Source organism: Schistocerca cancellata, chromosome 5 (assembly GCF_023864275.1).
Source record: "Schistocerca cancellata isolate TAMUIC-IGC-003103 chromosome 5, iqSchCanc2.1, whole genome shotgun sequence".
NCBI classification, from domain to species: Eukaryota; Metazoa; Arthropoda; class Insecta; order Orthoptera; family Acrididae; genus Schistocerca; species Schistocerca cancellata.
This window is the reverse complement of record NC_064630.1, coordinates 293,964,080-294,108,258: the sequence shown is the minus strand read 5'-3', so window position 1 is coordinate 294,108,258 and position 144,179 is coordinate 293,964,080. Positions and strand designations below refer to the sequence as shown.

General features: G+C 41.8%; 1 protein-coding gene across 3 annotated transcripts; it reads left to right on the top strand.

Annotated features, from left to right (window-relative positions):
* The first annotated feature begins 48,606 nt into the window (after nt 1-48,606).
* LOC126187654 (protein D3-like) lies at nt 48,607-112,037 on the top strand. 3 transcript variants are annotated; one of them, XM_049928864.1, is made up of 6 exons: nt 48,607-48,740; nt 53,060-53,161; nt 60,265-60,385; nt 60,501-60,638; nt 88,355-88,430; nt 111,615-112,037. In XM_049928864.1, the coding sequence occupies exons 1-6, from the start codon at nt 48,639-48,641 to the stop codon at nt 111,754-111,756; spliced, it is 681 nt and encodes a 226-aa protein (XP_049784821.1). In that variant the 5' UTR covers nt 48,607-48,638; the 3' UTR covers nt 111,757-112,037. The 3 variants fall into 3 exon arrangements, with proteins under 3 accessions (XP_049784821.1, XP_049784822.1, XP_049784823.1); XM_049928865.1 differs by lacking the exon at nt 48,607-48,740 and adding an exon at nt 49,014-49,158; XM_049928866.1 differs by lacking the exon at nt 48,607-48,740 and adding an exon at nt 49,129-49,170.
* The last annotated feature ends 32,142 nt before the right edge of the window (nt 112,038-144,179 follow it).

Here is a 144,179-nt window from a genome sequence, read left to right as displayed (position 1 = left end):
TGTTCACGGCACTTATGCATGGAGGATGTTTTCAAGGAACTCAGATAACTCAATCATTAAAATTCGCGAAATGATCGTGACTCATTTATTCGTTTAGATACCATGTCCTTCTAAGATTTAGGTAACTGGTAGGTTTTATGCTTCTAAATAAACTGTATTTTGCGATGGCATTCCAAACCCAACTCCTTGGCTAACATGTTTCCCACACAGCGTTCGTTTACAGGACAGATATCACACAAAGACCAGCTTCCTTGATGCCATATAGATCCATTTATTAACCATGGTGGTAATACAACATAGCCGGACATCTATCTGAAATTCCAACGTCTTCTAATCCTTATGGTTAGGCAATGTGTACAAGGAAAAAGTTCTCTCTCACACAATTTTCTTCCTTACTGAAAACTCAAATAGACAACACCAATAGAGTCCCATCTTTAGATAAGACAAGTAAAATCTGTAGGTCAGTATTAAGCTGGTGAATTTATTTCTATAACTATCCCTTTAGCTTTGCTGTTTGAACTGCAACGTACAAATGTACGAAGGTGTAGCGTGGCTGAGGCATGTGGCCTGCAGGGTGGAGGGAGGGTGGTGAGGAGGGGCGAGGAGAAAGGTGCAGATGCTGCCCGAACCAGTGGCTAAGTGGGGGCCGGGGGAAGGGAAACTGTAATGGTCGCTCACTTGGCGGGCAGGAGGGCGGGAAGGGAAAGGGGCCGCATCGCCAGCTGACCGGGAGGGGCGGGACCTCGCCGCATGTGAACAGCTGTAGACAACAGCTGTAGACAACAGCGGCAGTATTTATGCAACTCCTTCCAAGGCATTTAATATACAGAAGGACGTGGTATCATAAAAACTTACCTTGTTGTTTTTTCAACATCGCATTAAGAAACAATAAAATAGCACTTGAGGAAGACTCCTTTTACTTTAGAGTAACATATTTGTTGTTTAATTTGGGCGTACCTACTCTTGTTATTATCATTGCGTGATCATTTAGCGAAACATACATGTAATGGGGCATATTTCAAATGGCAGGTAGATAGCAGCATGTAGTCACTGATATGCTGGCAGTTACAAAGGCATGTTACTAACATGTTTCTATGGTAAAGTTTCATCAGCTTTGTCAGTGCACTAGTCAACAGGTGAAGTGTGAATCCATTTAACATATACAAGATTAACTGATTCTTATCTCTGCATGTTCTTTTCACAAGGACAACTTTCCCCTCAATTCAATGATTAGAGAAAATTTGTGTTTTTAATTCTTGACTGCTACGTTATCATTAATGGAGATGTTAAATGACACAAGACAAAATGATTACAAAACTTCAATCACTTCCATTAACATGTGACATCATAAATTCTATTACCAATGGTTGCCAATTCTTATGTCTGCTTATAACTAACATACACAACTTAAATAAATGTATAGTAATGACGGTGTTTTCCGTCAATTAATTCTCTTGCTGCATGCAGGACCTTTCCAACTGTTTGCATGTAATCTTGGACCTAGCGGCGGTGGCCATGCATTTGGTGAGAAAATAGTGACTTTGTGGGGCAAACATTATTGGTATGGCATACAGTCTGGCTACATTGACCAATAGATGATCCAGCTAGGCACACGTGTAACCCACATCATGAATACTTTGTAGGAACACAGCCACATTTTTGTGGGACTTCCCAGAAAAGGTGGAAATGAAATCAGCCCCAGGAAAATTGCTTACAGTTGCCATGTTAGCAGCAATTGTGGCATTTGCATCAGAGACAGAATTAGTGTTAGTTGCCACTGTCTGAGCATTTGTTACAGGGGTGGAACTAGCTGCAGGTATGAAAGTTCGCACACTAGCTTCCAGCGTATGTTTCAAGACGTGGTTTTGTTCAAGTAGCTCCTGATTTTGTGCGAATAACTGGCGCATTTGTTTATTTATGGCCTCGGGCGGGTCTTGCGTGGCAGGTGCCTCTGCGGGAGTATCCTGTTCCGTCGCTCGTGTTCCCATCGGCATGTTTACAAATTTTAAGGGGCACTAGCGACCAAAAGAAAAAAATTGTTACAAAAAGGGATGGCCATAAAGTTTCCTAATCCAGCGGTGGACGGTCGACAAAGTTAATGTTGTAAGCATCACGACAACTTACATAGTAACTTCAGTCGGTGTGGCGCATTGGTGATGGCAATGGCATGATGGAGTGGCGGCTGGCAGGCGGCAGCGGATGGCGGAGGCATCCGGACCCTTGGGTGGCGGCAAATATGTTGGTGGTGGACAGCGTTGGCTCAGCTGGTTAGCGATGGCGGTAGGCAACTGGCGCGTCGGCAACAGCAGCAGGCGGTGCGGCGGCGTGGCGATGGATGACGGTGGCCCGGCAGGTCGCGCAGCACAGGCCCCTCGAACTCATGCAATGGGCAGCGTGGTGACGTCCGGCTCATGTGAATGACTAGCATGGGCTGCCTCACTACAGCGCTCTCTGTGCGTGTTTACTGGAGCAGCTATGGCCCGCATGGAGCAAACGTGGTGGCCGGTTGCACGAAGTGCACGGTGTCTTGCCAGAAAGAATTTAGTGTAGCGACAAAGTCGCTATGGGAACAGATCCACACTTCTGACACCAGTTGTACAGGATGGGCATATGGGAAGGCGTGGGCATTATGGAATGAATAGGATAATTTTAGATAAAGGCCATTTATTGGTGAAACCATGTTAAAGAAGGGTCACATAGGCCTAGGGAGGTGAGGGTGAGCCAGAGTGTAGAGTTTGGCAAAACATAGTTCGGGAAGCTAACAATAGTTGGCGTCTGCCAATCAGGCCTGTCTGAGCGGCATGCCGGGTGCGAAAACTAAGTCCACAGTGCCACAGCACCGGGAGAAGCGGGAAGGTCTACACTGCTACAGGGCACACGTCCGACTCGCGGGTGAGTAAGAATACAAGAGAGTGGGCCCGGCAACGGGCGGCAAGGTATATTCGATGCAACACGTGGCTTCCTCCGCCCTGACTGGTTGGGATCGAGAAAACCGTGCGGGTGGCACAGAATTTTCCAGAGCGTTGCCTGCTAAGCGACACCTAGGGCGGCGTTACCTTGTAAGCGCATGAGGGAGGCACGTGATCAAGGCGCCCTTCCTTGGTGCTGACTTCCTGTAACTAGACCATGAGACGAAAGAATTTACAGGCAACCGATACTGCCGGCCGTGGCTTGGCCATACTGGAAAAATGAAGTTACTGTTTGAAAGCCCATATAATAAAGTAAAATCCCCTACTGTCTGGCTCATCCTTTACAGTTACCTCCCATAACTATGCACTGCTGAGCTCTGCGATACATGTCCTGGAAACTTTACACGAAGTCTTCCTTTGGGATGGTGTTCAAAAGTTTCATTGGATGTCAGGCATATCGTCAAATCTCTTTCCTTTCAAAGCGAGTTTGAATCGAGCAATAGGAAGAAGTCTGGAGGATTGAGACCAATGAGTATGGCGTATCTTTAAGTTGCACCATCCCCTTTTTTGCCAGGAATTGTTACATGATATTGATTATGTGTGGGCGAGCATTGTCGTGAACAAAAAACCAGGAACCTTGTTGTGCATGCGGGGGACATAACCTGTGTAGACGTTGCATGAAATGGGTAAAAATTTCAATGCACTGTGCAGCGTTTAACATCATTCTGTCAGGTAGAAATTCCTTATGGGCAATGCCTTGACTATCGAAAAATGTGATGAGCATGGCTTTGATGCGTGATTTTTTGGCTCTGACCTTCTTCCAACGAGGTGACGTCGGAGAATGCCATTCCATACTTTGCTGTTCCGTTTCAGGGTTGTACTGGAGACACCAGGTTTCATCCTCAATGAAAATCTGGTTCAAGAAATTGGGTGTCACATACACCGTTTCGACAAAATCCTGTGAAGCCTCTAAACGTGCCTGCTTCTGATTGTAAGTCAAGTGATGAGGCATAAGATGACAACACGTTCTCCTCTTCCCTGACTCCTGGGTAAGGATTTGTTGCACGGATTCATGGTTCATCTGCTATCATGTACACAGTTAATCGACAGTCATTCATGATTAACGTCCTCACTTTCTCAATGTTTTTGTCACTGATGGTGGTCACTGGTCTTCCACTACGGGGTTGTTAGAAACACTTTCCTGGCCTCCTCGAAAACGGCTGAACCACTCATACACACACACTTCATGGCAAGTGCTTGATCCCCATAAACATGTACCAGCATTGCACGTGTTTCTTTCGGTGTCTTGCCAAGCTTAAAACAAAACTTTAAATTGATCCTTTGCTTGTTCATTGTCCTGTTCTCAGTTCAGAACCACTTTGTCTAACGGGTCTAACATGGAACACACATGATGTCAACTGAACTATGGTGGGGGCAGGTTGTCAACACCGGCCGATATGCAGGTGCAGAAATATGAGTCGCCACTGTTGCCCGATAGACTGTTCTGACTTCATTCACCGAACTTTATTGTCAGAGGTTGTACATGCATGGATTACAGCTGGTAACAGGAGCTACTTCACACTGATTAAAGAATTTAAAGCAAGAAGCCTTAGTAGGAGTCTGAAGCTGACAGTGTATCATACAGAAGTGAGACCTGTGGCGATGTATGGTTTGGAGATTTGGACAATGACACGAAATGATGAGGAGTTGTTGCAGAGATGGGAAAGGAAGTTACTTAGGAAAATCTTCGGGCCAGTGAATGTTAGGGGGTTTTGGTGAATCAGAAATGATATGGAGATCAGAGAGTTGTACAACAAACCAGATATCGTAACAGAAATAAAGAGTATTAGATTATGTTGGTTGGGACATGTAGAAAGAATGGTGGAGAGCAGCACAGTCAAGCAAGTTTTCAAAGGAGAACCAGGTGGATGCCTTATAAGTGACAGGCCAAAGACCAGATGGCTAGACAATGTGAAGGAGGACTTGAGAAGAATGGGAGTTAGAAGATGGAGAGCCAAGGCAGCCACCAGACATGAATGGGTGGAGACTGTCCAGGAAGCCAAGGCCCTACACAGGCTGTAGTGCCAAGGAGAAAATAAGTAAATGTGGGACCCATACTAGACAGCGCTATCAGAGGACACTGAACGTATACAAAGAAGGGCAGCACAATGGTCATTGGTCTGTTTAATCCATGGGAGAATGTCACAGAGATATTGAAGGAACTTAACTGGAATACTCTTGAAGACAGATGTAAACTATCCTGAGAAAGTCTATTAATGAAGTTTCAAGAACCGGTTTTAAATGATGACTCTAGGAATATACACTACTGGCCATTAAAATTCCTACTCCATGAAGATGATGTGCTACAGACGTGAAATTTAACTGACAGGAAGAAGATGATGTGATATGCAAATGATTAGCTTTTCAGAGCATTCACATAAGGTTGGCACCGGTGGCGACACTTACAACGTGCTGACATGAGGAAAGTTTCCAACCGATTTCTCATACACAAACAGCAGTTGACAAGCGTTGCCTGGTGAAACGTTGTTGTGATGACTCGTGTAAGGAGGAGAAATGCGTACCATCACGTTTCCGACTTTGATAAAGGTCGGGTTGTAGCCTATCGCGATTGCGGTTTATTGTAATGCAACATTGCTGCTCACGTAAGTCGAGATCCAATTACTGTTAGCAGAATATGGAATTGGTGGGTTCAGGAGGGTAATACGGAACGCCTTGCTGGGTTCCAATGGCCTCGAATCACTAGCAGTCAAGATGACAAGCATCTTATCCACATGGCTGTAACGGATCGACCAGCCACGTTTCGAACCCTGAGTTTGCAAGACAACAACCATCTGCACGAACAGTTCGACGACGTTTGCAGCAACATGGACTACCAGCTCGGAGACCATGGCTGCGGTTACCCTTGACACTGCATCACAGACAGGAGTGCCTGTGATGGTGTACTCAACGATGAACCTGGATGCACGAATCGCAAAACGTCATTTTTTGGATGAATCCAGGTTCTGTTTACAACATCATGATGGTCGCATCCGTGTTTGGCGACATCGCGGTGAACGCACATTGGATGCGTGTATTCGTCATCGCCATACTGGCGTATCACCCGACTTGATGGTATGGGGTGCCACTGGTTACCTCTCTTTCGCATTGACGGCACTTTGAACAGTGAACGTTACATTTCAGATGTGTTATGAACCATGGCTCTGCCCTTCATTCGATCCCTGCGAAACCCTACATTTCAGCAGGATAATGCACGACATGTTGCAGGTCCTGTACGGGTGTTTCTGGATTCCAAAAATGGTCAACTACTGCCCTGGCCAGCACATTTTCCAGATCTCTCACCAACTGAAAACATCTGGTCAATGGTGGCCGAGCAACTGGCTCATTACAACACGCCAGTCACTACTCTCGATGAACTGTGGTATCATGTTGAAGCTGCATGGGCAGCTGTACCTGTACACACCATCCAAGCTCTGGTTGACTCAATGCCCAGGCGTATCAAGGCCGTTATTACGGCCAGAGGTGGTTGTTCTGGATACCGATTTCTCAGGATCTATGCACTCAAATTGCATGAAAATGTAATCACATGTCAGTTCTAGTATAAAATATTTGTCCAATGAATACCAGTTTATCATTTGCATTTCTTCTTGGTGTAGCAATTTTCATGGCCAGTAGTGTACTTCAACCCCCTAAGTACTGCTCGCACATGGATCATGAGGATAAGATTACAATAATTGTTGCATACTCAGTGACATTCTTCCTGGGCTCCACACATGAACAGAGCAGGAAAAACCCTAATAACTGGTACAGTGGGATGTAGCCTCTGCCATGCACCTCATTTCACAAAGAATTATGTGTGATTCTTGATCATTAATTTGCACACGGAATCCTTTATAACTCCTAGCCATAACAAAAAAATAACACCATTGCTCCTCAGAAGATTTATTTCATGTTTTGGTGATCCATGTTGTGAATACATCATGATTATGGAATATGTCAGTTTTACAATTTGTTTGTGCTTACTTTTTACAGTATTATGTAAGTCGTACGAATCAGCTTTATGTAAAGATTTCTACCACTTAGGTTCTACTACAGAAAAAATAAAAATGTTTAAATATGACAATAATAATAAATAATCTTGGACACAAATGAAGATCTTGCAATGTATTTGAGTATTTCAAATATATCGATACTCTACACTGTAGTTAAGGAACACATTTAAATATTCTTATTTCTTCTGTAATAGAACCTAAGTGGTAGATTTCTCTACATAAAGTTGATTAGTACTAACTACACACATAGAATATAACCAAAAGCAACTTTTTATTTTTACAAGAACATATCATTCAATAAACACTTAATTTGTAAAGTGGAAGCATTACAAGTCTTGCAGCCACTGAAATGTACTCTAGGCTGTACCATACTCATACTCAAGTTTGTATGTCTATGGTGTATATCTTGATTTCATTTGGTATCATGACTGTAATACACAATATTAAGTTTAAAAAGGGACCTTCTTTCTTTACAAAACACATCAGGGAAGAATATGTAATGTGCAGTGTATGTGAGGATTTCAAGTTCCTTAAAAAGATTTCTCCATGTGGTTCTAGGATGGACTTTGCTCATGATTCTTATGGCTCTCTGGTTCTCTCATGTCCGTATAGCCCTTTTTGATTGAGTGGCTGATATCCCCGAATTATGTTCCATATGCCAAAATGGCATGTCTCTTTATCTTTAGAGATTGTGTGAAACTGAATACAGTTTGTATTACTGTAATTAACAGAAAGACCATTTATATTAAACTATTTCATAACACCGCAGTGAGCAGTGATGCATGCAATGTGGTGTAATGATTAGTGTCACTTTCTGGCAACCTGTGTGTTGCTAGTTCAAACCTAAACACCAGCAATTCTTTGTTATTTAGTATGTATGATTACTGAAAGGTTCTTGAAGTTTCTTATATTTGTAATGTTTGTAAATTCTGTAATATCCTGTATTTGCATAAGTAACAGCACACTCTGTCCAGGAGTTCAGTTCTCTTCTATCCGTGTGATGGTATTCATAATAAATGTGTGTTCAGTGCTGAGTGTTGTACATCATTGATGATATTCTTTTCATCTTTTAACTTGACTGTCATTACAACATGACACATTTGGTGGAGATGGAAATAATAAATAAATGTGTGTTCAGTGCTGAGTGTTGTACATCATTGATGATATTCTTTTCATCTTTTAACTTGACTGTCATTACAACATGACACATTTGGTGGAGATGTTGGGTACTGAAAAACATTTACGTCATTATGGTTCCAATCACTTAGGGCCTATATCAACAGGAACCAGAATATTAGTAGCATGTCATTCTCACGGTCCGTATAGTAGAAAGACTAATTGATTGCAAAACAGCAGTAAGTCAGTTGCATGTCAGACATCCATCACTTGTTTTCTGGAGACTGAAATGGACCAAGATTAAGGGTTATTAGACTAGCTGAATCTTATGATACCACTTGCTCTTGTAAAGATTTTGGACCCATTTAGTCGTTAATGATACTCTGAATCATTTTCAGATTTTATATTTTCCATACTAATTTATAAATTATGAAAATGTTTGTGTGAGTTGCAATGTGTACACACAGAGTCATGAAAATATGGTTGTCCTATGGATTTCACCTTAAAAGTAAAGAGAAACATAACTTTGAACAGAATTTGCTTCTGTAAAGAATGTAATTTTCCCTCATTTTCATCACAGAGTTAATAATGAATGCCATTTTAATTTTATTTAAATTGTACTAAATTATAATTTGTTATCTGTTAGATAAATACCATACAGTTAACTTTATTAGAAACAATCTCATCTGATACAGAAACACAGTACGTTCAAATGTAAACAAACTTTTTCATGTAGAATATTTTGGAAGTTTCAGTTCTTAAATTAAGACTATTTAACTATTTTGATCCAAAATTTCCTTGACCATGGGTAAAGCTTGTGACTGTCGCTAGTATGTAGACTTGTTTTGTGAGCCTGAGTAGTTTGCAATTGACAAAAACTTCACAGTTTAACTGAGCATCTAAACTGATGACTAAAACATCATACGTGATTTTTGGCTAACAACATTTTCAACGGCAAATAACTGTCCAGAGCAATCTTTGTTATTGGTTGATGGCATAGCTTTGTCAATATACAACTCAGATTTTCCACAGTCTATGGCTGTTTCTGATGCCTACAAGAAGTCCCATCTAAGAATAATGTTACGACCACATTCTGCTAAAATGACAAATTTGAAGGGCTGTGTTCCGTCATTCATAGTTATTCTCGCAATACATGTCCACCTCAGCTGGACATATTTCCCTGCTGCAACTTTCAGCACAATTGTTTCAAATCATGGAACATTGTCTTCTTGAGCTAGCAATGATCAGAAAAAATTACAGAAAAAAAAGAAGCCTGAGTCAACTAGCACCTGGACTGCTTGGCTGTCAATGATGACACCTAAGAAATTTTCTGACATCTTGGTAACAGTCATCAATGAAGGATTTTCATCTGTTGTGGCCTCACCTCTGTAGATGACACCCTATTTAGTTTTCCTGAATTTGGCAGCTAGGCAAGTTGCTAGTACCTCTGTATGGTGTCAGGGAATGGATGTTGCAGTTGGGGAGTGCCCTCGTCCAGGGTAAGATGATGAGCTTCATCACAAAGGTCAACTATGATTATCTGCAGTTGACTGGTGTGAACAGGATGGTTGTGATCGTTGACATCTTGGAACATAGCAGTCATCAAAAATTTGTCATATTTTTCTGAAGTAGCATATGCATCCATGGCTTCCACACTGAAAACATACCAGTGCAGATGTCTGTTCTTCTGTGGGGCATTATACTTGGCAGAAGAGTTGGTTGTAAATGTGTTGTTCAGATCCTGGATCCAAGTTGGCCATGTACATTCTTCCTGGTGCTTTCAAACAGTGGCAGAGATTGGTGCTGAAGATCGATATTCCTGTTCTTCAACATTCTCTATTATCTTCTGATGTATGGGTTCAAAGTTAATGGCTGCTATCTCTTGCTTACTTGGTCTGACAAGTCTGGCTGTCATAAACTGATTGGTCTTTGACTGCCATAGGGAGCACATTCGGAAATCGGTCATAATTTTTTTGTCTGACGTTTTTCTGTTGTATCTCCTTGGTACACTGGCACCACTTAATTAATTCTTCTGTTGATGTGACATCATTTACCAGAAGAGTCTGGTATGTGTCATCTGTAACTTCTTTCATTGAGTATGAGATTTTGTTGGCTTTTGTCATACTCAGATTCACAAAGTGGTATAGGGCCAAACGTTCTGTATGTAATATTGTGTCATTTCCCAATGACAATGGGCCCTGTTCTTAAATTGTTCTTCTAATAAGTGGATTTATTGCTGATTGTCATTAAATGGTCTCTCCAGTTCAGCCTGGAATTTGTCCCAGGTAACAAGCTCCTCTTTATTGTTCTCAAACCACTACTGGGTTATGCCATCCAAGTATAAGTACACGTTTGCCAAATACTTTATATCATCCCATCTGTTGTATTTGGTGACTTAACTGAATCTTTTAGCCATTTCATCAGGTCGAGATCAGCATCTTGAAACTCATCCGATATATAACATCCTGGAAAAGTGAAACACTTGAAACAATAATACTGATAACTTTCTGTCAAAATACACAAGTTCAAAAATGTTGACATTTTACATATGCACTTATAGCTGATATATCACTAATTGGGTGTACTTATTTTTTGTAAGTACGAGATGTTGATCAACACACTCATCTCTTGCTGATCCTTGTTGAATCATGGCTCTAGTTGACTAGGCAGTATAACAGGTCACTCATGTCTTGATTGCAGGAAAGAACACTATGTTTTGTTGTATATTCAATATTTGATTTATTTGTGTCATCTATCTTTAATCTTTGTCTGCACTGTTGCACAGTTACTCGAGGAATTAAAGAACACAATAAACTGTCACATTAAAAGAGAAGTCACTTTTTTTACACTCAATTTTGTTTTTCACATCATAAAACTCTTACGACAACTATGTGCATACTTGTAGCAAAGAAGCTTAATTCCCATGCATTTTTAGTGGACAAAAGATGCATGAACTGTGAACTACTTGCAGACATGTCAACTATGATGTGTGCTGGTACAATGTAAAATATGAACTGCCTTGTTCGGCATGCATTCAGTGATATCAACTTATGTTTGCTGCCAGAATATCCTGAAAATTTCTTTGACAAATTAATTATGGTGATAACATATGGTTTTAATAACAGTGAAAATTTAGGTAAAATTATATGTATTTATAATTATAAAAAGTTGAGGATCAAAATATAACAACAAAAACAATCAATTATTGATAAAATTATTTAATTGTATAGATAAAAAAATCTACTCACCAAGCAATGGCAGAACACACACACACACACACACACACACACACACACACACACACACACAAAAGGCTGTTGTGATTGGCAAGCTTTCAGAGCCAGTGGCTCCTTCTTCACAGAAGGGTTGAAGGGGAAGGAAAAAGGGTGAAGGCAAAGAACTGGAGAGGTCTAGAAAAAGGGGTGGATTTTGGGAAAGTCACCCAGAACAGTGGATCAGGGGAGACTTACTGTACAGGTTGAGAAGGAAAGACAGGCAGTCACAACTCACTCTTAGGTATATCCACTTGCCGAGCTGATAGTGGGGTGTATTCTGTAAACACATGAGGCAGCCCCAGTAGAGGCAGGCTGGGTGCCGAGCTGGTGAATGGCAGGAAGGGACCTGTTGTTTGGGTTTCCCTGAATACTGGAAGTGGGGAAGTGATGGTTGGAGATAGCAGCAAAGAGTGGAGATGTTAATGTACCAGGCTACCTCAGAATACTACTAAGTTAGACAGTAAATCATAGACACATCATGTCAAAAATCCAAGTACGTCATGGTAATCATGACATTGAGGAGTGTGTATTACAATTTTAATAATAATTTTATTGTAAATATATGACAGTTATGTCGGCATAAGATATGATCAATACTGCTTAACCTTTGAAAATTTATAGCTCATAAATACTTTTAGTGATAGTTACAGTCAAGGTGTTAGGTCATAGCTGAGGATAGTAACTATCATCACTGAACGTTGCGCATCACTGTCATACAGACCAAATTATGCCATGATTTACTGTAATTAATGTAATTCATGCAGATGTATCAGCTCAATGATTCCACTACACACACACACACACACACACACACACACACACACACACAGCCACACACACACACACACACACACACACGCACACACATGTGTGTGCCCTATTTTTCAATATGTTGTATGTATAGTTTTTAGACTGAGTTATTGGTTAATTAATTAAATATTCATTTGATCTTTAATAAAGACATAAATCACATGAAAATGATGCTACTTATGTAACTTCTAAAGCCACCACTGAATGGAGCTCAAATATGTGCTGCTTATGAGCACACAATATTTCTTGTGAATTGTTTGTTCATAAGGTTTTTTTGTTGTAAATGTTGAGCACATGTGCATATAGTTTCTATTGACATTATTTGTTACAAAACAATTGGGCTTAGAATGTCACTTGTGGTCTGAGAAGGAATGGCAGGAAGAGGCACTCCTTTCAGCATGTACATATTTTTTGTAAATTGAATTATTTTGAAAGATGGTTCAATTTCTTCATTTCAAGTATTTTCACAGGCTTAAAAAAGGCATAAAAGGGGGTTTGCATGACCACTCTCGGTAATTCTGTTGCGAACCAGTGTGTGTTTTGTTTGTCTGTTCAGACTGACAGAATTTGGGCATGTGATACTTTAACATTCATGTGAACCTAGCTGAAATCAGAATCTGGCAGCCAGTCAGAACTCACTTTTTCCCTGTTGATATACGGCATGGGACTTAGAATTATTTCTGCTGTTTTTGAGAATTGCTACAAGTTAGTCTGAAAGACTCTCTACATCTACATCCACACTCTGCAAACCACTGTGAGGTGCATGGCAGAGGGTACAACCCATGGTATCAGTTATTAGGGTTTCTTCCTGTTCCATTCACACGTGGAGTGTGGGAAGACTGATTGTTTGAATTCCTCTGTGTGTGCAGTAATTATTCTAATCTTATCCTCATGATTTCGGTGTGAGTGATGTATAGGGGGTTGTAGTATATTCCTAGAGTCATAATCCAAAGCCGGCTCTTGAAACTTCGTTAATAGACTTTCTTAGGATAGATTACGTCTATCTTCAAGAGTCTCACGGTTCTTTTTCTTCAGTATATCTATGACATTCTTCCACAGATTAAACAAACTTGTGACCATTCATGCTACCTTTCTCTGTATACATTCAGTATCCCCGTTTGTCCTATGTGGTATGAGGCCCACACACTTGAACAGTATTCTAGAATCTGTTGCACGAGTGATTTATAAGCAATCTCCTTTGTAGATTGATTGCACTTCCCCAGTGTTCCACCATTAAACGGAAGTCTACCAGCTGCTTTACCCATGACTGAACCTTTGTGATCATTCCATTTCCTATCCCTACAAAGTGTTACACCCAGGTATTTGTATGAGTTGGCTGATTCCAACAGCGACTCACTGATATTTCAGTCATAGGGTACTTTTTTCATTTTGTGAAAAGCAAAATTTTACATTTCTGAAGATTTAACGCTCTGGTGGACGCGCCACGTCATACTAACCACAAATTTTAATTTTCTGGGTGTCCACTGGCTGGTGCTAATTGTCAGTTTCCATGGAATCTAGTATGCAATCTTCATCATAGATCGCATGTTTGTAACCTTGTTTAAAACCAGACCTGGCCATTGTTCTGTTGCAACAGCATTGTTACCTTCAGTTCTGCCACCGCGGTGTGATTGCCGCCACATGCCTAGTCATGTAAGTATTTGTTCAACATTATATGCTCACGATTTGTTACACAGGTTTTCATCATTTATTTGTGTTTACAGAGTTAATTTGTTGTTTTATGGGTACACTACATGTATTTCCAGGGAAAGTGATATTGTAAGGGATCCTGAAGAGATCCTACAAATTCTAGTGGAAATTTCGGAAGATAAGTTGATGTGTGATGAATCTGAAGATGATTTTGATATGGAATAGGAAATTATTGAAGCTGATAACCTCATTAATGAATCTGAACAGTCACAGAAAGAAGATGACAGTAAGGAAACAGTAGCACATGATGTTATGGAAGGTGAAACTCTTTGGATTATTCAACCCCTAACTGCGGGGAAAACAAGTGCTAAAAACATTATCAGAACTTTACCAGAGTCAAAAGGGACTGCCAGAAATGGACTTACACCTTTAGATGCATTTTATCTTTTTATCACTAAAACATGATAGAAGACATTGTAGTTCATACCAACAGATGGATTGGGAAAAAAATGTAGTGACACTAACTATTCTAGAACTTGCAATTGCAAAGACACTTCAGCAGAAGAAATTTGTGCTCTTTTTGCTGCATTTTTTTTTTTTTTTTTGAACTGTGGGCATCTGATGGTACTGGTATGACTATCTTACAGCTTTTCAGTTATAAACATTCCCGTTTTCTTATCAGAGCAATTAGGTTTGACAATATAGAAACAAGAATTGAATGAAAGTCTACAGATAAACTGGAACCTCTTCGTGAGTTTCACCGAGAATTTGTAAATAACTGTATTGCTCACTTTAATGTCAGTGAATTTGTGACAAATGATGAAATTCTGCAGGCTTTTAGAGGCCATTGTGGGTTTGTACAGTACATTCCAAATAAGCTTGATAAGTATGGTATCAAAGTATATGACCTTAGTGACACAAAAATATTTTATACCCACAATTTTGAAATGTATTGTGGCAAACAGTTCACTGGGGCATATCTAAAATCAAATAAACCTGGAGATGTTGCCGAAAGACTGGTAACTCCCAAAGAGGTCGAGAACAGGAATGTTACGACTGATAACTATTACAATAGTCATAGTCTAGCTCAGAATCTACTAGATAAGAAGTTGACCACCATTGGCACTTTGAAAGAAAAAAAAAAGAGGAAATTCCATCTGAATTTCAGACTATTAACACAAGGAGAGCAAATCAACACTCAATGACTTTCAGTACCATTTCTGAAATTGACGTCAAGAGTGGGAAATCAGCAGTAAATTTGAACTATAACAGAACCAAGGGAGGAGTGAATACTGTGGCTCAGATGTGTGCATCATATACAACAGCCAGGATAGCCAGGAGATGGACACTGACATTATTCTATCGACATTTTGAAATCGCAGAAATAAAATCAAAACATCATCTTTAGCCACAACAACCCAGACAATAAAGACAGATGACAACTTCTTCTAAAAACCTATTGTACAGTCTGACAGCCTTCACATATGATCAGAATTTCTTTGGGTTCTGCGAAAGATCACTAGACAATATTCTACTACAGTAGCCATTTATTGCTCTCTTGACAGCCAAACAGATTTCATTCAACATTTTTGTATCTATAGCCCTACACTTTGTTTTACACCTATTATACAGTAAACTCTGTTTCTTTAGAAGTTCCTTTCCAGTGACTGTATACCACGGAGGATCCCTCCCAAGTAACTGTTCTACTGCATAGTCAAATATTCTTTTAAACTTGAGCAAAAGTTCCTCTGCATGCTCCTGCCCTGTGCTGAAAAGTTTCAAGTTTGTCACTGAGATATGACAATACTGACTTTTTATCTAGTTTACTGAACGTATATATCTTTCTGTTTATTTCAGTTGTCCTTTGTACTTTGGTAATCATTGTTGCCAAAGCCGCATCATGGTCACTGATAGCAGTTTAGATGTGGACATCCGCAACGAGGTCAGGTCTATTTGTTGCCATTAGATGTAATATATTTCCATCATGGGTCGGGTTCCTAACTATCTGTTCCTAACATTTAGTAAAGTTTCACAGGATGTCTTATGTCCACAACTAACAAAACCGTAATTTTTCCAATCAACTGTTGGGTGATTGAAGTCTCAACTGATGATTACAGTACGACTGGGGAACTCATGTACAAGTGAACTGAGGTTTTCTCTAATGTTCTTGGTTACATCAGGAGATGAGTTCGGTGGGTGACTGGAGGATCCAGTTATCATTTTATGGCCACCCCTGATACTGACTCTTGTCCAAACACTCTCATATACAGCTTCAATTTCTACCTCAGAGGATTTGAGTTTCTTGTCTACTGTGACAAATACACCACCTCCATTTCCCATTTGCCTAGCCTTTTGATACATACTTAAATTTTCCCCAAAAATCGTACTGGTATCAATTTCAGGTGTCAACCAGCTTTCTGTACCTAGAATTATGTGAGCTTCACTGCTTTTCATGAGCACTTCAAACACTGTCGCAAATGCTTCAGCAGTTTATCATTAGTATTTTAATACTCTTACCTGCAGCATGCATTTCTTTTGATCTTACACTGATACTTCTGGATTTACTACAGCTATCATTACCTGGATTTGATGGAGAGTCACCTAATCTAAAAAGTCCTTGTGTGCACCCCACACACAGTCAGCTATCTGAGTAGCAGTGTCTGATGTGTAGTGCACACTTGATCTATTTAGAGGGATCCTACAGTTCTCAACCTTATGGCGCATGTCCAGGAAGTTGCAGCCTAGTTTATCACAGAACTTTCAAGTCTCTGGTTCAGTCCTTCCACTCAACTCAGAATCAAGGGGCCATATTCATTCTGGGGACAATGCTGCAAATTGTGAGCTCTGTTGAAACTCCATGTGCAAGGCTGGTCTTCTCAATCTTCTCTGCCAGTTGTTGGAATGATCCAGCTTATATGAATGCTTACATGAATGCTTGCAGGAATTTAGAGGAAGTTACTGTATTACTGAACTCTAACTATCACATAACTCTATCACATAACTAATGAGGAGGTATTGAATAGAATTGGAGAGAAGAGAAATTTGTGGCACAACTTGACTAGAAGAAGGGATCAGTTGGTAGGGCATATTCTGAGGCATCAAGGGATCACCAATTTAGTATTGGAGGGCAGTGTGGAGGGTAAAAATTGCAGAGGGAGACCAAGAGATGAATACACTAAACAGATTCAGAAGGATGTAGGTTGCAGTAGGTGCTGGGAGATGAAGAAACTTGCACAGGATAGAGTAGCATGGAGAGCTGCATCAAACCTGTCTCTGGACTGAAGACCACAACAACAACAACAACAACTACTACTACTACTACTATATGTGAGTGAACTATTGATTTAGTTAATGCAGTATGGTACTTCACAGTACATACATTTGAAACGATTAGTTGAATTGTGGAAATCTGTTTTGTACTTGTATTGCATTTATGCAATCTTAGCCTCATTTAACCTGTTATTTATATTTATTTTCTGGTTTAATTTCATACTTTTTAGGGACACCATTCCATTTTATTTTGTGTTGATTAGCTGAATAAATTTTCAGTTTTTCATAGTCACCCACATTAACTTAAATTTTTCTAGATCTAGAATTTCTGACTAAGTCTGCTCTTACAGTCACTCAATGACGACACCTTCCCCTGCACCACAGTGTCATCAGCAAACAGCCATAAGTTGCTGCTCACCCTGTCAGTCAGACTGTTTACACATATAGAGGATAAGAGAGGTTCTATCACACTTCCCTGAGGCACTCCTGATAATACCTTTGTTTCTGATGAGCCCTCACTGTCTAAGGGAACACACTGGGTTCTATTACTTAAAAAGTCTTCAAACCACATGCAGTGGGTTCTATTGCTTAAAAAGTTTTCAAGCCACTCCCATATTTGGAAACCTAAACCATATGCTTGGATCGTAATGGGGCACTGTGTTAGATTATATCCAAAGATTTAGGAGTATGGAATCTGCCTATTGCCCTCCATCCATGATTTGCAGGATATCGTGTGAGAAAAGGGCAAGCTGAGATTTGCACAAGTGGTGCTTTCTAAATACATGCTGATTTGTGAACAGAAATTTTTCTGTCTCAAGGAAATTTATTATATTTGAACTCAGAATATGCTCAAGAATTCTGCAACAAGTCAATATTAAGGATATATGTCTGTCATGATGCAGGTCTGTTTTTTTTACCTTTCTTATATAAAGAAGTTATCTGCAATTTTTTCCATTAGCTTGGGATGTTGTGTTGTGCGAGTGATTTTCAATAAATGCAAGCTAAGTAAGGGGCCAATCCTGCACAGTACTCTCCATAAAATCGATTTGGGATTACATTTGGATCTGACAACTTATTTGTTTTCAATTCTTTCACTTGCTTCTCTACACCATGGATGCTTATTTCCATGTCGTCCTTGCAGGAGTCTCTACAGTAATCAAATGACGGTAGGTTCATACAATCCTCCTACATGAATAATTTGTTAAATGTGAAGTTTAAAACTTCTTCTGCTGTCTTCTATTGCCATCCCAGATTGGTCAGTGAGTGACTGGACAGAAGTCTTCGACCCGCTTAGTGATTTTACATATGACCAGAATTTTCTTAGGTTCTCAGCAAGATCTTCTGCTAAGGCATGACAGCGGAACCTGTTGAATGCTTTGCGCAGTGATCTTCTTATGGATGCATGAATTAAGTCTAACTTTTGTCTGCCAGCGGTTGGGTGTTTTTTTGAACTGAGAGTGCAACGACCTCTTGTTTCCTCAGCATGCAGGGTCCTGTCCATCCTTAATCCACTTACTTGTGGTACACATTTCCAGAGTGGGATTTACAATCCATTTAAAAGTTGTCCATAATTTCTCTACATCCATCATACTGGAGCTAAATGATGTCCATTCATTGTCTAAAGTGGCATGTCAACACCTGCTTGTCTGCTCTTTTTTAGCATAAATACTCTCCTAGCCTTATTGACAGATTTATTAGTTTTAGTAATATTGCTATGATGACATTATGATCACTAGTCCCTGTCTCTTTATTAACACTGTCAATAAGGTCAGGCCTGTCTGTAGCTACAAGGTCTAAAATATTTCCATTGTGTGTGAATTCTCTAACCAGTTGCTCAAGGCAGTCTTCAGAGAATGTGCTCAAAAGTACTTCAGAAGATTGTCTGTCCATACCACCTGCAGTAAATCAGTAGAAGTCTCAGTCTATACTGAGTAGATTAAATCACCTCCAAATATAAAACTGCATGATCTGGGTATTTCTTGTGCTAATGAGCGCAGACTTTCCTTGAATGATTGAACAACTGTTATGGCAGAATCATGAGGCCAAAACATGACTGACATACTCAATGTTCAAGTTTTTGGGCTATTTAGTCTACAGTAACTCTCAACAGCTGTTTCAACATGCATTTTAGCCAGTCTGCCCTGCCTCCATATCATATTCTATAGTAATCCCTATCTCACATGATACATGTTTCCACATGCTGATAGATCACAACCTGAAAACTGTTTTGATGCAGCCCTCCACACCAATTCATTCTGTGCAATCCTCTTAATCACTGCATCAATTTGAACCTGCCTACTTTAGTCAAGCCTTTGTCTCTCTCACACAGTTTTTATCCTCACATTTCTCTCCATTACTAAACTGCCAATTTTTTGACACCTCAGGATGTGTCCTATCAGCTGATTGTTTCCTTTAGTCAAGTTGTGCCATTGTTGTTGTTGTGGTCTTCAGTCCTGACTCTGGTTTGATGCAGCTCTCCATGCTACTCTATCCTGTGCAAGCTTCTTCATCTCCCAGTACCTACTGCAACCTACATCCTTCTGAATCTGCTTAGTGTATTCATCTCTTGGTCTCCCCCTACGATTTTTACCCTCCACGCTGCCCTCCAATATTAAATTGGTGATCCCTTGGTGCCTCAGAACATGTCCTACCAACCGATCCCTTCTTCTGGTCAAGTTGTGCCACAAACTTCTCTTCTCCCCAATCCTATTCAATACTTCCTCATTAGTTATGTGATCTACCCATCTAATCTTCAGCATTCTTCTGTAGCACCACATTTCGAAAGCTTCTATTCTCTTCTTGTCCAAACTATTTACCGTCCATGTTTCACTTCCATACATGGCTACACTCCATACAAATACTTTCAGAAATGACTTCCTGACATTTAAATCTATACTCGATGTTAACAAATTTCTCTTCTTCAGAAACGCTTTCCTTGCCATTGCCAGTCTACATTTTATATCCTCTCTACTTCGACCATCATCAGTTATTTTGCTCCCAAAATAGCAAAACTTCTTTACTACTTTAAGTGTCTCATTTCCTAATCTAATTCCCTCAGCATCACCCGACTTAATTCGACTACATTCCATTATCCTCGTTTTGCTTTTGTTGATGTTCATCTTATATCCTCCTTTCAAGACACTGTCCATTCCGTTCAACTGGTCTTCCAGGTCCTTTGCTGTCTCTGACAGAATTACAGTGTCATCGGCAAACCTCAAGGTTTTTATTTGTTCTCCATGGATTTTAATACCTACTCCGAATTTTTCTTTTGTTTCCTTTACTGCTTGCTCAATATACAGATCGAATAACATCGGGGAGAGGCTACAACCCTGTCTCACTCCCTTCCCAACCACTGCCTCCCTTTCATGTCCCTCGACTCTTATAACTGCCATCTGGTTTCTGTACAAATTGTAAATAGCCTTTCGCTCCCTGTATTTTACACCTGCCACCTTTAGAATTTGAAAGAGAGTATTCCAGTCAACATTGTCAAAAGCTTTCTCTAAGTCTACAAATGCTAGAAACGTAGGTTTGCCTTTCCTTAATCTTTCTTCTAAGATAAGTCGTAAGGTCAGTCTTGCCTCACGTGTTCCAGTATTTCTACGGAATCCAAACTGATCTTCCCTGAAGTCGGCTTCTACTAGTTTTTCCATTCGTCTGTAAAGAATTCGTGTTAGTATTTTGCAGCTGTGGCTTATTAAACTGATTGTTCGGTAATTTTCACATCTGTCAACACCTGCTTTCTTTGGGATTGGAATTATTATATTCTTCTTGAAGTCTGAGGGTATTTCACCTGTTTCATACATCTTGCTCACCAGATGGTAGAGTTTTGTCAGGACTGGCTCTCCCAAGGCCGTCAGTAGTTCCAATGGAATGTTGTCTACTCCGGGGGCCTTGTTTCGACTCAGGTCTTTCAGTGCTCTGTCAAACTCTTCACGCAGTATCGTATCTCCCATTTCATCTTCATCTACATCCTCTTCCATTTCCATAATATTGTCCTCAAGTACATCGCTCTTGTATAGACCCTCTATATACTCCTTCCACCTTTCTGCTTTCCCTTCTTTGCTTAGAACTGGGTTTCCATCTGAGCTCTTGATGATCATACAAGTGGTTCTCTTATCTCCAAAGGTCTCTTTAATTTTCCTGTAGGCAGTATCTATCTTACGCCTAGTGAGATAAGCCTTTAAATCCTTACATTTGTCCTCTAGCCATCCCTGCTTAGCCATTTTGCACTTCCTGTCAATCTCATTTTTGAGACGTTTGTATTCCTTTTTGCCTGCTTCATTAACTGCATTTTTATATTTTCTCCTTTCATCAATTAAATTCAATATTTCTTCTGTTACCCAAGGATTTCTAAGAGCCCTGGTCTTTTTACCTACTTGATCCTCTGCTGCCTTCACTACATCATCCCTCAAAGCTACCCATTCTTCTTCTACTGTATTTCTTTCCCCCATTCCTGTCAATTGTTCCCTTATGCTCTCCCTAAAACTCTGTACAACCTCTGGTTCTTTCAGTTTATCCAGGTCCCATCTCCTTAAATTCCCACCTTTTTGCAGTTTCTTCAGTTTTAATCTACAGGTCATAACCAATAGATTGTGGTCAGAGTCCACATCTGCCCCTGGAAATGTCTTACAATTTAAAACCTGGTTCCTAAATCTCTGTCTTACCATTATATAATCTATCTGATACCTTTTAGTATCTCCAGGGTTCTTCCATGTATACAACCTTCTATCATGATTCTTAAACCAAGTGTTAGCTATAATTAAGTTGTGCTCTGTGCAAAATTCTACCAGGCGGCTTCCTCTTTCATTTCTTAGCCCCAATCCATATTCACCTACTACGTTTCCTTCTCCCCTTTTCCTACACTCGAATTCCAGTCACCCATGACTATTAAATTTTCGTCTCCCTTCACTATCTGAATAATTTCTTTTATATCATCATACATTTCTTCAATTTCTTCGTCATCTGCAGAGCTAGTTGGCATATCAACTTGTACTACTGTAGTAGGCGTGGGCTTCGTGTCTATCTTGGCCACAATAATGCGTTCACTATGCTGTTTGTAGTAGCTTACCAGCATTCCTATTTTCCTATTCATTATTAAACCTACTCCTGCATTACCCCTATTTGACTTTGTGTTTATAACCCTGTAGTCACCTGACCAGAAGTCTTGTTCCTCCTGCCATAACCTACCTGCCCGATTAAGGGATCTGACATTCCACGCTCCGATCCGTAGGACGCCAGTTTTCTTTCTTCTGATAACGACATCCTCTTGAGTAGTCCCCGCCCGGAGATCCGAATGAGGGACTATTTTACCTCCGTAATATTTTACCCAAGAGGATGCCATCATCATTTAATCATACAGTAAAGCTGCATGCCCTCGGGAAAAATTACGGCCGTAGTTTCCCCTTGCTTTCAGCCGTTCGCAGTACCAGCACAGCAAGGCCGTTTTGGTTATTGTTACAAGGCCAGATCAGTCAATCATCCAGACTGTTGCCCTTGCAACTACTGAAAAGGCTGCTGCCCCTCTTCAGGAACCACATGTTTGTCTGGCCTCTCAACAGATACCCCTCCGTTGTGGTTGTACCTACGGTACGGCCATCTGTATCGCTGAGGCACGCAAGCCTCCCCACCAACGGCAAGGTCCATGGTTCATGGGGGGGAGCTGTGCCATAAATTTCTTTTTTCTCAGTTTGATTAAGTACCTCCTCATTAGTGATTTGATCTCCTTTGGTTCCCATCACTTATTTTGCTGCCCAAATAAAACTCATCTACTATTTTAGCATCTCAGTTCCTAAGCTATTTCCCTCAGCACCACCTGATTTAATTTGCCCGCATTCCATTAGGTTTGATTTATTTTTGTTGTTGTTCACCTTATAACTTATTTTGAAGATACTATCCATTCTATTCAACTGCTCTTCCAAATCCCTTGCCATCCTTGACATAATTACAATGTCGCCAAGAAACCTCATAATTTTAATTTCTTATTGAGAAACTTTTATTATCTTTTCAGATTTCTTCATGATTTCCTTTACTGCTTGCTCAATATACAGCCTCCTTTCTCAGCAACTCCCTTTCTTTCACATCCCTCAACTCATATAACTGGAGTCTTGTTTCTGTACAAGTTGTAAATAACTGTTCAGTCCTAGTATTTTATTCCTGTTACCTTCAGAATTTCAAAGAGTGCATTCCAGTCAACATTGTCAAAAGCTTTCCCCACATTTACAAAAGTAGTTTTGCCCTTCTTCAGTCTCCATGATAAAATAAGTCACTGGGGCAGTATTGCTCCACATGTTTCTACAGTTTTCCAGAACCAAAGCTGACCTTCAATGAGATCAGTTCTCCCATTCTTTTGTTAATAATTTGTGTCAATATTTTGTAGCTATCACTTATTAAACAGATGCTTTGGTAATATATGTATCTGTCAGGACCTGCCATCTTTAGAATTGGAATTATTATATATATGTTGAAATCTGAGGGTAGTTTGTACGTCTCATATCTCTTGCACACCAGGTGGAATTGTTTTGTCATGTCCTTCATTTGTAAGGATATCGAAACTGCTGAGGAGATGTTGTCTACTTCAGGGTACAAGATTACTCCTCTTGAGAAATATCAAGATAAGTCTCTGTTGGTCCATCATGGACAGGGGTCATCAGCTGGTTAAGTAATTGTCAATGTCAATGAAATTTTCCAACAGCCATGTAAATTAATAAGTTATTTTATTTTATTTTGAAGGCTACCAGTTACAGTGTTTCACTATGCCATCTTCAGGCCCCATATGCATCTCTCCAAATAAATGAAGATGTCATATAGTGCCATAAATCCCTGGATGTCGTGAATTCAATCATTTTATTAGTGCTTCATTCAAAGTCTTGATAGCAACTCCCTATGCTGATGTAAACCATGGACCATGCCGTTGGTGGGGAGGCTTGCGTGCCTCAACGATACAGATAGCTGTACCGTAGATGCAACCACAATGGAGGGGTATCTGTTGAGAGGCCAGACAAACGTGTGGTTCCTGAAGAGGGGCAGCAGCCTTTTCAGTAGTTGCAGGGGCAACAGTCTGGATGATTGACTGATCTGGCCTTTTAACACTAACCAAAATGGCCTTACTGTTCTGGTACTGCGAACGGCTGAAAGCGAGGGGAAACTACAGCCGTAATTTTTCCTGAGGGCATAAAGCTTTACTGTATGATTAAATGATGATGGCGTCCTCTTGGGTAAAATATTCCGGAGGAGAAAGAATACTGGCGTTCTATGGATTGGAGCGTGGAATGTCAGATCCCTTAATCGGGCAGATAGATTTAAAAAGGGAAGTGGATATGTTAAAGTTAGATATAGTGGGAATTAGCGAAGTTCGGTGGCAGGAGAAACAAGACTTTTGGTCAGGTGAATACAGGGTTATAAATACAAAATCAAATAGGGGTAATGCAGGAGTAGGTTTAATAATGAATAAAAAAATAGGAGTGTGGGTAAGCTACTACCAACAGCATAGTGAACGCATTATTGTGGACAAGATAGACACGAAGCCCATGTCTACTACAGCAGTACAAGTTTATATGCCAACTAGCTCTGCAGATGACGAAGAAATTGATGAAATGTTGTTGTTGTTGTTGTGGTCTTCAGTCCAGAGACTGGTTTGATGCAGCTCTCCATGCTACTCTATCCTGTGCAAGCTTCTTCATCTCCCAGTACCTACTGCAACCTACATCCTTCTGAATCTGCTTAGTGTATTCATCTCTTGGTCTCCCCCTACGATTTTTACCCTCCACGCTGCCCTCCAATATTAAATTGGTGATCCCTTGATGCCTCAGAACATGTCCTACCAACTGATCCCTTCTTCTGGTCAAGTTGTGCCACAAACTTCTCTTCTCCCCAATCCTATTCAATACTTCCTCATTAGTTATGTGATCTACCCATCTAATCTTCAGCATTCTTCAGTAGCACCACATTTCGAAAGCTTCTATTCTCTTCTTGTCCAAACTATTTACCGTCCATGTTTCACTTCCATACATGGCTACACTCCATACAATCCTTGCCATTGCCAGTCTACATTTTATATCCTCTCTACTTCGACCATCATCAGTTATTTTGCTCCCCAAATAGCAAAACTCCTTTACTACTTTAAGTGTCTCATTTCCTAATCTAATTCCCTCAGCATCACCCGACTTAATTTGACTACATTCCATTATCCTCGTTTTGATTTTGTTGATGTTCATCTTATATCCTCCTTTCAAGACAATGTCCATTCCGTTCAACTGGTCTTCTAGGTCCTTTGCTGTCTCTGACAGAATTACAATGTCATCGGCAAACCTCAAGGTTTTTATTTCTTCTCCATGGATTTTAATACCTACTCCGAATTTTTCTTTTGTTTCCTTTACTGCTTGCTCAATATACAGATTGAATAACATCGGAGAAGGCTACAACCCTGTCTCACTCCCTTCCCAACCACTGCTTCCCTTTCATGTCCCTCGACTCTTATAACTGCCATCTGGTTTCTGTACAAATTGTAAATAGCCTTTCGCTCCCTGTATTTTACCCCTGCCACCTTTAGAATTTGAAAGAGAGTATTCCAGTCAACATTGTCAAAAGCTTTCTCTAAGTCTACAAATGCTAGAAACGTAGGTTTGCCTTTCCTTAATCTTTCTTGTAAGATAAGTCGTAAGGTCAGTATTGCCTCACGTGTTCCATTATTTCTACGGAATCCAAACTGATCTTCCCCGAGGTCGGCTTCTACTAGTTTTTCCATTCGTCTGTAAAGAATTCGCATTAGTATTTTGCAGTTGTGACTTATTAAACTGATAGTTCGGTAATTTTCACATCTGTCAATCAATACCTGCTTTCTTTGGGATTGGAATTATTATATTCTTCTTGAAGTCTGACGGAATTTCGCCTGTCTCATACATCTTGCTCACCAGATGGTAGAGTTTTGTCAGGACTGACTCTCCCAAGGCTGTCAGTAGTTCTAATGGAATGTTGTCTACTCCGGGGGCCTTGTTTCGACTTAGGTCTTTCAGTGCTCTGTCAAACTTTTCACGCAGTATCATATCTCCCATTTCATCTTCATCTACACCCTCTTCCATTTCCATAATATTGTCCTCAAGTACATCGCCCTTGTATAGACCCTCCATATACTCCTTCCACCTTTCTGCTTTCCCTTCTTTGCTTAGAACTGGGTTTCCATCAAAGCTCTTGATATTCATGCAAGTGGTTCTCCTTTTCTCCAAAGGTCTCTTTTAATTTTCCTGTAGGCAGTGTCTATATTACCCCTAGTGAGATAAGCCTCTACATCCTGACATTTGTCCTCTAGCCATCCCTGCTTAGCCATTTTGCACTTCCTGTCGATATCATTTTTGAGATGTTTGTATTCCTTTTTGCCTACTTCATTTAGTGCATTTTTATATTTTCTCATTTCATGAATTAAATTCAATATCTCTCCTGTTACCCAAGGGTTTCTATTAGCCCTCGTCTTTTTACCTATTTGATCATCTGCTGCCTTCACTGTTTCATCCCTCAAAGCTACCCATTCTTCTTCTACTGTATTTCTTTCCCCCATTCCTGTCAATTGTTCCCTTATGCTCTCCCTGAAACTCTGTACAACCTCTGGTTCTTTCTGTTTATCCAGGTCCCATCTCTTCAAATTGCTACCTTCTTGCAGTTTCTTCAGTTTTAATCTACAGGTCATAACCAATAGATTGTGGCCAGAGTCCACATCTGCCCCTGGAAATGTCTTACAATTTAAAACCTGGTTCCTAAATCTCTGTCTTACCATTATATAATCTATCTGATACCTTTTAGTATCTCCAGGGTTCTTCCATGTATACAACCTTCTATCATGATTCTTAAACCAAGTGTTAGCTATAATTAAGTTGTGCTCTGTGCAAAATTCTACCAGGCGGCTTCCTCTTTCATTTCTTTGCCCCAATCCATATTCACCTACTACGTTTCCTTCTCCCCTTTTCCTACACTCGAATTCCAGTCACCCATGACTATTAAATTTTCGTCTCCCGTCACTATCTGAATAATTTCTTTTATATCATCATACATTTCTTCAATTTCTTCATCATCTGCAGAGCTAGTTGGCATATCAACTTGTACTACTGTAGTAGGCGTGGGCTTCGTGTCTATCTTGGCCACAATAATGCGTTCACTATGCTGTTTGTAGTAGCTTACCAGCATTCCTATTTTCCTATTCATTATTAAACCTACTCCTGCATTACCCCTATTTGACATTGTGTTTATAACCCTGTAGTCACCTGACCAGAAGACTTGTTGTATGAAATGTATGAGGAGATAAAAGAAATTATTCAGGTGGTGAAGGGAGACGAAAATTTAATAGTCATGGGTGACTGGAATTTGAGAGTGGGAAAAGGGAGAGAAGGAAACATAGTAGGTGAATATGGATTGGGGCTAAGAAATAAAAGAGGAAGCCACTTGGTAGAATTTTGCGCAGAGCATAACATAATCATAGCAAACACTTGGTTCAAGAATCATGAGAAAAGGTTGTATACATGGAAGAACCCTAGAGATACTAAAAGGTATCAGATAGATTATATAATGGTAGGACAGAGATTTAGGAACCAGATTTTAAATTGTAAGACATTTCCAGGGGCAGATGTGGACTCTGATCACAATCTACTGGTTATGAACTGTAGATTAAAACTGAAGAAACTGCAAGAAGGTAGCAATTTGAAGAGATGGGACCTGGATAAACAGAAAGAACCAGAGGTTGTACAGAGTTTCAGGGAGAGCATAAGGGAACAATTGACAGGAATGGGGGAAAGAAATACAGTAGAAGAAGAATGGGTAGCTTTGAGGGATGAAACAGTGAAGGCAGCAGATGATCTAATAGGTAAAAAGACGAGGGCTAGTAGAAACCCTTGGGTAACAGGAGAGATATTGAATTTAATTGATGAAATGAGAAAATATAAAAATGCACTAAATGAAGTAGGCAAAAAGGAATACAAACGTCTCAAAAATGATATCGACAGGAAGTGCAAAATGGCTAAGCAGGGATGGCTAGAGGACAAATGTCAGGATGTAGAGGCTTATCTCACTAGGGGTAATATAGACACTGCCTACAGGAAAATTAAAAGAGACCTTTGGAGAAAAGGAGAACCACTTGCATGAATATCAAGAGCTTTGATGGAAACCCAGTTCTAAGCAAAGAAGGGAAAGCAGAAAGGTGGAAGGAGTATATGGAGGGTCTATACAAGGGCGATGTACTTGAGGACAATGTCATGGAAATGGAAGAGGGTGTAGATGAAGATGAAATGGGAGATATGATACTGCGTGAAGAGTTTGACAGAGCACTGAAAGACCTAAGTCGAAACAAGGCCCCCGGAGTAGACAACATTCCATTAGAACTACTGACAGCCTTGGGAGAGCCAGTCCTGACAAAACTCTACCATCTGGTGAGCAAGATGTATGAGACAGGCGAAATTCCGTCAGACTTCAAGAAGAATATAATAATTCCAATCCCAAAGAAAGCAGGTATTGATTGACAGATGTGAAAATTACCGAACTATCAGTTTAATAAGTCACAACTGCAAAATACTAATGCGAATTCTTTACAGATGAATGGAAAAACTGATAGAAGCCGACATCGGGGAAGATCAGTTAGGATTCCGTAGAAATGTTGGAACACGTGAGGCAATACTGACCCTACGACTTATCTTACAAGAAAGATTAAGGAAAGGCAAACCTACATTTCTATCATTTGTAGACTTAGAGAAAGCTTTTGACTATGTTGATTGGAATACTCTCTTTAAAATTCTGAAGGTGGCAAGGGTAAAATACAGGGAGCAAAAGGCTATTTACAATTTGTACAGAAAGCAGACGGCAGTTGTAAGGGTCGAGGGGTATGAAAGGGAAGCAGTGGTTGGAAAGGGAGTGAGACAGGGTTGTATCCTATCCCCGATGTTATTCAATCTGTATATTGAGCAAGCAATAAAGGAAACAAAAGAAAAGTTTGGAGTAGGTATTAAAATCCATGGAGAAGAAATAAAAACACTGAGGTTCAATGATGACATTGTAATTCTGTCAGAGACAGCAAAGGGCTTGGAAGAGCAGCTGAACGGAATGGACAGTGTTTTGAAAGGGGAGTATAAGATGAACATCAACAAAAGCAAAACGAGGGTAATGGAATGTAGTCGAATTAAATTGGTTGATGCTGAGGGAATTAGATTAGGGAATGAGACACTTAAAGTAGTAAAGGAGTTTTGCTATTCGGGGAGCAAAATAACTGATGATGGTCGAAGTAGAGAGGATATAAAATGTAGAATGGCAATGGCAAGGAAAGCGTTTCTGAAGAAGAAATATTTGTTAACATCGAGTATAGATTTAAATGTCAGGAAGTCATTTCTGAAAGTATTTGTATGGAGTGTAGCCATGTATGGAAGTGAAACGCGGACAATAAATAGTTTGGACAAGAAGAGAATAGAAGCTTTCAAAATGTGGTGCTACAGAAGAATGCTAGAGATTGGATGGGTATATCACATAACTAATGAGGAGGTATTGAATAGAATTGGGGAGAAGAGGAACTTGTGGCACAACTTGACTAGAAGAAGGGATCGGTTGGTAGGACATGTTCTGAGGCACCAAGGGATCACCAATTTAGTATTGGAGGGCACCATGGAGGGTAAAAATCGTAGAGGGACACCAAGAGATGAATACACTAAGCAGATTCAGAAGGATGTAGGCTGCGGTAGGTACTGGGAGATGAAGAAGCTTGCACAGGATAGAGTAGCATGGAGAACTGCATCAAACCAGTCTCTGGACTGAAGACCACAACAACAACAACATGCTGAAATTCTGAAAGTGGTAGCCTTCAACATAAAATAAAATAACATAGTAAGTTACATGGCTGTTGGAGAATTTCATTAACATTGACAGTCAAGATAAGTTTCATAAATTTTCTCAAACTGATTGTTGTTGTTGTTGTGGCCTGCAGTCCAAAGGCTGATGTGATGCAGCTCTCCACACTAGCCTATCCGTGTTCAATCCTTTCAAGCTCTGAATAGCTTATGCAACCTACGTCTACTCAACCTTATTACTATAGTTAGGACTTGTCTCCTTCCCATCTGTCCCTCCACCAAACTGACAATTCTTTGATGCCTCAGAACATGTCCTATCAACCAGTCCTTTCTTTCAGTCAAGTTGTGCCATAATCTTCTTTTAACCTCAGTTTGAGTCAATACTTCCTAATTATTTATTCATTCTACCCATCTAATATTCAGCATTCTTATGTAGCACCACATTTCAAAAGCTTCTATTCTATTCTTGTCTGATGTGCTTATTGTCCATGTTGCACTTCAGTACACAACATATGAGACAAATACTTTCAGAAAAGACTTCCAGACACTTAAATCTATATTAAATATTAACAAATTTCTTTGTTAGTTAAACTTTTAGCATTTCATTTCCTATCCTATTTACTTCCACAGTACATGATTTAATTTGAGTACATGCTATTACCCATGTGTACTTGTGATGATGTTCATCTTATAATTTCATTTTCAGGATACTGTTCACTCTGTTTAACTGCTCTTTTACAGTACATCATTTATGGTCTCTGATAGAATTACATGGCATTGGCAAGCTTCAATGTTTTTATTTCTTCTCCCTGAACTTTAATCCCCTTTCAAAAATTCTCTTTGGTTCCCTTTATTGTTTGTTCAGTTTTCAGATTGAATAACATCAGGGATTGACTACAACCCTGTCTCACTCCCTTCTCAAATACTACTTCCCTTGCTAGTCCTTTGGCTCTTGTAACTGCAGTCAGGTTTCTGTACAAGTTGAAAATTACCCTTTACTCCCTGTAATTTGTCCTTGCTACCTTCAAAATTTCAAAGAGTATAGGCCAGTTAACTTTGTCAAAAGCTTTCTTTAAACATACACATGCTAGAAAACTAGGTTTGGTTTTATCTTGTGTGTTCCTACATATCTCTCAAACCTGAACTCATCTTACCTGAGTTCAGCTTCCACCAATTTTTCCATTCTTTTGCAATAATTTGTGTCAATATTTTGCAAACATGATTTATTAAAGTGATGGTTCAGCAGTATTCACACTTTTCAGCACCTGACTTGTTTAGAACTGGAATTATTTCATTCTTCTTGAAGTTTATGGATATTTCCACTGTATCATACACTGAAGAGCCAAAGAAACTGGTATACCCACCTAATATCGTGTAGGGCCCCCACAAGCACACAGAAGCACCACAACATGACATGGCATGGACTCGACTAATGTCTGAAGTAGTGATGGAGGGAATTGACGCCATGAATCCTGCAGGGATGTTCATAAATCTGTAAGAGTACGAGGGGGTGGAGATCTCTTCTGAACAGCATGTTGCAAGGCATCCTGGATATGCTCAATAATGTTCATGTCTGGGGATTTTGGTGGCCATCGGAAGCGTTTAAACTCAGAAGAACGTTCCTGAAGGCACTCTGCACAATTCTGGATGTGTGGGGTGTTGCATTGTCCTGCTGGGATTGCCCAAGTCTGTCAGAATAAACAATGGATATGAATCGGTGCAGGTGATCAGAATGGATGCTTACGTACATGTCACCTGTCAGAGTTGTATCTAGATGTACCAGGGGTCCCAAATCACTCCAACTGCACATGCTCCACACCATTACAGAGCCTCCACCAGCTTGAACAGTCTCCTGCTGACATGCAGGGTCCATGGATTCATGAATTTGTCTCCATACCTGTACATGTCCATCCACTTGATACAATTTGAAATGAGACTCGTCCAACCAGGCAACATGTTTCCAGTCACTAACAGTCCAATGTCATTGATCGGCCCCGCCGAGGCATAAAGTTTTGTGTTGTGCAGTCATCAAGGGTGCACCAGTGCACCTTCAGCTCCAAAAGCCCACATTCATGATATTTCATTGAATGGTTCACATGCTGGCACTTGTTGATGTCCCAGTATTGAAACTTGCACCAATCTGTGGAAGAGTTGCACTTCTGTCACACTGAACAATTCTCTTGAGTCGTTGTTGGTCCTGTTCTTGCAGGATCTTTTCCTGGCTGCAGCGATGTTGGAGATTTGATGTTTTATAAGGTTCCTGATATTCATAGTACATTCATAAATCATTGGCGTATGGGAAAATCCCCACTCCATTGCTACTTCGGAGATGCTGTATCCCATTGCTCATGCACCCATTATGACACCGCGTTCAAACTCACTTAAATCTTGATAACCTGCTGCTGTAGCAGCAGTAAGCAATCTAACAACTGCGTCAGACACTGGTTGTCTTATATAGGTGTTGCTGACCAGAGTGCCATATTCTGCCTGTTTACAAATCTCTGTATTCGGATACGCATGCATATGCCAGTTCGTTTGGCACTTCAGTGTATATCTTGCATGCCAGGTGGAAAAATTTTCTCAGACTGTATCTCCCAAAGGTCTCAATAATCTTGTGGGAATGTAGCTTAAGTTATGCCAGGGATCTTCTTTCCACTTAGGTCCTTCAGTGGTCTGTCAAATTCCCCTCATAGCTCATATTTCCCAGATCATCTTCTCCAACTATCTCTTCTTTTTCTGCAGTACTGTTGTCATGTTTGCTTCCCTCACTAAGATCCTCTGTTTTTTCTTCCGTCTTTCCCTTCTTTGCTTAGTATTGGCTTCCCATCAGAACTCTTGATATTCGTACAGTTACTTCTCTTTTATCAAGAGAGCTCTCTAATTTTCACATAGCTTTCTTTCTTTCTTTCTTTCCCCTGTCCTGCAATTTCTTACAGCCTTGCATTTTTCTTCTAGCCACTCCTGATTAGACATGTGGCGACAGTCGACTGCCAGTAACTTCACCGGCGAAGCGCAGAGTAAAAGGTCTTTGGGGACTCGAGCTTCTTTGGCAGTCCCGTCTGCGTCTTGACTAGTGATACACGCGTCGTGAAAATTGTGCATTGTTTTTCTTGTGTTTCTGTAAATATACGAACCATAATAAAAGTGCCTTATCGTCATAAGTTGGAATTTTTGGTGTGTGGACCGTCACTATAGCCATAAAAACCCACATTGGTGACCCCGAGTCGCAAAAATACATTGCGGTCGCTCGCTGTGTATCACCGGTTTCGCGCCAATAGACAATGTCGCAGCCTCCAGTTTTTACAGCAGTGCAAGACGCCGCGACTGCAGAATGGACATTCGACTGTGAAGCGCAACGCTTCACCCCGTGTGCCACTAATACACCGGGAATGTTCGTATCTCCCGTGTTTGCCTCGCCTGGCCGGACGACTCTAAACTCTGCCGGCATACCACACCGGGCGCTGTACACATCGTCGCAGACACCTTCTACGGCATTCTACGCTCAACAGAATATCCCTTCAGCACAGGACCCCGGAAACGCCGAGTTTCTACCGCACAGCATGGACCACGCAGCTGGCCAGTTTCTGGATCCACATGCACGGCCGCCGTTTAACATGCGCCAACTCGCGCCAACCGCGCCGGACCATTTATACACCTACCCATCCTGCCGCCCCGCGCACACCTCAGGCGACGCACCTGCCGTGGTTCCGCCCTGTCACTCGGCGCTCAATCGCGATCTCACGCCTCTGCTCGAGATTCCGGCTGCACCGGCAGTTGACCCGCCCGCGCCCGCCGCTCCGTGCTTGTCGTGTGGCCGCACAGATTCCGTGCCTACATGGACTGGATACCACGTCTCGCCTACACAGCTAACGGACGTTCAACGCAACACATCGCCTGCCACTGAGGCACATTTCACACCAGTGAACACCGTGCAGAATCCCCGTGCGTTTCGTGCCCCTCCTACAGCCCCGCAAACACTGGCCCCCGGTCATTTTCTGAAGCTGCCGCCGTTACAACCGGACAACCCAGTGACGTGGTTTACGTTGGTGGACAACATGTTGGACATACACGGCATTGCGGACAACAGCACCCGTTTCGTGTGTTTAGTGAACCACCTGCACGACCACCCTGATCTCATCAGTGACTTATTGCTGAACCCTCGTAAGAGCAACAAATATGCCTCTGCTTGCGCATTACTTATCAAACGCCTCTCTCGTCCGCCGGCCGATACTATTCACAACATAATTTATGACGAGACTTTAGGCGACAGAACACCCTCACAGCTGCGGCGATGCTTGCGTGCACAGGTCGGTACCAAGATCCTGCCGAACTTAGCGCTCTGGGCATTGTGGTTGGTGAAGCTGCCGAAAGAACTACAGTTACATTTGCTTCCACATACCACAGCGTCACTCGAAGATAAACTACGGCTGGCGGATCAGGCATACGCCATTATTCGACACAGCACAGTGTCTAACACCGCCGAGGTTGGTAACCCTGTGTGTATACTTCCACCGTCGGGCGGTAGAGGCCGGGCGCGTACGTATCGCGGACAGCACACGGAACAGCAGCCACCTAGCGGCCCAGACCGGGAACCGTCAGCGGGTCGGCAACAGCCGCTCCCCACCCCAACCGGGCTAGCGCCTGCCCGCCCCGCCTTCCCCCCGCCTGACGCTTCGGCTGGCGGGACGAGTATAGCCGATTCACGCATATGCTGGTTTCACACCACTTTCAGGGACGCCACTCGCAACTGTCGTCTGCCCTGCGCGTTCCCAAACGCCGCACGCGGGCCGCAGTAGGCGCCACGGCCCGCGGATACAGGCAGGGGCGCTCACAGACATTGCATTCTGTCAGATCCCCCACCCCACGAGGATGTCTGTACGCCTTGGATGTAGATTCGCACCGGTATTTTCTCGTTGATACCGGAGCAGACGTTAGTGTCATACCTCCCACATTTTCTGTAAAGGACACGACATCAACCAAACTGTCCCTTCGAGCAGCAAATAAGTCGACACTGCTGAACGCTATTACGAATGGCACGACACACAAAATTGTCACGACAGATGGGCCTCCAGTATGCCATAAAGCGTGCCGACTGCCACCACATAAACCACGCCTTGCTAAAGCCGCAGTGGAGGAACTTCTAAGGACAGGCATTGTTCGCCAATCGGACAGTAACTGGTCCTCCCCCATACATTTATTTCCCAAAAAGGACGGCACTGTGCGCCTGTGCGGCGACTATCGTCGCCTCAACGCGTGGACGGTATTAGACAATTACCCGATACCTCACATACAAGACTTTGCGCAAGTACTTAGCGGAGCACGCATCTTCAGTGTCTTGGACTGCCGCAAGGCATATTTACAGATACCAAAGGAACAGAGTGACATCCCAAAGACAGCAGTAATCACACCTTTTGGCCCGTACGAATTTTGTTACATGCCTTATGGTCTCAAAAACGTGGCCCAAACTTGGCAGCGTTTTATAGATTCACTTCTTTTTAACTGCACATATTGCTACGCATACCTCGATGACATAGTAATTTTATCCCCCTCTGACAGGGAACATGAACTCCACCTGGCCACGTTACAGGACTTATTGACACGTAACGGAGTCGAGATCAATAATGACAAGTCACAACTCCGCTGCACCGCTGTCACTTTTCTGGGGTACACAGTCTCCTCGGATGGTATATGCCCCCCGCAGGAGTGGGTTGACTGCATTCGTGAGCTACCCCTCCCAGTGTCGTTTCGTGAATTACGCCAGTTTTTAGGAACTGTCAATTTCTACCGTCGTAACCTGCCGATGACGGCAGCAATTCAAGCCCCTTTGACTGATGCATTGGCCGGTAAACAAACCTCAGGCAGTCGCCGAGTACCGTGGTCTGACAGCATGGTGAGAGCTTTTGAAGACCTTAAATCAGCATTAGCATGTGGTGTCACTCTCGCCCATCCTTTGCCAGATGCCTGCATCTCGATTACAGCGGATGCAAGTGATTTCGCAATCGGTGCAGTCCTACAACAGCATGTCAATGACACGACTCAACCACTCCATTTTTTTCCAAAAAATTATCTACAGCTCAACGTAAATGGTCAGCATTCGACAGAGAATTGCTTGCAGTTTATGAAGCTGTAAAATATTTCTGCACAGACATTGAAGGAAGGAATATAACAATCTTCACGGACCACCGCCCCCTTGCGGAGGCTATCTGTAACCCCACTACTGACCTTCCCCCACGTAGGTTCCGGCAAATGGACTTAATTTGCCAATACACAACAGACATCCGTTACATTCGAGGGTCAGAAAATGTGGTGGCTGACTACCTATCACGTGTCACTGCAATTTCATCCCCCATTAATTTCGATGAATTGGCCCACTTACAGGACAGTGACACCGAATTGCACAACCTCCGACAGGACCCAGATACTTCCCTTCAGATCGTTTCGTGCAACCTACCGGGCTCGGCCAAGCCACTGTGGTGTGATACATCCACGGGCACTGCTCGGCATATTGTTCCCCCTGCGCTGCGTCGCCAAGTGTTCAGTACTTTACATAACCTGGCACATCCTGGTGCTAAGGCTACTACGCGCCTGGTTACAGAACGCTTTGTGTGACCAGGTGTGAAGAGGGATTGTCGTACTTGGGCTCGTGCTTGTTTACAGTGCCAGCGCAGCAAAGTTGGCAGGCACACACAACCCAGTCTAGGTAAATTCGACATCCCGAAAGGCCGCTTCCGTCATGTACATGTGGATCTCGTAGGACCATTACCCGTGTCGGATGGTTTCAGGTATATCCTGTCCGGCATTGATCGCGTTACACGTTGGGTGGAGGCAATCCCCCTGCAGGACATCACAGCAGATTCTGTAGCACGCACATTTGTATCCTCCTGGATAGCTCGATTTGGCTGTCCTACATCCACCACCACCGACTAGGGAAGACAGTTTGAATCCCTGCTGTTTAACAAACTCTGCGTCCTCTGTGGGGTGGATAGATTCCGCACTACAGCTTACCACCCCCAGAGCAATGGACTGGTCGAGCGGTGGCACAGAATGCTGAAAGCGGCACTCATGTGCCACAGTGGTGAGTAGTGCGTTGCCCTTCCTGGGTTATGCTAGGAATACGCACGGCTTACAAGACAGACCTCCAGGCTTCACTCGCAGAGCTCCTGTATGGCGAGACCCTAGTCCTCCCCGCAGAGTTCGTCAATGACGAAGCAATTGCCGACCTGTCCGACCTTCCCATGCTAGTTGAACGGGTCCGGACACACATAGCTGCGATCCGCACGCCTCCTCCACGGCCACATACCTGCCCTCGCGTGTTCAGGCATGCGGCACTGGACTCTTGTGAGTTTGTTATGTTACGGGATGACACGGTCAAACCGGCATTACAACCACCCTACTCTGGCCCACATCGAGTAGTGTCTCGCAGAGACAATACTATGGACATTCTTGTCAGTGCTCGCAGGCAGACAGTTTCCTTCCAACGCATGAAACCAGCCTGGACGATCGAAGAATCTGTAACACACCCCCCCGAGTCGAGTGTTCTTCCATCAGATGGTGACGACCCCGATCCTACACAGACCACCCACCCTCCTGCGTCCCACCATGATCGTATGTGTACCGAGCCTACACCCGAGGGCAACTCAGTGGTTGCGTACGATGATATGCTACCCTCGTTCCAAACAGGCACTGCGTGTGACAATCCACAACCTCAGGCTCAACCTCATGTTGCGTGTGACATTACACCGCCCCAAGTGTTGGTACCCAATACCTCCACAAAGTGTTCCAATGTTTCTCCTGAACTACGTTACTTTCCCCCCCCCCCCCCCCCCCCCCCTAGTGCACCCTACATCCACTGTCGACGAAATTTGCATCGCAATCAACGCCTCTGAGTGTCAATGCGACGAGCTTTCCTTGTAGCTCCATGAGGGATCCATCTTCGTCCTCCGCATAGGGGACACTTCACGTGGGTCCACACCCACGTCACACATCACCATCCTGCGCACAGTCCCTATCCCAAATGGGGTGGATACGGCTGCCATAACCGCAACGTGCAGCACCGATGGGATGCTCAAGATTCGCATCCCCCTCTCCGCCGGTACTGCAACAACATCTCCTGTGCCCGTCCAGTTCACGCGCGCAGGTCGACCACCCCCCCCCCCCCCCCCCCCCACTGGATGGCAGACTATACAAGCGCTAGTCCACCCTGCACAGACAGTATGGAGACTTAGCTCATGCTGCTATCAACCAGCGAGCATCCCACAACGCCACTACACAGGACACAGGAAGAAACCCACGTCCGTCCCCCAGTGCTCCGCACTCCTGGGTGGGGGCCTCTGTGGCGACAGTCGACTGCCAGTAGCTTCACTGGCGAAGCGCAGAGTAAAAGGTCTTTGGGGACTCGAGCTTCTTTGGCAGTCCCGTCTGCATCTTGACTAGTGATACACGTGTCGTGAAAATTGTGCATTGTTTTTCTTGTGTTTCTGTAAATATATGAACCGTAATAAAAGTGCCTTATCGTAATAAGTTGGAATTTTTGGTGCGTGGACCATCAATATAGCCATAAAAACCCACAGACATTTTACATTTTCTGTCAATCTCAATTTTTAATCATCTGTATTTTTGATTGCCTGCCTTCCCTTTAACCTGCTTCTTTTGCTGCATTTTTATATTTTCTCATTTCATCAATCACATTCAATATCTGTTGTGTTAATTTTAGATCTATGTTGTGGCTGGACTAGTGAATGACTCTGAAGACAAAGTATAGCTCTACAGTAACGGAGGTGATTTATATGTGCCTATGAATATGCCTGTCTAAAATAAGGTTTATCAAGCAGGCATTGACTCACATATGAAGTTAGACATATATTACAAGAATAAGTTAATAAAAAATGTAAATAAAATGACTGGTAAACTGGTGGAAACAAGTAAAGAATTGAAGTCAATACAGTGGTGAAGTTAAGTCTGAATTCTGTATATTGTTCAATTTGAAACACACAAGATGTGACAGCCTTACATCAAGTAATTAAATGCACAGGTTTTCCACATTAAAGATAAAGAAATAAAATTGTAAGTGCAGTCAAGACTCTGTGAGTAACATGTAAACTTTGTCCGACTCCCCAATTAAATAAACTACTATGTAAGCAGAACCACTAATAATGTTCGGGCTGTGCATTTACGGTAGGTCTTAGTTCATCAGTGATGTTTTACCATCTGCAATAGTTCATCACTAAATGTAACTATCACTCGTGCAAAACTAAAATATTACATTCACAAAAGCTTGGACAATTCAAAGCAGTGAGAAAACATCTAAGTTCCAACGCAATACTAAAATTCTATCAGCCATGACATTTTCAGATACTGAAATGTTGCGGCTATTGTCGCCCAGAGACTTGCAAGTTGAAATCATACCAAAAGGTACAAACTGCTTTTGACACAGTCTTGTCTTGGACTGCCTCCCCCAAGATACCATCATAAAGAACACAAGACATGTGGCCATACATGTAATAAATATTAAAAAACACATAAAATGTCTCCATCATGCACAACTGTTAAAAGTAAGAAACATAACAAATATTTTTACATACGCAGGCGTTGAAGTGTTCCCAACCTATTTTTTACATCTTAAGTCTCATAGGACTTCTTCTTTAACTGTCCTTCTATGATTATTGGATATAGTGAGCAGTTATCAAATAAATGTACATCACACTGTAAAACTTGCTTTTCATTCTCTTCACTTTTATCATCACTGAATTCAGTTTCAATGATCATATTTGTTGTATATCTGAACATCAACAGTAGTGTGACCTATTATTGAGTATTGGTCAAGTGTTTGGAATCCACATCAGGTCAGGTTGAAAGAAGACATTGAAGCAATTCAGAGGTGAGCTGATAGATTTGTTACCGGTAGGTTTGATGAGCATGTAAATGTTACGGATATGCTTCGGGAGCTAAAGTGGGAACCCCTGGAGGGAAGAAGACATTCATTTTGAAGAACACTACTGAGAAAGTTTAGAGAAACAACATTTGAAGCTGACAGCACAATTATTCTACTGCCACAAGCATAAATTTCATGTAGGGACCATGAAGATACAAGAAATTAGGGCTCATATGGAGGCATCTAGACAGTTATTTTTCTTTCGCTCTATCTGCGAGTGGAACAGGCAACAAAGTGACTAGTTGTGGTACAGGGTATTCTCTGTCATGCATCATATGGTGGATTGCAGAGTATGTATATACATGTAGATGTAGATCATCAATATCATAACACAGATCAGCAAGTTACACCAACTACAAACTTCATGAAGTCCAGAAGTGGAAATGTGTAATATTGGTGTTTGCATTATAAATGGCAGATAACCACAATAATGAAAGCCAAATACTGGGCATAAAATGTACACATTTTAACTATCGGTCACCAAACTTGATCATACTGAACATAAGATTTGCAAGAATGACAAAACAGCAAAATAGGTAAAAAATCCACTCACCAATTGGTGGCAGAACACACACATAAATTATTGTAATTGGGCAAGCTTTTGGAGCCAGTGGCTCCTTCTTCATACAGAAGGGCTAGAGGGGGAAGGAAGAGAGGTGAAGGAAAAGGACTGGAGAGGTCTAGGAAAAGGGGTGGATTTCGGGAGTCACCCAGAACTGCGGGTCAGGGGGGACTTAACAGACAGGATGAGAAGGAAAGACTGATTGTTGGGGACTGCACTAGATGAGATGAAAAACTGAGAGCTTAAAGGTGGAAGAGAGGATAATATGCAAGACAGAGGTTACTGCTTAAACATTGTGTACAAGCTAATAAGAGTGAAAAGCTAAGTGTATTTTACGAAACAGAGGAAGGAGGGTGACGACAAAAAATAGAAAATAAAGGATGTAGAAAACTAAAACGGAGGGAAGAAAGGAGTAGTACTATGGAGAAATGCTGAGGCGGAAGAAATTACCATAAATTAAGGCCAGGTGGGTGGCGAGCGTTGAGAACCACGGACATTTTTTAATGCTAGTTCCACAGGTGGGAACTAGCATTACAACATATCCTTGGTTCTTGCATTCAGAATATTCAACAAACTTTCTGAAAGCCAGTTAAAATTCATAACATTTGCAAACATATTGGGCATAGCAGCGATCACAGTGAACAGTAATAAAATGTTATACAGAACAATCTTTATTGCATAAATTGCTTTTATTCATTAATGTTGACTGGTTTTAACCAAACGTGGATCATCTTCGGGTCTGCTTCAGATGATGGCATGCAGCAGGAAATGTGGGTACCACCCACTGATATTGACTGCCCACTGTTCACATCAGCGGGTGGCATCCACAATTCCTGCTCCATGCCATTATCTCCACACGTCATCACTGGAGTATGTTCAAAGATGATCCACATCTGGTTAACACCAGTCATCTTTCATGAATAAAAGTGTTTTATGCAATCAAGACTGTTCAATATAATACTTTAATTACAATTCATGTTAGAGAAAATCATCATCCCCTACTGATATCACCTAGGTGTGCTCTCGATATTTACTTTTTGATTCTTATTGTGGTACACTTGTTCCTCTGTTGTATGACCTAATAAAACTGCAAGATATTAGTGGCATGTACACATAGATGACGGTAGAGGGCACCTAGTGTAAACTCATCAGTGGCCTTTGAACCAGCTAGAGTGAGGTCTTCATTCTCTGAATCACATCACTGCTCAGTCAACATGAAGGCTTACCTTGCGCAGGCTGCAAGAATCTAAGCCCTACTTTGTGTTAAACTTGCATCTTATATTCATGTCTTAATTATTTCATTGATAAAAGAAAGAAATAAAACTTCATAGAAAGGAGGAAAGGATAGTATGACTAATTCCTTTGAAGGCAAAGCATAGAATGTAGAGTTAAAAATGTCATTTCGGAATGATAGCACATTCAGCTCTCAGTGTTCACTCTGTTTGTTACTTTCCAACTCATATTCTATGTGAGTGGATTTAGGATGTTGCTAGACAGACACAGAGTATTGATTTTAATGGGAAGGTTGCCTTACTCACATAGCCAACTGTGCTGTTGGAGTTTTTCTACAGATTCCATCCTTACAAACAATGTATGATGCAGTTTAAACTAGCTGAAATGGGCTTTGCATGTGAAAGGTAAAGGTGCAAATTCTTTTCGAACTGTTTAGCCACTGAGGATTAAACATAAATTTGTTCCTGGAGCAGAGCAGTCCTCATGAGATTTTGTTACAGGTGAAACTAAACATTTTTATGGCGTTTAATTTCTTACATTTCCTCTGCACATTACTGAAAGGCAGCTGAGAAAGAAACGGAAAGTCAAGGTATAAGTAACTACTGTAGTGTGTTGGGTGAGCAATGACCACTATGGAGGGGTGGAAGAGCAGTTCTTTTAGACATTTGGGTGGTGGGGGCCTTCCCACCCAAGGTGTTGTGGGTTCAATGGGTCAGTAAGGGGCACGGGATACCAGCATGAGGCTGCAGCGAGACAGATGGTGTGCACGTAAACTATTAATTGTCCCACCAAGATCAGCAGTTACAGGTGCTCTCCCTCTTCTGGTGGTGCAGCTCAACATTGACCCATCGCATCAACAATCCATGGCATGGTCAGGTATCGATCTTGTGGGCCATGGTGAAGCAATGCTGTGTTGGGGTGTGTTGTCTGGGTAGCAGTGTGATGGCTTGGCAGTGCTGGTGCACCAGGGCTGAGCCAGCAGATGGTAGCCAAGGTCTCTGCGACCTGGATGTGGTAATCAGTAAAGCCCATAGTGCTGGGCAGCAACATAGAGGCAGCGCGACACAGTACCTGAAACTCAGGATCTCAGCATGCAATTGGCATGCAGTTGATGATGATGGCTGTCCAGCAGATGCTGGCTTGAACCTCTCACTGGTGGCTCAAATGGGGCATATAAATAACATCATGGTGACTGTTTGGGTGTCTTGCATCAAAGGAATACAGTGCTGGTTGGTCCAATACTGTGTTGATGGCTTCTTGCTAGAGCACTGCCATACGTTGACATAAAGTATGGTGTATTCTGCATGTAAGCTGGGTAATCACCAGCATGCCTTTGGGACAATACTGGATCACAGTGTCCCAAATTTCCTTGATGTTATGGTGTCCTGCAACACACCTCCCTTCTCCGGAGAAATTTGGTCTCCAGATTTCGCTTGGAGCAATAGTGACGAAGGCTATTTAGAAAAGACACCAGACACAAATGGAACATCAAGTCTCTTTATAGTTCGTGTCGTTATAGCCCCAGGTTGGTTCTGAAAACAATGTACAAGTCCTGTGATATGGACACAAGTGTATTTGATGTATGCTACTATTCTTTAACTCCAGTGGTTACTTTTGTCCACACCATTCACACTTCAGTTCACTGCTCACAGCCACTGATACCTTTACATAGTTACCAGTTCTCAAGATTATGCTGAAATAAGGAGACTTTAAAGGATTGACTGAAGGTCTGCTGCACTTATTTACCATTGGTATATTAGATAGTATAAAATTTCGTAGGTTTGAAAACACATCCATCTCACAATCACAAAGTATTTTGCCTTTGATTGTTGTAACTTTTCATTAAAAAATGGTTCTTTGGCAAGAAAAGAGCAAATGTTCAGTTTCTTCTGTTAAGATTCAGTGAGAAAGTCAGGTAGTTTTCAGAATTCAGGAGAATATTCCTGGAACCAATTTTTTGTCGGTACCTTGCTAGAAATCTGAATAGGGAATAAATACTAGCACTGGTACAGCATCTTTAGACAAAGAAGATATCATTATGACACTTCTACAGTTTGAGCCCTCACTTCCTGTAGTTGCAGATTACATGCCCTTAATGCAGCAGTTTGGATAGCTTGCTGCATCCCAATGCAGTTGTTCATTGCCGATTCTTTGTCTTTTGAGGCAGTTTCCCTCCACAGTGGCATGAGTGTGTCCTGAACCACTGTTTACTCCTCCGTCCTCTTTGACAAGGTCATTGGCATAATGGGAGTGAGTCCTTTATTGGGAGTCTTTGGTTTCATATGCTGATGATTTTTATTTACGATCCTAGCAGTGGCAGAAACTGAAACCGTGACCCATGACCTTAGCTTAGTAGTCGAATACGCTGCTGGTACACCTAGATCATGGTGTCAGCTGTTACCATTGGTCAAAGCCTCAGCACATATAAGCTATGTAGTCAGCAGTATGTCTCTACTGATGGTGCACTACCAAAGGATGAATGATTCCACATCTTTATTTAAATCTGTAGGCCTACTTTGTAAATGACGGAGTGACACCAGTATCATTCCCCTTTCTTGTTCCATTTGCGAATAATATAGCTACAAAGAAACAAGGATGCTGTATTGGTTTTCTTGTAATCTAAAGACACAAAGAATTGATGGTGATGACACCTTCCATTCCATTCCACTGACAAGCCCGACAACGGAATGGGACAGAATGGAAGGCTTATGTTGTTATCGAGGCAAAGAGTAGGCTTTCTCTTTGTCCAGGTATTATAAAACTTAAATAATTTTTCGCTTCCAGATATCTGGTCTCTTCTGTGGCAGAACTTGCATACGAAAATGCATCTAAATCCTCACGGGTCTTTTCTAATGTCTCACGAAAATAAAACAAAGCGAACAAAAAAATCAAGGCGATGACATAGCGACGGCACACATAAAATTTGGCGAAACAGCATACATTAACCAACGATTTAACAGTTTTGAACGAGTAGGTATATAAATGACTTTTTGTTTCCTATGAATCACAAACCTGTCACTGTGACACAACCATTTTCCAAAATACCTAGTAGTTAGCCTAAATCCCCCAATACTATTCATGAAACATCTGACCACCAAGGCTGAAAAAAAAAGAAACTGCGTGACTCGGAAAGAGGCTCGCGAACCAAGATCGGTGGAGGCACCCTTAATTTAAACAGCGAACTGTCATGAAGCAGAAACACACAGCTACAATTCTAGGCACAATATTTATTGCACAATAATATTGTGTCCACGTATTGCGCGGGAGTGCGTGGCCAAGAACGGCAGAATATTATTGAGCAATATTTGTGCCCCGGACGCGTCAATTATGAACTCTGCCTTTGCAACGAACACGTCAGTATTCGATAATGTAGAAATCGTATGTATTGCGACTGCAGTTGTTACGTGATGCAATAAGAAAACCAAGAGGAAGCGGCACTGGGCGAAAAACTGGCTTGGAAGGCGTTCTACAGGCGTCCATAGTAACACGCAGCCTATTTATGTTCATCTGCCGTCACTGTACTTTTGTTAGCATGTCTCCAAATCACGATTACTGGACAGGAACTGCCGTGTATTGTCAATACATGGCGCAATACTGAGCGACCATCAGTATTTATAAAGCTTCTCAGTCCCCTTCAATACACTGCGCGAACCGCAAATGTCACTCTGAGACGGTCTGCATTATTGCGCAGCACACATTGTTGCGCAATAAAAATTGAGTGTGTAAGTCGTAAAGGCTCCTAATTGCAATGGCGCTGTCCGTGGATGATGTTTGGTAGATCATCAACAAGGCGAATTAACAAAAAGAACTCTCCCACTTGGATCAGAACTACGACACAAGTACTGAGTTAGATTAATCAGGCTCCGAAATTGTCACGATGTGCGAATGCATAAATGCGGCATGGTTTACACACCTTCATGTCGGCTAAGAAACAAAATCCGCTACTATTAACAGGAATGAACGCAGTGGGGCTAAGTTAACTTCTGATGCTAGCAGATTTGGTTTGATTTTTATTTGGTCTTGTGAAGTAACAGTCTGCACAAAGTTAAGTGTTGTAGGACAAGTGAATGCATACAATATTACATGGGCAAAAATTGAAGAAAAAACTATAAATGCAAGACGAACACTTCCTCCCGGAGAAACCTCGACAGTCGACACTAGACTTGGCCACTGTAGTGATGGGGAGCTCGTGAATGAGTCGTTCAAATGAACGCTTCACTCCTGTGAAGTGTGAACTAACCACTCAATTTCAATGAACTGGTACTTCAAACTCTTCACAGATGGCACACTCCACACTTTTTTCTAGTTCACTCACTCACTCTCTTCCCCTCTCCCTCACCCACGTGACTCATTCTCCCTTCACTTCAGTCCTCCCTGTGCTGCCTGTCGACGAATCGCGCGGTGTTTGTGGGGAACGATAGGTTTGGAGTGGCGGGGGATGTGAGGGGCAAGGAGAAGACAGCGTCAGCTGCTACCTGCAGTGCTGACATCATTACCCGTGACTATTTGTGCAGTTAAACTTCGCGTCTACGGGTAGCCTACCGTTGGCAGCGCTTGAAGACTAATGAATATTAAAGATGGAAACGAAGAGGCTATCTGTGTGATCACGCACAGCCAACATGAAAATAAAAGGTTTGTTAATAACACTGAAAGAAGGATTTTACCTGAAATCGTACCAATGACTACACGTGACAGTTTACGTTTTGAATCTAGTGGGTTATTATTGTCAACAAAATAAAATCTACAGGAAAACTTCTGAATAATTACTTAACGTAGGTATATAGACTTTGTGACAGTGTTAAACATACTCATTCTATTTGGATTAAATTTTAAAAGGAACATAAAATTGGACTGCATTTCGTTGGTAGCCCTATTTTTCAGTCCATGAATACAACAAATAATGTTTCATTTGGCAGATAAAGACTTTTTTGGGCGCTTCACGAGAAAATGTCGAGCAAGATTAAATGTAGTACCTTCTTTATACGTGACAGCCTTCTCTGTTTATCTTTCCTTTGTCCCCTTCGACCATGCTCTATTTAAGATAACTCAGACGCTGTAAGAGCGTAAAACGTTGCGTGCACGTTACTCCATAGTTCCGCCATATGTTGGTAAATTTGTGAAGTATTACGAAGCTTTATTGTACGAGCGAGGCGAAGCGAGCGCAGCAGCGGCTGAGCGGCGGACTGGGCAACTTCGCTAGGCTTCCGTAATTCACGAATGAACTACTTCATTTGAACGCTTCACGGCAAAGAGTGAAATGAATGAAGTAGTTCACGGGAATGAACGAGTCCGACCCACCTCTAGGCCACTGTTTCTATGTTTCGATACAGTGTATCGATACCTGGAACTGTTTCAGTGTTTCGGAACGGCTATGGTTGATGGTTCACTGTTTCGAAACAGTGGCGTTTCATTCCGCCCTTGTCTCGGATCTCGAGCTAGACACAGAAACTGTATCGTTGTTTCAAAATAAGACTGTTTCAGTCCACCTGCGCCTGGAACGGACTAATTATATCGAAACAGTGATGTTTCATTCCGCTCCGAGATTCGGGCTCGGCACAGGTACTGAAACACAACATACCACTTCATGAAACACTTTCAAGAGTGTCGAAATCTTTTGACAAGCAATAGCATGAAGCTCAAGATATCCGAAAATAAAGCTTCGTTTCTAGCTGACTGTCCTATTCCGAAATGGCGTAGCATCTGCTTTATAAACACTAACCAAACAATAAAGCAACGCATACTATTCGCATTCAAAATAATAAATATGTGAAAATCATTCAGTTAAATTACACTTTTTTTATAACATACGCTTCTCTGTTCATGTACAGTAATCATATTAAGAAACGCAAGTAAGACAACATTTTAAATAAAAAAGGCGTAGAGTGACAGGTATAATTGCAAGCAATCTGACAGTGTAATGGTGTAATGGTGAACGGGAAGCATCGTAAATTCATAGTTACGGTTCGAAACACTTGGAAAAATTTTTTTTCTGTTATATTTTGTTATTTATTCGAATTATTTGGCGTTATTTGTGAGTCTATAGTCACTGTGTCTATTATCCAAAATGATTCCCTTTGTGTGCATGGAAATTAGGAGGATGGGTATATTAGCCATACTAATGGAATGTGGGAATCCCAGTAGCGATGTTGTTTCTGCAGTTTGCTCCCACCTCCAGTTCCGTTCGTGGTGGTTCTTCTGTCTTCAGCTAAGGCTTTCCTCACAGTCACATGACACAAAAGCAGCGCATTTGCTGCAGGAAATACGAAACTGCCAAGACGCCTAAGTGATAGTTTCATACTTTCTGCGATATGATTAGCGCTCTCACACCTCATTTGTGTTTATATGGACATACTTATACAGTAGACATTAAAGATGATAAAATGTGTAGATTTATTAGATTACAAAACAAACTGTTTCACTGTTTCGAAACACCGTATCGAAACATTACATTGTACTGTTTCATTTGTTTCGAAACATTTACGTGTTTCAGTTTGCCCATCTCTACTTGACACTGACGTAGACGTGCCGTTCCGTTAACGGCCTGTGTGACTGGCACCTTTTGAATTTTGAAATTCTTTGTCATTTTTTGAGTCGGTCCTTACCAAGGACTGGCATTCCACATAATTTTAATAATTTAAATTTATCTTGACTTTGTACAATTTGCTGTTTAATTATTAATGCAGTTTCTAACAGCCGCTGCACCAAAGCACTAAATTATTGTATAACCAGTATAATTTTTCTCGTTCCACATTAATGAAGTTTGCCTGCGTTTGAACTATAATTTCATTTCAGTTCATAATGAAATATTATTTTGTTAGGTATATGTATATTTGCTATATATAAAATTGTTTTGTATGAAGTGATACAAGTTTCAACTCGATAATAAAATGCAAATATTATTTTCTCACTTGTAAGTAAATGGTTGCAATCTAAAAAATTGTTATGATTTTATTCCCTCTCCTCGAATTTCTCTGATTGACATCGACCTTGGAAACTGTTGAAGATGTTGTGTAGGTCTCTGATTGTATTCCGTAGTTCAGTTGGCGTAAAGAGCCGGTGTTTTTTGAAAGAAAGCAATTTCTGTGTTTTGAAGTTAATACCACAAGTAGGTTGGCGTTTGGTTTATTATGAGGTTCTAGCATTTTTTCTGTACAAGTTTGTTGCCACCAATAATCCGGTTAGTTGGAATGAATTGCAATACAGACGACCGCCGGTTTTCTGTTCAGTGCCCAGCTTTCGTTTCAGATGTTGTACAGAAGTAGTGGATACCAAGAGACCGATATACATTTTGTAAAAGAAAATTGTAAAGTGGACAGTTAAGTCCAATGTCGGCATGTTATGGTATTGATGAGTTAACTGCGCAGTTATCTTATCTATTAGATAACGGCTAGACAACTGGAAAAAAATGTTATCCGTGTTGATGTAACTTGCAAGGACAGCTGGTGACTACATCTCTATTAGTTTTCTGGATTGGGGCTTTCATTAAAGCAACCAAGAGGGACAGCGTGCTCGATTGGTTACCCGTACGTAAATGTGTGAGGACTAATATTCCAATATATATCAAGATATAGGATCGGTGGTAATGTGTGCAAGCGGGTTTGAAAATATCTTAAAAACATGTTCTTGTATTAGAGTCATGTTATTATTTAGGGAACACAGGAGTGTAGAACTCATTCTTTACCAATTTGGCCCAGTTGAATAATTATAGATATTTAGCCTATTATCGTAACTTCGCTGCGTTTTATAAATACTTCATACATCGACGGAATGTAATCGAATCACACTGCTAAATCAACACAGCTAACAGAAAGTTAATGTATAGCTGAAACAACCCGGTACTTTGATGATGTAATAATTATATATAATAAAGCCACTGGTGTTTCTATTTTAACTTTGGCTTACAATGCTGCATTCATTTGGCATTAATTTTTTCCATTAACCTTAAGATCAGAGAGAAATTGAAATTTGGTAGATGGTGTTGTATTGATTAACTGCGGTCAATTGTTAAATATTCCTGGCAGTTTAGTGCTGTGAACACCATTTCAGATTTTTGTTCTATTCTTATTAGGTTTCACTTTGATGCTCAATATTCATGCCCAGACCGTATTCCACTTGGATAATAAGGTTTACAACAGCTGTCACATTCTTCTCACAGTGTTGCAATCAGTCTCTCATTCATGTCTTCCCATTCTGTAATAGTGCCCTTAGGTGTCTTTCGTTTTTATAGTCCCTCTACATTTTATCCTTCACTTTTTCGTTTTATTACAGGCTTGCCATCTGAGCTGCTCTTTTCTGCAAAGGTTCTGTTAATTTTCCTGTTGACACCAACTATTATCTTTCCCATAGTAATGCAAGCTTCTATAGCTATGCGTATCCTCTAATCACCCCTGCTATTCTAAATTGTACTAAATTTTTAGTTACTTGTATTCTATTTTGCCTGCTTCATGAGATCCAGTTCTATAAACACACTGGAAAAAAAAATTAGTCACCCCAGAAACATCACTCTGTAACACTGCCCTTGATAATAGCCTTGTTTCTGCGACAGAGTCCTTAATTTTCTTCAGGTATGCTACATTCAGCTAAAACCAGTGGTTTTGATTTTGTGGATCAGTCTAGGTGCAGTAGAATGTTTGAGTGGTCATCAAACAAGGAACATATATATGTACCATTGTGAACACAGTAGCTGCAATATTCGAAGGTCAGAGTCTGCAGCATACTCATCATCAAGTGGCAGAAGAAATGGCAACTCAAAGTTAATGGGAATGTTCAGATAAACCTCTAGCTAAAGTTAGGTATTGAACTTGCCCCAAAAACTTGGTTGTGTTGACAGACTGCTCTTTAGGGCAGCCAGAGGTTGAGGTCAAGTAGGATGATGACAAGTAGGTTGTGATTTGGCGAAGCCAGTGAGTGGGAAAGGAGAAAATCCGTTTGTGGTAGCAAATTGACTGGTTGTGAAGCCTAATGTTTACTGCCTTGACATATTGAAAAATGCAGGGGCGTCCAATATGCAAGCAACCTGGTTCATGTTCATAGTAACTTCATGAACGGGCCAAAATAATGGTATAAAAAATTCTATTCTTTGTATAATTTGAAAAGAAACAAAATCATGACTTAGACTGCAGCCTTCAGTCCACTACTATCCACTTGGTGCACTGCGTGTCCCATTGAAGAAGTGGTGCTTTATGCCACTGTTAGCAATGGCATCTCCTGCGAGGCCGCCAACTGTGAATGTTCATTGCAAGCATTTTCTGTACAAATTTCAAACTGAAACGGGTTGAAGTAGGTCTGCATTCACTGACAACAGCAACTTGCCTGATTTGAAACCAGTTTTCATTGCTAGCTGTGACACTCGTCTGTATTCTCTGTTATTTAGGACTTTTTTTATCATCAGTGTTCTTGCGACATGCTACATGGCTGTGACTTTAATACTATACATTTTAGACTCATTGGACAGTCTGTGTTGATACACAAACAAATTGGATACTTCAGGGTGCGATCATGACCATATTCCAGCACAATCGTTCATTGCTGCCATTCTTTTAAGCCTCGCTGTCAATCCATCTTACTGCATAGAATCCACACAAGCTTACCAACTGGCAGTACACATTAATTCAGTGCCAAGACTTAAGTAAGTAGTGGAGTGTCACATGAAGATGTTCTACCAATTCTGCACCTTCTACACCACTCTAAAACTGATGAATGTGCTTGTGTAATGGAGTAACTAGTATTTTGTCAGTGAGCTTATTTTCTTTTGTTGTTGTGCTTTTCAGTCCTGAGACTGGTTTGATACAGCTCTCCATGCTACTCTATCCTGTGCAAGCTTCATCATCTCCGAATGCTTACTGCAACCTACATCCTTCTGAATTTGCTTAGTGTACTCATCTCTCGGTCTCCCTCTACGATTTTTACCCTCCAAGCCTCCCTCCAATATTAAATTAGTGATCCCTTGATGCCTCAGAACGTGGCCTACCAACTGATCCCTTCTTCTAGTCAAGTTGTGCCACAAATTCCTCTTCTCTCCAATTCTGTTCAGTACCTCCTCATTGGTTACATGACCTACCCATCTAATCTTCAGAATTCTTCTGTAGCACCACATTTTGAAAGCTTCTGTTCTCTTCTTGTCTAAACTATTTATCATACATATTTCACTTCCATACATGGCTACATTCCATACAAATACTTTCAGAAAAGACTTCCTGACACATCTATACTAGGTGTTAACAAATTTCTCTTTTTCAGAAATGCTTCTCTTGCCATTGCCAGTCTACATTTTACGTCCTCTCTAATTTGACCATCATCAGTTATTTTGCTCAGAGCTACGCATTCCTTGCATCTGTTAAGTTTTTAGTTGCTTAATTCTTCCTTTAATAGAACTCTCAACATCTTTTTGTTTTTTTCAACTTCTCCAAGACATAATTATGCTACTTAATTTCCTGTCTTTCTGTGATGTCTTCATCTTTAATCAGCAATCCATAATAAATAAATTGTGCTTGTTTTGGAGTTTATAATCTGGTTTCCAAGTATCCGTCTCAATCCCATCCTCCCACTCCCCCACCCCCTCCCCCATCTAGTCCACATTTTCCTTCTATTTATTTTTGCTAGTCTTTCTTTTCCTGCAGTTTAGTCCCATTCCCCATCGTTATTACAATTAAATTTTTCTTTCACTGAATGTATTTGAATTAATTCTTTTGTCTCATCAAACATTCTTTTCAAAATTTTCCTGATTGAGAGAGCTTGTGGAGAGGGAAACATGTGCCACTGTGGTGGGTCTTAACTTAATATTTATCTGTCTCAGTTTTGATGTTATGTTTAGCATTCTGTTCCTCGTAGTTCACCATAATAACCATTTTCTCATTCATTATTGGACCTTTTCTGCAGTATCTGTATTTTGGTTTTGTGTTGACGATTCTGTACTCACCTGACCATAAAATCTTGTTCTTCCCTCCAACATGTCACCTACAATCCTTTTAACTTGTCTTCATACCATTCTGCAGCACCTCTAACCCAGTCAATCCAAGCCATCCGTCCACACCACCTGTGCCTCGATTCTGCCCCCCATATTTCTTGTGCCCCAATTCCATTACATTTTATCTTTTCATGTATCCACCTATCTTCCTGCAACAGCGCCCCCCCCCTCCCCCCCCCAAGTTCTTCACACATTTCTCTTGCCCCTCTCTTTCCATCTCATTGTTAGTCTGAGTACCCTTTTTCACTTCCACCATCCCCATCTTAGCTAGTATAGTTCCTTTGAGTATGTTACAATAAATTTCCTGCATGTTGCTTTTCCAGTCTGATTTGGTTGATGATGGACATTGAACCTGAATTTCCCTGCTCACTACCCCACTATGTAGACCACTTTCTTATGATTGATACACTTTTATTGTGAAGTTCTCTTTATAGATTCTATTTGCTGATTGGTTTCAGGATAACAACAGGTTCTTCAGCTTGGGCTGTAAGCTAAAAAGCATGGATAAGCACCAAGTTGCGCCTGATGTTATTGATAAGGCCCCTCCTCAGGTCTTGGAGGTAAGTTACTCCTGCTTACTGGTACATTGTTTTGGACAAAATGGTAAGTATATGGATTTGCTGTAGCAATGTTCCATAGGAGTGAGAGTATAAAAAAATGTGTGTATGTGGTACAGTGACTGAATTTCCAGGTGTTACCAACCTGTTGCCATGAGTTGCTGGATGGTGGTAACTGCTCTCCTAAAGGTTTATGGAGTGAACAAACTTGATTGTTGATGCACTTTTATTCATATTCCTCTGTGGCTTTTTATAACACTTACCAACATGAGTAAGCAAACCACATCCCCTAGCATTTTTCCTTTGGCCTGTATGTTTGCTTGAGCCACCTGCCATTGTGACATGAGTTATAATAGCAGTAATGACTATCTTGTTTCCGTAACCATTAAAATTATGTGATGGTTCATTTATGAGTGACTACAGGTACTGGGTTTGAACTGCACAATATCTTTAAAAAATTTTAGCTCCAGTAGTTCATCCACTACGCAGAATGGTAACCACTCCATGTGTGGCATTATCAGGTACCTACATAGTGTTATTCCCCCAGACTATTCAGGGGCTAATTGTTACCCCTCCCCCAAGATTGGACAGGTGTGTGTATCTTATTTGGGACTAGAGGTCTCTGCACTATGTCGTCCATCCAATGAAATCCATCTCTGGTTACCATTACATTGGTGGGGTGATGACCCTTGTGGTCATAGTGGATAGTACCCTGGTAGAACAGTCAGAGTGAAGAGACTCAAACTAACTGTGCCCGGCAATATTAATGCAGCGGTCTCCTCAGATGCATAAACTTATTTACAGAGAAGGGATATAACCAAATAAATTTTCCTCTTAGCTACAAATTGAAATGGAAGCCAACATGTTAAACAAAGAAAGATATTTGTTCCTCAATTTCTGATCTGTAAGAGGGCTGGCTGTGAATCATCCCCAAATACCAAGCCATTATTTGTGGTGGAGTAAATTTAAGACAAGAACGGCTAAGGCATTTCAATGAACAAAATGCGGAATGATTGTGTATTGATATAAACTTCTTCTCGTGCTAAGTCATGAGCACTGTCATTTTGATAAACTTGGCAACATCCCTTATGCCTATTGCCCCCCCCCCCCTCCTCCTCCTACTCTAGGACCTAAATATGTTTTCTTCCACAGGGACTTAATACAATACTTCAAATGGATTACAGTTTGTGAACAAATGTGGAAAGATTGGGTGTCCATTTTGTGTGTTTGGTCCAGTAAGCGCCTGAAGATGACAAAATAGACTATGGAGCAGTTAGATTGGATTTTCGGGGTGACTTATCACCAGAAAAGTTACTGTTGTGATTATTGGAGTGCTGCAGAACCTATGGCAAGCTCCTGAAAAGGTGCTTAAAATGTGTGAAATTTGGCCATACGTCATCTAGTTGCACAACAAATGAAGCTATCTCTAGAGATCGCGAATGATCACTTCATGAGGATCCACCCTGTATACAATTTCTAGAAGTGTCACCCCTCCCTCCCTCTGCCTTCCCCATCCCAGTATCCTTCTCCAGATCACAAACTGCCACATCACGGGAAGTCAACATAAGATCTAAGAGCTCATGGTCTTTGATCATTTCGTATGCCAGGAAGTCAGAAATAAGTAATATCGACTTTACCCTGTCATATGACAGCTACTCCCAAAATGTTATCTCTCCATGATGTATGATGCAGATGAATATTCCCTCTCCCTCCTTGTTACTGGGCACTAGTGGTCACCTTACTTCAGTTGTTCATGTGATGATAGAGGTTACCACCTCCTTTCCCTGCACTGTGGACTTTGACTACCTCTGGCCATTGACACCATGTAGTAGATGGTTGCTCCAGCCTGATCCTACTACCCTAACCCCCACAACCCTGCACACTGATGACACACTTGAGCTGCACAACATACTAGCTACACAGTGTCTCATACAGAGACTTTTATGTCGGCATGTTACTAATGTCAGCTGTTGAAGTTAGATTCAGCAGTTGAGCAATTCACACTGTGCAACAAGTGTTAAAACTATTAAAATAAAAAACTAAATGAAAAGTTCAATTGTCCGTTGTAGTGTATTTATTTAAGTAGACCTTAATAAAAAGAGCTTCAGCGGATTGTTGGACTTTTCATTCAGTTTTTTATTTTTTATATTTTAATATACTGTATGGTTAAATGATGGTGGCGTCCTCTTGGGTAAAATATTCCGGAGGTACAATAGTCCCCCATTCGGATCTCCGGGTGGGGACTACTCAGGAGGACGTTGTTATCAGGAGAAAGAAAACTGGCATTCTATGGATTGGAGCGTGGAATGTCAGATCCCTTAATTGGGCAGGTAGGTTAGAAAATTTAAAAACGGAAATGTATAGGTTAAAGCTAGATAGAGTGGGAATTAGTGAAGTTCGGTGGCAGTAGGAACAAGACTTCAGGTCAGGGTTATAAATACAAAATCAAATAGGGGTAACGCAGGAGTAGGTTTAAAAATGAATAGGAAAATAGGAGTGCTGGTTAAGCTACTACAAACAGCATTTATTGTGGCCGAGATAGATACTAAGCTCATGCCTACCACAGTAGTCAAGTTTATTTGCCAACTAGCTCCACAGATGATGAAGAGATTGATGAAATGTATGACAAGATAAAAGAAATTATTCAGAAAGTGAAGGGAGACGAAAATTTAATAGTCATACGTGACTGGATTTCGACAGTGGGAAAAGGAAGAGAAGGAAATGTAGTAGGTGAATATGGAATGGGAGTAAGGAATGAAAGAGGAAGCCGCCTGGTAGAATTTTGCACAGAGCCTAACTTAATCATAGCTAACACTTGGTTCAAGAATCATGCAAGAAGGTTTTATACATGGAAGAAGCCTGGAGATACTGGAAGGTCTCGGATAGATTATATAATGGTAAGACAGAGATTCAGGAACCAGGTTTTAAATTGTAAGACATTTCCAGGGACAGATGTGGATTCTGATCACAATCTATTGGCTATGAACTGTAGATTAAAACTGAAGAAACTGCAAAGAGGTGGGAATTTAAGGAGATGGGACCTGGATAAACTGAAAGAACCAGAGGCTGTACTGAGTTTCAGGGAGAGCATTAGGGAACTATTGACAAGAATGGGGGAGAGAAATACAATAGACGAAGATTGGGTAGCTTTGAGAGATGAAATGGTGAAGGTAGCAGAGGATCAAGTAAGTAAAAAGACGAGGGCTAGTAGAAATCCTTGGGTAACAGAAGAGATATTGAATTTAATTGATGAAAGGAGAAAATACAAAAGTGCAGTAAATGAAGCAGGCAAAAAGGAATACGAACGTCTCAAAAATGAGATCGACAGGAGGTACAAAATGGCTAAGCAGGGATGGCTAGAGGACAAATGTAAGGATGTAGAGGCGCATATCACTATGGGTAAGATAGATACTGCCTATAGGAAAATAGAGAGACCTTCGGAGAAAAGTGAACCACTTGCATGAATATCAAGAGCTCAGATGGAAACCCAGTTCTAAGCAAAGAAGGGAAAGCAGAAAGGTGGAAGGAGTATATACAGGGTCTATACAAGGGTGATGTTTATAGGAATGGAAGAGGATGTAGATGAAGATGAAATGGGAGATATGATACTGTGTGAAGAGTTTGACAGAGCACTGAAAGACCTAAGTCGAAACAAGGTCCCCGGAGTAGACAACATTCCATTAGAACTACTGACAGCCTTGGGAGAGCCAGTCCTGACAAAACTCTACCATCTGGTGAGCAAGATGTATGAGACAGGCGAAATTCCGTCAGACTTCAAGAAGAATATAATCCAATCCCAAAGAAAGCAGGTGTTGCCAGATGTGAAAATTGCCGGACTATCAGTTTAATAAGCCACGGCTGCTAAAAACTAACGTTAATTCTTTACACACTAATGGAATAACTGGTAGAAGCCGACCCCGGAGAAGAGCAGTATGGATTTCGTAGAAATGTTGGAACTCGTGAGGCAATACTGACCCTAATAGATTAAGGAAAGGCAAACCTACGTTTCTAGCATTTGTAGACTTAGAGAAAGTTTTTGACAATGTTGACTGGAATACACTCAAATTCTGAAGGTGACGGGTAAAGTACAGGGAGCGAAAGGCTATTTATGATTTGTACAGAAACCATATGGCAGTCATCAGAGTTGAGGGACATGAAAGGGAAGCAGTGGTTGGGAAGGGAGTGAGACAGGGTTGTAGCTTATCCCCTATGTTATTCAATCTGTGTATTGAGCAAGCAGTAAAGGAAACAAAAGAAAAATTTGGAGTAGGAATTAAAATCCATGGAGAAGAAATAAAAACTTTGAGGTTCACCGATGACATTGTAATTCTCTCAGAGACAGCAAAGGACTTGGAAGAGCAGTTGAACGGAATGTACAGTGTCTTGAAAGGAGGATATAAGATGAACATCAACAAAAGCAAAACGAGGATAATGGAACGTAGTCGAATTAAATTGGGTGATGCTGCAGCAGTTAGATTAGAATAGAAGCTTTCGGAATGGGGTGCTACAGAAGAATGCTAGAGATTAGATGGGTAGATCACATAACTAATGAGTAGGTATTGAATCGAATTGGAGAGAAGAGAAATTTGTGGCACAACTTGACTAGCAGAAGGGATCGGTGGTAGGGCATATTCTGAGGCATCAAGGGATCACCAATTTAGTATTGGAGGGCAATGTGGAGGGTAAAAAATCGCAGAGGGACACCAAGAGATGAATACACTAAACAGATTCAGAAGGATGTAGGTTGCAGTAGGTACTGGGAGATGAAGAAGCTTGCACAGGATAGATTAGCATGGAGAGCTGCATCAAACCAGTCTCTGGACTGAAGTCCACAACAACAACTTATTTTAATAGTTTCAACAACTGTAAATAAGTACATGTTATAATGTATTAATTGGTCAATCAGTTATATACATAACTACTTTAGCTGTGGCTGGCCTAATTTTAAAATTATCAGAAATTGAGGCAATCAGTACATGCCCCATGGTTTCTGTTATACATGCTGACACCATGTTAACCAAATGTACAGCATGACTGCAAGATACATGTACTACTACTCCATTGTCTTGGGTTTTCATAAACTGTGACAGTTTTAGGTTGAATGGTGTGTTCAACATATAATACCTTGGCTTTTACCTGCATTGGCTGATAAGAGTTGGTCTAATTGCACCAGCATTGATGTTGCAATATGAATGGATCCTGTGCTAGGATATATGAGGTGGAATCCAAAATTTTTGGGACTGGTGCTGCCATCTGGAAAGTAGTAGTAGTAGTAGTAGTAGTAGCAGTAGTAGTATAGTAGTAGTAGTAGTAGTATAGTAGTAGTAGTAGTAGTAGGAGGAGAATTTTGCACCGCTAGGTGGTGAGAGCTGCATATCTGAGGAGTCAGTGTGCAGAATGGCATTCAGCTGGGAGGACATGTTGTGTGTTCACAGCAATTTCCGTAATACTCTGTGTTTGGTGTGTGGCGATTTTACGATGGATCCGTGAACAGAACAGCGCATATGTATCAAATTCTGTGCGAATCTCTGGAAAAGTGCTACAGAGACCCTTGCAATGATACAACAAGTGTTTGGGGGACAGAGCGTGAGCCGTATGTGTGTGTGTGAGTGGCATGCTCAGTTCAGGGCCAGCCGTACAGATGTTGAAGATGATGTTCACACTGGAAGGCGCATTAGCCGCACAACACCAGACATTGTCACCAACCTTCAACAGTTGGTTCGTGCGGATCGAAGTCGAACCATTCATGACCTTGTGGATGAAGTTTGTATTGGTTATGGGACAAGTAAACAAATGTTTACTGATGGATTGGGCATGCATTGTGTCACCGCAAAATTTGTGCCAACGATCTTGACTGCTGATCAGAAGGCACAGCGTATTGAAGTGTGCACGGACCTTCGTCAGACCACATCTGATGATCCATCCTTCTGGTCAGGGGTTATCACCAGCGACGAGAGCTGAATTTACGGTTAGTGGAAGAGCCCGGGCTCTCCAAGACCCAAAAAAGTGAGACAGGTGAAGAGCAAAGTGAAGAGCATGATCATCGTTCCTTTGAAACCAAGGGAATTGTGCACAAAGAATTCATCCCACCCAACCAAACAGTGAATTCCGTGTACTACTGTGACGTTTTGTGACGGCTCCGTGAAAACGTGCGCCGCCGACGGCCCGAACTTTGCCCTCAAAGGAACTGGTTGCTGCATCACGACAATGCGCCCTGTCACACGTCCTTGCTCACCAGGATCTTTTTGGCAAAAAACAACATGGCGGTTGTACCCCACCCACCGTACTAGCCAGATTTGGCACCTTGCAACTTCACTCTATTCCCAAAACTGAAACTCAAGTTGAAAGGCCGTTGGTTTGACATTCTAGAGGGATTCAAGATACATCGCTGGTGATGATAAACACCGTCAAAGAACAGGACTTCCAGAAAACATTTCACTAGTGGCAGAAGCGCTGGGACTGGTGTATACGTACGGATGGGAGTTACTTCGAGGGTGATGGTGACCATTAGCCCAAAGGTAAGGTTTTCAACAGATGGCAGCATCAGTTCCGAAAATTTTGGATAGCACCTTGTATGTGTGGGGAATGTGTGATACTGATACACTGCAATCCAAAAGTTTGAAGAAGAGTCAGAAACATGAGATGTACCCAGGACAATGTAGCTGAAGACTTCCCAGTGTGCATGTGTGTTCCTAACCTTATTCACCGGCCCCACACTTTGAGAAGTTGTGGAATGCTCACACCGACACATGACAGATTCCTAGGGGAGAATATATCCGCTTTTGTATGCACAGTAGTCTCTACAAATATAGATTCCCAAATAGTTTTGAGATGACTACCAGTTGATTTATTGGTCAATAATTCTTTAGGTGGGGATATATCTTTGTCTGCTTTTGGTGTGGCCACTATTTTGACATTTTTGTAAGTTTCCAGATATTGCCTAATATGGACCGTGTCATTGAAATTTTGTGTATTTGTATTGAGTTTTGATTGTTTTATTGACTAATACTTTCACATGTCTCATACTTTTTTAATTTTTATTTTAAGCTTTCTATTCTGATATGGTCAAGATCTTTCAGGACTGATTAGCATCTTTTTCTTTGTAGGTGGCTTATGGTTCACACAAAGTTAACCTGGGAAATGAACTGACACCAACTCAAGTTAAGGATATGCCAACTGTTACCTGGCAAGCAGAGGAAGGAGCTTTTTACACTCTTTGTATGACAGGTATGCCACCATTTCTCGAACCACTGGCATAAACATTTCAAAATATATTTGTTTTAGTCTTCAAGTGTTGCATGACAGAATAACTATGATCTTTTCTGATGTGAAACTGTTTCAGACCCAGATGCTCCAAGCCGAAAGGACCCAAAAAATCGTGAGTGGCATCATTGGCTTGTGGTCAACATTCCAGGCTCAAATATTAGTGCTGGAGAGACGCTTTCTGAGTATGTTGGTTCTGGCCCACCAAAGGGTAGTGGTAAGTGAAACCTTTACCTTAGCCATGTTAATATTTGGGCTTTGTTAACTTGTGCTTTTGCGTACATGGAAAAATCTATCGTCAAAAAATATGAACCACAGTTTTGGAGAGTGGTGGGATGTAATAACAACAGTATTGTAATGTGTAACAAAGAGAGAGTAAAACAATATGAATAACTGAAGTGATAGGAAGCTGCTTATTCTTTCACAATCCCTATGAGAGGCTTCTAGGAGTTGTAGGGGAAATTACTAGATTAACTTTTGATAAGCAATCCATGTCCTGAAATGTGCTGTTCGGATGTAAAAGAAGTCGAAGATTGAGTCACTTTCAAATCTTGTGTTTCACAGTATGCACACAGCAGAGGCAATGAGTTCTGACCTGTGTGCTTTTGCAGGAGCCAATGGAATGGACAAAGTTTCAAGTACTTGTTGTCGGATTTGACATCCTGTAGAAAACTGAGAGTGGAGCACATACATGGAGCACCATAGTCAACCCTCATAGATGCAAATGTACCTGTATAGGTCCCCCTCCAGAAAGTGGAGGTGACCTGTGGCAAGAATGGGGCCAGGGGGTGAGGGTGGAAGGGATGGCTGTTTGAAGTAAAAGAGCCAAATTCATTGAACTTGGGATGTAGATTCTCAGTAATGGGAGGGATGAGTGCTCACTCTTGGGAGGAGAAGTTGCAGGGTGGCCATTAGTCAAGGAGTCGGAAATTGAGGGGAGGTGGTAGTTTACATCAGTATGGGTGGAGGCCAGTCATAGTGAGCAGCGACAGAGGCGGACAGCACTAGGCCATCTGCTCTGAAGTTTGGAAAGCTCAAGAGATGTCTACTTTGGCTGCAGTCAAGATTTCAGGATAGTGAAGCAGCTGTGTTCTGCTATCCAGAACCCTCCAGTGAGCACATGTGACCTGCCTTCCATGCACACTATTTGCCAGAAAATTCAGCAGTGAGCTGAAGGTGCCACTAGTCGGCAGTTTTAACTGGACAGGACTGACTTCGTTCTGAGAGGCAGCCAGCTTGGGTCATGTAGGCATGGCAGAAGTTACACTGGGGGAAAACTTGCAAACTTTGCTGAGATGTTTGAAACAAATTTTTTCAAACTAAATGTCTAATGATATGTGCTGTCTGTCCTTTTGGACATGTCCATAAGGACAGACACCACTTATATATAAGGGTGGGGGGGAGGGGTGAGATCTCACCAGGCTCAAACTCTTACGGGACTCAGCGAAATGTCACGAGTAATGAGGATAGTGGGCAAGGGGTGCTATATTGATTGTGTGTGGATGGATTGAGAATTTGGGTATGATGGGAGGCGTGCTTAGGTACTCCATGCAGTTGCAATGGCTGCTGTGTCTGGATGATGCAGTAGTCAGCGAATCTACCTAGTAAGCAGGAGATTCAGGTTTGAATCCCTGCCTGGGACAAATTTTCAACGTTCCGCATAGATTTAATTCAGTGCCCACTTGCAGCCAATGTCTGCAGTTCCTTTGTGCCATGCCAGTGTCTGCAGTTCCTTTGTGCCGTAAATATTCCTTGACTGGGTGGCGTAAAGCACATACCATCTCTAGCAGCCATTGTTGTTGTGTGGCAGAAATGGTGTGTGATGATGTAATTACAATAGGAACTGATGACCACTTGTTAATCTCAGTTTATGTGCATAGTGTGAAATGGGAGATGTGAAAGTGATAGTACCTTCAAGCTTATTTGATAGCCAAATTGTATATTTCCAGACATGGGTTCCTTATGAAATCTTTATCTGCTAACAAGTCCTCTCTACAACCCGTAGAAGTCCTTATATTTACTGTGTTCACATTGAATCACAGGCATAGTGAAGGTTCTTGAAAATATGTCATACTGTTAGACTACAATTATTTGTTTTAATAAAATTACCTGGAGCTATAATTCACTGGCTGAAGTATTTGTATATAGATGAAAATTGTGAAAGGAATGCAAAATTGCATGCAGATTGCATCAGTGCAAACATTTAGTACTGGATATTTCAAAGATTTGTTGCGTAATCCTGTATTGTTAGTGATGTTCTCAAGAAACATGAATTTCTCATAGCTGTTGTAGGTGCACTAACAAGGAGATCACAGAGCAAGTGGATTTTTGTAATCTATTTTCATTTATGATATGTGAAGTTTAGCACTCAAAATGTCAACCTGTGAAATCATATCACTGCAACTCTGTGAAGTTATCGAGAAAACTGACTTCAAAGTTTTCCAAGTGTCTGTAATTCACTAAACCCACTAAACTAAGACAGCTTTTCAATTGACTGTGTGGCTCAATGCATGTGCGCTAAGCAGGTAGCTGGGTTTTGATTTCTGGCTGTTGTAAATTTTTTAAAAATGGCACACGTTGTACTAGCAGTCCTGTGAAGTGAAATACATAAAGATGAAAAAAAGGTAATTAAGAATTTATGTTTGTGATGAAAACTGTAATTTTGTGATGAGTACATAATTACAAATAAGATGATGTGCATTTTTTGTAAAAAATATCAGTTAGATGAATTTTGATTCTAAATGATGTAGTATTCGAACTGACTGGAAAAGAATGGAAAAAAAATGTAATGACCTAAATTAGACTTGAACTAGTGATAAGTCTTGAGACCACTACCTTTTTTACCATCTTTATATATTTGATGCTTCATGGTAATGATCGTAGGATGTGCACCTTGTCTAAAATTTGCATCGGCCAGGAATCAAACCAAAGCCGCCCACATAGTAGACAAGTTTTGTACCCCAAAGCTACACAGTCACTTCAAAAAATTTCTTAGTATTAATGAATTAAAGATGACAGGAAAATTTGAAAGTTGATTTTCTCAACTTTAGAGTTGTATGGTACTGCTTTGGTAGAATGGTATTTGAGTTCTGAAGTTAATGTACCATAAATATAAAAATTACCAAAATCCGAGAGCTTGTAAGCTCTCCTTGTAAGAGTCGTAATTCATCTAAAGTATCAATACTTAGCTCTTGTACTCTATTGGCCAGGCAAAGTTGGTATCACCTTCATTTTGAGAGCAGTATTTTATCGCTAGATAGCACATATATGGTGCTTTAGAAAATTGTCAGCTGAAGTGTTGGGGCGGGGGCACCATGTGCTTAAAAATATCGTGAGTAATGAAAAGTTTTAACAGAAGGCACAGTGTCTGTCACTGGAGCTTATTTGACACTGATATGGCATTGCTTTATCCAGTATACAAGTGGAGATATCTGGACAGATGCAGATGATTCGTATGGTTTTAAGTATTCTTCTAGAAGATAATGACTGAATTCCAGATTACACAAGAGAGAGCTTGTATTGATGGTTTGAAAATGCTGTCATATAGTGCTACTGAGATATGAGGGAGTGTCACAGGCATGTCTGCTTGCTCACAAGCCACCTCTTCTCAAGCTTCAAACAATGGTAGGCGAAATGTAACAGTGGACATTATTGGTTGGTGCTACAGAGCAAAGAAAGATGCAATTAAATTCAGTCTGTTGAAAACAAGATACTGCAATAAGCTCTGCAAACCAGCCTTCTCTCTTTGGCTTTGGAGATAAAATACCATTTGATTATATTTGGTGAATGAGTGATTGAGGCACTGCAGCTTAAATCTCCATCTGGCCATTCAGAATTGGGTGCTTTGTGTTTCTTATAAATCATTTAAACATATGTCAAGTGGTTAATGAAGAAGACTTTGTTGATCTCCTTTCCTGTCCTTTCCCACTTTCTTGTATTTTTTGTATTTTTTAGTGAAACTTTGACACAGGTTGTTTTGAAAGCAACTCTCAGTGAAACAGATATTTATTTCGTATAGGAGACAGTTGTACCGGTGGACAAAAATTTGATTGGCCAAAATTGAATAGTTCTACAGAATTAGGAATCTGACTCACTACCTTCCTGTCATAACTGCTGGTCTTCTTGTTAATCCAGTGTCACAGAGCCTGTGGCTAGAAAGCTACAATATTTTCGGAGGATGTGTTGATTCGGTACGAGTATACTCAAGGGTCACACGGATATGGTCCTCGAAACCCAGAAGGTAATAGACTCCTTGTCTTTTGTAAGAGGTACAGCTTTGAGATAGGGAATTCTCGGTAAAACGAAAAAGCCATAAGATCACAAGGTATGGATGGGATGGAAAAAGTGAGTCTCTTACAGACCATATGTTGATAGAGGAACAACTACAAAATAGACTATTGGATACTAAAGCGATCCCTAGTGTTTTCTTGAAAGGTGATCACAGACTCCTCATTGGCTGCTTGAGGGTAAGTTAACTAAATAAGAAAGAAGGGCACAGGAGAAGAAAATGCAGGGTGTGGAAACTGAAGGCCAGTGGTAAAGTAGTAGAGTTCCAAGACGACATCAAGACTGCACTTCCAAGGACAAATACAAAAACATTTGCAGAGGAATGGAACAGTTACTACTGCAACTGGGAAGGTCTATAGGCAAACCACAGGCACAAGAAAATTGAAGAAAACTCTCTAGTGGAACGGCAGATCAAGAACTGCTCTCCTGAAAAAGAGCAACATGTTTAGAAAACACTTCAGAGACTGAACTGACCACAATAAGGAACTCCACAGAATCGATAAGAATCGAGCAAGACTAGTTGTTACAGAAGAATTAGAGAAGTGGATTAACAAGTAGAGTGAGAAATTGAGAGGGGGTATTAATGAAAATAAGAAAACGCTATATGGGACGATGAAAAATAGTAAGAGAGATAAGGAACATAGTTAGTACCTAACAATGGTGGAAATCTCATTACAGGTGGTGATATGACCAAAGAAACTGGAAAGTCATTTGTTGACGAACTGATAAACGTAAACTGTATACGGTGTATCCTAGAAGACAGAGCTGTAGAACATCCATTTGACTTGGACATTGTGATACACGAAACTTATAGTGGTGTTGAATATGACTGGAAGTACATCAAGAGTGGAAAATTGGCTGATGGTGAAATGAATGGAGAAATGAGCCAAGCCATGAAGTTGTGGGAAAACAATGGATCTATAGACTCTTCTACGATATGGAAAGAAGTGGAAGTACTTGCTGGCTGGAGAATAGGCATCAGAATCCCAGTTTTCAAGAAAGGTGATAGAAAGAAATGCTGTAATTATAGAGGTATCACTGTAACACCTCAAGTCGGTAAACTTTATGAAAGAATTGTTGTGTATGATTTGACCCTTCAATGAAGAAAAACTCAGAACAATATGGATTAAAGAAAGGAAGATCAATAACTGATTTAAATTTTGCTGTCTGCCAATTAATGTAAATGTCATTTGGCTAGGGCCTCCCTTTGGGTAGACCGGTCGCTGGGTGCAGATCTTTAGAGTTGATGCCACTTTGGCGACCTGCATGTCAATGGGGATGAAATGATGATAATTAGGACAACACAACACTTCCATCCCATTGCTCCTGAGAGCATCACATGCGATTGGAACATAGCTAATTCGATAATATCTGAGCTGCAGGGCAAAATTTATTGGATTAGGAGCACATATACAACTGAATTAATAAAAATACAAGCAAATGTAATTCTAGCTGTAGAGATGCTCTTGTCTACAAGACTAAAATCCCATTGTTCAAGTTAGCTGACTCTTAAAGGAATATTGTTGGCATGAGGGAAGGCTACAAAAATCAAGAAGCTACAGTCTTTATTCAATATTCATCTATTTAAAATGTCACAGCAGTGCTCCCCATTCACATTTGTTTGAATTTTTAAATACTGCTACTGTACAAATCTGTCTTCAAGAGAGTAGTTTGCAAACCACTCTCTTCTTAATGCGGCCTGCTTCAAATGAATACTGCCGTTAATGTTAATAATCATTACTGTTAATAATTATTGGTGTTAATAAAAAAGCATCATCACCAACTAAAACTGCATCTTATAGCATGTCAAGTGTTCTCAGTTGTAATGCATGCAATGTGATACGTAATTTCAGTTGTGGCGACAGTGCTTCATGCATTACAATATCTTTATTCCTTATCACATAATTAACTCTATTTAGAAGAAATGTTAACAGTTCTGGTGACATTCTAAGATATTAAAAGAACTTCTTGGGTCTTCCATTACAAATTATTTCAGCAAGGATTCTGAGCAACCGAGCTGACGTCTTTTCTTCATCCGGTCATGAATCAAAACACGTTTCTTATTTTTTTTTTTTCTCTCATGCAGCGATTCCACACAACAAGCTTTTAACTCCACCACAACTCGTGCGACGTGCAGCTGCCAAAACTTTCACTTCAGACACGACTCAGGAACCCACAAAACGATGAAACTAAAGTGTATACTGGTTTTGCCTTGTCCACAGTCAAATATGAAACCATTTGCGTGCAACTCATTCCATGCAACGAATGGCGCAACCAAATGTCGCCATGTAAACTAGGTTTAAGAAGTAGTGTTGCTGAAAGCATTAACAGACAACCAACATAAGAGGCGGATATTTCTTGTAGAGCAGAGTATACTGACATTCTAGTTATGAGGAATTGAAAACATGCAATCCATAGCCATGGCTTATATGAGAAACTAGTGCAGGAATGTTACTATTCAGCAGAAGAATTCATGAATGACAAACTGCAAATTTGAGCAGGAGAGAGTAGGTGTATGTCCACTTGCTTTTCCAGCTCATCTCCCTCGTATAGACCCTGGATATACTGCTTCCACCTTTCAGCTTTCCCGTCTTTGCTTAGGAGTGGATTACAATCTGAGCTCTTGATATTCATGTAGCTGCTTCTCTGTTCCCCAAAGATATCTTCAAATTTTGCAGTAGGCAGTAGCTATCTTTACTCTGGTGAAATACGCCTCCAAATCCTTACATTTACCCCCTAGCCATTCCTGCTTGGCAATTTTACACTTCCTGTCAATCTCATTTTTAAACATAAACTGTTAATATTTAAAAGGTGTTACTTTCTAAGAATAATTATTAATTGCTTAGTTAATTAAATATGCAGTACAGTATATTATGTTAATGATACTATAAGAAAAATTGTAAACCAGTTTTTGTGTTTTGACAAGTTTCCCGTACATAAAGTCAATAACTGGAAATTGTATGTTAAAAGACAATAAAATTCTCTTCCATACCTCTAATCTGTTAATTGTGCTCCACTTAAAATTCATACCAAGTAATAAGAGGCAAGGACCAACTTTAGGTTATTGGCACTAAGTAGTTGAATGTTATGAAAACAGAAATTGATATGATATTGCTTCACAAGGGAATGCAGGGGAACTCACAGAGGACACGCAAAAGCAACTTGTGCAGCTCCATGAAGGGCTTTGCTTATAGGTAACAGTCACAGCTTGGTGAAAAGTCCGAGGAAGTCCAGTCCACTATAAAAGTTCAATCCAGTTACTCATGGATCCATCTGGTGCCAAAGTTGAAAGCAACTGATACAAACCCAAAATATTAAACTAGTGTTTAAAGTATTTCACACATGAGGAAAATGCAACTATTTCAATGGTTGACTGCCACATATACAGATCTGTGAAACTGAAATAAGTGCTCCTAGTCTTGAAAAGCAGCTGATGTAGACAGCTTTCTTATTGCATTTTACATCAAAATTACTACATAGATAGTCATTTTCTTAACTAATATTAAGTGAAATCCCCTAACACAGTGAACAGTCTTACAAAATGGGAAAAGGGCTCATCATTCTTGTTTAAAAGCAAGGCCTAAGGAAAGATACACAGTATTACAGAGCGATTGCTCATGCATGGACACTGTTAGAGGGAAAGCAATTTTTCTCCAAGCACCATTATGGTTATTGGAAACAGAAGTAACACATTATTTAGCAAATAGTTGAGTAGCTTGTCTTTAGTTTGCGAGTGTTGTGATACTATGATACACCATATCTGGCAATCAAGAATGTCTTCTCAAGTATGTAATTGGCTTGAAGTACTGACAATGTCTGAAACGAAAGCTCAATAGAAGTGAAAGAAATACAGAATGTGTCCAAAAGAAGTGCAGTAGGACCACCCATATTCTTAGGATGCATACTATTACTTAAATAGCATTTTTTGGTTGTTGTTGGATGTTGCTCTTGTCTGCAGGAAAATATCGTTGCTGGATGATTAAAAGAAAATGCAGAATGTCTTTTACAGTAATTCTGCTTGATGTGCTGAGATACAGATATTAGTTCAAAGTACACTGTGCGTGCACTTTACTGAAGTTTGTTGTGCGTATATGTATACTTGAGATCTATGCTATTGGTGCAAATTTAATGGTCAGTTGGTAAAGGAATGCAAGGTTTCTTTTTTATATTGGAACCACATGCCCAAACAGCAGAAGTATGTGTAGTTGCTGAATAAGTCTTTTACATTTAATTCATATGTGCTCACTTTGACGGAATCTTAGACCTACTTTACAGTATGTGTGACAGTATTACAGTATTTGTGACAGTATATCTATTTGCTTTTCACTTTGAACTTGTGGCATAGTGCATGTATGTATGTGTGTTAATTTGTCCATGTGGCATTCTTGCAGTGAAATATCTTGCACCAATTCTCAAAGTTATAGTAAAACCCCCTCTCATCAGACTGACCCAAAAAATTGCAAAATGTAGGAAAGTGTGAAATACAGGAAAGTATAGGAAACACAACAAACAAAAATGAATAAATTACTCTTAGTGTGTAATTGTCTTTATATTGTTCAAAATATGAAATTAAAACAATTTAAATATTGCTGATTTGAAAAAATCTGAAATGATTAATTGGAACAGCAGTTAGCTCTACTTATCTCTCTGCAGTATACAAAACACCAGTCACAAAGGAATGGCTAGGTGCTGACATATACAGATGCATCCGGGTTTCTCTCTTCATCCCGATCATGTCAAATGGTGCAAATAAAACACGGAAAATAAATCTTTCATTAAACCACATTAAAAAGGTATTCATTTTCTAATGTGAGACTTATCATTGCTAATCATTATAAAGTCACACTAAATAAAACTTTCAACACAATAGTGATTAAAATACTGAAGTTGGCAGTTTAGTAAACAGACAACAGGAGGCATGAAATCTACACATTGTTGCCAACAAAGGGGTGACTCTGCTCAGGGATGTCCTGGGTGAGAGAGGGAGGCCAGAACTGTTGTTGTGGAGCATCTGAAGGAGGAATGTTCGTCTGACATCAAGTTGTACCAGTCTAAGACTGCATGCCTAGTGCAGATTAGCAAATTTCATGGGAGGTAATTATGACTCGTGAACGAACATTATTGAAACGGCTGTCTTGAAACACAATGTTTATTTGCTTAAATGACTGAAATGAAATTAAGGCTGTTGTGATATGCACAGTGAGCAGACAGAAGGTTGCTACTAGAGTCACTATCATTAGATCATTATTATCATTAAGGCAGTGTCTCAGCTTACTTTCCCACTCTTCCAAACAATGCAAGCCTATAATTCAGGTGGCTGTGACCTAGCACACCAACAGTGAAAATCATGCTTAGCACGCTAACACAAAGTTAAATGATTAATAACTTTGCGTATAGTCAGCATTTTCTGCTTTGTTCCAAGGCTGACTTTGAGCTGGAATAGAATCCACTTTTTGCAGAGATGTGTATGAAAATCAATGTTTTAGGTTGTCATAACATAAAAGAAGACTTAAAATGCAGAAAATGTTGTAATATGGAATCGTTTATGATGGGAAAGCATGAGAAAACATTGTATTGAGAGAATAGAACTTCTGTTGGGATCAACAAAAATGAAAGTAAGAAGCAGAAAAATGTAGAATGTGGGTATGTAAAAAGGGGGTTGTACTGCTTAGAGGTTTCTAGAGATTAGCCACACAGAACTGAATCTACAGTCTTCCTGTATTTAGTGAACATTCCTCTTACCAGAATCAATTCTGAAGAGGTACTTTTTTGTCATTGCTCTTTCCTGCTGAAGAAACATGTTCTTTTCTGGAAGAAATGCCTTTTGAACCAGGTTATGTAAATTTATAATTATGGTTCAATCCTGGATGAAACCTGAGCACCTTGACTTGTAAACATCAAATAACAGTTTAGATGTGGAATGATCATAGACACAAATCCAGTCAGTAAAAAAATAACACATTTATTTAAACTATAATTACAATAATCCAAAAGCTGTAACAACACAAACAATTATGAACAAATTTTTATTACAGTGGTGTAGACAGTACAATGGATGACGGAATTTCACAGCAGAATGATGCTTTACGGCCTCCCTTCAGCTGCCTTCACAAATACATTGACAATCAAGACTCAGGAAAATTCTAAAATATGCTTGTTAAAATAATTAGACATACAATGCTAACAAATAAAGCAGTCAGTCATGCTCCAGTATTAAAAGGAGATAACAGTTAGTAAAGATCAGATTTGTTCAGTGAGTATAGATGTAATTAAGAACATCAATATAGTAATGACTTGAAAGACAGTGCCAAGAAGAGCCCCATACTTTAAAGAAATTTAAAATATTTAACTAGTTTAATTTAATGGAAGTAAACTGTTTGGTATCATCATCATCATCATGTTTTCAGCCTTAGGCTCAATCTGTTTGCAACATTAGCCTTGTCATACAGTTCAGTTTTCCTACCATATTTCTATGTTCAATCTGGTCTAGTCCTTGTCTCTTTTTCTCAACACACTCCTCCACACATTTCAGCCATCTATACCTTTCTCTTTCTGTTGGTTTTTTCCTTCACATCTCCACCTCATGTATCTTCTTGGGAATCCTCTAGTTTTCCATTCTTTTTAAGTGCCCATACCATGTTAACCTTGGTACTTCTATCCTGCTCTACAAGGATTCTTCTTTCAATGTTTCCCTTATCCTTTCATTCTTCATACTCTCTCCTTGTTACTCCTATCCTACTTCTGAGGAACTTTATTTCACATGCCTGTTACCTACTTACATATCTTCTCTTCATTACTCATGTTTCAGTTGCAGAAGTTATTATTGGGATGCAGTAACTTGTACATATTACTTCTTTGCTTTCTTGTGGGATATTGTCATTACAAATGAGGATCCTAACATCTTGCAGGAAAGCTTCTTCCTGTCTGCTGCATTCACTGATCTCTCTTTTCTTCCATTTTCCTCTTACACACTTCCTGTGTACTTGACCTTTTCCAGCTTCAGTTGTTCTTCACCTCCAGCCCTTATTCCGATAGTTGGATCCCTTGTTTCTTGTTCTAGCCAGGATTTCACATTTGTTTAAATTATATTTCATTTCACACTGTCTTACAGTTTCTTTCCAAGCATCCAGCTGTTCTGGAATCTACTCCTCCATTTCCCCAGATCATCAAGTCACCTGCAAACACCATTGCTTTTATCTTTTCTCAGGTTTTTTCTGCCACCTTAGTTAGTATCTTATCAAAGGCCACACTGAAGAAGAGAGGTGACAATGCACTGCCCAGTTTCATACCACTTGTTTGATGGAACCAATCCATCCTTTCATTTCCCAGTTTCACACAGCTCAGACTTCCGCAATACATCTCCTCCATTCTTCTTGTCCATTTTTCAGCTTGGTGTTTTTCTAGTGCTTCCCAGACCGTTCTGCCACACACACTAAGAAATGCCTTTTTCTGTATTGGGAAAGACCATCATGAGGTCTTCCCAAAATTCATAGTGGTGGTTGTGGAACTGAATCACTGTAAACCTGAGGCAGCAGTTGACATGCTAGGTCTTAAACCATGCTGCTGCACTCTCAAATTGTTCTCACCCCTTGTTTGGATTCTGTTCTCCAGAATCTTTCCATGCATTTGGTGCAGTGTGGTACAAGTGTAACTCCCCTGTAGTTTCTACAATCCTTTCTATTTCCTTTCTTGAATGTAGGGGCAATTAGTGCCCTCTTCCAGTGTTTCGGAGTCTTCTCCAACACCAATCTCATCACATGAGGCAGACATAATTTCCCAGCCTCCCCTACTGCCTTCATCATTTCCACAATTATTTGGTCCACATCTGGTGCTGTTCCTTTTTTCATCTTGGCCAGTGCCATTTCCATTTCTTTCCATTTTTCCATGTTAGGTCCTCCCCCTCCCCCCCTCCACCTCCCCACCCCCCAAGAGTTTACTTCTACCTTCTTTAGACAGTTATCACATCCAAGGCCATTTGGATTTAGCGAGTGCTCAAAGTACTCCTTCCAAATTATCTTCAGTGATCCTTTTCCATTTTTAGCCATCATTGTTGCATCCTGTCTCAACTGTCTTGTCTTGCTTTTGACCATTCCAGATAGTACTTTTTTACTTCCTTGCTATCTTCCTCCATCATCTTTATCCATTCTTCCATCCATTTTCTTCTCTCCACAGCCAATGACATATTTACCAATTTCTTTTTTTCATATTCTCCTCTTGCTACTTCGTTCTATTCTTGGAACCATCCTGAAGGCTTTGTTCTACTTTTCTGTTATCTACTTGTATGTTTCATTCCACCACGGTATCTCCTTCCACTGTTTTATGCCACTTGTCCTTTCAAATGCAGCTGTCTGCAGCTCGTGGTCTCGTGGTCGCACTCTTGCTTCCTGAGCATGGGGTCCTGGGTTAGATTCCCAGCGAGGTCAGGGATTTTCACCCGCCTCGAGTTGACTGGGTGTTTGTGTTGTGCTCATCATTTCATCTTCATTCATGAAAATGGCAAGATTGGACTGAGCAAAGGTTGGGAATTTGTACAGGCACTGATAAACACGCAGTTAAGCGCCCTACAAACCAAACATCATCATCATCCACATGGAGCTACTGCAACTTCCACCACAGCATTTTGGCAATTATTGCCACTGCTAAAAAACTTAATTTGATTGAACTCAGCAATGACTAACACATCCATGTAAGGCAATGACTAACACGTCTGTATAAATGTCCCAGTGGCTGGAAGAGCCCAGTATTTAAGGAAAATTAAAAATGTTTAACCAGAATAATTGTGAGGAAGCTTCCTTCACATAAATCTAAAGACTAGAGGTATACAAAATTAAAGCTTAATGATGCTTGTTCCTGAGTTACCCTAATCTCTGAGTGGAAGCCAATCGAAACAATTTATCTCATGACTGACCAAAGGGGTGGTCACCAAAAAATTTACTCTTAACCAAGGAAGGAAGCCACACTTGAACAATCTGAAATATTGCACTGAACAAGCAGATTAATCTGTAGATAAGTTTACCAAGTAAGTGGGCACCTGGACTTCTCGAAATCTATGGAACCTAAAAGGCCATTTATTTACCACAATTTCAGTCAAATTAGGGAGGCCTGTTCAAATGCAATTTAAATCTCTTTACTAGTGTACACTATGCTAATTATTTGATGCACTTAAGTGTTGAACAATTTCCAACATTAAATTCCATCAGACACGTCTCAGAAACTGGTTGATGTGAAGGCCCTGTAAGCTCCGTTGGCTGCACCACTCAGCCACCCAAAAAGCATCGGTATTACTGGGCCATATTTCCCAACAAACACATTGGCTGCCACAGCTGGCTCTTTCCAAGATGCACTGCTGACCACAAATGGCAACTGCCATTCCATCAAACAGAGCAAAGTCACAGAGCCTAGCTTTTGCCTCCAACATAGTAAAAAAACACTCCCTACCCATGACAGGCACTGCTATTTTAGCTGATCGTCTGCAAGGCACTCGCTGACTGACACTGTATGGTCTCCCTCCACAGGGCTTCCTTTATCGTCACTGCTGCAGCTCCCTGGGAGGCACCGAGTTAGTATAGCCTGGAAAGCAGCCGCAATCTTTGCTGATCAGTAGAGGACCAGCTCAAAACCCATAACCACTTGTCGCACAGAGAAGATATAACATTCCTATGTTTCAGTGTTTCTCCCATGATGCTTTGCATGTGATTTTACAGCATTTTGCAACTCTATAATCAGCATGATGATCAGTTTCACAGCAGCTGTTGTGGAGATTGTCCTTGAAAAGAAGTTTTATTGTCCTTGCTGCAGAGTATACCTGTTTTGTAGGTATGTATTCTCATCAAGCGGGTGTAGAAAGGCATGTAAGAGCAGTCAGCTTCATCCTATTTCCCCCTGCCTCATGTTGTGTGTTCTTAGCTACACGTAATAAATGTGTTCTTGCCTTTGCTAGCCATTCTTCTTGGTTTTTACTAATCATTCTTCCTGTTTTGCTTCTTGTTTATAATTTTTGGAGTAAAGGAGACCACTCAGAATAACAGAAACATTAAGTTGTTGAAAGTCAGAGACAAAAGTGAAAACTTGCTAGCCTTTGGAATCAATCCATTCTTGAGTTAGCATGTGCATGCATGCGCGCGCGCGCGCACACACACACACACACACACACACACACACACACACACACACACACACACACAGTGCTGGCTGGACACACAATGTCGTTATAGGAGTATGTCAGGTGGACTGGGTGGGATGGGGGTTATCAGCTGTGGTTCGTAGAGGAAGAGGGTGGAGGCAGGAAGAAATGTTGGGGGTGGATAGCTAGTGGCTCTGAGTAAGGCAGCTGGTTCCCTGTGTAGGAATGTGGGAGGGAAGGGTTGTAAGATTTAGGACTGGAGACTCAGTAGTGAAGTATGTGTTGCAAGCATAACTCTTGACTGCATAGTTCAGAAAAGCTGGTGGCGGTGGGAAGGATACTGATGGCCTGAGTCGTGAAGCAGCCATTGAAATCGAGCATGCTCAGCTTAGCTCCGTGTTGTGCCACTTGGTGGTCAGCTTTTGTTCTTGGCCAGAGGGTGGTGGTGGCCATTTATTCTAGTGGACAGGTGGTTGATTATCATACTGACATTAAAACCTGTGCAGTGATTGCAGCAGAGTTGGTATATGGCATCGCTGCTTTCACAGGTGGCCTTGCCTTTGATGGGGGTCAGAGAAACCTTCCCCCTGCGGGTCCGGGGATTAGAATAGGCCCGAGGTATTCCTGCCTGTCGTAAGAGGCGACTAAAAGGAGTCCATCCCCCTCACGGGGGTAGTTAGCGCCTGCGTCCGGAGACGGACGGTTTCACGACCTATAATCGTGGTCTTTTTGGTTTTAAACTTCTCGTTTCTTCCTTCCTTTTGTTGGTCCCTTTCTTTGCTCTTCTCCACCTCACTGTCTTCCTTACTCTTTCCCTTGACTTCTCCTTGCCTTCTCATTGCCTTTTTCTCCTTGCCTTCTCATTGCCTTTTTCTCCTTGCCTTCTCATTGCCTTTTTCTCCTTGCCTTCTCATTGCCTTTTTCTCCTTGCCTTCTCATTGCCTTTTTCTCCTTGCCTTCTCCTTGCCTTCTTCTCCTTGCCTTCTCTGGTCTCCGCCTCGGCGTTTGAGACAGTCTGTCCTCTTTCTCCCTCTCTCTCTCTCTTCTTTTTCCTCTTCTTCCTTCCTCCCTGTGCGTGTCTGAAGGCCGACCCACGCGTTCGCACGCGTAGCCGGTGACGGGGTAACGCGTAAGTCCCCGCCCTGGGTAGACATGTAAGGCACGCGCGTACCCCCTGGTAAAGGCCAGGCCCGGGGAGGGGTGATTGCCTGAGCTGATACCTTCTGACCATGCCGATTGGTCCCTCCGTCTGTTTCTCGGGAGGTGTGACCTGAGGTGTAAACATTCACCTAAGGCGGGAGTGCCCTCTGAGAGGGTCCCCACAAGGAAGGAGCGCGCCATCGGAGACGCTGGCAATCATGGGGGATTCCTCCGCAATGGATTCTACTCCATCGCTTTCGACTTCGACCCAAAAACGGAAACGTGACCAGCCAACAGTAACAAAAGTACTACCGCCTGCCCCACAGTTCCTCGTAGTTTCTCGCACTGAGGACGGAAAGGATTTTTCCTCTGTCAACCCTTTTGTTATTCAGAAGGGCGTAGATGCCATAGCCGGATCTGTCAAATCTTGTACCAGGTTGCGTAACGGCACCTTATTACTAGAAACTGAGAATGCCTTTCAGGCACAAAAACTGCTTCGGGCCACCCTCCTGTACACGTTCCCTGTCCGGGTGGAGGCCCACCGAACTTTGAATTCGTCTCGTGGTGTAGTGTATACTAGCTCCCTCGACGGATTGACTGACGAGGAGCTTCAATCTTTCCTCGCTGAGCAGGGCGTGACGGCTGTCCATCGGGTCATGAAAAAGGTCAACAACGACCTTGTACCGACCCGGACACTCTTCTTGACCTTCGATAGTGTTAAGCTGCCATCGCGCATCAAGGCGGGCTACGAGGTTATTTCTGTTCACCCCTATGTCCCGACACCTACGCGCTGCTACCAGTGTCAGCGTTTCAATCACACTCGACAGTCTTGTTCCAATGCGGCTAAATGTGTCACTTGTGGCAGGGATGCCCATGAGGGTGACTGTCCACCTCCGTCTCCTCATTGTGTGAACTGTCAGGGTGACCATGCCGCATCCTCCCGCGACTGTCCTGTCTATAAGGACGAACGTTGCATCCAAGAAATTCGTGTCAAAGAGAAAGTGTCCACCTCGGCTGCTCGCAAGCTATTGGCTAGTAGGAAGCCCACGCTGCTCCCAGCGGGGAAATATAGTACTGTCCTCGCCTCTCCTCGGACTACCCGGGAGGTCGCAACCCAGACATGCGATCTGACCTTCAGCACCACGGTCGTCCGTTCGGCCAGTGCTAAGATCGCGCGGTCGACGTCTCCTCTTCCTCCCATCACACCACAGACACCAGCCACTTCCTCAGCTTCTGCTAAGTCGAAGACACCAAAGTCAGATGCACGGTCCTTCAAGAAGGAACCATCCCGTGCAGACTTCCTCCGTCCCTCGACCTCCCAGCCTTCGACCGATACTTCCACCAAACGTCCTTCCAAAAAGGCGCATAGGAAGCACAGTTCTCCTTCTCCGCCACGGCGCATCTCTTCTCCTGCGCCACCCAGCGGTTGCCGCCCCAGGCCGTCATCCATTTCGCCTGGCCGCACCGCCGGTAGCCGTACATCTGGCCGTTCACCGGCGGAGGAAGCTCCCCCTCCCGGCCATCCTCCCGAGATGGCCGATGACCCTATAGACCCCATGGACGATGACTGTCCGCCTACTGATAGCGGCGGCAGTGCTCGCTCGAAGCCAGGCCCTAAGCGGCCTTCGAGGTGACCCCTTCTCTCATCTTCCTTTTCTTACGATGGCACTTATTCACTGGAATATTCGCAGCATTCGCTCCAACCGAGAGGACTTGAAGTTGCTGCTTCGCTTGCATCGTCCGCTCGTCGTAGCCCTCCAGGAAACGAAGCTACGCCCATGCGATCACATTGTCTTGGCACACTACACCTCTGTGCGTTTTGACCTACCCCCTATGGTAGGAATCCCAGCTCATGGAGGGGTTATGTTGCTGGTCCGGGATGATATTTACTACGATCCCATCACATTGCACACCGGCCTGCAGGCAGTCGCCATCCGCATTACTCTCCCCACTTTTACGTTTTCCTTTTGTACCGTTTACACTCCCTCGTCATCTGCCGTTACCAGGGCAGACATGATGCAACTTATTGCTCAGCTACCTGCACCGTTTTTGTTAACTGGAGACTTCAATGCCCACCATCCCCTTTGGGGTTCTCCAGTCTCCTGCCCGAGGGGCTCCTTGTTAGCAGACCTTTTCAACCAGCTCAATCTTGTCTGCCTTAATACTGGCGCCCCTACTTTTCTTTCGGACACATCTCATACCTATTCCCATTTAGACCTCTCTATATGTACTCCCCAACTTGCACGCCGGTTTGAGTGGTATGCACTTGCTGATACATATTCGAGCGACCACTTCCCGTGTGTTATCCATCTCCTGCAGCATACTCCCTCTCCGTGCTCCTCTAGTTGGACCATCTCCAAGGCAGACTGGGGGCTCTTTTCTTCCAGGGCGACCTTTCAGGATCAAACCTTCACAAGCTGCGATCGTCAGGTCGCACACCTCACGGAAGTCATTCTCGCTGCTGCTGAATATTCCATCCCTCACCCTACTTCTTCTCCACGTCGCGTACCGGTCCCCTGGTGGACCGCAGCATGTAGAGACGCTTTACGTGCTCGCCGACGTGCTTTACGCACCTTTAAACGCCACCCTACAGTGGCGAATTGTATTAATTATAAACGATTACGTGCTCAGTGTCGTCGTATTATTAACGAAAGCAAGAAAGCCAGCTGGGCTGCTTTCACAAGCACCTTCAACAGTTTTACTCCTTCTTCTGTTGTCTGGGGTAGCCTGCGCCGGCTATCTGGCACTAAGGTCCACTCCCCAGTTTCTGGCTTGAAGGTCGCGAATGAAGTCCTTGTGGCCCCTGAGGCTGTCTCCAATGCCTTCGGCCGCTTTTTCGCAGAGGTTTCGAGCTCCGCTCATTACCACCCTGCCTTCCTCCCCCGCAAACAGGCAGAGGAGGCTAGGCCACCTGACTTTTGCTCCTCGAATTGTGAAAGTTATAATGCCCCATTCACCATGCGGGAACTCGAAACCGCACTTGGCCGATCACGGTCCTCCGCTCCAGGGCCTGATTCTATTCATATTCAGATGCTGAAGAACCTTTCTCCTGCGGGTAAAGGTTTTCTTCTTCGTACATACAATCGCATCTGGATTGAGGGACATGTTCCCGCATGCTGGCGCGAGTCTATTGTTGTCCCGATTCCTAAGCCGGGGAAGGACAAGCACTTGCCTTCCAGTTATCGACCTATCTCACTTACCAGCTGTGTCTGTAAAGTGATGGAGCGAATGGTTAACTCTCGATTGGTTTGGCTGCTTGAGTCTCGACGCCTACTTACAAATGTACAATGTGGATTTCGTAGGCGCCGCTCTGCTGTTGACCATCTGGTTACCTTGTCGACCTTCATTATGAATAACTTCTTGCGGAAGCGCCCGACCGCGGCTGTGTTCTTTGATTTGGAGAAGGCTTACGACACCTGTTGGAGGGCGGGCATTCTCCGCACCATGCATACATGGGGCCTTCGCGGTCGCCTCCCTCTTTTTATTCGTTCCTTTTTAATGGATCGACAGTTCAGGGTACGTGTGGGTTCTGTCCTGTCCGACACCTTTCGCCAGGAGAATGGGGTGCCACAGGGCTCAGTTTTGAGCGTCGCTCTGTTCGCCATCGCGATCAATCCAATAATGGATTGCCTCCCAGCTGATGTATCAGGCTCCCTTTTTGTGGACGATTTTACCATCTATTGCAGCGCGCAGCGTACACGTGTCCTGGAGCGCTGTCTTCAGCGTTCTCTTGACCGTCTTTACTCCTGGAGTGTCGCCAATGGCTTCCGTTTTTCTGCCGAGAAGACGGTCTGTATTAACTTCTGGCGCTACAAAGAGTTTCTCCCACCGTCCTTACGGCTCGGTCCCGTTGCTCTCCCAATCGTGGAGACAACCAAATTTTTAGGCCTTACCTTTGACAGGAAACTTAGCTGGTCTCCACATGTGTCATATTTGGCCGCCCGTTGTACCCGTTCTTTAAATGTCCTCCGTGTTCTCAGTGGTATGTCGTGGGGAGCGGATCGAACCGTCCTACTTCGTCTATATCGGTCGATCGTCCGCTCCAAGCTGGATTATGGGAGCTTCGTATACTCCTCTGCACGGCCATCCATCTTACGCCGCCTCAACTCCATACAACATCGGGGTTTACGACTTGCGATCGGAGCATTTTATACCAGTCCCGTAGAGAGTCTTCATGCTGACGCTGGCGAATTGCCGCTCACTTACCGGCGCGATATACTGCTTTGTCGGTATGCCTGTCGGCTACTGTCAATGCCCGACCATCCGTCTTATCGTTCCTTTTTTGACGACTCTCTCGACCGTCAATACGGGTTGTATGTCTCTGCCCTGCTACCCCCTGGAGTTCGCTTTCGTCGCCTCCTTCAACACCTTCATTTTTCACTCCCTGCAACCTTTCGAGTGGGCGAGAGCCACACGCCACCTTGGCTCCAGGCTCAGGTCCGCGTTCACCTTGACCTCAGCTCGCTCCCAAAAGAGGTCACCCCCAGTTCGGTCTACCACTCCCGTTTTTTGGAACTTCGTTCGAAGTTCATCAACATGACTTTCATTTATACAGATGGCTCTAAGACCAATGACGGGGTCGGGTGTTCCTTTATAGTCGGGGCACAAAGTTTCCAATACCGGCTCCATGATCATTGTTCGGTCTTCACAGCTGAGCTCTTTGCCCTCTACCAGGCTGTTCTTTACATCTGCCGCCACCGACATTCTGCTTATGTCATCTGCTCAGATTCCCTGAGCGCCATCCAGAGCCTCAGTGATCCGTACCCGGTTCACCCTTTCGTACACCGGATCCAACGCTCTCTTCAGCGGCTGGTGGACGTCAGTCCGCCAGTTAGCTTTATGTGGGTTCCTGGCCATGTCGGTATCCCTGGGAACGAAGCTGCAGATGCCGCGGCCAAGGCTGCGGTCCTCCAGCCTCGGACAGCTTCTTGTTGTGTCCCTTCGTCCGATTTTAGCAGGGTCATTTGTCGGCGCGTTGTGTCGCTGTGGCATGCCGATTGGGCTGCACTTACCGACAACAAGCTTCGGGCCTTAAAACCTCTTCCCGTGGCTTGGACGTCCTCCTCACGCACTTCTCGGCGGGAGGAGGTCGTTTTAGCAAGGTTAAGGATTGGACACTGCCGGTTCAGCCATCGCCATCTGCTGACGGCTGCGCCGGCGCCGTTCTGCCCATGTGGGCACTTGCTGACGGTTAGACACATTTTAATGTCCTGTCCCGATCTTAACCAACTGCGCCTCGATCTTAACCTGCCTAATACTTTTGATGCCGTTTTAGCGGATGACCCACGAGCAGCTGCTCGTGTTCTTTGTTTTATCAATTTGACAAACCTCGCTAAGGACATTTGATGTTGTTTTTAATCCTATGCCTGTCAGTCTCTTTTAGCGTGTTTTCCCTTTTAGTTGTTGTCAACTTGTGCCTCGCGGTGCATTTTTAGAGTAGTCAGGGCGCTAATGACCATTGAAGTTGTGCGCCCTAAAACCACAAAAAAAAAAAAAAAAAAAAAAAAAAAAAAGGAGAGAGAAACCTGTGACACGACTGGAGTAGGAAGTGCATGGTGGATGGATTGGGCAGGTATTGCACTTTGCTCTTTCACAAGGGTTGGGGATGGGAGTGGTATAGGGATCGGTTAGGATGTTGTGTAGGTTGGGTGGGTGATGTATTACTACTTTAGGTTGGCTGGGAAGGGTCTTGGGTAGGATGTCCCTCATTTCGTGATGGTGGATAATAAATGCTTCAAAGAAGGATGTAGATCAGTTGTTCCAATCTGGGTTGTATTAAGTGACGTAGGAGGTGTGTAGGGATGTGGTGTGGGGAAATCCATTTGTGGACTAGGTCTGGGGATAGTGCCTGTCTGTGAAGGCCCTCGTGAAACCTTCAGAATAATGGTCAATGGATTCTTGTCGCTACAGATATGGCATTTGTGGGAGGGATTTTTTGGTGTGGAAGGGATGATATCTGTCGAAAGCAGGTACTGTTGGTGGTTAGTGGTTTTAATATGCAAGGAATTTGGATGGAGCCATGAGAAAGATAGAGGTCACATTGTGTGAAATAGTATAAAATATGTCTACAAAATTTTATCGCGATAATAGCACCCATGCTGACTTGAGTGTGAATGTTTGCAGATGTCACACTGACATCACCTCAGATTTTCAGTATGTGCATGTGTAGAGCAGCCAGTTGTTTATTTGTTACCAGTTGTCTCGCACATGTTTTCCAGTTGCTGTCTAAGATGTTGCATCAATTACACAGTGCCAAGGAAATGTAAAACACCAAATAACTCACACAGATTACAATTAAATAGAGAAGTGTTGGATGTTTTATTTTATGGCCTACAGGAAGAAAAAATAAGCCATTAGTGAAAGCATTAATTTTATGGTTTGCAAGTGCATTATATTTTGGAATAAAGGAAGAATGCTGACTAGAGTTATCCAGCATTGGTCACAAAATGTTCCTAAGCTACATTTGGAGTGGAGTAAATTGCAAAAATCACAAAAAAATGGTCAAGGTGTATATAAGTGCTGTGAAGAAGTTTATAATTAATTTGCACAATTTATTTACTTCGACAGAAAGAGTCACGGTCTAAAGGCTACCTTGCAGAAGTAGACTATATACTTACAAATAAAGAAGAAAGATCGAGGCAGATAAAATTGGAAGAAGAGAAAGGGAAGAGAAAAAAAGTATACAGCATCTACTTCTACATCTTCAGCTGTACTTTCATCATCTGAAGAACCAGATAAGGAATTTCCAAGTTCACATGAAATTGTCATTAGTGGTGGTGAGTTTTTAGACTGTAGTTCTGAGCAAAGATTTTATTACTAAAAATTAGTGGTTGACAGATGCCATCTGAGTGTAAGAGATTGTGTGTATATTCTTTCAGGCAACAGTATAGGCACTTGGTCACAATACTGAAGAGCTCTGTATGAAAAAATCACCTCTTCATAGAACCAGATAGAAGGAGGGAGGAGAATGCTGTGAAACAATAAAGTCAGCCATCAAGAATGACATCCCTGCAGTTCGTACTGTTTATTGGGATGGTAAACTGTTGCCAGGATTGAATGTTAGGGGCCCAAAGAAGAAAATCTTCCCATCATTTTTACATTTGAGGACAGTGAACAGCTCATTGGCATTACGGAATAGTTCTGGTAAAGAGGAAGTGAACACTGTTTGGAAAGCATTAAAATATTGGGATATTGACAACAATGCACAAAATCTCGGTTGCAACACAGCTGCCTCCTACTCTGGCTGTCCTAATGGGGCATGCATCTTATGTGAACACAAAGAGGACAAGAAGTTATATTTCCCATGCTGCCAGCACATATATAAACTTAAAAAATGTATTTTAATATAAAGTACTATGGTATAAGAAGTAATGCTGACATACCAGTTTTTAAACATTTGAGAGAAAACTGGAAAAATGTCAGTGTTAGTAATTTTTACATTGACAAAAAGATTTTGGATTTGTTTCTTAATGAGTCAGAAATTAAGGAGATCTTACACTTTCTTGAAAGTGAATTAGATTAACTGAGAGTGAGAGGTAATACAGTGGACCCATAGAGCTCTGTGGAATGTTTTTGAGAAAAGCTTTTTTTTTGGGGGGGGGGGGGGGGGGAGACTGAAATTATACCCTCCCCCAGCAATGAATTGGGCAAGACGGATGGCAAGAGCAATTTATTGCTTAAAGTGTTTCTTCTAAGATCACAACTTGAGCTGTCCATTGAAAATAAAAATGAATTGAGAGCTGCCTCTCGTGATGATGAAGTAGATGTACAAACCAAAGTTAAAATGGTAGCAAATTTGGACCGAGAGAACCTACAAATTTAAAAGTTATTATTTCTTTTGTTGTGGTGAACTTGATGGACCATGATACAGTTAAGTTTAATATTATTCTGAACACCATTTATTATTAATTTCTTTTTGTTAATTTTACAACCCCTAATTCAATCATATCTTTATTTCAAAGGAAACATTAGCAGACTTTGCGTTGAGCAAAGCATTGATGTGTTCTCTTGCCTGAAGATTATGGACACTAATTTTATTCAAAAATGCCCTTTTGCATAGACAACCAGAACTTCATATTTAGACGATAAAAAATTAAGGAGCTAAAGGCTGTTAACGTCTCTGTTGAAAGGTGTCTTAAATTAATGCAAGATTTTGATGGACTACTGATGGCAGATGAGGAGCAATAGGAATTTTATTGTGTTGTGTTCAATAACATCATAGACTGTACCTGGATTGAAAGAAAGGGAAAACATTCTCTAGAATAATTAACACATCCAAAAAAGCAAGTGGTATTTAGTTTTGTTGTTATACAGTCCTAAATAACTTTTACACTGACTGAAAGCTGCAAAACCTAGCATTCCCAGTATTAAAATTTGTTGAACTGGTCGATGGGGTTTGTCACCCTGCTGAGATGAAATTTTTTTCCAGAGCAAATCCAGCTAAATAGAAATCATTTATGGGGTGAGGGTAAAATATTTAAAAAAAAGTTGGGCAAAAAAAGAGGTTGTAATGTCCAGAAAGGTAGCATATTGTTTTGACAACCAACTGAAGTGGATAGGGGAGAGATGTTATGGTTGTGGAGGAATGAGGATAGGGTGTCTTGGCCCTGAGTCCAGATCATGAAGATACCATCAGTGAACCTGAATCAGGCAAAGGTTATGGGGTTTTGGGAGGCTATGAATATTTGCTCCAGATGACTCATAAAATTGTGACATAGGAGGGTGCCATGCAGTTGCAGATGGCTGTTCCATAGATTTACGTACATAATTATCTTCAAAGAAATAGTAGTTGTATATTATGATATAGTTGGCAACATATATGATGTATGAGGTAGTGGGTTTGGAGTTTGAAGACTTGAGAGAGGGGGGGTAGTGATGGTAGTGATCAACAGCGGCAAGGCCATGGAAATTCGATATTGGTGCATAAGGAGGTGGCATCAGCAGTGATGAGTAGTGATCCAGGAAGTAAAGGAGTGGGCATGGTGGAGTGTCAGCTAAGGAAATGTTCAGTATCTTTGCTGAGAGAGACAAGGTTAGAGACAAGGTTTTTGGCAGTTGATTGGGGGTGTTGGCCAATAAGAATGGAAATTCTTTCAGCATGAACTCAATAAATGGCTAGAGTGAAGCTTCAGTGATTATTGGGAATGGGGCTGAAGGTGAGACCTTTGGATAGGATTGAAACTTGTGTGGGACCGAAGATTTTGGTGAAAAGGTTGACAGTAATGTGGGTGTGTTTGGGTTCTGGCTTTTCATGGAGTTTTGGTACAAAATTTTAAAGGATGTGGCAAATTGAAAAAGTCACCTAGGTAGGCTCTTAGTGTTATGAGAGATGATGTGGTGGGGAGGGGAGGGGAAGTGAGGTTCATTGTGATTTGGATAGGTGTTTATGGGCAGTGGTGGTCCGAGTTGGGAGAAGGATGTCAACAGATTAGGCAATTTATGGAGGTTGTGTTTGGAATACTCTTCCGGGTATTGGAGGGCAAGGGTTTAAATTTTGGAGATGTGATGTATGTAGTTAGGATTGCACAGTAGCAGTATCTTGCACAGGGAGCAGAGGTTTTCAGAGACTGCTGGGTCATGCATATGTGTTTCTGCAGTATCAAGTTTATGAGAGATAAGAACTGGCGGACTCTTAAAATTGAAGGTCATTGTGGGAGGAGGAGTGGAATCTTTATGGTTAGTCCGTTAAGGGGGCAGGGTGGGTGGGGCTTCATTCCGTGGCTTAGGGCTTTATTCCTTGGCTTAGGTAACATTTGAGGAACACGATGTGGGACTGGAATAGGGCTACTATTCTGAACTGATGCAGATTGATGGAGCAGCGGTCCAATTGGGTAAGGATGGTGCTAGGAAAATGAGAAATGATGTGCAAAGTGGGACAAATGAAAGTTTTAGATTGTTGTAAAGGGAACTGGATAAGAGTGTGGGTTTGGGGAATGACAAGGACAAATGGAACGTGCTGAGGGTTACGGGGTTGTTCTTTAATCTTGAGGATATTTGATGGTGTGTAAGTTACGATGCATGGGAAAGAAAAATGAAAGACCTTATGTTCCGATGGGAGAAATGTGTGAGGAGGGTGGGTAGATTTGGAGATGAAATATAGTTAATTGTTAGAAGAGCATTATAACTGTGATCGGTGGATGGTGGTTCATAGAATAGTGTGTGATGCAGTCATAATGACTGCGAAGTGCTACGGCATGTCAAAAAACCACATTGGTTGGGACTGCTGTAGCACATGCTTAACATAGGCATGAGGTGAGTGGTCTTCTTTAATCCTAAAGTCATTTAAATTCTGCCAGAACTTTCCAGCTATACTTCCTCTTGTTTAACGTTTCTTGCATAATGTTGGTCCTGCTGTCACCATCAGCGTCTGTGTTACTGCTACTGTCACACATACAAACAGTTCCATCATAGATTCAGCAGGAGAGAAGTAATTTTCTCCTTTCTACAAGCATTTAAAATTATTGACTGGGCCACTTCAAGTTTGACAACATCTAGGACTGCAACATAGAACACTCATTACCTTACAATTCTGCCTCCCTGATGGGTGATCACATGTTTGGACACAAATATCCCTTCTTCCATCAGGCAAAATTGTATCACCAAGTGCCAAGTGATAGAACAATGACTTTTGTCTGAGAGGCTGCAGTCTGATAACTAGGGGTATGATTATCACACATACATAAGCTTGTAGCAACTGAGTACATACCATGACTCTTAGTTGGGGGGGGGGGGGGGGGGGCAACGATCAATAGAGGTGAGGCAGCCTATCTAATAAATTTTTTTTTACAGTACCATTGAGCTTGAAGTCCAAATAATGAGCATAGATGAGGTGTGTCCGCAGCTAGTAGTCTAGTGGCTATTGTTGCTGACTCTGGATCACAGGGTCCCGGGTTTTGATTCCTGGCTGAGTTGAGGATTTTCTCTGCTTGGGGAGTGGGTGTTTGTGTTGTCCTCATCATTTCATCATCATATCATCATCATCATCATTTGTGATGACAGTGGCAAGATTGGATTGTATAAAAAACAATTGGACTGTGTAAAAATTGGGACTTTGTACGGGCACTGGTGACCGTGCAGTTGAGCGCCCCACAAACCAAACTTCCTCACAGATAAGGTGAATAGAATATTACGTGTCTGAGTAATCAGTTTTCTTTACTGTAAGTGATTGTGATGCAATGATTTCACTGTTTGTGATCAGCTTGGTTACCAGTTGTCCGTCAAATATGAAATTAATGATTGGTATAATGAGGGAATTCGCTTAGAGTTGTCTGAAGTATTATAATGTCTTAGGTGTGAAGTATTATAATGTCTTAGGTGTGAGGAATGTGGCATGCTAGTTATTTGCATTCGCAGCAATGAATAAACAGAAAAAGGCATTGAGGATAAGTTCACATAAAATATAACAACTTATGTTAGTGTTGTTACAACCATTTTAAAGGCCTCCTTTATGACTTGTTGGCCTAAGCTGGATGCCCTTGTGTTGCAAGAGTTCTCCAGAGTACTTTACAAAGAGGTAAAATGATGATTACTTAAACATTGATTTTAATTGGGTTATTAACAGAGACAGGCTGAGTACATTTTAATATAGATTCCAAGAAATTATTAAATGTGCATCCACAAATTAGCAGAACTTAATTGTGTTAGTATAAGTACTATTGCAGACCTGTTGTTTCCTGAACGAAATTTGATGTATATTTGCAGGTGAGTAGTATGCCATCCATAATTCTGATATCCTTTTGAAAATGTGCAAGAAATTCAGATCAACACATGTGGCAGTGATTCAAATGTAAACAGTAAATATTTTGTGAAATATGTATTGTGCATATGTGACACATTGTTACATAACTTTTTGATATAATTTGTCCCATTCTCAGTACAACTCCCCAGCAATCCTTGGGAGTCTGCAGAACCACCGGTGCACTGTACAGCACACTATTTCAAGAGAACTGAATTTCTTGCTGCCCATTGTTTCGAGTTTTTTTAAATATGTGCTCCACAGTTTGTGTACACTTAAAAACATTGATATTATATGAATTTGTGGGTGGAATACAAGTAATGAATGGAGGAAAGGTAGAACTTACCGTGGGTGGAATACAAGTAATGGAAGGAGGAATGGTAGAACTTATCCTAGAGTTGAGACATTACGCGAAAGAGTTTGTTCTTAAGATGGAAAAGCATACAAGCGCACATGTGTGGTTGTTCGGGCATTTACTCTTTCTAGATTGCTTATTATTCAGAGCACATGAGAACCATTATTGCAGATTTTAAAAAAGGAATTTTTGTACCCTTACCAGTTTTACTTACTAGTTAATGTTTTTGTAATGAAATTTTAAATTGAGTCCTTTGTGAACTGAATCTGTAATAAAATGCTTTACTTTTGTCAGGCCTGCATCGTTACTGTTTCTTGCTATATAAACAGCCAGGCAAATTGACATTTGATGAAAAGCGCTTGACAAATAGGTAAGTACATAATTTAGTTACGTGCACCAATGCTAAATCTAATAATTAGAAATTAGATATTTGACTTCTCTGTCATTTACATTAAAAAATACTAATTTTTTGCTACTCTGGAGTACTTATTTATGGAATTTTTTTTTCCTCGTTTAGAAACTGGAATATGTTTTCAAATTATATCAAGTGAATGTGATAGCATTGCTACATTTTGTAATGGACTTCACAAGCCTGCCCTCTTAAAGGTGAATGAAGGACTGTGCTATATACATGCAACACATATATCTTGCTGGTGAGACACATGGGTTACACAGGGAGGCTACTTATCCAGAACACCTGGGAAGCTGGGAATTCACAGGAAAATAGATTTTTCTTGAAATGACAGGGGAAATCTGTGGGAATTGTGAAAGTCTCCAGGGGTAACTGAACTGTATACTGATGAAAAGAATTGTTGGAAATCACTCTGAGATTTGGCTTCAAAAGTAATCAGTTATGGAGTCACATAAGGAAAGATATAAAGAAGGGCACTGAATTATTGTGTTTGTTGCTTGATTACAGTTACCTCTGGCATATTTGCTGATCGTTTATTATTGACTGTGAGTTCTATGACTCCAGAATCATTTACAGTTATAGGATTGTGACTGTGGCAGTGTGGAGTGCTTGCAGGAGAATTTGTCACATAGCTGTGAATTTTGCCAGTCACATAAAAGCAAAGGTGATGTTTTTTGTATTTATTAAAAGAAATCAATATTTGAATGCACATTTTATAGAGCAGCCTTGACTGTTAGATCTCAGTACTCTTTTACTAATTTCAGTGCAAAGTAAAACTATGCTGATGCCACAATAACATGATTCAAGCCAGTGGTGTGTAGAGTGCCCCAATTGAAATAAGATGCATTGTTATTGCTATCAAAGTTTGTTGATATTATATTTCAGGGATAACAGTTTGAAGTGTTTTTTTGCAGGAATTTATCATATTGAGATTATCGCACATTGAAACAGCTTGGTTGACTGTAGTAACAGTGAAATTTCCTGGATAGCTGGAGCTAATAACTTAGGACTTACAGTACTGATGATAAAACTGGAATTCCAAGCTGAACTTTGAATAATCAGTAATAAATGCCATGAAACCAAACAAATTTGAGGACAGTAAAGTAAAACTTAATTCTACATATAACAAAAACTGATTCAGGAAAAATGTGAATTAAACTTGTAGAAACATAGGAAATTCTTTTGTTGAAACGAAATCATCATCCTATTCCAGATGGTCATCATGCAGTTTTTGTCTGTTTTCTTTTGTGAAGTACAGCATATACTTCAAATGCAATTGTCCTTACAGTATATTGTAGGGTCGAAACGTAAACCCTAAGGTGGTGTGTGGAACAGCTGATAGCAAAACAGGGTAAAACCGGTGGTAAACATCCCTGTTTATGATAGTCCTCTATTCTTGTCGGTTACAAGGATAGGACCACTGCTAGAGAGAAAGTTGTTAGCATCAATGTCATAGGTGGCCATGGATGCACAGCATGCCAGTGTCAGTGTTCATAGTCATGAGCTGGCATAGATTACATTGCACAGCATATCTGATGACGAGGATTTGATTTTTTTTGGAGGAGGGGGGATGGGGGTGGTGGTGTGGTGTGTGTGTGTGTGTGTGTGTGTGTGTGTGTGTGTGTGTGAGAGAGAGAGAGAGAGAGAGAGAGAGAGAGAGAGAGAGAGAGTGCAAATAAACTTATTTGTTTTTCTGTACTGGCTTCTTTAATTTCTGTGTTCCAAATTACGAGTCATTTTTTCCCATCTGTTTTCTTCCTTTTACCAATTGCTTCTGAGGCTGCTTCAGTGATGCAGGTTTTGATATTATTTGATCGTATATCTATGTCTCTTTTGATTGGTAGTGAAGCAAGCTTTTCTTGGAGTCTGTACTGATAAAGTTTCCTAATACTATATTGAAATAGGAGATGGACTTCGAACCACCCTTGTTGTGGCTTCTTTTGTAGTTCTTTTGCCCTCTTCCACTTTGATAGTAACCCTATCTTACTGTCTAGAAGGAAGTGGCCACTACCTATGTCACTTCCTCTATAAACACATATATCTTGCATAAGATTCTTCATTTTATCATGAATTAGTATGTAATCAATCACAGACCCTTAATCTTCATACACACCATGTAAACTTGTGATTGTTTTTCTTTCTGCAAAATGTTTTGGTAATTTTAAAATTGTTGGAGGAGGCAAATTGGTTTAGTTCATGTTCATTATTATTAAGGGCCTTTTCTCCAAGTCTAATATTCCCGGTATAGATAGATTTCCAACTCTTGAATTAAAATCACCAGTGATGACAACATTGTCTGTCTTCTTGATTGTATTCACGTCTTTCTGAAGATCACCGTAAAATGTATCAGAATTATCATTGCTTTCAATAAGGCAGTGTTTCCTGGCAGGGTCCAGTTCTCAGTTCTAAGTGTAATTTGAGCACAAGAGCTTTCCTGGAGGGCAGTAAATTCAGGAAATGTGGTATGAATACTCTAGCAGTATACTGTTAAAATTTTGACATCTGAAGTGTCTTTACTTTGTAAGTGATATGATTTCACTCTCTGCGTATTGACTGGTTAGCATTCGTCAGGGTTAAACTATCGCACAGTTTAAAAAGCTTCCGTATGCTCTCCACAAGTACTCTGGTTCTGTGAGTAGTGCACCCTGACACATCAAGATGAGTACTACAATAGTCCATCTTACAATACTTGTCCAGAAATCTGCAGCCAAGACCGTCAAAAAATTGACAGGGTGTCTGGTTGAGACCCTCCACAAGGCTCCAGTTCAGAGGACCCTAATCAGTTACGTGCATGATTGTGTAAATTGTGAGCTTGCTCGCACCCTGCAAGCGAGGCTGGTATTATTCATGACTTCCGCCAGCCATGGTGGCCCCAGGATCCAAGTGACAGGTGTCATTAATGCTGACGTGAGCCACAACTTGGTGATGACTGCACCAGGAACCCTCAATATCCACAGGCAGGGCCTCCTCCATGCCCCTCTGCAGGTCTGGGGGTTAAAATAGGCCCAAGGTATTCCTGCCTGTCGTAAGAGGCGCTAAAACGAGTCTCTCACATTTTGGCCTTTATGTGATGGTCCTCTGTCAGGTTTGACCTCCATCATTCTAAATGTTCCCACCGAAGAGTGAGCCAATTGGGGAAGGGCGTCTTACATGGGGCATCCTGTCCATCGTGCATTGAGATCTTTAGTCCACTTTCTTATTCTTGCATTGTAGTCGCACATCTCTTGGGTGAGGACACCTTCCTGGGTGCGTTTTCCACGATGTAGTATGCAGTGTCGCACTCTGCGCCGACGGTGACCACGGACTTCTTAGCACCTTATATCAGCATGGTAGCCAGTCTGTTGTGGTGGGGCCACCCTGTACCCTGTTGGTTGTAGGCCCCTGGCAACACAGGGATCACTCTGCTGGTGCCTCTGCCGTTAACTCCCCATGTATGCCATGGAGTAGATGCCTATCTTCTTGGGGCATCGGGACTCCCAGCAATGGCCATCCTGCCAGGTGGCCCTTGGTGAGGCTGGGTGGCGCCCGTGGGGAAGGCCCCTGGTCGGAGTGTGTGGCATCAGGGCGGATGACATGCCATGAAGTGAAGTGTAGTACATCATTTCTTGCTGGTGGCATCAGGGCGGATGACATGCCATGAAGTGAAGTGTAGTACATCATTTCTTGCTGGTGGTCCGCCACCAGCAGTCTCTAAGCAGGCAAAGTCTAACTTCAGAGCTAAGAAATATGACCCCAAATTGTCACACCATGGGAGGAACGTCAGGCTAAGGATGACAGTGAAGCTTATTTGCCCCAGTACCTCGTATGTATGAGAGTTGATGGGGAATCTTTCATGTCCATGAAGCCTCAGTTTGTGGACCATTTGGAGGACAAGTTTGGGGAGGTGTAGGGCTTGTATGAAATGCACTCTGGATCAGTCTTCATAAAAACAGCATCTTCTGCCCAGTCACAAGCATTACTCGCTTGTGAATTTGGGCGATGTTTCTGTTACCATCATGCCCCATAAGAGCTTAAATATGGTACAGGGTATTATATTCCACAGGGACATTCTTTTGCAGTCTGACGACGAGCTGTGTGCCAATTTAGAGTGGCGAGGTGTTCATTTCGTCTGGCACGTCCACCGGGGTCCAAGGGATAATCAGATTGCCACTGGTGCCTTCATCTTGGTCTTCAAGGGTGATGCATTGCCCGAAAAGGTCAAGGTGATGGTTACTGCTGTGATGTCAAGCCATATATCCCTCCCCCAATGTGGTGCTTTTAAGTGCTGGAAGTTCGGCCATATGTCTTCCCACTGTACTCCTAGCATCACATGTCGAGATTGTGGACGTCCATCAGATCCCAATACTCCATGTGCCCCACCTCCCATGTGTGCCAACTGCAGAAAGCATCATTCACCTTGCTCGCCAGACTGCAGGATTTTACAGAAAGAGAGGAAAATAATGTAATGTAAGACCCTGGGCCGACTGACCTAAACTGAAACCTGGTTCCTGGCAATGCGGACCCCTGCACTTCGCAGCTATAAGGGATACTACAGGAACCGTAGTGACTATAATTGAGTGTCAGGTGGTGTTTGTGTTTATGTCCTAAACCCAGTTTGTAGTGAAACTGTGCTACAAACCCCTCTTGAAGCCGGTGGCTGTCGGAATAAGGACGACACAGGAAATAACTGACTGCAATGTATTTCTTCCTCCAGATGGTGCAATATCCCTGAATGTATTAACTGCAGTGATTGATCAACACCCTGAACCTGTCCTACTTTTGGGAGATTTTAATGCCCATAACCCCTTGTGGAGTGGTATCGTGCTTACTGGCCAAGGCAGAGATGTCAAAACTTTACTGTCTCAGTTCGACCTCTGCCTCTTAAATACTGGGGCCACCACACGTTTCAGTGTGGCTCATGGTAGTTACTTGGCCATTGATTTATTAATTTACAGTCCAGGGCTTCTCCCATCTATCCACTGGAGAGCACATGATGACCTGTGTGGCAGTGACCACTTCCCCTCACTGCCCCGGCATCAGGTCCACGGACACCTGCCCAGATGGGCTTTAAACAAGGCGGACTGGGAGACTTTCACTTCTGCTGTCACCATTGAATGCCCCCCCCCCCCCCCCCCCCCCCCCCCCGCCCCCGTCCAGTAATTTATGGGATGGTTGAGCAGGTGACTACAACAATTGTTTCTGTGGCATAAAACATGATCCCTCGCTCTTTAGGCTGCCCCCGGCAAAAGGCAGTCCCTAGGTGGTTGCCAAAAGTCGCTGAAGCAATTAAGGATCGTCGGTGAGCTCTACAGCAGCATAAGCGGCATCCTTCCCTGGAGCACCTCATAGCCTTCAAACGGCTGTGTGCCCGCGTTCGCCATATTATCAAACTGTGGAAGCAGGAGTGTTGGGAGAGATAAGTCTTGACCATTGGGTGTCATACGTCACCTTCCCAAGTCGGGGCAAAGATCAAACGTGTTTTCAGGTACCAGACCCCAACTAGTGTTCCCGGTGTTACCATAAATGGCGTGTTGTCTACTGACACAAACGCGATTGCTGAGCACTATGCTGGAGCCTCTGCATCGGAGAATTACCCCCCAGCCTTTTGCACTCTCAAATGGTGGCTGGAAAGGAAAGTTCCCTCATTCACTAAACACCACAGTGAAACCTATAACGCCCCATTTATGGAGTGGGAGCTCCTCAGTGCCCTTGCACATTGCCCCGACACAGCTCCTGGGCCAGATCGGATCCACAGTCAGATGATTAAGCATCTCTCTTCTGACCACAAGCGACATCTCCTCATCATCTTCAACCGGATCTGATGTGATGGCGTCTTTCCCTCACAATGGCAGGAGAGCACCATCATTCCAGTGCTCAAACCTGGTAAAAACCCACTTGATGTGGATAGCTATTGGCCCATCAGCCTCACCAACATTCTTTGTAAGCTGTTGGAATGTATGGTGTGTTGGCGGTTGGGTAGGGTCCTGGAGTCACATGGCCTACTGGCTCCATGTCAGGGCAGCTTCTGCCAGGGTCGCTCTACCACTGTTAATCTTGTGTCCCTCGAGTCTGCCATCCGAACAGTCTTTTCCAGATGCCAACACCTGGTTGCTGTCTTTTTTTATTTACGAAAATCATATGACACCACCTGGCGACATCATATCCTTGCCACATTATATATGAGTGGGGTCTCCGAGGCCCACTCCCGATTTTTATCCAAAATTTCCTGTCATTTTGTACTTTCCATGTCCAAGTTGGTGCCTCTCATAGCCCCCCCCCCCCCCCCCCCCCCCCCCACCATCCAGGAGAATGGGGTCCTGTAGAGCTCTGTATTGAGTGGCTCTGTACTTTTAGTGGCCATTAACGGTCTAGCAGCAGCTGTAGGGCCATCCGTCTCACCTTCTCTGTTTGCAGACAATTCCTGCATTTCATACTGTTCCACCGGTACTGGTGTTGCTGAGCGGCACCTACAGGGAGCCATCCACAAGGTGCAGTCATGGGCTCTAGCCCACGATTTCCAGTTTTTGTCCGCAGAGTTGTGTGTTATGCACTTCTGTCAGCATCTAGAACCAGAACTTTACCTTAATGAGGATCCACTTGCTGTAGTGGAGACATATCAATTCTCAGGACTGGTTTTGACGCCCGATTGACTTGGCTTCTTCACCTTCGTCAGCTTAAGTGGAAGTGCTGGCAGCTCCTCAATGCCCTCTTTCGCCTGAGCAACACTAACTGGGGTGCAGATCGCTCTACGCTGCTGCAGCTCTCAGAGCCCTTGTTCAATCCCGCCCTGACTATGGGAGTCTGGTTTATGGTTCGGCGTCACCCTCAGCATTGCATTTAATTGACCCAGTTCACCACTGTGGTGTTCGCCTAGCAACAGGAGATTTTAGGACAAGTCCGATGACCAGTGTCTTTGTGGAGGCTGGAGTCCCTCCATTGCAGGTTAGGCTTGCATAACTACTGGCCAGTTACATTGCACTTGTTCATAGTTCTCCTGCCCATCCGAGTCACCGTCTTCTTTTCCCGCCCATGGCGGTTCATCTCCAGCATTGGTGGCCCAGGTCAGGGCTTCCAGTTGTAGTTCGTGTCCGATCCCTTCTTTCCAAACCAGAGTCCTTGCCCTTACCACCTATACTTGAGGTCCATTCATGTACACATCCATTCACATACACGTCCATTGTGTACACCTAGGCTGTTGCTTCACCTGAACCTTTCACATGGCCCTAAGGACTCAGTTAACCCCACAGCTCTCCGCTGCCAATTCCTCTCGATTCTTGACATGTACTGAGGCCACAAAGTGGTTTACCACCGATGGCTCAATGGCTGATGCTCACTTCAGCCTTGCGTATGTCCAATGGAGGACATATTGATCAACATTCCTTGCCCGATGGCTGCAGTGTTTTCACTGCCGAGCTGGTGGCTCTCTCTCGTGCTCTTGAGTACATCTGTTCACACCCTGGGGAGTTGTTTCTTCTGTGTACTGACTCCTTGAGCAGCCTACAAGCTATCGACCAGTGCTACCATCGTCGTCCTTTGGTAGCAACCATCCAGGAGTCTTGTCTATGCCCTGGAACGGTCCAGCCATTCAGTGGTGTTTGCCTGGATCCCAGGTCACGTTGGAATCCCAGGCTATGAACTTGCCAACAGGCTGGCCAAACAGGCTACGCAGAAACTGCTTATGGAGATCGGCTTCTCTGCAACTGACCCTGTGTTCAGTATTACACCGCAAGGTTTTGTGGCTTTGGGAGACAAAATGACATAACCTCAGTACGCACAACAAACTGTATTCCATTAAGGAGACTACAAATGTGGGCAGTCCTCCATGTGGGCCTTTCGCAGGGACTTTGTGGTTCTCTGCCGGCTCCACATTGGCCACGCTTGGCTGATACTCAGCTACCTCCTGCGCTGCGATGACCCACCTGTGTCGGTGTGGTGCCTGGCTAATAGTGGCCTACATCTTAGTGAGCTGTCCTTCTTTGGCTGCCCTGTGATGGACTCTTCAGTTACTGGACTTGTGCCATTAATTTTAGCTGACAATGGCTCATCGGCTAATTTAGTTACATGTTTTGTATGTGAAGGGTGGGGTTTTATCATTCTATACAAGTTTCAGTGCATGTCCTTTGTCCCTTTGTGTTCTCCGATCTAATGCTTTTAGGATGGATGTTTTAATATGTCGCAGAGTGGCTGGCTCTTCCTTTTTATTCTCATGGTCGGCCAGCCATGGTCATCTGCTCTCTTGTTTTTACCCCTTCTACCTGTTTCTTTCTTCTCTCTGTGGTTTTCTTTTCCTGTTTTGTCCATGTAATGTTAGTTGTCCTTCTGTTGTTCTTCTGGTTCTTCCTTTCTCCTGCTATTGTGTTGTACATCTCCTTTCTTTTCTTCTCTCCCTTGTTTAATTATTTTACTGGGAACAAGGACCAATGACCTCGCAGTTTCGTCCCTTCCCCTCCCTCTTTTAAACCAACCAATCAAACAACCTCCTCCATGTCTGGAATTGAGGTCCCTCAACAGACATGCCAAGCACACATTAGACTTCTTACTAGCTCTCAGCACTATTTTTTGTAAGGGGCTCCACAACATGCCTTCATATGTTCGTGAACTGGGATCAGCTCCTGCTGCGTCTGCCGCTCGTGGTCTCGCGGTAGCGTTCTCGCTTCCCCGAGCACGGGGTCCCGGGTTCGATTCCCGGCGGGGTCAGGGATTTTCACCTGCCTCGAGATGACTGGGTGTTTGTGTTGTCCTCATCATTTCATCATCATCCAGGAAAGGGCGAAATTGACAATTGGGAAATTGTACGGGGCGCTGATAACCACGCAGTTGAGTGCCCACAAACCAAACATCATCATCATCATCAGCTCCTGCTGCATTCCACACAGTATGTACTCTCCACTTTCCATGCTACTGCTAAATTTTTTTATTTTATAAGAATATGAAAATGAGCATTGGTGTCACTCAGACAAGGACTGGAACTTTCACCCACACTAAGAAGACAAACACAAGATACTAGAAGAATACTGATCCTTTCACTGACACCATTCACTCCATGCAGGCAGACAGAAACAATCTTTTCTCCTGCTGGTTCTCAAACAGAGATTGATGCCTTTAGCAATGGAACAAAGTGGATATTGGCCTACCAAAAATGTACACTCCTGGAAATGGAAAAAAGAACACATTGACACCAATGTGTCAGACCCACCATACTTGCTCCGGACACTGCGAGAGGGCTGTACAAGCAATGATCACACGCACGGCACAGCGGACACACCAGGAACCGTGGTGTTGGCCGTCGAATGGCGCTAGCTGCGCAGCATTTGTGCACCGCCGCCGTCAGTGTCAGCCAGTTTGCCGTGGCATACGGAGCTCCATCGCAGTCTTTAACACTGGTAGCATGCCGCGACAGTGTGGACGTGAACCGTATGTGCAGTTGACGGACTTTGAGCGAGGGCGTATAGTGGGCATGCGGGAGGCCGGGTGGACGTACCGCCGAATTGCTCAACACGTGGGACGTGAGGTCTCCACAGTACACTGATGTTGTCGCCAGTGGTCGGCGGAAGGTGCACGTGCCCGTCGACCTGGGACCGGACCGCAGCGACGCACGGATGCACGCCAAGACTGTAGGATCCTACGCAGTGCCGTAGGGGACCGCACCGCCACTTCCCAGCATATTAGGGACACTGTTGCTCCTGGGGTATCGGCGAAGACCATTCGCAACCGTCTCCATGAAGCTGGGCTACGGTCCCGCACACCGTTAGGCCGTCTTCCGCTCACGCCCCAACATCGTGCAGCCCACCTCCAGTGGTGTCGCGACAGGCGTGAATGGAGGGTCGAATGGAGACGTGTCGTCTTCAGCGATGAGAGTCGCTTCTGCCTTGGTGCCAATGATGGCCGTATGCGTGTTTGGCGCCGTGCAGGTGAACGCCACAATCAGGACTGCATACGACCGAGGCACACAGGGCCAACACCCGGCATCATGGTGTGGGGAGCGATCTCCTACACTGGCCGTACACCACTGGTGATCGTCGAGGGGACACTGAATAGTGCACGGTACATCCAAACCGTCATCGAACCCATCGTTCTACCATTCCTAGACTGGCAAGGGAACTTGCTGTTCCAACAGGACAGTGCACGTCCGCATGTATCCCGTGCCACCCAACGTGCTCTAGAAGGTGTAAGTCAACTACCCTGGCCAGCAAGATCTCCGGATCTGTCCCCCATTGAGCATGTTTGGGACTGGATGAAGAGTCGTCTCACGCGGTCTGCACGTCCAGCACGAACGCTGGTCCAACTGAGGCGCCAGGTGGAAATGGCATGGCAAGCCGTTCCACAGGACTACATCCAGCATCTCTACGATCGTCTCCATGGGAGAATAGCAGCCTGCATTGCTGCGAAAGGTGGATATACACTGTACTAGTGCCGACATTGTGCATGCTCTGTTGCCTGTGTCTATGTGCCTGTGGTTCTGTCAGTGTGAACATGTGATGTATCTGACCCCAGGAATGTGTCAATAAAGTTTCCCCTTCCTGGGACAATGAATTCATGGTGTTCTTATTTCAATTTCCAGGAGTGTATTTGTTGTATTGAAGTTAGTACCTAGCAGTGGACAAAAACAAACAAACAAACAAAACACACACACACACACACACACACACACACACACACACACACACACAGAGAGAGAGAGAGAGAGAGAGAGAGAGAGAGAGAGTAGGGGGGGGGGGGGGTGAGTGAGAGAGTGAGTCTAGAAATAGCTAATCACCCCAAGGAATACTTCAAGGCGTAACCAGAGTGCAAAGGATGAAGTAGAGTAATGAGGGCTCACCTCGTGGAAAAACTTCACATGTAGGTGTGTGATACTGATGGAGATAGAATGAAAATGACTCCATAACTTATCTTTTAACAAGATTTTGCTGAGAGCTTTACAGCTTTGCCATTCAGATTTTTCTCAGTGACTTCCCCTACCACTTGGCTGCAAATCTCAAGTGGCAGTGATCTGAATCTTATCTTGCCCAGGCCAAGGACAAGCATGTTTCACAGTTGACAAGACTTGGCCATGTGGTGCTGAAAGCAGTGAATGTGCATTGTGTGTTGTAGCCCTGGCACTGGGCTGTATGGAATCTTGCCATCTCTGTACCTGAAAACAAAAATTGGGTCCTCTTTTACCTCACCAATACTTTTGAAGCACTTTTCCCAACCCTTATTTGCAACATGAATATTAGTGTCAGTGTCACACTTCAATGTAGTGAGATGATTAGATGTCGTTGCAGTTTACAATTATTTATGTTTAATGGTGTGCAATGGGGAATCCATTTTAAACAAATTATGTTCCATGGGCTTGTTGTATGCACTTATTCATTCCTCCAGTTGGTAGTATCAAACTAATTTGTATATTTGTGCTGTAACTTTCGGAAGAGAGGATGGCAGCTGCAGTCTCCAGCATCCGGTTTGGAAACAGTTCTAAGAGATAGAAAGACACTGCTATTGCAGGAGTCCTTTCTTATTTGTTTGGTGGTTTGGAACTACATGCACGTGATTTTTTTATTTTATTTACAACATGATCTTTTCCTCCTTTGCAGGGCCTAGTTTCTCCCTGTTCGAGCTACAGAACTTCGAGTTGTGGGTGTTGCAAAGCAGTCAAGAATTCCTGCTTGCTCCTTATGCAGCAGCTTAGTCATTTTCTTAATTGCATATGTTGACTGATTTTTTTGTCACTGAATGCATTTAATTTCGTTTCCCACATCAGCAAATCAGCAAGTTGATGTCTTCATAAGGTTTTCTTTGAGCGTATCTTCGGTCCAAATACTTCTTGGAGATCTTAACATTAAAACGAAAGTGGTTTCAAATATGCCTATTTGAACATTTACATTCAACTTTCTTGTTAATTGTTGCAATTTTTTGAAGTCAAATTTTCATTGACGATGTAGGTTTTTGTGCAAAACCTTAATTCCTAAAGCTTTGAGGTTCATTTGTAAACCACTACCATTCCTTACTGAATTTCATTGCTGTCTCTTTTTGGCATACAAAACAGTTGTTTATCCTATTTAAAACATTGCCATGGTTGAAATAAGCACAGATAGTGATACTGACAGTGAGTATTTTGGCTCAAATTATTATCTCTTTCTGCCAAGATTTCTTATGGGTGCTTCTCTGCTTGTGAGGAAGTTTTTGTGTGGAACATTATATCCAGACACACGGAATATGACAGTGACATAATGCTAATATAATTAATTGCAGTCGAAAGAGCAAAAAGAATTTGAACAGTTTAATGAATGTAGCTCATGAACTTGCTGTCCCCCCCCCCCCCCCCAAAGAGTAGATCTCTCTCTCTCTCTCTCTCTCTCTCTCTCTCTCCCCCCCCTCTCCCCCCCCCTCGCCCTCCGCCCCCCCCCCCCTCCCGTGCTTTAGCTGTTAGTCTGTGTCAAAACCTTGGCTAGGTCTTTATTGCATCAGGAGAGGGTTTGGTCATCATTGTGGCTGCCCAATTTGTGAAGGAGGGAAACAAATGTGTACAGATGAAACATTTTGCTATGAAATAATTGATGGCAGCTACTGATAGGGAATTGTTAATGGTTTCCTTCCAGGAAAGGGCTTATTTAGCAAAGGAAGATAAGGGTTAAATGGATTAAAGTTTTAGATAAGAAAGAGAGATCAGTGGAACAGAAACAGATGAGGAGTTTAGGATTCTAGGAGTGGTATTCCATTACACACAGAAGCTGTGAAATAATGTGGCCCATCCATATGAAACTTAGGCTCCTTCCAACCTCTTACGATGTAAGTCACATCCATGTGAAGGAATGAGGTTCCTATGAATACACAGTACATCTTGTTACAGTTGTGAGCTGGTATGGAAGAAGAACACGGGGCTCACATTTGGAAAGTTTACAGGTCAAATTCCATATTGCCATACAATTTAGGTTCCCCTAAATCAAGTAAAACAAATGCCAGAATGGTTTCTTTGGAGGTAGCTGATTTTCTGCCTCATCATTCCCCAATTAGAGTTTGTGCTCTGCCTCTGTTGACATTGTTGTCAGTGTGACCTTAAACATAATCTTTGTTTCTTTATTCTGTCTCTGTAAGTCTAAGGTTAAGGGAGGTACCACACAGTTTGTCCTAAAACATGGGATGCTGATTAGCAATCTTCCATAGCCCTGAATAAGCTTAGAATCGTTAAGGAAACTGTAGCTACAGAACTTCCCTTTCCTAGGGGCCTGTCACATGAGTCCCAGCTTATGCATTAGCCACTCAGTGCTCACTTATAGCTTCATTTTCTGGTGTATAGAACAAGATCTGTGAGAGTGCAGTACTCACTCAGTTATGTCAAATATCTTCAAGGGTGTGTACTTACATGCTTCATCTAAGACGGGAGTTAAACACCTGTCTGTCCGTAATACCAGCAGCTGATGAAACAAGCTTGTCAAAAAAGGTTCGTTGGTAACACACTACTGCTGCCATGTGAGACTGGTGTAATCCTTCAGATGGAAACTGGACCACAGTTCATTGTAAACTATTAACAGAAATAATTATAATGATCCATCTGTTTCATTCACAATACTCCTGTAAGTAGTTTCCACAAGTGGGCCTCATATTTGTTTATTCCAGCCATGATTGCCTCTTCCTAGAGCATGTGAACCTGTTTACATCAATTATCTTGATTAGATGGAAAATCATTTGTTAAAACATTTAAATATCAGATTATATAGATAGCTATAAGATTAATTTTGATGAAAGAGTTCACAATGTACATTGCCGTTTGTGAAAAGTGCTACACCGAGAAGGAATTTCCAGAATAGTGCCACACTTGGTGGAAGTGGGGATGGGTGTGCAAGCAGTATGTGATAAGTTTTGCAGCGAGATGGGGTACATGAAGGCCGAGCAGAGCCCCCCTCGTTTCTGTCTGACAGGGTCGGTGTTGCGCCTTGTGTAGTCGGTGCAGAGCTGCCACACAAGTTGGAAACAATACAGTGAGTGCCAGTATGCCTTGTCGATGTCAAAGGGAGCCATATCGGCATGTGAGCGAGTTTGAACGGGTCAAAATGATTGGTCTCCGGGAAACGGGGTTATCATACCATGACATTTCGGGCTGCACAGGGCATGCTGCTAAGACAGTGATGCATGTGTGGAAGCAGTGGATAGGGGAAGGTTGTACGCAGTGACGAGTGGCAACTGGGCCATGGAAAGTGACCACAGCACGGGATGACCGTCATTTGTCCATATGGCTATTATGGACCATATAGTGTCATCCACAGTGTTTACTTGTCACTGGAGCACTGCAACAGGTGTGAACTTGTCTGCACCGATGGTTTGTCAACGTCTGCTGCAGGTTGGACAGGTTGCACACATGCCATTACGTCAGCTTCCATTGTTCAGAAACCACAGGCTCCTCCGACTGCAGTGGGCATGTGAACACTGTCACCAGGGTACTGAGTGGCAACATAAATCTTCTCGGATGAGTCCCACTTTAATGTGTCCTACAGTGATTGCCGCATACACATCCGACGGTACCGTGGTGAGAGCAACATGGAGGGCTGCATTGTGGAGCGGCGTAGCAGACAAACACCAAGTGTGATGGTTTTGGGCGCCATTGGTTACAACAACTGATCTCGCCTCATACATATTGCGGGCACTTTGAACAGCAACTGAGACCTGATGGAGGTTGTGGAACCAGAGGTACTCCCCCTTGCTTCAGGCATCTCCACAGGCCACATTTCAACAGGACAGTGCTCGGCCACATATTGTGAGAAATGTACAGGCCTTCTTTGAAGAGCAACGTGTACCATTGCTTCCCTGGCCTGCACATTCGCCAGACATGTCACCTGTCGAACATATCTGGGATATAGTTGGTCAGCACCTGGTGCATCACAGTCCTCCAGTAACTGGTGTCACGGATTTGTGGGCTCGGATACAAATTGCGTGGAGGGATATCCCTCGGGAATGTATTCAGAACCTTATTGATTCAGTGCCATGGCATACAGCAGCTCTGATTGCTGCGCATGGTGGCCACACAACATACTGAAAAGACATCTACAGATTTGAAAAGGTAATCATTTGTTACTTGTCATGTACCTACCCTGTGGTATTAAATAAATTGAATTCTTGTGTTTCCTTCTTGGTGTTGCAATTTCCACAAACGGTAGTGTATTTTCTGAAGAAATGTGTTTTGTTAGTAACTGAAGAAACTCTTCAAAATTGTTGACTGCAGTTGGGACCATTCATTGCAGCAAAAACTTGGTAGCATAATTTCTTAATGAGTACTTTTGCAGGACGTGCCATCTTAAAATTCCTATATTGCATATGCAGAACAAGAAGTTTCCCGTCTTCCTTTACCCTTTCCAATCTTATTTTTCTATGCACTGTATTCTATGCACTTTATGTGGATAAGGTTGAGAGAAAACATCCATGAAAAATGGCTTTCGTTCTAGTTAGTCTTTTGTAAAATAGTCAACTAATTCTGCCTCCAAATTCAAGGCCATGTCCAGTATTACATTAAGGAAAGCCTTCAATTCTTCTAATCAAACATCAGTCCATGAGTGCCATGTTGAGTGTTTCATTAAATGGAAAGACCTTTTGTACCTTTTCTTTAACATACATTTTTGTAGCATTCACAGTTTCACTAATAAGATTGTCTGTGGAGAAGAGATGGAAATATTCAATTTTGGATTTTGGTCAAACACCATGAGGAATGTTGAAACCTTGTTGCTTGTCAGAAAACGGAAACTTCGCGAGATCACCTCCCCCATCATGTAAACCTTTCAACTTTTTGGTACAGGTAGTGTCTCTTCATCACTTTCCACTCCAGATTTTGATTCATTATAACTTATATCATTCATTATAACTTATAACATTATAACTTAACTTTAAATGCGAACATTTTTAGTTTAGGCTTTACCGTGACTGTTACTGACATTAAATGAAACAACAAGTTCACTGTTACCAGTCACCGTTTTATTTATTTCCACGACGCGTTTCGAAGGTTTAAACCTCCATCATCGGGTGAATTTACATTAGTAAGTATAAGTGTGATGTGTTACGACAGCAGAAGGAACCTGTGACCACTGAAGGCAGTTCCTCCAAAAATCGTAACACAACACACACACACACACACAAATGTAATACTTACTAATGTAAATCCACCCGATGATGGAAGTTTAAACCTACGAAACGCGTCATGGAAATAAATAAAACGGTGACTAGTAACAGTGAACTTGTTGTTTCATTTAATTATAACTTAAGCCCGGGAATTTTTTCATCCGGGAAAAACCCGGGAATTTTTTAGAATTCCGGGATTTTTGTTGTTTTAGTTTTCAGTTAAATTTTTGTAGGTTTGACTTGTAAGATCTGATACGCTGACAAAGAATAATATTGCAGCATTAAAATATAACTCAGAGAATAACACCAAAATAAAAGTTTAGTTGTATAGAAAATGGGTAATTTACACAATGCACAGACCAGTTTGCCGACACCAAAAAGTGTCATAGGCTTTAGGTCGAAGATTATGCAGTACTTCCGTTAACAACTAACGTGTATTCGATGTGCGTGACGTCACAATTGTTAACATTTCTAATAGATCACTGGAAAATATTACGAATAGTGGCTTGAGAAACGTTACTTTGAAAGTAAATTACCACACAAGATGAAGTATGTTACGTGTGGGAATGTGCAGTGAATTTCTTAAATCACATGGCGTTATAACTCTCATTCAAAATGTAACACTTTGAGGATCAGCCATTTGAAAAATTTCGGGCCCAGAAGATGTCATTTATGCCACTATTTAAAATTTTACCTGCACATTTGTGTTTGATACGCCTTAACGTGTAATACACACTAAAAAAAGACCGAGCTTCAAGTTAGTTCTCATATTTAATGTTGTTCTTTCATAGATAAAAAATTATGCAATCAATGGCAAAAAGTATAATTGACCTTCAAAAAAAAAAGTACATCATTTGTTACTGAGCAATGTCACAAGTCTCTTCATGCCAGAACACTTCGACTTTTCTATAGTAGAGCAATGCAGAGCAATACCAGTTCACTTCTTTTCTACTTTTTTTGCCAGTGAATTGTCTCTTCGTCTCCGAACAGCTCTAACGTTCGCTACTGCTTCTTTCTAACTAATCCTATAAATGGACAACAGAAGGCAGCACCAGTCAAGCGACAGGTAGCGGGACATCCGTACCTTGCTCTGGTACGAAATTAGTCCAGTTTTAGAGCGAAAACCTGTGTCAAGCGCAGCTACTATACTCCCCGCTCTAAAATTTGCTTTCAGTAAGGACAAGTATGTCTTTTACCTCTCCCATTCCTCAATTTTTCTCATTTTATTATTGTTTTTATTTAAATACAAAAGCTTGCGGTTTAATCATTGTTAAAGACCTTTAATTACTTTCTTTCGTTTTAGAATAATAACAGATTTTTTCCGTAAAATATTTTGTGCATTTTTACAGTCTTTCCTTTTCGGATTTTCGTGGTGTTAATTTTAATACTTACTTTCTTAAATTAGGTTTATTTTTCAAACATTTTTGAATTACGAAAGTTATTGTTTGCAATGTATATTTAAACATCTATGGGAGTTAGCAGTTTAAAATACATAACACTATCTTATTCATTTGTTTTAAAAACATTTTATTAAAGAAACATTTTAATTATTATTAGACGATTCAACAAATAGTTTAGAAGGAAGTACCATGTTTAACAACAAATACTGTAATTTAGGAATTGACTTTGGAGAATAACTCACTTGGAGCTGTGTGCGAGAGCATTGATTCGTTCTGTAATAGATTCTCGCTCTATCTGAGCATTTTGAATGGTCCCCTCAAGTTTTGCCTTCTTCTCTTTAAGCTGTCTTATTTCTGCATCAACAACCTTCCTTTTAGTCAGATGATCCTTTTTCCTGGATGACTTGTCATTTCGATTTTTGAGGTCTTCAGCATATCAATCTCGTGAGTTTCTTACAGAGTGTCTAAGGGACTTGGTTATAGGCACTCCTTGGACTCCGCCGTGTGTCTTGACTGCGTCGTACACCAGTCTTCTGCTCACTACAGATTGTTCCCTCCTATTCTCGAAGAGGCACTCTTTGTTCACCGAGAATTTTCGCTCTGCAGCTGATTGAGTGTCCGACAAAGTGAGCGTGATTTCCATTGCCTTCTGCAGCTCGTGGCAGGTTGCATTCTGGTTCTTGAGACATTTCATCCAGAACTCATCCAGCTGTTGCCCCTTTTTGCTGAATGTTTCGAATTTTATTTTTTCAGTTCTTCTTTACAACAGAAGCGTATTGCGCTTCTGCTTTGTCTGCACATCCACCGTCCATCCAATTGCTCTCCACCAAAACCTGTAGAAAGGAATAAAATCATTTGGGACCAGCCTCCCTGCACGCTATTGCGGGATCAAAGCAGCTTACAGCTTTTGTCAACCTAAAGTGTAGGGGAGATTTCTCCATCAACTTCGACACAAGCTTGATCATTCGTCTTCTGCATTCGTTCCGGAATTTAGCGATTTCAAGGGCTGTGAGAGACCTGCACTTTCTGAACTCATTCTTGATGGTGAACCCAATCTTGACGTGGTTCATACCCAAAATATTGGATTCTTTGTCCAAATTAACTGACAGTGAGATCTTCGTCGGCTGGACAAATCGTGTCATTGTTGTCTCCATTATCTCTGTCTAAGCAGAGTGGAGGAACGGTGCCAGCGGCCAATCGGATTGGAAATCCTTTAGGAAAGGTGTCAAGTCTCCAGCATGAGTCTTGAAAAAGGCAATTTTCGGACCGAGTAGCTTGTCCTTGAGGTGATCCTCCACAACTCTGTAGCTAGCACATTTCTTCCAGCTTTGCAACTAATATTCGCAGAAACGGAAGCATTACTAGAGTTCGCTCAGCAACGTCCACATTCTCTAGCCATTGGATCGCGCAAAACTTTAAGGGAAACAGTTCCGATTCCTTTGTCGAAATATACAGAGCTCTTCTGGCAGGGCCATCCTTAAAAAGATTGTACAAGGCACGTAAAAACTGAATTATCATCCACTGTGTTTCCTGAATTGCGGACTTGAAGGCGCTGTGAACAACGTGAAGCCCAAACGTTCCAATTTCCAATAAAACGGTGTCTACCCCTTCAATTTCTTTGAAAAAATTTTTAAGTTCCCTTAAGAACGCGAGGTTGACGTTAGGGCCATCCATTGATACTTGTAAAAGTGTTTTCATTGCTTTGCCGGGAATTTTTTTCTTGAAGGACTCGAGTAGCTTAGCTGCTGTCGAACTGCCTAGAAAAGCCGATGCGTGCACACTAGATTTTTTTTAATGTCCCAATAACGCACTAAAATGTCAATCTGGATTCTTTTGCACACCTTGTTCAAGGATTCGTCAAAACAAACAACAATCCGTGATGCGTTTACGAGATCAACTTTAATTTCAGACTCAAAGAAGGAAGCTAGTCCATATTGCACGATATAACCGATTTTGTCTTTTTGTAAACGCATGCTCTTGGCCACTTCACTGTCGGGGAACATTGCCGGGAAAAGTGACACGTCGTTCGCAGAAATACACAGTGATTTGTGTGTAACGATGCACTCCAAACACCACGATATTTCCGCCTTTGTTACTTCGTCCTTTATTGTCATCTGATCAATTCCTCTCAGTTTATCCCCGGGTTTTGACATTGCAGTGACATCCTTCTGCGGAGGCGCAACAATTACAGCGGCCAACGCCACTGTTGTTGACCCAGCTGAATCCGCAGATGTGGTAGTGTAAGTAGAATCTGTCTGCAGGGTTGAAGTGGTCGCCGCCGGCCGGGTGTAGACGCACAAACTTGCTGTGCTTCTCACAGCAGCTGCTTTCGCGACATGCTTCTTGGATGTTGTCATGTGACTTGTATGAGCCGATCTTCCTATAGTACGGATGTTAATGAGGGTCCCTGGGCATAATCCACATTTATCACTATAAAGGTCTGTGGGTACTTTCACCAACCAGTCCTTGAATGCGCTCTAGTAACTGCTTCTGTATCTGCGAATGTTTGTTCCAAAGATAGAGCACAAAAACAACCGTGCTGGCTACACCGTAGTCTGATCATCTGAAAAACATGCTACTCGGTTCAATAAACTCGTATTTCAAGACTCTTGCTCCAGACTTTTCTTCTTTAATTACTGATCAACTTACGTAATGTTATTGTTTACCACTTCCCTGCCAGCTAGTATTTTCCTATAATACTGTCTCGACATTTTTTTTCTCTTTACATATACCAAGTTATATTTTTTGGCATTGGATGTGTAAACGGCAATTGTTTTATTTGTATTTAATCTCGGTAACAGCAGCTGTATTATTGTGGCGTTTCACAGTATTGGGATTTTGAGCAGGCATTTAACGATGTTAGCTGCTGAAAGCGATGGCTCGTCTTTCATTTGATCGATTGCTGGCTTGTTCACCTCGCCTCGCCTCACCTCACCATCTCAGCTCGCAGTGCTGTCTCTTCCCACTTCATCCAGTCACTGGATCGCTTTGCATTGACCAGCTGACACTGTGGTGACTGCTCCTACTCTGTCCCATCCTTCATTGCCACTCCAGTCCCAGTCAGGCAGAACGCAGAATGCTCGCAAAGATCCCCAGACCTTACTGTGAGTGCTTGCAACCTTACGTCAGTGGGTGTTTAAATGTACAGTATATTCGGAGTTTCGAATAAAAGCAATGTAAAAGTTGTTGCATCACTCTTTGAGAAAACATGACACTGACTACAGCTAAGTATAAACTTCACTTTGTAAAGGTTCTCCTAAATCGCTGCAGCCATGATCACGAAATAAAAACTAAATAAATTGTGTTATTGGAAAACGGCTTATGGAAAGGTTAGGGGTTTTATACTTCCGAGCACTTTAGGAAACCAAATCCAGCTAAAAACAATGTGTTTTGGAAAGATCTTTGATTCGCATCGGCATTTGAACTTCATGTTTGCGTAGTACGGAAGTAGATGTACGAAATACATCAAATACTGCAGTTCAGTTTCCGAAGCATTCTTAGGTTCCTGCCTAACCATGCCCTCCGAGAAAAAACAGCAAACATTGTTAATGCCCAATATTGTATGTGAAAGTTCAGCTTGTCGTGAAGATATAGTGTACTTACATTACTTTAACCCATTAACCTTTTGTCTTCGTATTGTCGCGCTACTTAACAATGATGCTGCTAGTGGTTGATTACATAACATGTCTTATGCTCTGAACGAGGCCCACAGAAAGACAGGCCGCGGCGCGTACGTCACGGAGAACCGCCTGAGCTCGCCCGTTCCCTTAACTCAGCGGGCAAAATGCGTTTCTAAATCTGTTGACTCGCAACTGGGTGCGTGCATACTAACGAGAATTGCATCTTGTCGTGGAATCCGTTATTATGAAGTCTTACTGATTACTATTTGTACAACAAAATTTAAAATCAATTCTGGATAGAAATGGTATAACCGCTCGTTTATTGCATTTAGTCCCTTCTCCGTAACAGTTCTCCTTTCATAGAAGATGTGGTGCCTTACGCAACTGAATCATTTTGGCATGATTTTAATTGCCAAATTAGAGCCCGTTAGTAGGCCTACGGACTTCCTATCATTGTAGGACTAATAATAGTGGATTCCAATAGACGATGCAATTCTCATTCGAACACACACATCTAGTTACGAGTTAACCGGTGTAGAAATGCACTTTGCTGAGTTGAGCGAGCTCGACCTACCTTCGTAACGTACGCGCTGCGGCCTGTCTTTCTCGTAGGCCTCGTGCTTTGAATAAATGCCGTCATTTGCTAGCGAGATCACGTGACATGAGCTATGACTGGCTGACTAAAGCGCATCGCTCAACGCAATCTCTATTTTAGAGGTTCGGAAGCTGCCGTGCTGTAATTTGTGGAATTTGTGTATATACTTCCGCAGTACGAAAATAAACTGTGTGCATATTGTCTCGCATCAAACGTAATTCCAAACGCATTGTTGTTCCTGGATTTCGTTTCCTAAAATGCTGGGACGTCCTCCGCTGCTATAAGACCTTTAAGATTCAAAGGACTGATAGGTTTTACAGCGCCGAGGGAAAGTATACTGTTGCTAAACATGGATGTATTTTCAACCGCATTATACATAATTTCATCTGGGAGAAATTGTGTTTTTAACCGGGAAATCTGGGAATTTTTTTTTCTTGTCCATGTATACACCCTGTTTCTTGCACATTTTCTACTGGCCATTATCCTGCAAGAAACTTGCAAATTTAACAGGTTTTGAGTTGTCAGGTCTTCTTGCTAAGTGATGTCATGCACCTTGTGAAATCCAGCAAAGGAATGATTGGAAAACACAATAATAGAAAGGTACGTGCTGTCATCTGACAACGGAGCTATAGTGGAAAATAGTGATGTCGGATGTGGTCTGACAGTGAATCCAAATGGTTAAACAATAAGTGTAGGCCATGCTAAACTGCAAAGTTTTAAGTTATGTGCCACTATGAAAAAATTCAAATGTGTTGATAGATCACGATCGCTACTTTCCAATTTGAATTTTTTAAACTATTGCCACCACCACTTGCACTACTGCCATATTATTATGCTTACGTACCCAGCTGTCATGCAATTCTTCTACCACAGAATTCACACTATGACTATTAAAAAGACTTGTCTAATTCCTTAAAGCGTGATGGACTACCAGTGCTACCTACCAGACCCAAACTTTGCACAGCTTAAGAAATAACAACTTTATTGCCATGAATTTGCTTTTAAAGTCAGCGTACTATCCAAAGAACTCATTTTTTGTTCAGAGTTTGTTTAATCATACTAGTATTGTTAAGTGTTTTCTGTGATTGTCTAGTCATGACTAATTGTCATTTCAGGAAGCCCTTAACTCTGTTCACAATTTCTTTCATGTCATATTCATTCACCACAGTCTCCATATCACCATCTATCCCCATTTTTTGCAACACACAGGAGTTCAGTATTTTGTCTCAAATGCCTCGTGTAGTCTTGATTGTAGAAAGGTGCATATTAGGTAGAAATGAAATTTATAGCCTAAACATATGCTTTTACACACACCAAAGTTTATAGTATATTTGAAACACTGGGAGGAGAAAATTAAATTTCAGTTTATACTACAAATTTAATATTGTTAACAAATGATTATTGGAAGTCTGTTATGCAATTGTACATATGCATGTTGTGGACAGTCTGTGATTTCTTTTTACAGGTCAGGTGAGCATCGCGGGAAATTTTCTATTCGAAATTTTGCTAAAAAACATGGCCTTGGCAACCCAATTGCTGGAAATTTGTACCAGGCTCAGTGGGATGACTATGTTCCCAAATTGTATGAACAGCTTAGTGGAAAATAAATGAATTGTGCTGCCTATCACTGGTGCATATTCTGAATGCAAAGCACATTGGGAATTTGTTGTTGTATAAATGGCATATATATGAGCTATAAATATATGTGGTTAATTTACTGGTCACACATAAATGCAAAAGTATTCATTGTTGTGGGACACTATTTTTCAGCATTAATTATTGTTGTATGCAGTTTGGTATTCATAACTATCATTGACAACTCTTTATGTATCTTTAATTACACTTATTGTTATCTTGTCCATTACAATAAATTCAGTCTTGCATTCAAGTATTGCCTTTTTAATCCTTTTTCTCTAACTGCTGGTTATCCTTTGTTGCTTCATTCATTTGGCTGTAACTAGACTTAAGTGTGTGTCATGGAAACTGTTTCTGTTGAACAAGAATTGACTTAAATTAATTTGAATCCTGTAATTAGATGTAAAATGTCACTGACATCTACATAAATGACCCAAAAACCTAAGAATGCATACATTGAAGTGAAGTACCAAAAATGTAATGCATACATTTGTGGAAGATCATCGAATCAAAATGTTTTGACTAATGCATTAAGAGAAATGTTGTATTAGAAAATAAAAATGAGAATGATTTCAAACACATTATTGTGTTTTTAAATAACAAAGATTTTTCAGATAATACTGCTTGGTGAAGGTAGATAATGTGTAGAGGCACTCTTTTTAACATTAATGCTACATTAATGACATGAGATAGTGTTTACTAACCAACTGCTGTAATTTAAAGTCGCCACAAACTTAAAAGTAGCTGCCTTTCTTGCATATGGGATTCCTTAGTACAAGATCTTCAGAAGATAGTGCAAATAAGAAAGGACAAAAAGGAGAGTAAGAAACGCAGACTAAAGCTACAAAAAAATGTAGCGAATGACAGTTTCAAATGGAACATTTCTCTGAAATGGGTGAAAAGATTATTATTAAATAATGAGATAACTTCGAGGAATGAAATTGTGAAAGCAGCAAAGGAAAAACTAAGCTTATTGACAAGCATCTAGAATAGCAAAAAAATAAATTTAATTCATGAAAGGAAAAAGAATACTAACACTTAGAAAAATGAAATGACAGAAAGTATCAAGCAGGAATGGCCAGAGGAGAATGCAAAGATGTAGAAGCATGCATTACCATAGACGAGATAGATGTCTGTTCTAGAACAATAAGAAAAAGCCTTCAGAGAAAAGACACACAGCAGTCAGAACTTTATAGGTGTCATAGGGTAAGCCAGTACAATAGTAGACAGACAGGAGGAAGCGTGCTGTTTTGCCTCGTGTTACCACAAGTAGTGTGGAGCAGGTGGTCTCAGGTAGCAGTACTTGAGACTCAGTCTCAAGTTGGCACTTGATTCCAGTTTATTGGAAGCTGACAGTTGAAATGGTGTCTTGCTTACCTATCCAAAATATATTGCTAAAGATGATCTCCAATAAAACCTTCACAAAAGAAAGTTGTGGCTGAGAAGATTGTAAACTTGAACAACTTGTGATTTCTGCTAGTGTTTCTTCTGCCCAAGAAAATATATGGATCAAATTGGTAATGCATGCACCAATAGTTCAATTAAAAGCAATGTTGAAGTCTGAGAAATTAGAAGTTGGGTGATTACGAAATAAATTGAACAGTCATTGCTTAAAGCAATCTGCTGTCAAAGTGACTCTGCGATAAAAGTGGAAGATGGCTGAATCAGATGTCCATGGTCATTCTAAATTCAGTAAGAAACAGAAAATCATAGTTATCACAATCTTAAAGAAATGCTGACTGAAAAATTGCTTTGGAATATGGTATAAAAAATTTCTTCTGAACAGTGTACTTTTGAAAAAGAAGTCATATAAGTGACATGGACATTGTTTTAAGCATGAATTGTCCACTGTCTTCGGAAACATTTAAAAACTTTAGTAAAGCGTTTCAAATTTCCATGTGGAATGGATACACAAGTTACTGAAGGAATTGGGAACCTTCTTTGGGAAGAACGAGATGCGAACATACATTTAGATTTGCTTATTTCTGACAATTTTAAGCATAATGAAGTAATCAAATTCAGTAACACTTTCCTGAAAATTGAGAGCTGTGTTACCTAAGGGAACATGCTCTAGACAATTGTCGGCACATGCTTGGGAATCATGCTCTAATGTTTTTTTGGTGTGGCATAATTGGATTCAACTTGTTGCTGTGTATGCAGATTGTAACACAACTCCTGGTGGTGACGCCTTGTGGACGTCAATTTAAGTGATTGATCAAGCTGAAGCAAACCAGAACAAGAATTACTGCATTCGTTTCAGATGGTAATCAACTGAATAAAAAGATCGGGATATATCAAAGAAATAGTGGTAGAAGAGATTAAGTTGCTTGCTCCACACTGAATCGAACTGATAAAACCAGAAAGTATGGGTGTTTGAATGATTTTGTTGGTGAGTATATTAGCAGGATAATGCCCAAAATATGCTAGATTTAAAAGTTTGCCACACTTCAGTCCGGTGTTATTTTAACAAATGAACAAAAGATTAGCTCTACCATTGTTCAGTAACTTAGTTTTTAATGGAATAAAATTCTTCATGAAAATGAAAGCTTTAGGATTTGAAGGTTGTGTGTCATTGGAATCATTCACAGGAGACAGGAACACTTCAACTACCTAAGGAATAGCTGCATGCTTGTGAAAAAGAGAACTGGACAGTCTCCTAACAACAAAATTTAATCTGTAGTCTGTTAGATGTTATTTGGTACCGCAAGGTCTTCTGAGTTGCTATAATCAACCATTATAGTTCTCATTATGTTGAAAGGCAGCCCTATTTTCTGCCATTCTACACATCCCCCACTATTAACTGCTAGCAGCCAATAAGATTCATTCTCTCTCAGTGGCTAGCTGCGTTTGCAAGCTAGACAGCGAGAATCTCTCCGCACGCTGCACTGTTGCCGTATTTCACGACAAAGCAGTTTCATTCACAGAGCAACCGAATTATTCAGTCTGCTGTCGATGTTAACATTCTTGTAGCAGTGTAATGGTGAATGTGTGTGATCAGCAAATGTTTTAGTGTGAGTTCCAAATGAATGTGTCAGGTAAAATGTAAATGTCGTGTGCCTAGGGCCTCCCGTCGGGTAGGCCATTCACCGGGTGCAGGTCTTTAGAGTTGACGCCAATTCGGCGACCTGCGCGTCAATGGGGATGAAATGATGATGATTGGGACAACACAACACCCAGTCCCTGAGCGGAGAAAATCTCCGACCCAGCCGGGAATTGAACCCGGGTTCTTAGGATTGACATTCTGCCGCGCTGACCACTCGGCTACAGGGGGCGGACAATGAGTCAGGTGATTACAGTAAACGTGAATTTCCTCACAACCAACTTCAATTAAATTGCGTGCCCGTGGAGTATCATCTTAGTTGTGCGACTGGATTCATGATTTTCTGTTCGGAAGGTCACAGTATACTGTAAGCAAAGGAAATCACTGAGTAAAACAGAAGTGATATCTTGCATTGGTGAGGAAGTGTTGTAGGCCACCTTCTCATCCTGATCTAATAAATGAATTAGGAGACAATCTGAGCAGCGCTCTTAGACTGTTTGCAGATGATGCTGTGATTTACCGTCTTATAAAGTCATCAGATGATTAAAACCAATGACGAGGGTCAGTCAAATGAAAACCTTAAAATATTTTTTTAAATATTATTTATTGTGCAGAAGTGGTACAAAGCTGTATCACTTTTAAACATAATCTCTCCCATGCTCAATGCAAGTCCTCCAGTGCTTACAAAGTGCATAAATTCCTTTAGAAAAAAATTCTTTTGGTAGTCCATGCAACCACTCGTGCACCGCGTGGCGTACCTCTTCAACAGAATGGAACTTCTTTCCTCCCATTGCGTCTTTGAGTTGTCCAAACATATGGAAATGTCAAGGTCTGGTGAGTATGGTAGATGAGGAAGGCATTCAAAATGCAGGTCTGTGATTGTTGCAGCTGTTGTATGGGCAGTGTGGGGCCTTGCATTGTCATGTTGCAAAAGGACACCTGCTGACAGCAATCCATGTCGCTTTGATTTGATTGCAGGCTGCAGATGATTTTTTAGGAGATCTGTGTATGATGCTCTGGTGACAGTGGTCCCTCTAGGTATGTAATGCTTCAAAATGACGCCTTTTTTGTCCCAAAAGAGTCGGCATAACCTTCGCTGCTGATGGTTCTGTTTGAAACTTCTTTGGTTTTGGTGATGAGGAATGGCGCCATTCCTTGCTCGCTCTCTTCGTTTCGGTTGGTGGAAGTAATGATTCTTGCAAGGAAGCCATCACCTTCTTGTTCAAAGTGCCAAAGAAGTTCCTCACAAGCATCAATACGTCGTTCTCTCATTTCAGGAGTTGGCTGCTGTGGCACCCATCTTGTAGACCCTTTGTGAAACTGGAGCACATCAGGCGCAAGGTGGTGTGCTGACCCATGACAAATCTGTAAACATGCTGCAATGTCATTCAGTGTCACTCGGCGATTTTCCTTCACTATGGCTTCAACTGCTGCAATGTTCTCTGGAGTCACAACTTGTTGTGCCTGACATGGACGAGGAGCATCTTCCACTGAAGTCACACCATTTGCGAACTTCCTACTCCATTCGTAGACTTGCTGCTGTGACAAACATGCATCACCGTACTGAAACTTCATTAGTCGATGAATTTTAATAGGTTTCACACCTTCACTACCCAAAAACCGAATTACAGAACCCTGTTCTTCTCTGGTGCAAGTCGCAACTGGGACGGCCATCTTTATACTGATACTGCGACGGTATGTGTGCATCTGCACTATGCTGCCACCTACAGGCCATTCTGCATGCTGTTTGTAGCACGCTTACCAACTTACAGGATAATGGCGTGAAATTTCGATTTGTTATTACAAATTTAAGGTTTTCATTTGACTCACCCTCATACAAAACAATTTAGACATGATATCTGTATGGTGAGAAAAGTGGCAGTTGACTCTAAATAATGAAAAGTCTGAAGTCATCTACATGAGTAGTGATAGGAATCTGCTAAATTTTAGTTTACAGGATAAAACACACCAATCTTAAAGCTGTAAATTAAACTATATACTTAGGGATTACAATTATGAGTAACTAAAGTTGCAGTGATCACATGGTTAATGTTGTGTGGAAAGCAAACCAAAGAAGCGATTTATAAGCAGAACACTTAGAAAATTCAACAGGTCTACTAAAGACGCCGAGTGTTGTCTGATGTGCGATCCACAACAGATAGGATTGATACTATCGTGAAATATGGAAGAGACTGCCAAAACATGATACATGAATTGGTTTGGCAGTCATCCAAACCAAGGTGTTTTTCGCTGTTGTAGGATCTTCTAATGAAATGTCAGTTGCCAACTTTCTCCTCAGTGTGTGAAAATAATTTATGGGCGTCCATCTATGTAGGGAGGAATGTCCGTCATAATAAAATAAGAAAAATTCACATGGAAAGATTAAAGTTTTCGTGTTTCCCATGTGCGAGAGTGGAACGGCAGAGAAATAGCTTGAAGGAGGTTCTATGAACGCTCTGCCAGGCATTTATTTGTGAATTGCAGAGTAATCATGTAGATGTAGATTCTTCACAAGCAGTCGAGGTGGTTTCTGTCCTGCATTTATAACTTCTTCAAATGTGAGTCTGAAAGCAAAACTTCTATTTTTGACATTTTGAAGACACGAGAACAAACTGCAGAAGCACAAGTTGGCAAGAGAACTGTACAGAGAATAGTAAGCAAAAGTGTCGGAGCTGTAGAAACATCAGTAAAATTTGTTTTTGTGTTGCCTGAAAATCATAGAAATAGCAAGAAACCTGTAACACAAGTAGATGGTTTTGATAATGATATTTTAAAGTGCTCCATGTTTGAAATGTATGTAAGAAGAGCAAACTTGGTACAGTCATGCCTGAGCAAATTGGGTTCAAAGGTAGCACTTCGTCAACGCAAATAATTTTAAAAGACATTGGTTAAGAAGAGAGTTTTTAATTGAAAGAAGTGACATAGAAGCAGCACAAACCCTTATAAAGATGCACGATAAAAGAGGATTAGGTAATTCTATAGTGTATTACCTAGATGATGCAACATGGGTGAATCAGAGTTATTCCATGAATTCCTGCTGGAAAATGAGGTACAGTACTGGCGGTTTTAAAGTTCCCATAGGAAAAGGTTATGGGATACTTAATATGCATGCCTAGCTCTTCTTCTGATTTGGTTGCTGGGAGTAAACTTGTATTCAGGTGGGCGAAAAACAGTACCGACTACCGTTCGGAAACGATTGCTGTCACTTTCAAGAAGTGGTTCACTGCACAATTCGGGCCATACCTTGCTTTGAAGTTGTTCATTGTAATTACCATGCCAGTTGATCATTCGGCTGTTACAGAGAAAAAAACCAAGTACGAGCCCCAGGAAAGGGGGTATTTCGGGTAATATAAGCCAGATTCCTGCTGAACTCCTGCAGCTTGTTAATTTAGAAAAGTCCATGACAGAATGTACAAATTTGACTTTCTTGCATGGGATTGTGGTCACACAGTTTTGCGTTTACCCAAATATCACTGTCAGTATAATCTGATAGAATTAATTTGCACACAGGTTACAAGCTATATGGGGAAAAAACAAAACATTCCATATAAGACATTGAAACGCTTGTGTTTGAAACAGTAGACAGCATCCCCCTTCAGCGTCGGCACACTGAAAAGTTTCAGAAATAAGACTTCAACAGGGAGGGGAAGATGGATAAAAGCCTTGAACCTATTGGCCTAAATTAACAACCCGATGGTTCAGATGTGGAATCCGATAGCAGATCATGACGTAGACTTCGTTTCAAAGTAAAGTAATAATCTTTCTTTGTTTTAAAGACTCATGGCTTAAAAATGTTTTTGTCAATGTATTCATTGCATACATAGTACTTGAGAACTTCGTAACTTTTATTGATTGGGAACGTGTAGCCTATGAAATATTCAGACTATAATGTTCAACTCATTGCCCAAGGAGAACTTAAGCTTTTCCCAGCGTTTTATATGCTCTAATTACTCTTGAGACTGCAGCCAGACAAATTCGTCAAAAATTCCAATATTTTGACAAGTAAACCCCTGTAATTTTCAAGGCATGAATTGGAAAATGCCTAAGATTAAAGGGAGGGTTACTTGTCAAGATATTGGTAGTTTTTGGCATTATTGGTCAGCATTCCATCGAGTTATTCACAGAAGAGGTTAATTATTTGCTTGTTCAGTGGTATCATAAATGCATTCTCCCACTGTAATGTCTAATGAATTAGTTTAAACTCATAAGTCTGTTGACACCGAAAAAGATCGTAACATACTGACAATTTTTACGGTAGTCTTTTACACTAGTCATTGCTGCCAGTAATTCTTTTTTACGCACAGTGATTTACATTTAACTGCAATGAAACACACCCACATATGTACATTATACACATTTAAAAAATTATATGCACTAAAAGTAGTTGTCAAATATAACAATTTCAGTTTGAATTTGAAGTTTATTTTGTTGTTATTATATTTTTACTTATAATACAGCCCAAATCACAGTAAACAGCAGTTATTGCAACCCTTTTCAATTATCTTGTCATTAGACAATCATTGTTTTGGGGAAAATTGTACTTGAAGTCTTCACAAAACTGCATCAGCTGTTCTGATCTTGTGACGTTACACAGACAATTGCTGTGGAGCAGTGGACACAACATAAAGACATGAAGTAAGATTTCTGTCATGTAGATGACTGATTGAAATTGGTTTTAAAATGTTATTCCCTCATAGATTTGAATGTATAATGTGATGTACTGAAGGTAAATGAACCTCACTGTTGTCCGCAGCAACACAATTCGGCAACATGGACTTCTGTTTGCCCACACTCTGTCGCCACGCATGCACAGACCTCCTCTTCCACACTTCCCTATTGCTCTGCCTCTCTGTGTGGAAGCACCGTCCTATGTGACATAGGCTATGGTGAAGGACCTCTCAGCTTGTACATGCTGCAGTATGTACAGGACTTTAATCATCTGGTGAAAACCATTCATGTTAATGTTAATGTTGATGTCTTACATAAGCCCAGTGACGATGTTGGCTAGACGTTTGGAGTCAAAGAACAGAGAGAGGGAGTTCGAACTGGAAAATTGGATTAAGCAAATGATGAGTATTCTACATATTTGCTTGTAAACTGAATCATGTTGGTGATATATGTTGGACACTCATGACAGGCGCTCAAGAATGGAACATTGTGTATATCATCTTGCCGGTGATGTAGTTCATCAGACAAGAAGAATTACAAAATGCTCTAAATGTAATTGGATTGAAAAAAAGCTACCCACCAAGGGGCAGCAGGCGAACACACATGCAATGTGCAAGTTTTTGGAGCTAGTGGTTCCTTTTTCTGGCAGAAGTGTTGAAGGGGAAGGAAGAGGAGTGAAGTTGAAGTACTGGTGAGGTTTAGGAATTGGCAAGAGTTTGGAAAGTCAACCAGAACACTGACCTGGGGAAACTTCTGGACAGGATGAGAAAGAAGAACTGATTTTGGGGACTGCACCAGATGAGCCCGAGAGCCTAAAGCTGGAAGATAGGGTGGTGCGTAAGGCAGAAATTACTGACACAATGTCATTCATTAGTTTATAGGACTGAAACCTAAGCACATTGTCTGGGGTAGAGATGCAAGGTAGGGAAAAATAGACAGGTCAGGAAATCAAATATTGAAAACTGAAAGGGAGTCAAGAAAGGAATAGTTACTTTTAAAAAAATGTGGAGACAGAACAAATTAACGTAAATTAAGGCCAAGTGGGTGGTGAGAACTGAGGACATGTTGTAATACCAACCTGTGGAGTTCTGAGAAACTGGTGTCTGGGGAGGAATGCAGATGGTATGTGTGGTAAAACAGGCAATGGGTCACGACTGTCTTGTAGAGCATGCTCTGTAACAGGATATTGTATGTTGCCAGTATACAGCCTTTGCCTATGCTAAGTCATCCCAATTGGATAACTTAATGGTAGTCATGTTGATGTAAAAGGCCAAACAGTATTTGCAGTGGTGATAGGCAGTAGGATAGGAGCCATAGGGTGGGGAAGTGTGTGCTTACGGATATTCTGGAGATTGGGAGGGTGACAAAAAGCTGTTATAGATGTGGAGGGCAAAATATCAGACAGAATGAGGTCAATGGCAGAAGAAAGAAAGAAAATATGGGCTTTTGTAAAGCAGAATCATTTTAAGGTTGAATCAATGGATAAGAGGATGAGAGATACTTGCAACTCCCCACTATTAAAGCTGGGGGTGTAGGTATAGTTTCTGCAACACCTCCAAAATTTATGTCCACATATGTGATTCTTCGAGCTTTCCCGATGAACTGATGATGTTTGCCAGATACCAGTATCATCCACTCTCAGTATTTTTCCGTCTATATGCCTCATTGTCATAATCAGGTGTGGTCTGAGACAACTAGTCAGGTGGAACAGGTCCAATATTTATATCTCCTGCCTCCCCCTTCCATGGTCAGTTTTGGGCACTCCATCTCCGGTCCACTCCCACTAGAATTGTCCTGGGAGGTTCCCTCTTTGGTTTGAAGCTATTGGCCATGAAATGGAATTACATTTTTGCTCCAGTGCAACTGACAGTGAAATTGTCCTGTTTTCAGTTTGTTGCACCTTGTGTCGTCTGGGGTTTGTTCCCCATGTCTGCACTCTGTTTGTCTTTTTGTTAAGTTTACTACTTTATCCACTGCATTGTCTCAGGACAATTCTGGTGGAGCAGACTGCAGACGGAGTGCCTAGAACTGACCATGGAGGTACACCAGAATGAAAATGGAATGTCTCAGGACATTTTTAGTGTGAATGGACCACAGACAGAGCACATAGAACTGACCTTGGAAGGGGGAAGGCAGGAGATATAAATATTTGCCTTGTTCCACTCAACTAGCAGTCTCAGGTAGCACTTTGTGAAGGCAATGAGTCATGTTCTTAAAATACTCAGATTTACTTATGCATATATGTAGATGATCACCAGGCAGACCTGTGATGAAAAGTTGGTCTATGTCAGCAAATATGTGCTTAGTGTTTTGGTTGACAGAAACTTTCAGCTGTTGCTGATTTAGGCTGCTGCAGGTTTGAAGCTGCTGTGTATCAGAAAATGCTAAACATCTGACATTTATTTCAGTCTGGCCCATTTGTGATCTTCAGTGATATACTCGTTTTATGCAGCTCCTCACACTAGTCTACCCTCTGCAAGTCTCTTCATACTATAATCAAGCCTCGGTCTCCCTCTAAATTTGTTACCTCTACGTCCATCTACTGCCAGTTCGACAATTCCTTATTAACTAGGATGTGGGCTACCAAATGATATTCAGACATCGTTAACATTGTCTATTCCACAAAATGTCATCTTTTTCACAACATAAGTGATCAGTGTGTGGAGTTCAGATTGGAAAAAAAGAAAAAAGAAAAAAATCACATTAATTATTTCATTTTATTTTCTTGTGTATTTGTTCAGTACAAATTTTGCAACTGATTTTAAACTAACATCCCACTGAGCTGAGACATGAAACTTTCAACATAGCTCATAACTGGATGATGATGCAGTATTAACTCATGTTCATGTTCAGTGTGGGGTGGAGGGTGCTTTGTTTACCACTATCTTTTCCTGATGTGCTAGAGGCTTTAAACTTTCAACATAGCTCAGAACTCAATGTCAAAGCAATATTAACCCACTACCATGTCTGATGTGTGCTGGAGGGTACTTTGTGTACCACTGTTATGTTCCCATTCTCCTGTTCCACTAGCAATGTTACATGGTAAGAACATGTAAAGTAACAGAATAAGATGACTCTCAACAAAAACTGCAGTTCTTAGCATATGGTACTGTACGATACTACTTCATGATGTAAATGTGATGTACTGAATCTTAATAAGCACATATGTAATGGTATTAATTGGTTACATTGATGAGATACTGGTATGTTGAGCACAGTTATAATGAATTACGATGAACTTATCGTGAAATATAGATTCTGTTCAAAAGAATGCTCAGTGACTGCAAACAAATACTAAAACTAAAAATTTATGAAACTATAAATTTACATCCTAATTGTTATTACTGTTTAACTTAGTAAAAAGAGAACCAGGAAACATTTTAGCAACAAAATCCAACCTGTATTTAAAAAATGATTTAAATTTCTAAAGTCAACATTATTGTTCTCTCCTGTTGGTAACAGAGCTCAGCTTACTTCTAAATTGTGGAAACGTTTTGTTGAGGAAGAGGATATAACACACATCAATATCAGGAAATAATGCATGAAGTAACCCCAATGAAAGATATGAGAGAAACTGGTAGACCATGCAGGACCTATTGCAGTAAGGAGCATTCAAGTTGGACTGAGCATATCAGTATTTTTGAGGATGTGGTAAATAGTTTACAACGGTCTACCACTCGATTTTCACCATGTGAGATAATGTATGAAAAGAAACCTACTAATTTAATAAATGAAATTATAGAATTAGCTCCTTGCAGGAATGAGAGGTGATAGTTGGGAAGAACATGGAGAAACAGTGTGAAATTAGGAAACAGAGATGCAATAGAAAGGTAAAAGTAACCAAATTTGATAGGAGATTTGGTTATTGTAAAAACCAATGAAAAAATAAAAGCAAGTAATGGGGAAATAAAGGAATTTATTGATATTTATATTGGACTATTTGTGGTATTAGAGATTCCTCATCCAAATGCTTATAGGCTAATATATCCTCAATCAAGAAAGTTATTCAGGTTAAGAAATATTGTTCAGTTAAGCCATACCAATATGTAAGTAAACAAAGTCTGTCATTACAAAAGAATGATAACATAATGGAAATGAATTTAAGGAAATTTGTATGAAAAACTTAATGCAAACCAATAGAGGGATCCCCCAGGGGACTCGCCACTCTTTGGTGGGTTTGTGCTTGGCAACCATGGGTCCCCAGCCTCTGCAGCATTTTTTCCCTTCCATGCTGTATGTCTATCCTCTTGCTATTCTTTCTCGCCTCCCTTGGGGAACATGTCTGGGATGTTTTTGGAAATGTTCTGCATTCTGTCGCTGACGTTGGAACAGTCGTACCTTTGTTTTTCACACCCTTTTCCTTTCTTTGTTTCCCTTCTCTTGTTCCTCTGCTTCTTCCTCCCTGTGTTCTCCTGAAGGCCGGCCCTTGTGTCTGACGGCCCGTGTGTCTGGGTAACGCATAATTCCCAGCCCTGAGTCGACATGTAGGGTTTGCCCTGGGACAGGACAGGACAGGCCCAGGGAGGGGTGATTGCCTGAGCTGTAACCTTCCCAAATTGTTGATTGGTCCCTCTGTCAGTTGTTCGGGAGGTGTGACCTGAGTTATTAATCAGAAAGGTGTTGACACAGTTGCTGGCCATGTGAAATCCTGCTCTCGTTTATGGAATGGCACTTTGCTTTTGGAGACAACTTCTGATTCTCAAGCACAAATATTGCTTGCTCACTTCTACACAGTTACCCTGTTCATGTCGAGGCCCATAGAACTTTGAATTCTTCCCATGGTATAATTTACACCAGGCTGCTTAATGGTCTGACCAAAGCCAAAATCCAAAAAATCCAATCTCACGCCTCTGATTAGGGTGTCATTGCCATCCATTGTGTAATGGAAAAGGTAGATTTCTCCTTAGTGCCCACCCCACTAATCCCTTTCACACCTTTGATACAGTGGTGCTTCCGTCAAAGATAAAAACAGGCTATGAAATTATCACAATCTGGCCGTACATTCCGAATCCGATGTGCTGCCACCAGTGTCATCATTTCAACCACATTATAACGTCTTGTTGACATCCAGCCAAATGTGTAACCTGTGGTAGGGATGCACACGGGGGCAGTTGTCCACCTCCATCTCCCTGCTGTATCAACTGCAATGGCGGCCATCCTGCCTCCTCTTGGGGTTGTCCCATATATCTTGATGAGCGGGCTGTCCAAGAGATTCGGGTAAAGGAAAAAGTGCCCTACCCAATAGCTGGGAAGTTACTGGCTAGTCGCAAACCCTGTGTTCTCCCATCTGGCACCTATAGTTCTGTTCTTGTTACCCCTCACTCCGTGAAGAACATGGCCACGCAGACATACGACCTCAAATTTAGCTCTGAGGTTGTGAAATTGCCCAGTGTCAAGGTAGCATTGCCATTGCCCCGTCCCACTGTGCAACAACCCATCAAACTCTCGCTTCAATTGGTGAAGCCACTGGCTACACAACCAGTAGGCAGGAAAGGACAGAAGGAGTACTCCTGTGAAGACTTCCTCTGACCCTCCAGCCAAACAACACCCGAGTCTTCCTCTAACCGGAAAGGATCGAAGAAGTCCACCAAAGGCAAACGGTCTTCTCCTTTGCCAACTCAAAGATCCTGTTTGATGGTGTTGCCACATGAGACCTTAGCCTGGCCGGCCTTTGTCTCGCCGTTGCACACCAACAACCGTTTTTCAGCATTGGACTCCACAGACCGACCACACAAGCAAGCTGATGCTTTTGTGGACCCCATGGAGCAGGATCCTCCTGCTTATGTGTGCTGTAGTAGCGACTCTACACTGGCTGTGACTCGGTGGCTGCCGAGTTGACACCCTACATCTCTTCCTCCTCATGACTGCCCTCCAATGGAACGTTCGTGGCCTTTGGTTACACAAAGAGGATCTATGGCTGCTTTTAGCATCGCAGCGTCCCCTTGTACTCTGCCTTCAGGAAATGAAATTGTGCCCTCACTTTGAGCTTCCACATTTCTTACCAATTTGTTTTGACCTTCCCCCTGAGGTCAGCATTCCATCTCATAGGAGTGTCATGCTGCTCATACGGGATGACATTCATAGTCAACCCATCTCCCTGACCACCCATCTTCAAGGTGTTGCAGTTTGCCTTTTCCTTTCCCACATGACTTTTTCCCTCTGTACCATTTATGTCCCTCCATCATTCGATGTCACCAGGGCAGACTTCCTTCAGCTTATTGGGCAGCTACCTCCCCCAGTTTTGCTACTGGGTTACTTTAATGTGCATCATCCCCTTTGGGGTTCTCCCAGGACCTGTCAGAGAGGTGCTGTCTTGGCTGACCTTAACCAACTTGCCTTAACACTGGAGCACCCACTTTCCTTTCCGACTCCTCGCACACCTGTTCTGATTTGGACCTATCCTTTTGCACTGCCCAGCTTGCCCAGTGTCTTTAGTGCTCCATTCTTTCTGACACGTACTCGAGCGACCATTTCCCATGTGCTCTCAATTTGCTGATTCCTACCCCATCCCCGTGCACATCCAAATGGGAGCTTACTAAGGCTGACTGGCAGCTTTAGTCCTCCCTGGTGACCTTCAAAGAACAAGAATCCCCAGTTGTGATGACCAGTTGGACTATCTCACCAACGTTATCTTTACTGCTGCAGAACATTCCGTTCCTCGCACTTCCTCTTTACCATGTCGTGTCCCAGTCCCTTGGTGGACTGAGGCATGCCGCGATTTAGTTCACGCATGGAAACGTGCTCTCTGCCTTTTTAACTGTCGTCCTAAGATGGCAAACTGCATTCATTATAAACAGATGCGTGCAAAGTGTCATCACATTCTTCGGGATAGTAAATGGGCTAGCTGGATTTCATTCACTAGTTGTTTTAACAGTTCCACCCCTTCCTCTGTCGTGTGGGCCAACCTCCAGTGGCTCTCTGGGACGAAGATCCATTCCCCATTTCCAGCCTCACAGTTGCAGATGACATCATGGACTCATTGCTATCTCCAACACTTTGGGCCACCATATTGTGGAAGTTTCGAGCTCTTCCCACTATCACCCTGCCTTCCTCCATTGGAAACGAGCAGAGGAGGCTCAGGCAATACCCTTCTCTTCTCCGAATCGTGAGTCCTACAATGCCGCCTTTACTATGAGGGAGCGCGATCGTGCTCTCAATTCATCCTGATCCTCTGCTCCAGGGCTGGAAGCCATCGACATTCAGATGTAGCAGCACCTTTATCTTGCAGGCAAGCACTTTATACGTAAAACGTACAACCGCATGTGGGCAGAGGCCACATTTCTCAGACTCTGGTGTGAAGCCACCATCATACCCATACCTAAGCTTGGTAAGGACAAGAACCTTCCTTCTAGCTACCACCCCATTTCTCTTACGAGTTTCATATGCGAGGTGATGGAACGTAAGATTCATGCCCGGCTGGTGTGGTGGCTTGAGTCTCATAGTTTACTGATGAATACACAGTGTGGATTTTGAGCGGAGCTTTCTGCAGTTGACCATCTTGTTACTTTGTCCACCCATGTCACGAATACTTTTCTGTGGAAATCCCAGGCTGCGGCTGTGTTTTTTGATTTGGAGAAGGCCTACAACACCTGCTGGAGAACTTGTATCCTCCGTACTCTTCACATATGGGTCTTCCATGGACACCTGCCCTGTTTCCTTCAGGTGTTTTCACAAGATTGAGTTTTCAAGGTGTGTGTGGGTTGTGCCTTGTTGGACACCTTTATCCAGGAAAACAGTGTGCCTCAGGGTTGCGTCCTGAGTGTCGTCCTCTTTGCTATTGCCATTAACCCTATCATGGCCTGTCTGCCACTGGGCATCTCTGGCTTCCTTTTTGCTGACAATTTTGCCATCTGTTGCAGTTCTCCATGGACCTGTCTCACTGAGCATCTTTAGCAGTGTATTGATTGTCTTTACTCCTGGAGCATAGACAATTGCTTTTGCTTTTCCACTGACAAAACCATCTGTATGAATTTCTAGTGATACAAGTGGTTCCTCCCACCATCTTTACATCCTGCACCTGTTGCCATTCTGTTCATTGAAACTACGAAATTCCTAGGTCTCATGCTTGGTCCTAGGTCTCGCCTGGTCCTCCCATGCATCTTACCTGGCAGCCCACTGTACGCGTTCCTCAATGTACTACGTGTTCTCAGTAGTACTTCCTGGGGTGCTGATTGAACTATCCTCCTCTGTTTGTACCGGTTCCTTGTCCATTCGAAACTCGACTATGGGTGCTTCATGTATGCATCTGCACGTCCGTTCCTCTTATGCCGTCTCAACACTATCCACCATCGTGACATCCGTTGGCCATGGGCGACTTTTAGACCAGCCCAGTTGAGAGTCTGTATGCTGAAGCTGCTGAATTACCCCTGTCCTACCGCTGTGACTTTTTCCTCAGGAGGTATGCATGCCATTTCTCTGTCATGCATGGCCACCCATCCATCTTATGCCTCCTTCTTTGATGATTCCTTTGATCATCAGGATGGGGCTCATCCTTCTTCTCTGTTACCTCCTGGAATCTGCTTTCGGCACTTGCTATGGTGGCTTAACTTCACACTACCTGTACCTTTCCCAGTGGGTGTGAACCCTTCACCACCTTGGCTTCGTGAAGCGGCCAAAGTTGATCTTGGCTTTCTTTTCCTTCCTATGGACACTACTCCAGCCTTGGTCTATCGCCTTCAGTTTCACGATCTTCGCATGGAGCTTCGCGATAGTACCTTTGTATACACTAATGGCTCTTGGACTGACTGTGGGGTCAGGTGTGCCTTTGTCATTGGCACCTGTGTCTTTTGATATCAGCTTCCAGCACACTCCTCAGGATTTACAGCCATTTACAGCCAAGCTCTTTGCCTTGTACCAGGCCACGGAGTACACTCGGTGACACAGCCTTTTCAATTGTGTCCTCTGATCAGACTCACTCAGTGCCCTTCAAAGTCTATGTGCGCTGTACATCGCCCATCCCTTAGTGCAGCGGGTCCAGGAAAACTGTCAACTACTCACTCTTGGTGGAGCCAGTGTGATTTTTCTGTGGGTTTCTGGTCATGTCGGTCTGCCAGGAAACAAGGCTGCTGATGCTGCTGCCAAAGCTGCAGTCCTTGTACCTCAGCCCGTGAGTACATATATTCCCTCCGATGATCTCTGTGTTGCCGTCTGTCAGGAGGCAGTGTCCCTTCGGCATTGCCAGTGGTCCTCCCTTCACGGGGATAAGCTCCCAGTGGCTTGGACGACCTCCTGTCGGCCCTCCCACCAGGAGGGGGTTATTTAACTCGGCTGTGTGTTGGGCACTGCCTTTTTTGCCATTGTCACTTGCTAAGTGGCTCTACCCCACCACATTGTCCACATTGCATTCAAGTTTTAACTGGCTGCCACTTCCTGACGGAATGTCCATTTTTTAACCTTTTACATTCCCGTTTGCGTTTGCCATCTGAGTTATTGGCCGTTTTAGCAAATGACGCGCTGGCTGTCAACCGTGTCTTACTTTTTATCCGCCAAAGCAATACGGAGAAGGCCATTTAATTTTTAGTTTTGGACTTCTGTTTCTGTATGGTGTCTTTTTTTAGCATTTTTTCCACGTGCCTGTTTTTAGCGGTCTTCTATTCTGTCAATTGGGAGTGACGTATAGTTGTCTTTGTGTTCATGTTCTATAGTTTTGACTTGGGCGCGTATGACCCTAGTTGTTTTTGGTCCCTAAAGCAAAACAAAACCAAGACCTTAGAGGGATGCATCTCTCTTTTGTTGTTGTTGTTCTTGTTGTTGTTGTGGTGGTGGTGGTGGTGGTGGTGGTGGTCTTCAGTCCAGAGACTGGTTTGATGCAGCTCTCCATGCTACTCTATCCTGTGCAAGCTTCTTCATCTCTGAGTAACTACTGCTACCTACATCCTTCTGAATCTGCTTAGTGTTTTCATCGGTCTCCCTCTACGATTTTTACCCTCCATGTACCACTCCAATACTAAATTGGTTATCCCTTGATGATCCTACCAACCAATCCCTTGTTTTATTCAGGTTGTGCCACAAATTTTCCCCAGTTTTGTTCAGTACCTCCTCAATAGTTGCATGATCTACCCATCTAATCTTCAGCATTCTTCTGTAGCACCACATTTCAAAATCTTCTTCTCTGTTCTTGTCTACACTGTTTATCATCCATGTTTCACTCCCACACATGCCTTCTCTCCATACAAATACTTTCAGAAAAGGCTTCCTGACATTTAAATCTCTACTCAGTGTTAACAAATTTCTCTTCTTCAGAAACGCTTTCCTTGCCACAGCCAGACTACATTTTATATCCTCGCTACTTCGACCATCATCAGTTATTTTGCTCCCCAAATAAGCAAAACTCATCTACTGCTTCAAGTGCCTCATTTCCTTATCTGATTCCCTTAGCATCACCTGATTTAATATGACTACATTCCATTATCCTAATTTTGCTTTTGTTGATGTTCATCTTATATCCTCCTTTCAAGACACTGTCGATTCCATTCAACTGTTCTTCCAGGTTCGTTGCTGTCTCTGAAAGAATCGCATTGTCATTGGCAAACCTCAAAGTTTTTATTTCTTCTCCATGGATTTTAATTCCTACTCCACTTTTTTCTTTTGCTTCCTTTTACTGCTTGCTCAATATACAGATTGAATAACACTGGTGATAGGCTATAACCCTGTCTTACTCCCTTCTCAACCACTGCTTCCCTTTCATGCCCCTCGACTCTTATGACTGCAGTCTGGTTTATGTACAAATTGTCAATATCCTTTTGCTCCCTGTATTTTACCCCTTCCACCTTCAGAATTTGAAAGAGAGTACTCCAATCAACATTGTAAAATGCTTTCTACAAATGCTATAAATGTAGGTTTGTCTTTCTGTAATCTATCCTCTAAGATAAGCCATATGGTCAGTATTGCCTTGCGTATCCCAACATTTCTACTGATCCTCCCTGAGATAAGCATCTACCAGTTTTTCCTTTCATTTGTAAAGAATTCGTGTTAGTATTTTGTAGCCATTACTCATTAAACTGATAGTTTGGTAATTTTCATGCCTTTATTTGGGATTGGAATTATATTATTCTTGAAGTCTGAGGGTACTTCACCTGTCTGATACATCTTGCTCACCAGATGGTAGAGTTTTGTCGTGGGTGGCTCTCTCAAGGCTATCAGTAGCTCTAACAGAATGTTGTCTACTTCCAAGGCCTTTTTTGACTTAGGTTTTTCAGTGCTCTGTCAAATTCTTCACGCAGTATCATATCTCCTATTTCATCTTCATCTACATCCTCTTCCATTTCCATATTATTGCCATCATTTACATCGCCCTTGTATAGACCCTCTACATACTCCTTCCACCTTTCTGTTTCCCTTCATTGCTTGTGACTGGTTTTCCATCTGAGCTCTTGATAGTTGCACAGGCAGTTCTCGTTTCTGCAAAAGTCTCTTTAATTTTCCTATAGGCAGTATCTATGTTACCCCTAGTGATACAGGCCTCTACATTCTTAGATTCGTTCTCTAGCCATCCTTGCTTAGCCATTTTGCACTTCCTGTCGATCTCATTTTTGAAACGTTTGTATTTCTTTACGCCTCCTTCATTTACTGCATTTTTTGTGTGTTCTCCTTTCATCAGTTAAATTCAACATCTCTTCTGTTACCCAAGAATTTCTACTAGCCCTCGTCTTTTAACCTACTTGATCCTCTGCTGCCTTCACTATTTCATCTCTCAAAGCTACCCATTCGCCTTCCACTGTAATTCTTTCCCCTGCATTTGTCAATTGTTCCCTAATGCTCTCTCTGAAACTCTCTTCTACCTCTGGTTCTTTCAGTTTATCTAGATCCCATCTCCTTAAATTCCAACCTTTTTGCAGTTTCTTCAGTTTTAATCTATAGTTCATAACCAATAAACTGTGGTCAGAGTCCACATCTGGCCCCGGAAATGTCTTACAATTTAAAATCTGGTTCCTAAATCTCTGTCTTACCATTACATAAGCTATCTGAAATCTTCTAGTGTCTCCGGGTCTCTTGCATGTATACAACCTTCTTTCATGATTCTTAAACCAAGTGTTAGATATGATTAAGTTATGCTCTGTGCAAAATTCTACCAGGCGGCTTCCTCTTTCATTCCTTACCCCCAGCCCGTATTCACCTACCACTTTTCCTTCTCTTCCTTTCCCTACCATCGAATTCCAGTTCCCCATGATTATTAAATTTTCGTGTCCCTTAACTATCTGAATAATTTCTTTTATTGTATCATACATTTCTTCAACCTCTTCATCATCTGCGTAGCTAGTTGGCATATAAACTTGTAGTACTGTGGTAGGTGTGGGCTTCGTGTCTATCTTGGCTACAATCATGTGTTCACTATGCTGTTTGTAGAAGCTTATCTGCACTCCTATTTTTTTTATTCATTATTAAACCTACCCCTTCATTACCCCTATTTGATTTTGTATTTATAACTCTGTATTCACCTGACTTGAAGTGTTGTTGCTCCTGCCATCGAACTTCCCTAATTCCCACTATATCAAACTTTAACCTATCCATTTCCCCTTTTTAAATTTTCTAACTTACCTGCCCGTTTAAGGGATCTGACATTCCACGCTCCATTCTGTAGAACGCCAGTTTTCTTTCTCCTGATCAAGACGTCCTCCTGATTAGTCCCCACTCGGAGATCCGAATAGGGGACTATTTTACCTCCGGAATATTTTACCCAAGAGGATGCCATCATCATTTAACCATACAGTAAAGTTGCATGCCCTTGAGAAAAAATACAGCTGTAGTTTACCCTTGCTTTCAGCCATTTGTAGTGCCAGCACAGCAAGGCTGTTTTGGTTGATGTTACAAGGCCAGATCAGTCAATCATCAAGACTGTTGCCCCTGCAACTACTGAAAAGGCCACTGTCGCTCTTCAGGAATCACACATTTGTCTGTCATCTCAACAGATACAATTGCACTGTGGTTGCACCTACGGTACAGTTATCTGTATTGCTGGGGCATGCAAGCCTCCCGAACAGTGGCAAGGTCCATGGTTCATCTCTCTAAGCTTCAAGTATGTTATGTGCACTAGGAGTGTAGCCATGTGATTCTTACTTCAAAATTTTCAATTTCCAGAACCACATTACTCTTCATTGTGTTTTACAAAATATGTGACTCTTACAGTCTTACACCAAGATGTAAAACCTTCATTCACTCATTCACTGTTCCTTAAGCGAGTTATGTACAACGAAGTTTAGACTAATTGGGGACATGCCTATGTATAGAGCAATTACCGTCTATAATGTTAGTTATGTTTGACATGTTGCACAACACTTACATTGGTTGCTAGTACACAGATCTTTATGAAATACTATGCCACTGTCGTGTTGTGGTGAATAAGACTAGATTACTGTGTTTGTTGGTGCAGATTTGCTTCAAGGCTCTACATTACTAGCTCACTAAGTCATGATTTACCACATCTTTTACTACTACTTATGCTTTATGCTTATGATTGAAATGATTATGCTTTAACCTAAAACTGTGTTTGCAAATAAGATATTATACTGAGCCTATTGCGATGTCAAGCTATGAGCAGTATGATTAGTTTGTAACTGGCCATGAATTTTTGTCTGGTCAGACACAGTTCAAGCAGAGGAAATATTGAACATACCAAACACACTACTACTCCATTGGTTTGCAATTCAAATGAAAATGTATTTATGCTGAATGAAGGAGGCTTGTGAATCTGTGCATATTACACGAATTTTCTGTATACACTTGGTGTTATATTGTCTGTTTGGAAGGGGTCAGCCTTGTTATTTCTGGCCATCCTAATAGTTCCTGCCACAATATGAAAATTTATTTACTTACTTTACAAAATACTGTTGACTGTGTTGTCATGAAGTTACACAAAGACTTGTGTTAGTAGTGATCACCAAACTCATTATACAGGGCGTAAATTTTAAGTTGACAAAACAGAATAACTCGAAAAAGAAGCTTCACACAAAAAAAGATGTTGAATCCAAAGTTGATTATTTTCGAGGTGGACATCTGCTGGTGCTAAAATTAGCCTGCCATCCCAGCCCCCTGGGGGTGGGGTGGGGAACAGCTTTAAAATTTCAAATGGGAACCCCCACTTTTTATTGTAGAATCAGATTCTACATAAAAACTACATATATTTTGTCTTAAACATTTGTTTTGATTCTTGGTAGTTGGCACTGTAATTCAAGAAAATCCATGTTCTCATTTTTGTGTGGAAAATGGTTACGGAAAAAAAAATGCTTATTTACTTCTTAAATTTTGGTTTGCTAAAACTAAAACTCTCCCTCTCTCCCCACAGGGTGGGGTTTGATAATTGAAAGTTGTATGGCCTCATGACCACAAAACAAACAAAACTTATCCAAATCTGCAGAAAAAATTAATGCAATATTTGGGTCAACATTTGTAAAACTCTAATTCCTCCCTCCCAAACCCCACCCTATGGGGACAGAGGGAGAGTTTTAGTTTTAGCCAATCAAAATTTACGAAGTAAATAAGTGTTTTTTTTTTATATCCGTAACCATTTTCCACGCAAAAATGAGAACATGGATTTTCTCGAATTACAGCGCCAACTACCAAGAATCAAAACAAATGTTTAAGACAAAATGTACGTAGTTTTTTTTATGTAGAATCTGATTCTGCAATAAAAAATGGGGATTACCATTTGAAATTTTAAAGTTGCCTCCTGCCCCACTCCCAGGGGGCTGGGGTGTTGGGCTAATTTTAGCACCAGCACATGCCCCCCTAAAAAATAATCAACTTTGGATTCTATACATTTTTTCATGTGAAACTTATTTTTCGAGTTATTCTGGTTTCTCAACTTAAAATTTACACCCTGTATATCCATCTTGAAAAGAAATGCATCAACTTGTAAATGAATAACTGATACATCCACATGTATCAGGGATTTTGTGAAGGTTTTTCCCTCATTACGTCTCACCCACCCTCACTAATTTCAATGCCAAATAAATGAAGGAAATTTGAAATACTATAGACAAGGATAAAACAGTTCCATTACACTTGTACAAGAAAGGAGAGAAGATTTAATATGACAAATGACCTATGATACACCTTTGTGAAAGGAGAAGTAATGAAAGCTTATACATGATGAAATTTATTTGAAATTTACTCTGGCTTACATTTATATCACTTTGACCATGTAGGAACAACAAGTGACATAGTGGAAGCATACAATGGGCACTGGTGGTTACCCGATGACAAATGTCAAGCTTTAGTATTGTACAGGATGGGCAGGTGGGAAGGTGGTGGGCATATTTAATTCATCAAGATAATATTTAGACAAAGGCCATTTATTGGCGAAAGTATGATAAAAAGGGGTCACATAGCCAGGCCTAGGGATGTGAGGGTAAGCCAGAAGGTAAAGTAGGGTGAAGGTTGGTGTCCACGAAAACTAAGTCCACAGTGCCACAGCACTGGGAGAAGCAGAAGATGTTCACTGCTACAGGGCGTGTGTCCAACTCGCAGGAGAGCAAGAAAACAAGAGAGCGGGCCCGGCGACGGGCGGCCAGGTATATTCGATGCACCATGCGGCTTCCTCTGCCCTGATTGGTTGGGATCGAGAAAACCGTGCGGGCGGCATGGAACTTTCCAGAGCGCATAGCGTACCCTCGTCAGTACACGAGGGAGGCGTGTGGTCTAGATGCCCTTCCTCAGTGCTGAATTCCTGTTGCTAGACCGTGGGCCCAAAGAATTTACAAGCAGCCGACACTGCCGGCCGTGGCTTGACGGTAATTGAAAAATGAAGTTACCTCTGGGAGCTAATAAAATAAATTAAAATTTTCATACGAACTGGCTCATCCTTTACACTCCTCTTCCTTCTGTGGGAGTGGAGAACGTATGTGAATTCGCTCAATGTAATTATTATTTAAATGTAAACCATTTTAGTTTGCAAAACATAGTAGATGTTATTTGACTGTTAATGGTTCCCACAGAAGGCGGCAGGGGTCTTAATGTATGGGAGGGTGTAGAGACTCTAAAGACTTCCTAGGGGTCACAAAAGGACTTATGTATTTCAACAGTATTATATGTTTTCAAAAACAAGAAAAAGTATTAAAAAACATCAAAACAAAATTACAAGTGTAACAAAACGCAAAGAACAAAGTATGAATATTGCAAAGTAAATAAACATTGCAAAGCATCATTTTAGTGTGAACCTGAAACAAGTGTCTTTGAGTGTGAAGGAATGGAACTAGTAACATGAAACAGGTGTTTTTAAGTATATTCAAAGAAATACAGAGTTCACCACTGACGTCACAAGTGAGAAATACAAAGAATAATAATTTGAATGTAGCATTTATGCAAAAAATGTTTTTGTTTTTTCTTTTAAAATGAGATTCAGAGATACATATCCCCACTAGTGAGACACTGCGGGAGTGAGTGGTGCGAGGCGGCGTTGAGTTGTGTTGTCCTCAGGGGGGAAGCAAGCAAGCTGCCTTCGAGAATGGGGCGTGGCCAAGCCTGTGCACTGGAACTCAGTGCAGGGGGTATGAGGGGAGATTCATATGTTGCAAACACATTTAAAAAGGGAGTTATCACTAAGGGAACACTTAACTACGCCACACTAGTTTTTGCACATTACTTGATATCACAATTGCACTCTGTAAACTACGGGAGGGCACATGCTTGATAGTTTTCTGCTTAGTTGCTTACTTTTTTTTTTTTTTAATGGGCAATATTTACCCTGAGGCTGAGGTTCTGGAACCATGGGAGGGGGTGGCCATAACCATCTGCAGAATCCCTTTTTATACAACGTCCATATTAGTACAATATTAGTGGCTGGAGTTATCGTAGCACATGGTATAATGGTGGTATGTAGTTTGGTGGCTGTTTTCAATTCATTTAAGTGTGCTAACAGGCGATCATAAAAAATTTGTCCTTCTCATGTTTTAAGAGGTCATCAATTGACGCTAAGAGGTGATCGTTTGATATATTAGAAAAAACCGGCAAGTTAGCTGACAAGGGAATTGTGAATGAGCTTCCAGGTATAATAAACATAAGTAGATGGGCACGAATATTAAGTGAGTAAGCTGTAGTGGTGTGAAAGGTTGTTAGCGGCGGGATAATATCACAATAAGAATGGTTGTAACAAGGTAAGGCTAATGTGTAATGTCGTGGTAGCATTAATAAGGTGGGTGCGAGTGCGGCACCTGACTGCATCAGCCATGGCAGCTCGTTGCAAGGCCGAATCTTGCACTAAGTCATAATGGCACGTGGCAGATAATTTCCAAGGCCAGCGTGGCAGCTGAGAAGCGGAGATGAAGCGGCTGCCACTGTCAAAAGTGGCATGCGCATGTGCGCTGCACAGGAAGCAAGCGTCAGGTTTAAGAGCGAGAGGGAGATGAAGCTTACCAACACTGTGTACTGCGCTGTCTGTATTTTACACTCTCTCTACATGTTCTTGGGCTCCTGCACCTGATGAGCATGTTTATGTGCTTCAAAGTGAGAAGTGACGAATATTAGTGTCACAAAAGGGGTATCATGTTACTGTATGAGAAAGATCGATGAGCACAACACACTGGTGCACAAAAACTTCTGGATTTGATTAGAGATTTATGGGACTCAGAATGAACAGTGACGAATATAAATGACATGAAAAGGAGGTATAGCATTACTGAATAAAGGGGAATAGATGTGTGTAATCAATACGGTTTACTCAACGATGACCAGCAAAACAATAATTATGGCGCTACATCAGAGCGGCGGGTGACAGAAGTGGGATTATGCGTGACATCATACTGTATGTACTGTTACAGGGTGTTCTGTTTAAAATTACATTATGCATTAGTAAATGGGTTCATAAGGGACAGATACATCACAACAATAAAACATATTTAAATAAATTCAATATCTTCAAAAGTGCAGAAGTGCTAGCTTGTTACCTCGATCCTCCTATATAATAGGCTGTAGTCACTTAACAAAGGTGACACGGTAAATGGGAACTGTCTCAGCAATAGAGATGTATGCATGTGGATAGAGGGAAGGATAGCTTGATACTCTGATGAGAAGTAAGAAATGAAATAAAAGATTCGGAGTGTTGCCGCTGAAGAAGAAAAGATGACAGACCCCAAAGACAGGAAACACCCCCCACTCCCACCCCAAGGTCTCCTACTGTTCCAGTTCTTCAATGTGGCACCAGAGGGAGAAGTGTGTTCGGCATTCCCTGCAGAATGGACTTGTCACAGCTTCACCTACCCAGTCCCTGAAAATTAACCCCAACATTCCCTATTAACTGGTCAATGAAGGGTTAACAATTAGCATTCTGTGAGACAAAGTAATTAAAGTTTTTGACATAATGTCAGTTATATCCCGTAACAAAGTTCCTGTGAAAACCATTTTAGCTCGAACATAATTTTTACATAAACATGAAAATATAAAAATGAAGTACACAAATATCATACGACATTGTTGTATATGCTATTTCAATAAGTAAACAAAGTTAAATGCCTCTTTGAGCTCACCATCCAAGTGCAATAACATTCACATTGTGAGAAGAAGTTTCTCATGCATCAATATATTTGCTAAACACCATAAAGTGAGACTGACAAAGAAAAATGACACCAGTTTTGTGCAGGTGGGTCATAGATTGCGTCATTGGATGTCAACGCTGTTGCTAATGAGAGGAGAACAGCAAAACTTGACGAGAATCTAGAGATTTCCATAGTGGTAACAGAAAGTGTAAGGTATTGGATTAGAAAAGACTAATTTCAGCGTAATTTCTGAAGGACTTTTCCTTTGTGAAGTTGTAGTGTATGGCGCATCTTGACATGATTGTATTGCCTACTTAACTGTGTATATGACAATGCTGCGACTCCAAGATAGCTGCTACATACTTCTTCTTAAAACTCAGCATCTCTCACATAAAAAAACTTTACTGTCTGACCAAATTCGCCGTCTTCATCCTCTCACCATTTGCGACTAAACTCGCAGTCTCTATAACTCACAGGTGGTGGCCTCATCAGGCCCAGCTAGTTGCTTAAAACTCCCATCTATCCTTGGGTATATTGCAGTGTCCTGAGACACGTCATACAGTTAAATGTTTCTACTTCAGTAGTCAGTATTCCTTCAGAAATTACAACAGAAAAACAGTGTCAAAGAAGGCTCAAGTTTTGATCAGACATTTCTGCTTACTGGCAGTTTAGCTGCGGGCTACACGAGGTTTGCGTCTGATGGTGCCTGATCAGCTGTCGTCAGAGAGCACAGAACACTATTCTCGTGAACTCTTCTTTGACATGAAAGATTATAGTCTAACTGTGTTAGTTCACCTGAACTGAATAGTTTTGTGTTGGGATACACCTGGATAATAAATTTCAAAAGACGTTGTTCTATTGAAAGTTGACAGATGAACATGGTTAGAACAGACTGTGCCATGAAACGGAAAAGTGAAGAAATGATACAGACAGCTAAGAGTCCGCACAAGTGCCAACTGCATCACGTAAGGTACGAGTCTTCGCAGGTTGGTTCTCTTGTTCATCCAACAGACTAGGTATATGGCTAAAGCTTGCTTGTTCTGTCAGCGTTATTTACTCTGTTTACGTTACCTGTCATAGGGGTAGGTATGTGGCACCAGATAAAAATTCAAATACAAATGAAAATAAAACATTGTTACATCCCAAATTATTCTTCCAAAATAATTTCTTACCTAAGACATCATTATTACTAAACACTTAAATAATTGGCAATACTTGGGAACTTATTCTAGCATATTTGAAATCCCACAAAAATAATTATCCTCATCATTCTAGTAACACAGTGAAACGTGGAAACACTAGGTTGATACAAATACTAAATTATGTGCTGACAAAACTTTAGTGAAATTCTCTAAATTGTTGGTAATAAAACATAGTCAAAATGGATAATAATAAAATAATACATGGAGATAAGTAATTGGCAACTCATCAGTGACGGAAAAACTGCAACAGAAACAAAAGTACAAAATTCCCTTATTCTCCAGTTACATTTCATAGCATAATAAGTGTAAGTATTCTGTTATTCCCTTATGCTCTTGTTTATATTTCCATACCAATTGATAGTCTTTGGTACTTCTATCTACAAGAAAACTGTAGTGAAGTCATGAAAATTTTATGTGTAATGCTGTGGCTTGGTGTAATGTCATGTTAATACTTCCTTTAACAAGATTTTGATGAAAAGTGGTTTTATGTCTCCTTCTATAAACAGTCCAATAATTATTAAACCTCTGATATGTTGTTTCCTGTGTTGATTTGTATTTGCAAATATTGGTGATTATCAGTCTCCCAACCAATCCTTCCGGAGTGTAGTTGTTGTTCCTTTTGTTCATTCTCCCACTTACTGCTTCTCTATATCCATTATAGACGGCCCGTCGAATCTGGTTGCCTCTCGTAGACATCGATATAACTTACCTGCTGGTACTTTTGTTTTTAATAAAATTAGAGTTCATTTGCCATATATAAAGTGTGTAGGGAGGAAAGTAAGTTCCTTAGTATTGAAAATGTGTGTAAAGTTATTCAAAGGGTTTGTTATGTAATGGTTAAGAATTCTGTGTTGAGATCCAGCGCTACTTTGAGTGATAAGAGGCGACAGGTTCGCGCTCATGAGATTGTATGTTGCTGACAGTACAGCTGACAGTATGGCTTTGTCTGGTTTAACCTGGCTCGGCAGTAGTACTGGCATTCACGCTGGGTCCATCCTGGTTAATATGTACATAAAACACTCTTAATGCTACTGTTGCAACAGAGTAAGGCTTAATTTCAGTAATAGTGGTATTGAGATAACTCGTCGTTAACATTCACTGAACTATCACAATTCATTTACTCACTTAGATACTCTGTTCTTCTGAAATGTACATAATTTGTGCATTTTTATTCTTCTGCATGGATTGTAATGACGATTTGACTCTCCCCGATATCATTTACTTCGAACTGGTAGCTAATAACGTCTGAACTGGACACTAATGTTAGGGTTGTTATTCTGAATTAACATTAACTTGGTTTTTACTTGTCTTTACTGTATGGTACGATGGCATCTCAAACTTGTTCCTTCTGCTGAGTGTTTCCCACACAGCGGTCACTTACAGAATAAATATCACGCCAAGGTGCCAGCTTTCTTGACACCATATAGACCTGTTTATTAACTGCGAGAGTGGTAATACAGCACAGCTGGAGACCGGCCTGAAATTCCAACATCTCCTATCTTTTGGCGGTATAGACAGTGTTTATAAGGAAAAAATTTCTTTTCACTCTAGGTTTTATTCTTTACTCAAAATTCAAATAAACGTCACAAATAGATTTCCATTATTGGGTAAAACTAGTTGAGCCTGCAGAGCAAAAGTAAGGGGGGACTACAATGGTCACTCACTCGGTGGGCAGAAGGGAGGGGGCCGCGTCGCCAGCTGTCAGGGAGGGGCGGACTCGCCACATGTGAACAGCTGTAGACAACAGCGGTGGTATTCACCCGACTCCTTCGATGGCATTTAATATGCAGTAACACGTATTATCATAAAAACTTACCTTGTTGACTCTCCATTGTCATCTTATGAAAACGTTAAAATAGCACTTAAGGAAGATTCCTTTCACTTTTAGAGTAACTTATTTGTTGCATTACTTAGATGTACGTATTCTTGTTATTATCGGTGTGCAAATATTTAGCCTAATCATACACGTAATGGGGCATATTTCAAATGGCAGGTAGATGACATCATGTTGTCAGAGTTTTACTGGCAGTTACAAACGCGTATTCCTATAATATTTTCAGGGTGAAGTTTCATCAGCTGTGTCAGTTCTCTATTCTCTGAATCAACAGGTGACGCATGAATCTATTTCACATATACAAGATTAACTGATTCTTTCTCTGCGTGATCTTTTGACTAAGGGCATTTTCCCCCTAATTCCATGATTAAAGAATATTTGTGTTTTTAATTCTTGATTGCTATGATAACATCACTGGAGACGTTAAATGACACAAGACAAAATGATTACAAAACTTCAATCACTTCCACTAACTTGTGACAGCATCAGTTACCAATTACCAATGGTTGCCAATTCTTATGTCTGCTTATAACTAACATGCACCACTTCAATAAATGTATAGTAACGATGGTGTTTTCCGTAAATTAATTCTCTTGCTGTATGCAGGACTTTTCCAACTGTTTGCATGTCATATTGGACCTAGTGGCGGTGGCCACGCATTTAGTGAGAAAATAGTGGCTTTGTGGGGCAAACATTATTGGTATGGCCTACAGTCTGGCTACATTGACCAATAGATCATCCGGCCAGGCTCAAATGCGACGCACATCGTGAATATTCTGTAGGAACATAGGCACATTTTTGTGGGACTTTCCAGAAAAAGTGGAAATGATATCAGTGCAGGAAAATTGCTTACTGTCGCCATGTTAGCAGAAATTGTGGCATGTACATTAGAGACAGGATTAGTGTTAGTTGCCACCGTTTGAGCATTTATTACAGGAGTGGAGCTAGCCACAGGTACTGAAGTTCACACACTAGCTTCCAACGTCTGTTTCAAGACGTGGTTTTGTTCAAGTAGCTCCTGATTTTGTGCAAACAATTGGCGCATTTATGCATTTATGGCCTTGAGCGGGTCTTGCGAGGCTGGTGCCTCTGCGGCAGTATCCCATTGCATTGCTCATGCTCCCATTGGCTTGTTTACAAATTTAAAGGACGCTAGTGACCAAAAAAGGATAATAGTTACAAAAAAGGACGGCCAGAAAGTTTCCTAATCCAGTAGTGGACGATCGATGAAGTTAATGTTGGAAGCATTGCGGCGACTTACATAGTAGTGGAGTTGGCACAACACATTGGTGGCGGCGACGGCATGGTGGCCGGTGGGTGGCAGCAGGCGGCGGCAGTGACCAGACCCTCTGGCGGCAGTAAATGCGTTGGCAGTGGACGGCACTGGCTCAGCCCGTTCGCGATGGCAGCAGGCCTCTGGCGTGTTGGCGACAGCGGCGGGTGATGATGGGCGGCGTGGCAGCGTGCCAGCGGTGGCTGGCGCGGCAATGGATGACAGGGGCCTGGCCGGTCGCACAGCGCAGGCCCCTCGAACTCAGGCAACGGGTAGCATGGCAGCGTCCAGCTCATGTGGCTGAGTAGTGTGGGCTGCCTCACTGCAGCACACGCCCTGTGCGTGTTTACTGGTGCAGCCACGGCATGCGGGGAGCAAACATGGTGGCTGGTTGGTGCATTCCATGCGTGAAGTGCATGGCATCTTGCCGGAAAGAATTTCGTGTAGCAACAAAGTTGCTATGGGAACATATCCCACTCCTGACACTAGTTGTACAGTATGGGCGGATGGGAAGGCGGCGGGCGTGATTAATTCATCAGGATAGTATTTAGACAAAGGCCATTTATTGGTGAAATCATGATAAAAAGGGATCACATAGCCAGACCTAGGGAGGTGAGGGTGAGCCAGAAGGTAAAGTATGGCGAAGGTTGGTGTCTGCGAAAACTAAGTCCACAGTGCCCCAGCACTGGGAGAAGCAGAAGATGTTCACTGCTACAGGGCATCTGACTCACAGGAGAGCAAGAAAACAAGAGAGCAGGCCCGGCGACGGGCGACCGGGTATATTCGACATACCACGTGGCTTCCTCCATCCTGATTGGTTGGGATCGAGAAAACCGTGCGGGCATAGCGTATCCTCGTCAGCACACGAGGGAAGTGCATGGTCAAGGTGTCCTTCCTCGGTGCTGACTTCCTGTTGCTAGACCATGGGATGAAAGAATTTACAGGCAGCAAACACTGCCAGCTGTGGCTTGGCCATAATGGAAAAATGAAGTGACCTCTGGGAACTAATAAAATAAATTAAAATTTTCCTACCGACTGGCTCATCCTTTACAGTATGTTTATTCTCTGTTTTTTGGGCAGAGAGAGTTCCAGTTGTTCATGCTTTACTTCACTTCTCTCTGTAATTTGATTAACTAAATACAGAGTTATATCAGCCAAAGTTTTGTCTGTAGATAAGTTAATTCAAGAGCCGCACATGCTGAAGTGGTGACCCTCAAAACTAATGGTAAACAAAAACTACTACGCACAGGCAATTGAGATTATTGGGTCACTCCAATAAGTACACATTCATTAGAAGACAACAGGAGCATGATGAAAAACAAGCAACAGATAAAAGTACAGACACTACAGTTTATACCAGAAGAATCAGAACTACAGTTCATGATGATTGAACTTGCTTTCTCCCAGAACAAGATAATTGGCCAGCACACAAAGTTCACTGTGACAATGAATGCACTTGATGCCAGAGCAGCAGCGATGGAAGAGGCTGTGATTCTTAGACCTCCAGCAGAATGACCATATACAACGTTAAAGATAGTCATAATTAGCATACTGCTTGAACTGTAGAAACAATACATATGTCAAGTGCTCAAGGAGGAACATATAGGTTATAGACACTATCAGAATATTGGAGACATCTTCGAAGGATCGTCAGTGAAGTGAATTTGCCATATGCTGCTCTCAAGCATGTTTGGTCACAGTAAAAGCTATGGTTGTAACCTGTGGAAATTATGACACCCATACTGTGTTGGAGACAGCTGATGGAGTACACATGACCTTGGACAGGTCACATGCAACATACATGGCAATAATTAAGGAGGGTGGCAGGAATACAGAAAACTCAATAAACAGATGTTGCTAAAGAACTGCAAGAGCTCACACGTCAAATGAAATTGTTGAACAACAGGTATC

Excerpts from the sequence above, each read along its gene's own strand:
- LOC126187654 (XM_049928864.1), top strand. The coding sequence starts at position 48,639 with ATGTTGTGTAGGTCTCTGATTGTATTCCGTAGTTCAGTTGGCGTAAAG. Across the intron at positions 60,386-60,500 it reads TTACACTCTTTGTATGACAG|ACCCAGATGCTCCAAGCCGA; the intron begins GTATGCCACCAT and ends AAACTGTTTCAG. Across the intron at positions 88,431-111,614 it reads GAAAAGCGCTTGACAAATAG|GTCAGGTGAGCATCGCGGGA; the intron begins GTAAGTACATAA and ends TTCTTTTTACAG.